This window comes from Ooceraea biroi, chromosome 1 (genome assembly GCF_003672135.1).
Source record: "Ooceraea biroi isolate clonal line C1 chromosome 1, Obir_v5.4, whole genome shotgun sequence".
NCBI lineage: Eukaryota > Metazoa > Arthropoda > Insecta > Hymenoptera > Formicidae > Ooceraea > Ooceraea biroi.
This window is the reverse complement of record NC_039506.1, coordinates 6,636,463-6,756,779: the sequence shown is the minus strand read 5'-3', so window position 1 is coordinate 6,756,779 and position 120,317 is coordinate 6,636,463. Positions and strand designations below refer to the sequence as shown.

At 37.2% G+C, this 120,317-nt stretch overlaps 7 protein-coding genes, 1 long non-coding RNA gene and 3 pseudogenes across 19 annotated transcripts; 6 read left to right on the top strand and 5 right to left on the bottom strand.

Annotated features, from left to right (window-relative positions):
• Positions 1-8,404: 8,404 nt before the first annotated feature.
• Positions 8,405-18,445, bottom strand: LOC105286760 (N-acetylgalactosamine kinase). 2 transcript variants are annotated; one of them, XM_011351932.3, is made up of 10 exons: positions 18,318-18,444; positions 14,992-15,176; positions 14,169-14,336; positions 12,981-13,188; positions 12,119-12,227; positions 11,741-11,898; positions 11,165-11,305; positions 10,555-10,669; positions 9,490-9,694; positions 8,405-9,135 (listed from the first exon to the last, which is right to left on the bottom strand). In XM_011351932.3, exons 2-10 carry the CDS (start codon positions 15,159-15,161, stop codon positions 8,958-8,960), a joined length of 1,452 nt encoding a protein of 483 aa, XP_011350234.1. In that variant the 5' UTR covers positions 15,162-15,176; positions 18,318-18,444; the 3' UTR covers positions 8,405-8,957. The 2 variants fall into 2 exon arrangements, with proteins under 2 accessions (XP_011350234.1, XP_011350236.1); XM_011351934.3 differs by lacking the exons at positions 11,741-11,898; positions 12,119-12,227 and having other exon boundaries at positions 18,318-18,445.
• Positions 18,423-18,785, top strand: LOC109611477. Its single transcript, XR_002193880.2, has 2 exons — positions 18,423-18,513; positions 18,658-18,785. It is a non-coding gene; the product is annotated as an uncharacterized LOC109611477 (long non-coding RNA).
• An 841-nt stretch (positions 18,786-19,626) lies between these two features.
• On the top strand, positions 19,627-23,296 carry LOC113562359 (protein ABHD18-like). The gene is given in 10 exon segments (XM_026971704.1): positions 19,627-19,693; positions 19,696-19,717; positions 20,263-20,347; positions 20,448-20,630; positions 20,773-20,885; positions 20,980-21,118; positions 21,195-21,392; positions 21,485-21,806; positions 22,038-22,323; positions 22,511-23,296. Coding segments are annotated over 10 exon segments (1,476 nt in total). The 3' UTR covers positions 22,572-23,296.
• A 485-nt stretch (positions 23,297-23,781) lies between these two features.
• Positions 23,782-46,509, top strand: LOC105286762 (la-related protein 1B). Of its 3 annotated transcripts, XM_026971697.1 has the most exons (17): positions 30,398-30,804; positions 32,174-32,375; positions 34,747-34,820; positions 35,303-35,356; positions 35,786-35,966; positions 36,124-36,255; positions 36,404-36,570; positions 36,785-36,894; positions 37,004-37,202; positions 37,490-38,169; positions 39,927-40,149; positions 40,469-40,639; positions 40,732-40,979; positions 41,220-41,371; positions 41,568-41,822; positions 43,381-43,514; positions 43,628-46,509. In XM_026971697.1, the coding sequence occupies exons 2-17, from the start codon at positions 32,339-32,341 to the stop codon at positions 44,093-44,095; spliced, it is 3,285 nt and encodes a 1,094-aa protein (XP_026827498.1). In that variant the 5' UTR covers positions 30,398-30,804; positions 32,174-32,338; the 3' UTR covers positions 44,096-46,509. The 3 variants fall into 3 exon arrangements, with proteins under 3 accessions (XP_026827494.1, XP_026827486.1, XP_026827498.1); XM_026971693.1 differs by lacking the exons at positions 30,398-30,804; positions 32,174-32,375 and adding an exon at positions 23,782-25,879 and having other exon boundaries at positions 36,157-36,255; XM_026971685.1 differs by lacking the exons at positions 30,398-30,804; positions 32,174-32,375 and adding an exon at positions 23,782-25,879.
• Positions 46,510-53,866: 7,357 nt separating this feature from the next.
• LOC105286765 (microprocessor complex subunit DGCR8) lies at positions 53,867-59,482 on the top strand. Its single transcript, XM_026975220.1, is given in 8 exon segments — positions 53,867-54,028; positions 55,441-55,660; positions 55,663-55,921; positions 56,323-56,421; positions 56,536-56,920; positions 57,000-57,271; positions 57,619-58,055; positions 58,177-59,482. Coding segments are annotated over 8 exon segments (2,034 nt in total). The 5' UTR covers positions 53,867-53,999; the 3' UTR covers positions 58,510-59,482.
• A 694-nt stretch (positions 59,483-60,176) lies between these two features.
• Positions 60,177-65,121, bottom strand: LOC113563560 (RILP-like protein homolog). Of its 2 annotated transcripts, XM_026975218.1 has the most exons (7): positions 64,965-65,120; positions 64,262-64,675; positions 64,021-64,165; positions 63,789-63,916; positions 62,746-63,116; positions 62,462-62,560; positions 60,177-62,387 (listed from the first exon to the last, which is right to left on the bottom strand). In XM_026975218.1, exons 2-7 carry the CDS (start codon positions 64,571-64,573, stop codon positions 62,264-62,266), a joined length of 1,179 nt encoding a protein of 392 aa, XP_026831019.1. In that variant the 5' UTR covers positions 64,574-64,675; positions 64,965-65,120; the 3' UTR covers positions 60,177-62,263. The 2 variants fall into 2 exon arrangements, with proteins under 2 accessions (XP_026831019.1, XP_026831020.1); XM_026975219.1 differs by having other exon boundaries at positions 64,045-64,165; positions 64,262-65,121.
• Positions 65,122-65,251: 130 nt separating this feature from the next.
• Positions 65,252-67,391, top strand: LOC113563561 (annotated as a pseudogene).
• A 140-nt stretch (positions 67,392-67,531) lies between these two features.
• LOC113563562 lies at positions 67,532-87,648 on the bottom strand (annotated as a pseudogene).
• A 2,087-nt stretch (positions 87,649-89,735) lies between these two features.
• On the bottom strand, positions 89,736-95,558 carry LOC113561414 (annotated as a pseudogene).
• A 2,896-nt stretch (positions 95,559-98,454) lies between these two features.
• Positions 98,455-116,898, top strand: LOC105286771 (dmX-like protein 2). 8 transcript variants are annotated; one of them, XM_011351958.3, is made up of 32 exons: positions 98,455-98,880; positions 99,381-99,578; positions 99,701-99,854; positions 100,135-100,218; positions 100,775-100,981; positions 101,070-101,205; positions 101,453-101,650; positions 101,779-101,960; positions 102,083-102,310; positions 102,398-102,554; positions 102,676-107,309; positions 107,391-107,705; positions 107,790-107,891; positions 107,957-108,157; positions 108,249-108,482; positions 108,606-108,743; positions 108,830-109,062; positions 109,137-109,318; positions 109,402-109,768; positions 109,847-110,080; positions 110,164-110,416; positions 110,808-111,012; positions 111,086-111,353; positions 111,528-111,701; positions 111,775-111,873; positions 113,293-113,379; positions 114,490-114,550; positions 114,738-114,946; positions 115,023-115,167; positions 115,433-115,650; positions 115,742-115,825; positions 115,898-116,898. In XM_011351958.3, exons 1-32 carry the CDS (start codon positions 98,794-98,796, stop codon positions 116,012-116,014), a joined length of 10,191 nt encoding a protein of 3,396 aa, XP_011350260.1. In that variant the 5' UTR covers positions 98,455-98,793; the 3' UTR covers positions 116,015-116,898. The 8 variants fall into 8 exon arrangements, with proteins under 8 accessions (XP_011350260.1, XP_011350261.1, XP_011350259.1 ...); XM_011351959.3 differs by having other exon boundaries at positions 100,120-100,218; positions 102,101-102,310; XM_011351957.3 differs by having other exon boundaries at positions 100,120-100,218.
• Positions 116,899-117,034: 136 nt separating this feature from the next.
• On the bottom strand, positions 117,035-120,035 carry LOC113562662 (asparagine--tRNA ligase, cytoplasmic-like). Its single transcript, XM_026972664.1, is given in 11 exon segments — positions 117,035-117,388; positions 117,459-117,649; positions 117,652-117,721; positions 117,798-118,047; positions 118,139-118,267; positions 118,345-118,493; positions 118,561-118,704; positions 118,794-118,951; positions 119,020-119,427; positions 119,562-119,628; positions 119,864-120,035. Coding segments are annotated over 10 exon segments (1,659 nt in total). The 5' UTR covers positions 119,590-119,628; positions 119,864-120,035; the 3' UTR covers positions 117,035-117,256.
• Between the last annotated feature and the right edge of the window lie 282 nt (positions 120,036-120,317).

Here is a 120,317-nt window from a genome sequence, read left to right as displayed (position 1 = left end):
CCTGTTTGTCTCGTTTTTCGGTTATTTGCTCCGCGTGTTATTATTCTAGCTGCTATTAATAGCCTGTTTTCGTGTATCGATTGGGATATCGAGCGACTATCTCGCGACATATTAAAATCGTGTAACATAATCTAAAATCAGATGTGTATAATATATTACAATAAAATTAAATTAAAAAATGATAAAAGTCGCTACAGCATCTATTTATATGATTTATTTATGCATATGTTACGTAAATACGCAGAGATTTCGAGTTTAACGCAATCTAAACGTATGTGCCAACACACGCGTTTGTTATTTTACTTCAAATGTGTTATCTTTGATTCTAAGTATCTAGAGCATAATTGCTCTAGATGTGATTCTCACGATTAACAAGTGTTATAGTAACAAAACGACATTTCGAACTTTCTTTATTATTACAAAGTTTATAACGATTGTCAACACATGAAGTTCCAACTTGGTCGAACAATATAACTTCGTTGAAATAATGATTCGTTAGTGTTACGAGAGGTCGAGACAGGAGCATCGATCCTTATGGTACAGCTTGTTTGCGCGGTTACTACTTTATGGCCGATGTTTCATAGTTTAGTACTGTAAAATTCCACCGATCCGCCGTTTTTCTTGATCGGAGATACAAGATTTCGTTATTTTTTCGTGTTATGCACCAATTTCTTTTTTCTTTTTTTTTAAAGAGAATTATCACCCATAAATAATGGTTTTTCACGAGGGAAAATCTACGTTCCATCAAATAGATAGCGTTTAATGAATACGCGCAAAAAAGCTATTGATCCCATTGTTCGCATTTCGAACTTTCATTGAAACTCTTGCACGTTTCAATTACATCAGCTTTAAAAACTCAATTAAGGCTTGGAAAAGATGTTTATTGTCTAGATTATTTTATTGGACATTTATTGAACGTAATAATTGAATTCCGAGCACAAATTTATTAATAAATAAATTCTTGTCGTGTTTTGTTGCTCGAGAATCCAGTTTTCATATGTATGTGTATATGCGCGCGCGCGTGTGTGTGATCCCTTTAATATATTTTATACATCTATACATTTCCTAGATTTTTATCCGGTTTTGTCCCTTCATGTGAATGGTTTTGTACCTTCATGCACGAGGCGAACTTGTCTTGACAGATGCGAACGTCAGTGAATGAAATAATTAAAATTTTACTCTCGTGCTTCCCAATTATCGCCTTTCAACTGCCCCGGGTACATAATTTATTGGGATTCTACCACAGCTGTTGTTGTCACGGCGTACTGAACATCACATAGATGATTAAATATCACACATGATCACACATGATTGAATATTTACACATTTAGTTACTATATGCATATCTTTTTTAGACTGCTGAGACGTTCATCATTATTTCAGTACAATTGCTATTATCATTATCAACTCGCGCATGGAAACAGCCACGCACATGGACACTGCTGTCTATGTAATTGTTTAATTAAAATGACCTCGAGCTATAAGCGACCGCAAAAATGAAAATTGCAGAATTTACATAAAACGAGATTGGCGCAAAGCCCGATTCATTTTAGACGATGCATGAATTAATTGACAATGCATAATATAATTTATTAGTTTGTTTAATGTGTACCCAAGGAACTTATATGAGCGAAAGTATAATTTAATGTCGGATTTCTACGGAAACACGATTCTCGAAATTCCAAAAGCGGACGAGCGTTGAAAGGAAGGAAACAAAATTTATTCATCAAGACCTAGGCAAATTAGACTTAGCGTTCTCGAGGTCGCGGATGGAATTATTAAGCTCTATGTATGCGTATACTATGTGAGAACGAAATTCAATATTTGTGTGACGGGTAGTCTAATAGATAAACAAGATGCAGATGCATCGATGCATAAGCTTTCTCTTCCTCCAGGCAATGCGTACTTCCTCCGACATCCAGGTTGTGCAATAAGGAGTCGAGGGCAACTTTACGATGGTAACTTCCACACACATACCCTTGCATTGTGCGAAAAGTACCAAAAAGGGTAGACGTGCTCGGAACGCATTAAAACTTGTGTAATGAAGTTAGAGCAGTAAACTATTTCGTCTTCGGTGCAGGCAAGCTGCACCTTTCGACACTCGATGTTCGACACTCGAAGTGCCGGGGAACCGATGCGTTGTTTCATTTGCGAAGCGAATGCATTTGCCGAGTGCATCCTTCCGAAGGATTCGCGCGGAGACAGAACGAAATGGGAATGGAAGAAGTGCGAAGCGGCGCGGTTTCATTTCGTGAGATTAAAAACGTCGCGAAATCGTATCGATTATCCGCGATTATTTCTCACCCGAATGTTTCCGAGTGAATCTTTATGAGCGCCTTATCGATCTGCGACCGCATATAGCTCTCTTGATTCTGAATTATGCCAGCGCGCAAGTATATCCGCTACGTAAAACTGGAGCTGACGTTTTTGCACATCAAAGGCAACACCCGCGCTTTGTCGCAGTAATTTAGAAGTGCTTTGGCACAAAGTCGGAAAATTACGGGTAACGGACAATTAGTTAATTACAATCTATATTGGTCTTGGCGCGTACATGTGTTTGAATTAACATAAATAAGATAAATTATACATATAATAATATAATATGATCAATAATATAATCACAATGTACCGAGTCCGTTATTATTTATTGAAATTAATCTTTAATCATATATTATGAAAATATGAATACAAATTTTCTACAGTTCTGCTTTTCTTAGGGCAATATAATAGAAGAGTTTCGTACAAATGTTTATTAACACATCATTGGAGGAATAATGCAAAAATTCGATTTAAATTAGAAATACAACATACAGACATACAAAATAAACTATCTTATTCCGAGAATTGAAAATATGACAGCAGTCTTATATCTTTACCCTCCCTTTTAAATCATATGTTTGAGGGAACTATTTTGCAAGCACATGATAGGACACGTGCGTCTGTTATCCGAACTGCTAGCTCCTACGTGATCCTGTGAAACTGTATCCTTCACATATACATACACATGAACGTGTATATTAATGTATAAGGAAAGCTGTTTGAATTTATTTTGCCGACGAAGCCTCAAAGATTACGTTCGCTTGATGGAAAAATACGTTGTCAGCTAACACGTACTGCTACTCCCATTTTGTAGAAGTCTTTACAGATTCCGACCTAAGAAGACGAATATACAAGAGACAAATATACGTAGTACACGAATAAACGTAGTATGATAGTGTAATATAAAAGCGAGGTTTTTAAAATTATTGTATTTTGTCGTTTAGGTGTTAACTGCTTGAATTTGCACGAATGTGTATCATCTTCTTCATATTTATTCTTATCTTAGCATAAAGCGGACAGTAATGTAGGACAGTTATTTTCGTGTAGCAGATAAAAATGGCATAGACAGTAGTGATATTTTTTGTGGAAACGCACGTACGTACACGCACAGTTGTATTTTTATTTTTAGTTATTATAATTAAATTAATATTATTACATGAAAAAAAATTTGTAATATACGAGAATATTGTAAATATCTGTTCGCTGGAAAAGCTGGTTATAACAATACTTGCATCTTTTAACTTCTCTATTTAAGTTATTATTTAATTGATATAACTTGCAGAAACATTATAACAGTCCGAATTTCTTGTTTTCTGATATATTTCTTGTTTGAATATGATTGAAATTCTAGTGCTATAATTAAATATAGGCGATTTTTAATTATTACGTTACTGCAAATTGTTTTATTTCCGAACATGTCATTTACATTCTGTTACGTAGTGATTTACAGTTGTGATTTATAACATGCATAATTCAATGGAAGCTCTCTTTTCTGCATTACTCTTTCTTACGTTAACTTTTGCTCTTTTGTCTTCAACGCGATAAGACAAGGTATTGAACTTTATTCCAAGTAAATGAGCTACATCCCTCAGTGTCACATTCTATCAAACTTCCTTCATTACATCGTTTCCTTTCCATTTTTCTTGTTTATATTCGAATTATATTAAATTTACGAGTAAAGGCACATATAATGTCACGAAATAAAAATTACTGTTTTTAAACGCGACATTTAAAAATATTATACATATAATTTCAAAACAGATCATTTTGCTAATTATACGCTTATTACAATATATATTTGAGATATTTGCTTTCCAAAAATTCTTTAAAAAAATAAACAAATAAATCTTTTGATCTTGGTTTTTTGCTCTTCGAGATTATTCTAACGGTTCAATTCGGATGATAGAATCCACTTTTGTAAAGAAGTTGACTCATGCCCTTTCAGCAATAACCGATTTAGTTACGAGGGTAAAAACGCATCTACCGTTACGCACCGGATCGTTACTGTTTATTGCAACTGATATTATCTTTCGAACAATTTTAATCTTACGAGCACTTTTTTAAGACTAGAAGCTCATAAAAATTATAATTTACCAGATGATAGTATTTTCTTTTCTTATCTTTCCTTTTTAAATATTTTATCGAGAATTTAAACGAAGTTGAGAAATTTGTTAAGGTTTGAAGAATTTTTTAATACTTTAACATGAATTATGAGATTGTGCGATAAAATTTTCAAGCGTTTTACGGGAGGACTTTTACGAAGTAGATAAATGGTTCGTGAACTACTTTCAGAATACACTTCTATTCTAAAACTTAAGAGTTTGTATCCCCAGAGAAACCTGTTCACTTGTGAAAATAGAGTGGCGATTGAATAGGGTATTAAAGATCTTACTAGCCTTGTACTTTGCTGAACAAAAGCTCGCTTTCCATTCTCATTTCTTTCACGTTAGGGCCATTTCATTAAGTTAAGATCTTTATTATCGCGATCATTGTCAAGCCATTTATTCAGAAATAAATAGCGTTTCTTTAATTCATTTGCTAGGATTTTCAATAAATCTAGAATTTCAAAGAATGATGAAAAATAATATTATCCATGCAAAGAAGGTCTTTGAAAAATATGAAACATAAAATTTTCTTCGTTACTAGTAACGTACATCAGCAATAATAAAAATATACGTCGTTAGCTGTAACAATATGTAAAAATATTCGCATATGGGGGATCCATAGTATAATGCATAAAGAGAAAAAGTCTTTTTTTATCTTCTTGGAAGGCATCTGCTGGTCGGTGTATTTGCAAAAGAGACGTATTCGGCTTCTTTCTTACCTAGAAAAACGTAATATCGTGCAAGTATCTACGCGCGGTGAGAGAACACAGACCCTTACATATTTCAATGGGACGAACCTTTTGAATAAATTGAACGACGGTTCTTTTTTCAAGCAGACATGACGGTATATCGATCCAAAGTATAGCACCAATGATCGTGACGGAACTTTTTGATGAATCGCATCGTGTGCAAATCCGCTGAAACTTTTCTTCGTTTCAATCTCACACGAAAACGCACGTGGAACGTTCGTGATCGAGTCAATGCCCGAAATCTTTTTGGATCCGAGAGATTAAGGTAAATCGGTCATCTTGACGCGACTCCCCGATTGCGAGAGTGTGATTCACAAAGAGCTAAGTCCGACAAACGAGGGAGTGATGTAATAAAGCCGAAAGTGACGCAAGATACCACTGTATCATCTCTGAAATGACTTTGAGGGGAAGCGTTTGATGCGAACAAGAGAGATAAGGTGTATGCGGAAATAAGTTCGATTCGTTTCTGTCCTCATCTTCTTCCCTCGTAAAACATGGTTTGGAAATAACTCGTCGTTCGTCTCCAGCTTTAGTGAATCCAAAAGGATGCACGTTTGTGGAAAATAGATATACATATGTATATAGTACGTATGTATATCTACGCGTAAGCGCGCATTTTTCGTATCGATCCCTCGATTTTGATGGAACAGCTTGGTACGAATTTATATCCCACGTTCTATCGAGCGCATTAAAATTTTCAAATACAGAAGACATGCGCATGGCTGTGCAGTTTTACGGTAAAAGATAGTTTCACTCGTTTCCGTTTATTCTAAAAAAAAAATAGTAAAATTTCAACGGACGCGAGTGAAAAGTCGTGGATCGTGGATTCGCTCATGTATTCCGGAAAATCTGTTTCATCGACATAAAAGATGAAAAAGAATGAAAACCCGAAGCGTGAACAATCGACAAAACCTGTAAATGTGCTTAAAGGTGCTATATTCGAGCTACGTTCAAGTCCTTTCGCGCATTCATGCTGACGACAGCTCAGGTTTCTTATTTATGTTATTTGTACATAACAAATAATCTAAAACGTTGCTACACCACACCTTACCGGGTACCCGCAGTAACGTAGGATAATTTTATAATCATGCAACTTTATAATTGTAGCGCAGCTAAAATTGGATATAAAAATTTACTGGATTCCCTCTTCGTCAGAAAATAAAAAAAGAAATAATAGACTATTTTTTAAAATATTAAATATTTCTATAGCAGAACTATCAGATTTTCGAATGATATTAACGATATGGAGTAAGCTTATAATCCGTATTACATCTGCCCTATACGCACGATTCTTTTACATATGAAGCGGTTTATATAAATTATATATTGACTCCACTCTGAAACATTTAAATTGTGACAGATCAATAGTCGAGTAAGTCCCAAGAGAAATAAGTAAGCTTCGTTCACGGGATGCCATAAAGACTTTGAAACGTTTTCGACGAGTTTTCGGAAGATTTCGTATGAAGCTTTCGACTTTAACTTTTCGGTAGCGAAATATGTACTAGTCGAATATATATGTGCCTGGCTTTGCTTTATCGCTCCTGCAGACATCGACTAAATCCAGATTTAATTTAACTCAGCATACAAAATTGGATGAAGATAAAACGCGAGCAATTCTGGCACCGTTTACGCGAATGTGTTATCCACTGTTCTCGTAAAGTATCGATTCAAGTTAATTGCGATCCTCCTGTCTTGTACTAGCGACAGAATTAAAAGGGAACAGACAGTATCGATTGCATTCAATTGACATTTTTACGACTAGCCGCGCATAAAAGAAGCACGTAGTAAAGAATAAAAAGTTCGACAACCGTCGAAACGGGGACCGGCACCTTTTAAAAGCTCTACACACACATACATACATACGCGCGCGCGCGTGTGTACATTTCGACTTTAAATTCAGTCCTGATTTCGGTTTATTTGCACGGATGTTTGCACTGGCAAATCCGTAGAAGTTGCTTCAAGAATCAAAAAAGGAAAATCGTGTGTACCTCTTTTCCGCCGGTTGTAATCTTATAAAGCCGTTTCTTCATCCCTTTGAACGTGCAGCGACACACAGGGACGTAATATCGTGTGATTTGCAAGTATACAGTACATGCCTTGCCATCGTATCATCCTTACGGAGTACATGTATGCTCCCGTTGCATGGGGTCGCACTGCAACAGTCATTACAACCACGTATTAATACCGCGCGACCTGAAATCACGAACGTAATGAGCACGTAGGACGTAGGACTAACGTGGAACTTCTAGGAATACTCGAGCTAGATGCTAACCATATAAGCTAGTTAATATCCATGTAAGTTAGTTAATATTCAGATAGATAACTGCGTCAAATTATAATCGCGCAAAATTTCGACGACGTCTTTTACCATTTGGCGTAAAAGTATTGGTACCAAACGATATCGAAATAGTGCACACACACACATATGGTACTTATTTTATTAAATATAATACTTTACCTTTGACTTTAACTGTGTAATCATCGTGAAAGCGTTGTCTTTTCTGTTCGCTCCATTTCGGCGATCATAAACGGATAATCTTCCGATTGCAAGTATTTGAGTACAGCCATACCTGTTTAAGATCTGGATTTCAATCCAATCGAATGTCTTTTGCACCTAGAATGTCGGAGCGGTAATACTCACGCGATTGAAATTGAAAATGACTTCTCTGAGGAGCAGTACCGGTGATTACTTGTTGAAATTTATCAGACGGACGGTAGAAAATCAATATCTGCGTGTTGGAGCTTTAGGTACAGATAGTACGGTAGATAGCATTCTATCTCTCGTGAATAAAAATTTCTCGCGCATTCTCCTCAGACGATGCATCATACGTAATCCAATAACGTATGCATCTGATTCAGCGCACTTTGAGGATAAGTTTACTGGTAAAGTCATTTAGCAATCTATCTTCTTATCTTTTTTATATGTAACGCATATTTTAGTTGCATAGAACATGTGATGAAATAGCGGATAAGTTATCCCGTATTTTCCTATGAGCATGTTGCATCTTATGATTTAGCGCACAACAGTGACGGTAATTTAATGCGGGAGTAAACTAGTGAAATTTTGTTTGAGTAAATTCCATTGTTCGCTGTTGTGCTAAACTTCCGCCATAACTCATTAAAGGTCTTATCATAGTTCATCGGTAAAAAGATACGAGCACAGAAAAGACAAGATCCGTGCTCGTGTCTTACTGTGTTTGGATTGATGTTATAAATTTGCTAAGAAATACATTTTACCATGACTTTTTTATTAATATTTATTTAATGCAAAAAATGTACAGATATATTTAAGCCACAATTCTTGCATTCTTCATTCAGAATAATGAGTCTACAAATTTTTTAACGAAGCTTTTCGTGCGTGATAATTATGTGTAACTATATGCAGAAAAACAAAAGCTAACATTTTAGTTTCTAACATAATTAAACTATGTTGGGGATCAGATTTTGGTTAGACACTCGACACTCGACATTTTTTTGTAGGTTTGATCCCATGACTCGAACAGGATTCATCGTGTATGTACAGCAATTACATGGCAAGAAGCAACGTTCCGAAAGATATCCGTTTAAGTGGTGGGTTCGGTTTCGAGCCTCAATACTAAAGGCACGCTACAGATAGCATACTTTTGTCAATTAAAATTTTTGGTAGAAGACGAAGCAAGCAGAATAAAAAGAGAAATGTAGAATAAAGCGAGGTGGAGAAAATAATGGAATGTCAATAAAGGGACGCCATGACGTCGCGGGCCAAAGGGTGCCACTATATTTATCACAACGCAGGCTTTACGATTCAGAGCAGTGTTGACACAGTGTAAATGACAGCACCCTGGTTCGGTGCCGTCGGAAATACCATATCCTTGAGCTCCGCTTCGTCCTTTGTACTATTCTGACAGAGATATATTCGGAGAGCGTTCACAAATCGCTCAACTTCATTTTTACTGATGATGGCCACGATGCAACCACCCCAACTGTAATACCAAAGAAACGTGATTTATTACCTTAGCTCCATTTGTTCCATTTTTATCTTGAAGCGCGGAAATTAAAATCAGATTAACATAAGAAATAATATCAGAAAATATTTTATATAACATTTTACATATGTTTTTTTATAACATAAAATATATTATTTATCATTTAAGTTACATGTAATAATGTTGTATTTGACAACGCTTCCTCATGCTGTAGAGAGATTTGTACCTCTGGCAAGATGGAATCCGATTTAAATGTAGTTCAAAATACAGTTTCTTGTACAGCCGCATGCACAGCATCATACCTTAACTGGGCACAATATAATACACATATTTAATGATATTGATATTTACCCAGCTCCCGTGAGTCTAGCACCGAATGCACCGCAATGTATAGCTTTCTCGACGAGTGCATCCACATTTGGATGGCTGCACTCGTACAGTTTATGGAGACTAGCGTGGCTCTCCGACATCAGGCTGCCGAGCTGTTGAAGCTTCTCGTGTTCCTTTATGCCATCTTCATCGTTTATGCGGCAGAACTCAAGCACTCTATTGGCTTCTACGGAGTAAAAGCAACGGTGTAATGTACGATTAATCAACGCGAATTTACTAGATACTGTGATAACAAACATTGTGCTTTTTACATGACGACGACGTGATGTAACAGCGAAAAAGAACTCGCAGAGCCCTTAACGAAATTAACGAACTAATCGATCCAATGTTAATTATCGTGCCTAATTATAGATCATTAGTGTTTTTTCTCTACTGAAAGAGGGATAGTTGTAAAATGTGGAAAAAACTTTAGGTATATCCCAAATGGAAGGAAATGTTCCGTAGCTGTGTAACAGTTTTTTCTTGCGCGGTTAAATTTCTGCCGCAATTTAATTTTGCAATGCGAGCTCGAGTTAACTTTTTAGCCGTTTAGTGGTCGCATTCGATGCAAATGTTCGTCGAGATAATTTATAGCTTTATAGAATAATGTATGTGCATATGATTGATCGTCGTGGTGCACTTTTGCACGCAAAAACCCCGGGTTGCGCGATAACTTCTTCGTAGGAACATTGATCGTGAAACGGAAGGTGGATCTGCAACGCTTTGCACTTCTTTTACGCCGCCGGTGGTAATATTAGTAGAAATAGGATGGAAATCAATTAAACGCCTTTATAATTGCTGTAGAGTATAATTGCTGCACTAAATGAGACGAAACGAAGTTTGCGTTCTACTTTTTTAATGGCTTGTACTTTTGAACGTTTCTTTTTAGCGAGCACGAAGTTCGCAAGGAAATTTGCCGCAGGGAATTTTGCGTAGAAAAAGTTAAGGATACATTGACTGGAAAGAAGAGAGCGTAAGCTCTCTTGATTTATCGAATCCGGAATCGCGTTTTACGATTTACCAGCGCATGAAAATTGATGCTCTTACCTTGAAAAACGTGCAGAGCTCGTTGATACAGCTTAAACGTTTGCGAAGCATTAACGGGACCGATGAGAGATGTCTCCTTGAGTTGTTCGTAGTTCGTATTGAGAGCTTCGCAGATCTGTGAAGGAGGAAATTTATGTTCCGTCGATGATAGGCGCTTTTGCTTCACCATTTTGATGAGAGACTCGCTCGACGAAACGTTATTTAATACCGCTCACGTTACATAAACCGACGTGGCTTTACGTGTACGCGAAATACAGCTTTATCATCTGTTTATGTCACGCTTTGCGAAATTTCCTCTTTAGCTTTAATCATGTCTCTAGGGAGATTCCTTCCGTCGTTAAGGTATCGTACAAAGGAAAGATTCCGGTCTTGCGTTATTGATCCAGCAATAATGCAACAGTTTTGCTATCCTGATAAACATTGGGCACGGTCAACACTCGAATGGATAATCATTTGTTATCGGCATCGCATTCAATTTTCTTAATAGAGGAGGAATAGAGAAATTTTCAGAAAAATAGTCGATCCGGAATATGTGTATTGATATCGTGTGCCGAAAAAAGAACGGATATCCATAGAAAAGAAAGAAAAAAAGAAATACATAACGATATACCTCGTCAAGCGTGTACGGTTCTTCGTGCAGGTTCATCTTTACCACGTCAACCATCTCGTCTAGGTCATAGATGAGGCATTCTTGGATGTCAAATAATCTTCGTACGAGTTCCCAATCCATATTTCTTTTCTTAGCTATCATCTACGCACCGAGAGGCAAATTTTATGGCTCAGTTGGGAAATGATAGTGTGAATAAAAGATTACTTCATGAAATATTCAGTTCTTCATTACTCATTGTTGGTGTCTTGAACGAAAGCGTTTTTCGGTGCAAAGAGGAAAGCGGAGAGGATGGAATTGGATCAGCTGTGAGGGTTGGAAAATGTCCTGAATAAACGCAGGATGCATCGGTCAACGTCCATCGGAAAGCGAGTAGCGTGAAGTGTAATCGAAAACGGGTCTTATTAGTTCCGGGATGGTCTCTCTTCGTGTATTTATAGAACTTTAGTGTTCAACGTCACTCTCGAGCCAGAAAGATAAATCGAATCGGGGCTCGCAATCGCTTTACTCAAAATGGATGTTCGCGGATAATGACAATTATTAAAAAGACATAGCTTTTAAATATTAAAATTGAATTACCTGTGCAGCTAGCCTGCATTCCATAACTCTAAGATTGAAGTCGGCCGACGAAGCTTTATTGTGATAAGCTTGACTATGTGCTATTACAAATACTGCATTCTCGGGTAATGTTACATCGGTGGCACGTAATGGATCAAATTCTATCAGCTTGGCCGCGCCTTTAGGAATAAACGAAAAGTATATTGCAAAAAATGAGTCGAATTTTTTGCGATACGACAATTGTATTTTATATTTAATGTCACAATCAGATAACTATGACGAATTATTTTAAATAGTCAAGTTTTTTACTTAATTGCTCAAGCGATCTCAAATTTTTCTTGAATTTCGTGACAAATAATTTAATTTGCAAGCCAATACGTTAATAAAAATTACAATTACCTGCTTTTCCAAGAAAAGCGATAGCCTGATCCATCCCGCCTCCTTGAGTGCCGATATGTCTCTCAGCTCGAGCACTGATTGTCGCCAATTCACGTTTTGACAATTGATACTGCAACGTATACAGATATTGTCGAGAATGTCGAAAGATAATAATGACAATCGATGTCAGAACAATTGTGATTCACATTGATGACTCGTCAACGAAAGCTAACAATATTCGAAATTTGAATGAATAAGAAAGAACTTGCGAGACGAGTTTTGAAACGGAAACTCTTGAACCGAGTAATGTACAGAGACGTAAGATTGACGGGAAACTGAAAGGGACAAGATAATAATGTAGAGAAGAACAATACAAAGCATCAAAGAAGTGCCTTTAAGATTCGCAACGGCTATGTTGCCTTCGGATATCCATTTGAGCAAACACGAAACCGTCAAAAGAAATAGGATCTACGTCCGAGAAAGAAAGAAATGAAAGAACGCTATACGAGGCGAACGATAGTTTGATCTGTTTGGCAAACACAATACCGGCCAGTATAAATAATCTATTCACAAAAAATATTACGTCTCATTATGCGATATCATTCCTGCATTTCTTCATTCACGGAGACGTCTAGGAAAATTGAACTTAGCTAAAAGGCTATCAGAAGGACAACTTCCCGCAGTGAGAAAAATGTCTCGAACCAATTTAAGTCCAAAGAAGTAATTTACGAACTTTAATTTTAATATTCTGCAGCTGCTCGCTTATTAATTACTTTCCCAAAGGGTAGATATCTTTAATGCCATTTTGCATAATAAAAAGCAAAGTAATATAATGATATTTAATATCCTTCGTAAAGAGTCAATTACTCTGAGCCACTCTCACCTGACTGGCATGCACGATCGAAAGGAGAGCGGCTGAGACAAGCGCGCTAGAACTGGAAACGCCGGAATTAGGAGGTATGTTGCCCCATACCGCAGCGAGGATTCCCGAAGGAACGGACTCTGTTGGGATTACCTCGAGTGCTCCTTTTACACCGCACAGAAAATATTTGTACCAGGCCGGTCCGCTGTCGCTATCACTAATACGGGATCTGAAATGTGCGACTGTGCTACACACTTACGTCTGAAAGAATTTTACTATTTAATCATCAAGATGAGATCTCGAAAGAAAGAAGTATGTCCGCATTATCAAAATACAGCAGCATTTACTCGAAATTTTTGTTTTTTCTCTTTCTCTTGTTGCACGTAATTATTATTGTCTTTTATCGTGTATTATTATCGTATGGGACATGTGACATAATAAGGAATATAAAAGTCGAAAGAATCGATAACGATACGTTCGACCAGTCCGCCAGCTGAGTTACATGTTATCTGACGTGATCGTGCGACATTGAATAATGAATGAGATTAAGAAAAAGTTCGCATATTATCTTCCCAGGTATTATACCGGGAGCAAAGGAAGCACGGAGATAATTTAATCCAGGGCGAGGTTGCGCAAGAGAGAGCACGAGATATTATCTGCTTTTCTTATATTACGTGTGGCGTAGGTCCGTCGGTCATCTATCATTTCCTCCCAGGTTTCTCACGTCGCGAAATAATAGTTTTAACTATAATAACATTTAATCCGCAGTCATATAAAATTAAAAACCAAAAGGATCACAACCATTGTGCGCGCACGTACGTAGCTGCGCGGATAAATTGCACATAATTCTAGTTTTAGCCATAATCCTTAGTCATAATCCAAGATGGTCGCAATGAGGGATCAGGAGCTTTAAATTGTTAAGGGGCTATAAGTGCTTATAAGTGCGCGAGGCCACACAACTGCAGGCATGACAGTATGGGGACGGTATTACATTATACGTGCCACATGCGTATACCGTGTTATATGGTAGACGCGATATATATTAGTACATGGAATCTTAGTGACCGCAGAAAAAAAAGGAGGAAAAAGAAGACGCGCCGCGCAGTTTCCGCAAGCTGTTAAAAAAATTAATCGACTCTCGAACTTGCCTGAACTGCCGACCTAACGTCTTTATGTTAACAGATTGAAACTCTTTAGTTGCATACTCACCCCACGTCCTCGAAACTGCATCGAAAGTCCTTGTATACGGGATCTACGTTGGTGAGATGAATGTCGTTATCATTCGACACTGCCACTGCCACAAGTATGTCTTGCTCGATGGCCATTGGACAAACGGCATATCCGCAGTAATCAATGTGCTCGCCTATCAAATTCACTCTGCAACATGTGCGCGTGACAGAGTCATTCATAAATGTACCTGTCATTATCGAAATAATTCAAGGAACCTGCAGAATCTCTCCATCAAGCGTGTAAATGTATTATTCGCGTTAATGTTGACTAATCACGTGGGCTACAAATTCGATTTACGATCAATTATTGTTGCTATGTGATAGTCTATGTAATCGCATATATCGAAAATTTGATGCTGGAATTTACGTATATGCGCCTTTGTTCACGGACACACCTTTGAGCACTTTATTTTTCAACTATAAATAGTTTTATTGCGTAATCAGGCTCATACGTGGCGTTCCACGCGTTACGCGTGCTTTACAGACTTATTAAGCTCGAATGATATACGACCGAACTGAGATCCATCGTCAGAAAACGTATTGATCCTTCATTGCTGCGAAGGAGCTTAAACTCGCGCATGAAGGGTGAACGTCTGCGATGATTAACGACCCATTAGATCGCTCATTAGCATCGCATGATCTTTGAGGTAGTAATATACATAATATACTTTATGCCTAACATCGCGTGACGCGATTCAAATCTTGATGCTTCTTAAACTCTGCATGAACGGCCGCGTGATGGCACTCGGTAGGATCCGTGAAACACGTGTTAGAATCACGAATAATTTATATACTGCTCTCACCTTCCTGGCACTCGGGCGAAAAAGGAAGGCTCCACGTTGTATTTGCAGACGAAGTGAGCGGCCAAGGTCTTTAATCTCGGTGAAATATCGACGGTGGGTGTCAGGATGGGCACGAAGTCATTCGCTTCATGGAGGTCATCCGCGTCATCTCCGTTAGCGTGATCGGACATTCCTAGTAGCTTAAACTGGACACAGAAACATAGGAAGACGTCTTAGAATTACAGGTTGCTTCAAATTCATTCGTGATAATTTGTATTTTTCAGATGGTTTCTCTGTCGTCATTATCGCTGCATGATTAGCGTAATGAAACGCGTACCGACGCATGATGTGGTTGCATAATCTGTTGCGATTGAATGCTTTCCCTTAGCATCAGCAATAACTTCGTTGGTAATTACAGTAGTCTCTCTTTGAGACTCATAGCTATGGCAAATACGCTAGCAAAGTAAGAGTACGCGCAGCAATCCCACCGTGCAATCACAATTCGAGCCTCTTATTCCCTAGCTGAATGATCATAATGAGGCTTTATTAAAAGGAGTCAACTTGTCGCGGCTTTCGTGAAACGATCCTTTTTGCACAACAAAGTGGAAACAAGCACATACATAATAAATTTGGCCTCACGGTTAAATTTCATTATTTTGTGAAGCTGCTATCTCCCTCGAGGCTCACCACGCGCAACGCTTTTATTCAAACGCTCAGTGAGGTCGCGGGACACAGGCTCGCCTACTAATTCTGATATTCTATGATATTTGATGGAAATGACGTTTAATATATATAGCGAAGCGGCTTGCTACGTGAACCGCATAATAAATCTGCTTTATCGCGAAATTATTGATGGGTTAATGCGGCATCACGAGCCGAATAAGATCCGCGAAGCTGCTAATGCGTATAATCGTATTTATGTTGTGACTGCATCGGAAATCGAATTATCAATATAGTGCACTATTATCATTGGCGAACACCACAGTTTTATCTTTATGAGCCATTCTCAGAGATGCCGTTTCCTGAGATACAATTGCGAGACATAATGAAAACTTCCATATTGTACTTCAAACAGATGTTGTTTGTCATTTGTATTATCTATCTTTCAAATTTTAATCTTTATTGTATGATAAGATATATAAACTATATACTATATAATATATAATTTATATAATACATAGACACATAACATTATTATCGATCCGATAGAACGTTGATACATTTAGATAAATAGATTTATGTCAATTTTAAAAATATCGTGAAATTATTATCTTATCATTTATCTTATTATTTAAAATACATTTATATTAATGTGCCTTCGATTTATCGCGTCAGCACCGACACAATGCTGAACTACGTTCGCCGGCTCAGATGCGGACGATGACAAAGGTAGACCGAATGGCTCAAAATAAGAAATGCGTTTTCTTGGTTCTACTGAACCGTTGACGACTATATTTGACGAATGAAAGAAATTAACAGAGTAACGATCTTGCTCGTCTGGCTGGTCAGATTCGACTCCCTCTTCGATCTCTCACACAAAGCTTCGGTATCTTCCTGACAATAAGGTCGAGCGAATACTTTTAAAACACCCGATATTATTGTTTATCTCTGGATATCTTCCCGTTTTCCCGTTGTTATCGGGGGTTTCAGAAACTTCTCAATCTAACAAATATAATACTAACTAAAACTAAATTCTACTTCATTCTATTAAATATTGCAACACTACTACTACACAGTACTTACAACAGTTACTAAACTACACTGTCAGTTTTATCCTTAACAATTTACATGTATTTTAAATCTGCACATTACACGCGATATAGGAAATAGACCGTAATACATAATTTAATGAAGATAAGCCTGAACTCGTAAATGTAATGTGGCATATAATAATTAGCATTACTGCGTGTTCCAAAAGTTTGGAGTTTGAGATTTTTAATTCAAGAGAATATTAACAATAAAACAGAATTCAAGGGAAAATACGCAAGAATCGATTAACGTCCTATCTGTAGTTTCTATTTTAATTATTAAATTAAATTATTAAATTATTATTAAATTTAATTATTTAATTAGGTTTAAGTTTTTGGAAGTTCTACGAAAAAGGTTTGGAGGTTCTACGAAATAATCATGTTTATTATCGAGAGAGAAGTAATATACCGATGCTCGTAGTTACACTGTGTTCAACTTTCTTTCATGCATACAAAGCAGTACGATAGATCCACGATTGCATAATTAACGACAGATGTGCTGTTGAGTTACAAGTTTCGTAATAAATACAGGCAATATAACACCGAATTCCTCAATCTGGCATCGATGTGTATTTGCAAATATCGATATATACACGCGTATGTGTGTGTGTGCATTGACATTTCATATCTGATCATTATTTCTCCGCGTCTGACGTTTTAATCTAGGACAATTGCTTGATTTTCAATCGTTGATAACTCATTGAATGCTATTGGCTTTCTCGCATTCTTATCGAGGAAAAAGAAAATTAAAGTCCGGATTAAAGATCGCAGATAGAATGCGAGATCTTAGATAAAACGCGGAAAACAGATGCAATGTTCTGTGTACTGTAGTTTACGATTCCTTACATCTCTCTGAAAACTATAAATTAAATTACGGATGTATAATGTAAGTAGAAATGAATGTAAGGACAAATAGTTTGCAATATTCATATCATAATTATTAAATAAAATTTGTCTGCGTATCATGTTTGTCTACGTATTACAGAACATTCTCGCTGAATAAATAAGACAATAAGTTGCCTTTGAAATTTTTATAAGACTTTGTATTTTACTGATCTTTAAAATCAATTATATAAATTTATTGATACCCAAATTACATTAATCTATATTTTCATATTTTGTAAAGGAACATTTTTCAAATCTGGCTATACTGGGATTTCAAAAATAAAATTCTAGTTTTACGAAATAACAACCTTATTTCGAAAGTTTCGTTTCGATTTAAATTCTAACCCAGACGATTTTAGCGGAAAAAATAAAAATTAAATTACTAAAATCGCTTTGTAAACGAATTATTATACAACCATCGTTTAACATAAGTTTCGCGGAAAGGCACTGACAGCATTCCGGCCGCCGGATATTGCAATCTTCATTTGATACATTGCACTCGTATTATCTGGCGGATTTACATCGTCGGTGAACGTGTGGCGCGTGCGCGTGCGCGAAATTGTCACTCGTGGTTATAGCCGGCCGATGCCGCGTCAGCTGTTCGTTTGTGAAACACGGAATACAACGCAAAAGCGGAATATGATTGGCGGCGGATTCAATGAAGCGTCTCAGGAAAATCGCCGGGCCGGCTTTGACCGAACGACTGGGACATACCTCGCTCTGCGACTGCTTGCGACGGACTGCTGAATAACGCGGCGCGTTATCGCCGTTGATTAACCTTATCAACACGTGATGCGTTTGTCCGGCGTGCGGTCCACGTCGTACCACTTATCGATCTATCGCATTTTACGTGGTACAGAACGCTGTCGGACGAGTCGCTGCTGCAGGTACACGATGCTGCTTGCGGCGGGTAATTCGAATATTTTCAAGATAACGTGGGGCATCCACGGAAATTCCTTAAGGAAATTTGGAGTCGTTGATGTTCAAACTGACTTATCTTCCATTTCCCAAATTATGGAAAATAATAACGCTGAACAAGATGAATTTATTTTAGAAACTGTTTTCTAAATACCAGAAGCCATTCCATAAGCCGCAAGACAAGGATTATGAATAAATAATACAAAGTTTTGCATCCGAATTTTGGATATAGCAGTAAACTTTAGTGCAGAGAAGCGTGCACAACTTAAAAAAAATCAGAAGAACAATTATCAAATTTCTATGTTAGATATTGAGAATAAGCATTATATAAAGGGATATAATTCATAAAAATATTTTAATATAGCTGTAAAGTTTTAACATACATATTTTTTGTAAATTTACATATTAATATTATTACATAATGATTATTATAAAAAATATGTTATCTATACATTCTTTAAAATAAAGAAATCTGAGAGTAAGTTAACGGGAGCAATTCATTAGTTACATATCGCAAATTATTATTTAACGTTTTGTAATACAAAATTTGTATTATGTTCCATTAAATGTTTAAAGTTTGATATTTGAATAATTAATTATTTCTTGTAACAATTATACATTTATATCAATTTGAAGATAGGCAGTTGTAAATATACTAACAGAAAACACAAGTACAATTATAAATTTTATCAATGTTATCTTACATATGTTATCAGTTATCTTATATTTTCATATGTTGTTATTTACGTGTGCGCACGGAAATTCGTCTCCTACTGCGCGAAGTTACTCGATCTCCCGAGCATACACGGACACGATACGTAATTGTGTACGTCACGAAATCATTCCCTCCACATGTTACCACCGTTACCGTGCACCGTTTCTAGCATCAGACAGTGCAGACAGATTCTACATCTTTCTCGCGATAAGCGAGTCGAGGTGCAGTTTGGGAGGCGTGAGATAAAGTATGTGAATTCGAGCAAGTCACCCGGTTCGCGGTGCGAAATCGTACGGTTCCGCGTGTAATGCGCAACAGTGTCGTATCACGACACGAAGTGGGTGCAGCGAAACTGAGCGACACATTCGCATCGACCAGACGTCAACCGCGATGCCTCCGAGTCGCTTGGATGCCGTCTACAGGAGCATACTTCTCACGAAGTTCTTTACGAAAGGCTGGGCAGTCCCCAAAATTTAAAGCGGTAAACAGCCACCTGTAGCCTAACCTAAACTACTTCAGCACTCATTGAGTAGTTCACACCAACTTTCGATCATCAATGAATGGACAATCATCTGCGTAGAAGTATTCTCCGTTTTTAATAATAGTGAATAAATGTAGCATTTCCAATATGATTCATTATTATAATTACAAAGAATTATTTGTCAACAAACTTTTTATGCTCCAAAGTGACGTCGATATACGTATACACATATATATATATAATATATATATATATGTATGTATGTATGTATGTATGTATGTTACTAAAAATGCGTTGCACATTTGCATGCCAATGTTATTAATTATATCTTCGTATTGATAGTCTTAAGTATTTTCTGCCTTTTTATGTCATAAGCTCTGAATATAATAGAAATAATCCTTGACAGATATAAATTCTTTCTTTTTCTTTTTATAATTTTGTAGCATATCTAATTAAAAAAATGTATTAAAATACTTGTTTCATTTTATAGCAACATATAGATGATTTTCTTAGAATGTGCAACATTTAAATATATTTTGTTTCAGAATATTTGAATTCAGGAAGGTTATCGCAAACCGAGAAGCCTGCTACAATATGATACCACTTGACTATCCAATAGAAATAACGAAGGTTTGTTGATTTGTATTAGTGGAAAAAGTTATTTTCACTAACACAAATTTCCCATTAATTTCAGAAATAATAATGCATATATGATTTTTCTGTGTAACAGGATGAAACTTGGTCAGATTGCCATGTAATCGAAGGTCAATTTGAATCACCCTTTGAGAAGTATCTTCCGGGAATAATGCCGGATAAAACCAAGATCGCTTATTTTCAGATGGTTTTGCCACCTAAGTGGAGTTCTCATAAAATAAAGCCGATTTGTTTGCATCTCGCAGGGACGGGAGATCACGTATGTACGAGATTATTCGTTTCTAACTTGTTTCTAATCTTTATTATATCTATCTGATTGTCTTCTCTCAAATGTGTACAGTATCATTCTAGTGTTAGTAAGAAATTTATACACATCTTACTTATTAATTTTTATTAATTAGTTTTTTTGGCGACGTAGAAATCTTATTGCTAAGCCTTTGCTGAAAGAGTCGGGAATAGCCTCGATCCTGCTGGAGAATCCGTTCTATGGACTGAGAAAGCCGGATGATCAAAAGTAAGAACTATATCGGAAGGTTTGTACGGGTTAAAATTCTTAGTCAAGCCAAGAAATCCAGTTCTTTCTTTCATTACATAATTGTTCCTTTTAGACGATCGAGTCTGCACAATGTATGCGACATTTTCATCATGGGAGGCTGTTTAATCATGGAATCAATCATTTTATTAAATTGGTGCGAACAACAAGGATTCGGTCCATTGGGTATTACTGGATTATCAATGGGTGGACACGTTAGTTTTATTTAGAAATTATCCTTTTTATGCAATTATCCTTTTCACGCACGTAAACGTGTTATCTATTCTGCAGATGGCTTCTTTAGCAGCTACCAACTGGCCAAAACCAATTTCACTGGTGCCCTGTCTGTCATGGTCAACAGCTTCACCTGTGTTTACGGAGGGTGTAATGAGCGCATCGATAAATTGGGCACTTTTAGAAACGCAATACTTTTCGGACAAAATCTACAAGAACGATCTCGCAAAAATGGTGAAGATTATTGATCAGGATGTAAATATCCGATATTTTTGTATTATGCATCTGTTCATAGCATAATATCTTTTCTACAAAATTTGTATTTTTCATTAACTAAAAATTTGTAGGATGCCTTCTTAGCTGGTCAGCATTTCGCTAAGCATTATCCCGCAAGTATGAAGAGAGTAAATAAATTGAGAAAGGAATATAACAATGAAAAAACGAACAAAGACAATAATACTGTAGCTGAGAATGGTACAAATTCAATCGACAATATCGACAATAATAAAATCGATAATAACGACAATAAAATTTCCGCCCAAAGCGAGGATAAAAGCGAAAATAATAAATTACAACATCAGATTGCAGAAGAAAAGGCAGCGGCCAAGATATTCCCCTTAAATCTAATTTCCAATCGATTCAAATCAAAAGATCCCAATACTCTCAAAGGTAAGTTAGTTAATCTCATATAATTAATTCGCCTTGCATGTGACCCTAATTTGTCCTAATAAATCCCTAAATTGTAAAGAAATATGTCAGCATTGATATATTTCCGTTTACATCTTCTAGTGACGGTATTTAAGTGAATGTGAACGTTTCCTCAGACTGTCTTATCCGTTGTATTTGTCAGGCAGCATGTAAGCATGTATTTTTATGCTATTGTTGCTTTTCCTATGACAGGAGTTTGCTTACTGCCAGTGCCGAAGCATCCACTGTTTTCAGACAACAAATGGCGCGAACACGAGGCCCTGCAATTTATGCGCGGCATAATGGACGAATGTACGCACTTGAAAAATTTCGAGACGCCAGTTGACACTGAATTAATCATCGCTGTTTGCGCCAGGAATGATGCTTATGTACCGCGAGATCATTGCATGAGCCTGGAAACAATATGGCCAGGGGCTGAAATTCGTTACATCGATGCTGGCCACGTTAGTGCGTACCTCCTTCATCAGAAAGTCTTCAGGTATCTTCAGTCGAATTTCTTGTAAAACCCGTATCAGACTATGTACTGGAGATTGGAATTTGACCAATCAGAACAAAGCAGACCAAGATTGCTCTCCAATACGTAGTCTGATATGGACTTAATGTCTTCTTGTTCGTTAATATCGCCTGTGAAAAGTTCTATCATATTTACGTATACTTTTTTTCAGATCCACTATAGCGGAATCTATCCAGCGATCTTTGAAGAAATATCCTGTCAATGCCAGTTGACGAGCTTGTGATCTTCTCGCAGCGAATACACGCTACTTCAGAGCCATAATTACAAATTTAATTAGATGATGGAATATTCAACTATGTGATTGACCTCGCGTATCTATTATTAAGGATCTTTACGTGCACATAATCTATTAGGTTGTTACGCAGGTGGTAATCTGCTACGAAAAAGTACAACTGTTCGAGTCAATTTATAATAATTGTTTATAATAATCAATGTTGTGTTAGCACAGCAAATGTCGTGTGGTATCAGCCAATGATGTTCCTACGTCAAGTAACAACTCGTTTGCGGCATAGCGGATGCAATCTTTTTATACACGCTAACTTTATATAGATTTACACGCGATTTCTTGATAACGTACACTTCTTTATAGACATTTTAGAAAATTATGAACGTGCACGGTTTTATCACGTTATTGTACATACTTGTTGAAATTAGTAATTAAATGTCACATGTGATGTGTCTACTAAGTGATATTTGTGTGCTAATACTTTGTATAATATTATTTAACGTGAAACGTTTATGCAATAATGATCTGTATATAAGTCAGTCTGCTTAACAATGTCAAGAACAAGTTTCATTCGACTACGTCGATACGAGACATCACTCTATTCCTGTTCAACATGAGCAACAAATAGAATAACACTTGCGGCTGTTAAATTAAACTTGTCCCATGTAATATCAGCCAAGAATTAGTAATGAAAGGAAAGTTGAAATGGAACGTGAGTTATATATCTCTATCTATTTGATGACCAAATTAATTAATTAATTAATTCGGTGTTTCTTTGAAGAAATTGAGCCTTCAATTTCTTTCGAGAAGAGAGTCAGCTGCCTAATAAATGGAGAAATTATATAAATAAATAAGAAAATGATGAAATATCTTGAAGATTGACATGTTTATTTCCTTTTTTAATAAAGGCTCAATTTCTTTAAAAAAAAAAGCATTAATTAATTTGTACACCTGGTACATATATCTGTCTTTTTCTCCTTCTCGAACTTTTGCTTTGAACAATTTACAAAGCAACGTGACAACCAATGAAACTCGTTTTTGTCGGAAAAACGCGCGGCCAGTTGGCCGTCTCGTCCCGAAAATCATCCAAAGGAACTTGTCCGCGTTGAAAATCGCGCGGCGATGATGTCGCTCGCGTGCGGTAGTTCTGCGGAAACGTTGCGCGCCATCTCGCGCGTCGTATGCACGATCGATCAAACCGGAAGCCGGTAGGCTGTGCTCGTGCGTGCCTCGCCAGCGTTAAACCACATGTGTCTTGCGTACCGTTTCGCCCGTGGAAAAAGCTCCGCCGAAAATGCGCCGTGTTTACGTAATCCGCGGTAACGCGACGCCATGCCGGTGCTGGTAGACGCGTGAGTTGAGCGCGAGGTGCAGTCAACGAAATATCGCGTAATTCGCCGTGATTCGCGAAGTCACGCGGGGCCGCGCGACCAGTGCGTATCGGAGGACCGAAGATACGAACGACTGCGTGTGCGTGCCGTGACCGACCACCGCTGTTTGCCAGCATCCTCGCGGCGAGTCGTGCACGTATGGTGCGCATCCGGAATATTCACCGACGACCGTTCGCCGGTTAGAGGAGGGCGGTCTCGCGAATCCTCGTGCGTCGTACGGATCACCGCGTGTAACCTACGCCGGGAGTTTCGTGTCGCGGCAAAAGTCGCCGAGTCAGCGCGCTCTCGCTTGAAAAATCCGCCGGAAAGCACGAGGCCACGAGGTGCTCGTGCCACCGCGTCATCGTATTACCGCATCGCGGTCTTCACGCGATCGAATCGGCCGGAAGGAGGTAGGAGTCGCAGCAGCACGTGCACCGTGGACGTACGTGCGCGTATCAAGTAGGCCCGCATCTGCTTTGTTCGGGCGACCGCGTGTTCCGACGCCGTGCGCGCGTGCGTCTCGCGCGAGAGGAGCGAATTCTCAAAGGTGCGTTCTAATCACCGAGGTGGGTGAGTCGAGCTAATAGAAAATATCGCCGTGGCGCTCCCCCCTCGTCGACGAGAGCGGCCGCGCACGCGACTAAGTCCCTCGTCAGCATGGAGAGGGGCATGTGAAGTGCGAGCACGCATGCGAGGTTAGATCGCGTATCGCGTGAATCGCCGTGTTTCGTCGCACCTCGGCAAACGTGAGGATCATCCCGGCTGTCGCGAGAAGAAACTCCTCGACAGCAGTGAGGGGGACACCGACGACGACGACGACGAGACCCGTTAACCGGGTTCGACGCGCGGCCTCGTGCACGGTGCCCAAAACCTCGTGTTTTTGTCCCCGTAGTTACGTCAGTTCGCCGTGAGATGGCAGCTAAGGTGGCCGGCCAAGGGGGCGCTCAGAGCGCCAATGAGAGGCAGGAGGCGGGGCCTTGCCAATCCTACGCCAGTGTGCTGAATCCAAAGGGCTCGCAGAACCGCTCGACGAGTTCTTCCCTGAAGGGCTGTAACAAAGAGAACATCGATGGACAGGTATCGGTTTCACAGCAGCCTCAGCAGCAGCAAGCGAAGATGGTTGTGAAGGAGAACATAGTGCCAAGCGTGAGTAAGAACAGATCCAGTCAACACGTCGGTCGATGTCAGTCGACGCAGGTAGTTCAGTCGAAGCAGCACGTGGAGATTTCCGTATCGGGCTTGCCAAACGACACGCGCATCAATATCGAGATCACCGATAGTCGCAAGGGAGCCACGTCGAGCTTGCCACTCGCAGGGCACGATAAACGTGATCATAGCGAGCAACGAGAAGAATCACCGCAATTTGAGGAACTTGTAAATAAGGTTGTCAGTGACGGCGTCGGGAGCGACGGTGATTTCCAGACGGTCGCGCCGAAGAGCGCTCGTCGTAAGGAGAAGATGCACCGCGAGCAGCAGCAGCAGCCGCATCGCGAAGCGCACAACCGGCGTCGCGAAAACAACCGCCATCAACCACGTGGTCACAGTGGCGTGGGAGGTGCGAGTATCGCTGGTAGACGCGGCAGTGATGAGAGACCGCACAGAGAGCGCAGCGACCGTAATGGCGTCGTCGAGCACGGCCCGAAAGAGGCCCATTATTGCAAGGATGATGAAAATGTCGAGCTGGAAGTGCAAACGGCATCTTCGTCCCCCGTTAAATACGTAGAGGCGCCGCTGCCTAGAGTGAATCCGTGGATGAAGAACAATACGCCGCTCACATCTGCGACGACACAGACGTCCACCTCGCAAGCTTCAACGTCCACGCAAACGCCTCCGACGGTACCCAAATGCTCCGACAGACAAAGCGACAAAGAAAGGCGAGTGCTGCAACCACAACAACCACAGCAAAAGCAACCTGCAATCGGTGAGTTAGACAATTTATGAAAAATTTGCTTGATTGAATTTACTATTGATTAGTTGGCAAACATTAAAGTGAAACTTGTATTCCTCGCTCTCAAAGTTCTTGAGCTGAATGAGAAATTTTTCTTGCACAACAGATTTGCGTAACATAATGTTGTAAATAATGAGTGAATAATTGATTTTGATTCTCTTTGAATACATTGTAATAGAATTATAATAGAATCAGTCTAACATTTGAAAAACATTTTAAAATTCTCTAAAGTAAAAAATTCTCAAAAGTCTGAACTTAAGTAATAATGGTAATTTGGGTTTTCCCTAAACTCAGGTAGGCAATGGTATACTGGACATTGTATGGTGAAAGAAAGATTTATACCTGAGTTCTCGGTAAATGTAATTATTAGAATTTGTAAAGCTTGCTTGCTCTGCAAGTTTTACGCTCTTAATAATATAACATAAATTATATAAATAAATTAAATTATAATAAATATATAATAAATAATTATATAATAAATTAAATTATATATATAAATTTCTCTTAATATAGAAATTCTTCGTGCCATTACTTTCGCTTAAACTGTACAACTTGTAGTTAACAAATATTTGCAGAATCGCTATCTTTTCCGATGTAAAAAATTGATGTAATAATTTTTACTATGTGTACTGGCATAGAAATTATAAGCATACAAAATTCTAAATTTCCAGAAATGCATTTCCATAGATAAATAGCTAGTATTAGGTTGTAACAAAAATCTGTAGCGTTGTTAAATTTTTTTTTAAAGGAAAAAAAAATATATTCTAGAAAGATGGAATCATGAAGCTACCACAAAGATGGCAAATGTTAATAGAAGACAGCGCATATGTAGTTGAATATTTAATTTTGTCTTGGAATTTCACTAAAATAATGCTACAGAGTTTTGTTACAACAGAATATAATTTAGAGAATACTCGATTCTCAGAAAATTTGGTGACACTTGGTAAATGATGCCTTCCCATTTTCATGGACTTTTCTTTGAACCAATATTTTCTTTAAACTTTTCGAGAACTAAGCTTTTGTTTCCTCACAGTAGACTATAGATGGAACTTGACATAGACTTATTATATTATAGAAGCTTACATTCTCCAATTATATTTGCTCTTCAAATTTTATCTCATGTTTCATTGCAGTTTTACATTTTGCATTTTTTTTGCATGTTTTGAGCAACCGTTAAAGATATAAATTTTTCTTTCACCATACAATGTCCGGTATACCATTGCCTACCTGAGTTTAGGGAAAACCCAAATTACCGTTATTACTTAAGTTCAGACTTTTCACAGAGTTTCTAACTTTTGAGAATTTTTTTACATTGCAGAATTTTTAAATGTTTTTCAAATGTTTCTCCAAATGTCAGTTTAATAAGAATGTGAAAGAGAAAAAAAAAGAAGTTCAAAAGAATATATTAGAAAGATCTTTTATGTACAGTAGGTAGATTGGGAAAGCAGGTATTCGTTTAGCCTGCGTTCCGTTGAAACGTTAAACTCGAACTTTTTATAGTATTTTACAAAATTTTTGTTATTTTTTAATATTATATTTTTATATACACAACTATTGAATTGTAATATATATTCGTTAAAAACATACAAGTAAATTGGGAAATATGTAGACGAATGTGTGTGGTAGGGAATTGATTGTAAACCAAAGTTTTTTTCTGGCAAAAGTCTAGGTGTAAAGTTTTATTATTTTAATGTAAATTTGAGTTCTTTAACACAAAACTTACGTTAATACAATCTTTTAATATTAATATTAAATTAAATTTTAATTTTAATGTTAATATTCAACATATTCACTGATATTTATTACAATATCTTTATCGATAAAATTCTATTCTGCTTTTCTGTAAAAACATTAATTACATCTAACTTTGTAGATAAAGCTTTATGAATGTATGATTCGTACTTTGCCCCGCCGCTTCCTCTGCCTCTCCTCCGATTTCGTAATAGACCTTATCATCTTTCTCTAAATCTTTTCCGATAGCTCATACCGCGCAAAAATATTTCAGACATAACGATTACATAATTATTAATTTGTTGCCAATTTTATTTTATTTGCACTAGCTCGCACTTGAATTTCGTTGAAATTCGAGAAGTAATGTTGAAAGAGCCGATTTTACGGAATATTACTTATAAATAGATTGTATTATACGTGATATAGAATGATTCGTTCAAGGAAAGGAAATATGTGTTTACCTACCTGCTTTATTATCTCAATCATGTAATACGTGATTGATATCTTTCAACGTCCAATTACTTAAATGTAAAAAGTTAATTTAAGTTAAGTTAAAAGGAGATAATATATTTCGTACGCTCTGTACATTTGTTATCATGTCTCTAGATTAGAATATCGAAAACATTCTTAAAAATACGGCACAAAATCACGCAGATCAAATCTTAGCGACGACTGTGCGGGAGGTCTTAGCGAGGTATATATTACGAAACAAAATGAAAATAGAAACGCACGAGTGTGTGAGCGCTGAAAAATCGAGAAAAGAAAAACGTCGTACATAATGGAAACTCAACTGAGGACAGATTAATGAACAGAAGTACATGTTGTTCACTCTTCGTTTCCTCGTCTTATTATTTCCATCAACTGCGCTAATATTTTTCTGGTCGGAAAAAATATCCGTTTCAGATTCGAAAATCTGGAACGTACACGCATGTACGAGTCTCGTTCGATTGCGAAAGAATTCTTATCGCGTCTTGAAATTAATTTAACAAAGATAATATTCTTTGCCATAATATGTAGTTCTCACGTTCGTGATTTAGTTGTCTAATAATTGTGCGCGATAGACATAACCGTAAACCGAAAAGAAAGCAATAAAATCCGAGAAAACTGAAGCTCGTGGCATGCGTCGATACTTACTCTTCGCATGTTTGATAATCGTGATAGCAAAAACGGCAGGCTGCGAACGCCTGAGCGACAACCTTATCTTCGCGCTGCCAACATGTCTCAGTATACGTGGCACCAAAATGTCCATGTGGCGGAGATGTTGCCTTCGGCAATTTGTTTGCATATTGACAGATTCGATATGCCTTTCATATGCGTCAGAACATGGAAAATTATTCGCTTATCCTGCGTTCCGTTGAAACGTTCAACTTGAACTTTTTATACTATTTTACAAAATTTTTATTATTTATTAATATTACACGTGCGCGCGCGCGCGCACACATACACACACAAAACTATTGAATTGTAATATATATTCGTTAAAAACATATAAAAAACAGGACGAATATACATACATGTAACATTACAGTCCAATATTATATTTGTATTATCGTATAATTAGATAAAGAATTTTAGTTTTTTTCTATATTAGCGAAAATGCTAACGTGCATTCCCCGCTTTTTTTCGCAGGCCACGCGGAAACGCGAAACGCATTCCGGGAAGTAGCCCATCCTCGCAATATCATTATCATATCGAAAAATATAACAGCATGGTATTTTCGATTTGACAAGTCAGTGTGCGCGCAGCATGTTTCTCGCGCAATTTTTGGCCGCGCGAAATATCGCCGAATCTGCGGGACACGCAATTGATCCATTTGATCCGATTATCTACCGAGACGAGTGCGGGAGAATACTATTGCGAGGGCAACGACATTGACATTCCTTTTTTGCGTCGTAGGAGACACCTTGCATAGTTACGTTACGAGAGCGTCCGTGTGACGCTTTGTCTTACTTAACGGTCTGTTTGAATGTTCACTTTCGTCCGAAGCCGTGACTCGGTTGGAAACTTTTCTATAGTTTTGTCCTGCTTACTCGTTTCACCTAATATAGGGTGTTTTCCAGCAACGACACAGTGCGACGCAGTGTATCATTCTATCTTCTTTCAATACCAGCGAACAACAAAGATAGAATGATACACTGTGTCGCACTGTCTCGTTGCTGGAAAACACCCATAATGTTCGCAGGTATTTTCAGTCTTGCTGACAACCACCGGTAATCCCGTTAGCAATTTTCTTTTGTGCAAAGAAATAACTTTGGAATTTATAAGGTTTTCTTAAGTTTCTTTCACTATTATAGAATTCGAAGAATCTAACTAATAAAAATCCTCGGTGTTATTCTGCCTATACCTATTTGACTTAAATCAAGTACTTTATTTGTCCAGTGTTGAAAGAAAGTTTACTGTTTCTAAGTAAGTGGCACGCTATTTCCGTTGGCGATACGATTGAGTTCTACAAAGGAGCTACGCGCACACGAAATTGTCTCCATTCAAATCGTATGTCTGCAGAATTTACAAGATTAGGTCTCTCGATTGAATCTTGCGCAACGAGACACGTTCGTCGCCCATCCCTTCGCGATGCGTCGTGTGACGTTGTTCCTCGACCTTGCGTGCAACACGAAAAATGCGCGTACAACATTAATGAGACGAACGAGACGGCGCGGCAAGATTTCAACGTGATCAACCTTAAACGCGGAGCGAGAACGCGAGGTAGGCCTTGGTCTTACTCCAATTGACCAATCGCCTCGGCGCGATTCGATCGATCCACGATTAAAATACGTCGCAGAAAGTGAGAGTCGCGGAACGGAAACCTGTTTCGGGACGACCGCGATTCGAGTTAGAACGTTCGGCTGGCGAATATCTTGCGAACATGTTTCCAGCTGCTAGAGCAGTGTTTCCCAATTTAATCCGGTTACCGAAGCCTTCGTACGCTGATATACGCCTGGCATTACGTTGTACGTGCAATATCAAGAAAGTTTCATTCAAACTCGCTGGAATTACGAGAGCGATGGGACGCCCTTTTATCAAAAGTTCATTTTACAGAACGCCAATCTACCGCGGAAAACCATTTGGGAAACACTGCGAGGAGCGTTACGCAGCGACTCGCTCATCTTTAGTACGTTATACGAATAAATAACGAGTGAGATGAATTGTACAGAAGAATATAGAGAGGGGTATGTCGAAAGAAGGTTGCACGGTTTTTTTATACCCCATTCCTCGTTTCTTTCATTTTCATATACGTAACATAAATGTATATCCACGTGTTCGTATATTTTTTAAAAAGAAAGGCATTTACAACTGTTGTGTTCTCAATTTTTTTCCGTCTCTTTTCCTTCGTTTATTAATAAGCGGTTTGTAATATTCATTTGTAATATTCATTGATTCTTAAGATTAAATTTATAATACATAAGAATTTATAATACAACATACTGAAAATAATTATAAATTCGCAATATTAATAATGATATTTTAATATTTATATGGTTGTGCAACGTGAAGAAAAAAAGAATTATTATACGATATTTAGTGAGAGTGCGCAAACGGATAAACTTTGTTCGATAGTATAATATCTTGATATCGCACGACATATTCTTAACATAAATTTACATCTGTGAATCGATCGAATCGAAATAATCGTGTCGTTGATGACATCACGTTGCTCGGTTACTAATTGACCAAACTGCAACTGCAGGAACACTTTTCACGATATCGAATGATTTGGAAAAAATAGTTCAAAGGTTTTAATCAACAATTTATTTAATATTTTTACGTTGTAATATTTTTACGATTTCTCTTTCAGATGCAAAAGTTCGAAAAAAATTCCTGCTATAAACTATTAGGTACATAATATTTCTTTTCTATATTTTATATGTTCATTTTTGTATGTTTATTTTCTACCTTTCCTATTTTTAGATTTGTCGAGAAACTTGCAAGCCTTCACACAAATACCCAAGCGAAATATACAAGCCCTAAATTCGGCTAACTTCGGATAGATGTTTGGAAAGATAGAAACTATTTATTCCATATGGATAGCACTGGTTATAAAAGTATTTCACGTTCTTGGCCGTTAGGAACAGTTTTGTCGTTCTTGTCGGTGTCGGTGTCGGTGTCGGCGTCGGCGTTGGCGTCGGCGTCGGCTCGTTTCGTTTCATTTCATTTCATTTCTTGAGCCAGTCGGCCCTCAGTGGCTCGTCGACGTTCGAATCGTGACTTCGGCATCGACCGCGATCAGCCGTGCTCCGTGATCGCGCTAATATATTGCACAGGTTACACGGAACTTGATCCAGAAGATTCGAGCTTTTCCGTTGTATAAAATCACGAGTAGCGCGATATGTCTTCATTACGTCCGACTTTCTTGGGCGACGAGACAAACTAGTCGTTTAATTATTTATCCATTTAATCAATCCGTTTATGAAGTTCAGAATTTGACGTCGAATTATTCGATAATTCGCGGTGAATGGGCACGCGTGACTGCGTGTGAGTGTGTGTGGCATGTAAATTCGATCATCGTGATGCAGTCAGAATATTATATATATGTAATAGAGATCGTGAAGTTCTTGTTGATGTGAGATAACACCGATTCTCAGCATCGTGGTCAAGACTGCAATTTAATTAAGCTGCGATTCGCGCGCGTAACACGAGGCGGAAACGAATTGGATTGTTGGTTCTACCGTGACAATCGTGAGAGAAGGTCGCGTAGGCGATACGATGAAGATAGATGAAAGCGAGAATGAGTCTGTGAAACGTGAGTCAACATTAACATACCGCTATCTCCAGCATTATGCACATTGCGTAATATGTAACGTAACATAAATCTGTCAGCGCAATATAATGTTCACGTTCACGAGAATCTAATTAGTCTCTATCTAATTAGTGCAAATAAATGATAGCCGGAGCTTGTGAGTGCAGCTGTTGATCTTACAGATTCGCTATTTTGTAACACATAATAATAATAATGACAGTATGCATGTATGTTGTGTATCGCACAATTTATATATTTATATACTTTTTATTATGTATTTATAAGCCCAGTCATAAATAACTTCCCACGCAGGTAATAAATATAGACGTGTAGACAGCTGCTTCTCAAAACAAAATTCTCTACTTGCGACTACTATTACGGCAGCGTTATACAATAGAGATTTACAAGTCTGAATATCATTTGTTTTATTTTACAAAGTTCCAAAAACATTCGAATCACGTAAGATTGTACAAGTGTCTTAAGTAAGTTTACTACACCTCGTGACACATGCATCTTAAATTCTGACATATTTATAAGTAGAATTCCTGAAAGAAATATTGCAATTCATTTATGTATCTCTTTGATATATAATAGGAAAATTTTTAGTCTTCAGAAAAACAAAAGCAGACGACGTTTTACTTTATTCTTTTTTTCTTTTTATTTCATAAGAAAATACTTATTTATCGATTTATCAATTATATATAATGACGTAATTATAATAGAAATAGTAGTAGAACGAAGAAATATATAAATTTATAAAAATGATTATAAAGAGAAGGAGGAAAAGAAAGAAACTTATGATACAGTATTATTAATGATAATAATTTGCAGTTTTTAAACGTGTAACTTATTCGTTAAAATAAAGTTTTGTCTTACACCGGAATTGTACCGGAAGAAAATGTTACAATGTTAAAAACGCTATCATATTTGAATCGTTGTTTATTATTTGGAACGCCTACTGTTGTCAGTGATTGTACGAGGCAATTTGCCAAAATCGTATCTCTGCCTCCGCATTGCCCATGATTCTTTGGCATTGAGATTTGCAAACAATTTGCGCTATTGACAAACAATTTCGCTCGGATTGTAATCGCAAAATCGGTTTATGTGTTTTTTTTTCTTTCTTTTTCTACACTTGACCTTTCCGATCATGCACAATTAATTTTCTAGTGGAGAACTAGAAAAATAAACTTGAAGTTAGTATAAAATACTTAAAAAAAGAATTTAAGATAAGTCTCAACGATAATTGTACGAAAGAGCTCTCATGGACCAGATACAATATTTAAATCGAAAATAGAAAATGTGCGTAAATAAAATGTATACACGAGTTTTTGAAGCTAATAACACTGCAATGGACACGTGTGCTAACTCATTTAGCAATAGAAAATCACGAGCAGATAGGAAATGCAAGGCGAAAGGGATAAAGTGACTCGTGATCGTAATTCCTGGAGGACACGTTTAAATAGCCAGAACGTGCTATGTAATATTAATGCGTGATACACGCCCGTTTTGCCGATCGCTTTATAGATGACTATAATTTATCGGTCCGGTTCATGGCTTTCAGATTGCTCGTATATCGCTTTAATTTTTACTTTGGTGGCCTTGCTACTTTCGTTCCGACGAAGCGTGCTACACGGTGGCTCGTGTCAGATTGATTATCACTTAATCAATCATTATTACAACCGTTTTTTCGCTCGTAACGGCACGACTATTACGAGAACGATAAAAGCGTCGTCAGAAAAGATAGTATCGCTTTTCATGATCAGCGAAACTATATTCTTCGGGAAAAAGTTTTGCCTTAAATTCTGTTTTCTTCGGCGTCGTTGTGTTTACTCTGTTTCTCATTTCTGATCTGACGTCGGATGTGCTGATAAAAATATTCAAGAAACTCACACACGCGCGTACGCGCACATGTGTACAATGTACATGTACATGTGTAAAGATAATCGAGGTCATGCGGTTTGGAACTGGTTATAAGAGGGCCGATAAAGATATAATTACTTGGAGACAGCTTTCGAAAAATTTCTGCATTTCTAAATTATTAAATGTGACGTCAAACATGTAACGAGCTCTATGTTCTACGAGTTTTCTAATCGCAAATCTTCCTTCTTGTTTCTTGATCTTTCTTGATCATAATGACCAATTTGTTTATTAATTGTTTTCCGCATTTTATCTCTTATATATTGTTTTACATTAACAATTCTTTGCATTTGGTTGAACTTTGAGAGCATATGCCTTCTATTTGGAATTTATTATCCACATTTGAAAGAAAATACGTTACTTTTTATTACATATTGCACTTTTCTTGTTAACTCATAAGGAAATTTGTCATAATACTTTATGAGTTATATAAATATGTTTTTCTTTATATTTTCAGAAAATGGTATCGAAAGCAGTGCTCAGCCTACAATTGTCAGAGCCCCCAGAGATAGGAGGAGGATCAATCAAAACGTAATATATTTTTATTTTACCTCTTTCAGCTACATGTGTTTAGGATACATGCATGTATTTATAAAAAAAATAGACAAATTTACAGCTTGCATATAACTGCATGATAAGTTTAAAAGAGAAGATAAATTTTTATTTCAAGAACACGTTGTTCTAAGTTAGATAAGTTATTTATGCTAAAAATGACTATATTGCAGTTGTTTGCAAAGAGATAAGATGACAGTAAATAGTAATCTAGGTCAATAGTTTAATAGATATAATATCATGCATGAAAAATCAAATTTCTGAATTTGATAAGAAATAAAATATATTTGATAAAAAATAAAAATATATATTTGAACAAACATTAAGAGATAGATGTTTGTTTCTTTATAGCTTATCACATTTTAGTGTATTATAATATTTAAGAAACATAATTATCGCTGTTTTATTGTAATTTTTATATTGTTAATAACACAACTAATATTTTATGTGTTATACAACAGGCAAGTGATTTTTCGAACATTGGCGATTGGCCGACTTTAGGAAAGCAGACAGAGGTACGTATCGTTATTGAATTTTTATAATATTTATTATTTTTTACTATATATAATTCACTTACTATATATAGTATTTGTTATTTTTATTTAAGTTAAAAGATTGCATGTAATAATAATTAGAATAATATAATTCCTGAGAAAATATATTTAAATTCTTATTCTTTGTCTGTTAAAAACGAAATATGTTATATATTGATTATTACATGATAAATCACACGCAAAAACTAGAGCTTACAGATTTGTTCATGAATTTGTAAGTGTAAAATTTTGCTAGAGAAATATCAAATGTAATGTTGACGTCTTAGATAAAAGCTATTACGTCTGACATAATATGTTTAGCATTTGTACACGAACGCTTTTCATTTTAATTTATGATGACTATATCGCTTTTTTTTAAAGATTTATACAATAAATGATATTTTATTTTAGAGGAAAGCCATATCTTCGAAACAAAATGTTACTAACGGTGTTACTAACGGCGAGTCAAGCAACTCGAAAACGAATAGCACCAGCACAAACCTCGAAAATAGAGGCAAGGAGAATAAAGAACAAAACCACTGCCAGGATGATAACGATGAACAAACGGAAAACAATGAAAAGAAAAGGAAAGGTAAGTTTGTTCGTGCATTGGGAACTTCAGAGATAATAACGATATAATGAATCTCTTGTAAAGAGAGAGAGAGAGAGAGAGAGAGTAATCATATAGTCTTTTTGTTTTCAAATTATTTTCAATGAAGCTAAACAGAAACATTATCTTTAATATACAGTTGACGAGTCTGAGTCTGATACCATTTTTACAGTGAATAAACAAAAATGGGTTCCGTTAGACATCGACTTGTCGCAGAATCGTGGAAATTCGCGATCGCAGAGATATAACCACAGGGAGAGGAATGGCGAAGGTACAATTATTTATATATATATATACATATAGTAATGGTGTCGCATCGATAACTGTAAATTAGACTTTAACATCAAAATAAGCGTATGATGATAACGAACATATTACGAATAACAGTTGCGACATTGAATACAATGATTTTGTTGTAGCAAACGATGGTGAACACTGGCGTGAAAGAGATTATAACAGATCGTCAGGATACAATCAGCGAGGGCGCAATGGAAGAAATTATAGAAGTAGAGGACGGGGCGGACGCGACCGTGGTAATTTCAGACAGCGACACGAATACACGTACTACCCCACGGATTACACACAGGTAATAATTTCTTGCTAATATTCGAAGTTTAAATTGTTGTCACCACAATTGCAATCTCCTTCTTCGACAATGATGTTAACATAAGTGGGAATCTATCTGATAATACCCATGATAGATAATAGCGATAGTAGATCTGAGAACTTTCAGAGTGAGGTACACTCGCAGACTTTTCTTCACGACAGGTATGGTGTAACGTGTTTCCTTTATCTTGCAGATGAAGTATGAGAACACAGACGCTGGGTACATGATACCTTATATGGGCACTTGCTACTTCAATGATCCGAATTATGTCGTCGCATTGAAGGACTCGATAAGACAACAAATGTACGTTTCATACATTTCACATAATTCTTATATTTATTTCATCAACCTGATATTTCATGTAATGTATATACGACTTGTGGGGTAACTGTTTTCTTCCTTTTTTTTGCAGAGAGTATTACTTTTCTGAAGAAAATCTCGTGAAAGATTTCTACCTCCGTCGTAGAATGGACGCTCAAGGATTTTTACCTGTTGTCTTGGTTGCCTCTTTCTCACGTGTACAAAGCTTAACGATGGATTTGCACTTGGTGTTAGAGTCTGTTCTAGAATCTGAAAAACTCGAAGTGATAGAGTTCGAGGATGGATACAAGGTATCGTAAACGCTTTTCATGTGTTTCGACGAAAAAATCGGCCGTACGTAAGCAGCATGGATCTCAAAGAGTAATCTAATACGTCATACAGATGTGTATTAGATCCAAGATTTGTGCTAAAGCAAATAGAAGAGGATTCGCTAACACCATTAGAACTTGTCTCAAGTTCGATGAATGGAGTTTGATAGTAGCCTCATTACACATATTTAATTATTCGAGAATATTTTCCTCACATTTATCTAACACACAGCGAATATCTCTAATACTTGAATGTTTTTACTTTGCAGATTAGAACAAGATTTGATCCGTTAAAATGGCCCGTCTCGGAAGCGAGCTATTACGCTGCCAAATCAGAAGAATGTACTCCATCCTCGAACGAAGTAACGTTTCCTACTTGTGAAGATGCGTTTTACCCCTCCGCAAAGATTTTAACCACAGTACCCAATCCCCCAGTTCCCCTCGTTTATATGGCGGGGCAGCGCAGTAAATCGCAGAGTACATCCTCGTCGATAAGCGAGACTTTAAATCCTGATGTACCGGAATTCGTGCCGATGGAATTAATGGGAAGGATCAATGATTTTCTTGCGGTGGATATGTGCGACGAGATGAATAATGAGAATCGATTTGTGAAGGAGAACACTGCCGAGGAGTCACCAAGTAGTGTAATAATTGTCTTTGATAATAATCTTCTTGTGAAAATAGACAATGAACCAATCGCAGCGGGTTCCTCCTCCACTTCAAATAATGTGTTCGAGGGAGAAGTGAACGAAGAAAAATCAGAATCGTCGAGTGATAATGCTTGGCAGGAGGTGAGACGAAGAGTCAAGCAATCGCACAAAGAGAGATCTGAAGAAAAAGAGAAGATTGATACCACCAAGAACGTCGCACGGGAGGAACTGGATTTTCAATTTGACGAAGATTATGACATATCACCTCCGACTGGTCGTCATAACGCCTTTTCGGAATGGTTAGTTTATTATGACGAAATTAATGATACTTGGTATTACTATTCGAATTGAATCTAACTAGAAATCATATCTCGACTGTTAATTGCTTAGGATTGACTTTGATTATAAAGAAATTGGACTGTCCGAGGTACAACGAGTTTAGGGTTTGTAAATAATTTAATTAGACCTCTCTCTCCTTTCGTTTTATTATCTATTTCAAGGAAGAGATAGATAAAGTAGCTGGAGATGCTGATTTAAATATTTTAATACTTAGATTTTTTTGCTAATATTTTATATTACGATTATCCTGTGATATCAATTTAAAACGTGCATGGTACTTGAGTAATCAGATTGTATTATCTGAATATTCGTTATTCGTTATTCGGATAATAGCTACATTAACAAAAATAAACTTGACAATGTCAGCATCATTAATAAATTTTGAAACAATCTTTTCAACGGTGGAAAATTTCGTTACGGAAAAACGAAGTTTCCCCTCACATTATACACATTATACACATTTATTGCTTTTATGTTTATTTTTGTTTTGACATAGATGTAAAAATGTTTTATAATAATAAGTGTTCTACATATAATTGTTTAGAAAATAAGAAGCATACATCTCACGCAAAATTTACATAAGACGCATCATGTATATTTACGCGACCAATCAACTTTCTATACACATTTTACACATACCATACACGTAGTAATACAATGTTTTAGGAAATTCTCAATTAATTAACTCGCGTTAATTGTCAATGTTAAATCATAATCTGCTGCAAGTGCGAAATTTAAAGATCTTGAAACTTTATTACTACAGATTATTGGAGTTCTGGAAATTGTGTAAAAAAAGAGTAAGAGAAAAAAATTAAAAATTTTTATGTAAATGTATCATGTCAAAAGCTTTTCTATACAAATTGTAATACCAAACAATTGTATGAACTAGATATAAGATAGATAAGATTCAATTATGATGTAGTTTTAGAAGGCAGATTTTAAAAATACATTAGTAAAATTTTAATGTATAACTTGGTATCTATTACATCAAATAACTTGTTAATTACCATACTAATCATTAAATTTTTCTGAATATTGTTTCGTATGTATTATTATAAACAGCTAACGTAGAAAACATTTGACACATACACACACAAAATATAACAACATACCGTTCTTTTTGTATAATTTTTGGACATCTAATAGCGTCAAGTTTTATATTAAACTTTCTCTATTACAATTTTTTAATAGTCATGTTAAATGCGTATCTATTGACTTATACCTGACCATATTATATGCGCATTATGTAGTATAATAACAAAAATTACATCATGATTTTAATTATATTTATCTCTATTGATAAATATAATTTATGTAACGACAAACGAATATTATGGCATTTGAAAAATTGTTTAAAAAAATGAATATTATGGCATCTGAAAAACTGTTAAAAAAAGGAAATTATAATCGATTACGTTTTTCAATAGCTCTTCTTGAATATCAAAATCATCATTTGGAAAAAGTTTATAATTTCCATATGTCTAAATTGATTTTTCTTATTATTTTACAAAAATAGTAAAATAAAGTACTAGAAGAGTGCATACTTGGTTTCTTCTTTTATTTTTTATTTTATATGCAAGAGACGAAATATCTTAAGTGTACATAGAAAAGACTTAAAGTGTCGTATAATCTAGGTAATATGGCCCGAATATTCGAGCGTTCGAATGTTACACACTTTGGGGTAGTATCCGTTTGGTTACTCACATAATTCTTACAGGTCTGAGGATGATGAAGATTATCTGTCGGACAGAGATATTAATAAGCTGCTTATCTTCACGCAGACCAGTTTTCCATCATCTAGAGCCCCAAAGCACGAGGGTTACGATAGAACAGGAGATTGGACTACTAGAGTGAAAATAACTCAAGAATTAGAACAATTCATTAATGCTGAATTGTCTGATTATGCGCAAGAGCAAGTAAGGAAGCAAGACAGTCAAAGTGTAAGATCATATTTCATTTGTTAGGTACTTGCAAAATTATTGTAAGATCACAAATGTAACAGCGACTTAATAATCTTTTTTCCTTAAATTACTTTTTAATTTTTAAGTGGTCATGCTTGAATCAGAATTAATAGTCAACAATGCATTTCGAATAAAACATCACATTTAAAGGAAAAAGTAGCTTGAAGGAAAAAAAGTTGCAAAATCACTGCTATACCCATTTGTAAATTTATGACGTTTTGCAAGCACTTAATACTTTGAGAAACTTATGAGTCTATTAATAAATAAACTAATATAATATTGATGTGCATTCTTACAGTATGGCTCGTCCTCGTCTAGTGGAAGTTACAAAACAGTCAATATTGTTAGCCAGAAAGATTTTGAGAAAATGGCACCGAAAGCCCCAAGAAAGGCGAATCCAGAAGTTCCACCACCACCTCCTTTCGCTATAGAAGATTTAGAAAGTCCGCAATCGGCCTCACCACCTCAGGTATATTTCAAGGCTTGAAACACTAATTTTGTGAAATAAAAACCAGATCATTTGTAAAAGACATACTATAAAATTACGATATTTCTTCACAGCTTCCAAGTACAAGTCAAGACTTTTCAAAGAAAGATCACAAGCCGGAAAAGAATCGCTGGAGCGAAAGGCCACGTGCAAAAGAGGGACTAAGAGTCGCACCTCGTTTCTTCGCCGTTGTGAAAGATAAGTCCGTTGATCCGAGAACACCACGAAAGAGAAAGACCCGTCATAGCAATAACCCTCCGGTGGAGCATCATGTTGGCTGGATCATGGACGTTCGAGAACATCGTCCGAGGACATACTCAGGGTACGTAACGCCATAATTAAAGCTTTTAGCTTTAACCAATCTTTGATTGGTTCGTGTCAACTTCTATGACTAATCTGTTTTCGTGAGCGAAAAACATGATGATATATTTATATATTTGTCTTCTTTTCCCGGCTGAAGAAGCTACCGTGTAGAAAGATTTCAATCTGAATAGAAATAATCGACAGAAATATGAAAATCGAAATTTCGACGCATACTAAAATTTCTTTCTTGATATTTCAGAAGTAGCGCGGGCACGAGTCCTAATGAGGGCTACCTAGCGAACAGTTACGGTAGCATGCCCAGTATCTGCGAACATCCCAGTCATGCATTGTTGAAGGAAAGTGGATTTACGCAGCAAGCATATCACAAGTATCGTTCACGCTGCCTGAAAGGTAAAAATCTCATCGTAAACATTTATATTTTTTTTAATATAACGTAACTTGAGTGATTGCGAAACGATGAGTCTTATTCTTTCCCCGGCTAAGAAAAATCGGTGCGGAAATATTTTAATCTGACTGTCATTCAAGTAAATCATAGATAGAATACTGAATTAAAATGTTCACTTACGCCATGTTTCATATCTTTCAGAGCGCAAACGATTAGGTATTGGACAATCGCAAGAAATGAATACTCTTTTCCGATTCTGGTCGTTTTTCTTGCGAGAGAATTTCAATCGTAGTATGTACGAGGAGTTCAGAACCATAGCCAAAGAGGATGCCTGCGAAGGATATCGATACGGATTGGAGTGTCTCTTCAGATTCTTCAGTTATGGCTTAGAAAAGAACTTCAGGCATGGATTGTACAAACATTTTCAGATGGAAACGATAGACGATTACAAAAATGGTAAGTTCAGATTTTCTTTCTATGCTATTTCGCTTCGGCACAAGTAGGTTGTTTAACTATGATTATTTAATAGTTAAACGGGTTGATTTGTGCAAAAGCAAAATGTGTTCTTTCGCTAACACCATGAGGACATCTTTGTCCTGTGAATGGGGTTGATAGTAGTAACACAACAAATAATAATGAAAGTATCTATCAAAATGCACATTTGAATATATCATATTTTAATGTTGAGAGTTTATTTATGACCCAGCTGGCAATATAAATTAATTTAATATACACGCCAACGTTTCGGCCGTAGTTTTCGGCCCTTCTCAAGCGCTAATCTCTAACAATAAGTCACATTCTAAAAACAAATCAACGCAACTCAGTTACAGTATGTTAGAATTGTTACACTTTATCACATCGCGATAAGTTATCAATTAATACTCACTTGCTGAACATGACTTATAATCAAATTAAAAATTGAAAATGAGAATCAGAGACACATGTGGTACAAGAACCCGCACATCTTCGAGCACAATAGCTTCTGACTGCGTTATCGAACTCCGCCACAACAACAAGTTTACGTGTGTATCAAAATATTATCGTATGTAGCCGGTAAATTTTCAGTGTCCTTTTGCGAATTGATAGCCTTATTGTTTCGTTTTATAAAGTACATTTCGGCAATCTCACGTTTTTTGAAGTGGTTTTCCTGGTGTAACACTGCTGCATCACACCATTCGAATTCGTGACCGTTTTCTATTTTAATAAGGCTATCAATTCGCAAAAGGACACTGAAAATTTACCGGCTACATACGATAATATTTTGATACACACGTAAACTTGTTGTGGCGAAGTTCGATAACGCAGTCAGAAGCTATTGTGCCTCGAAGATGTGCGGGTTCTTGTACCACATGCGTCTCTGATTCTCATTTTCAATTTTTAATTTGATTATAAGTCATGTTCAGCAAGTGAGTATTAATTGATAACTTATCGCGATATGATAAATTGTAACAATTCTAACATTTGTAACTGGTTGCGTTGATTTGTTTTTAGAATGTGACTTATTGTTAGAGATTAGCGCTTGAGAAGGGCCGAAAACTACGGCCGAAACGTTGCGTGTATATTAAATTAATTTATATTGCCAGCTGGGTCATAAATAAACTCTCAACATTGAATTACTGACTGGCTAATTATACACTTTTCGAATTATATCATATTTTATTGCATGCTTCTTGTTGAACCTCTCAAAACGATACTGAATACTTGTCTTTGCAATATTAAAATTTTATTACTGTAAAATTGCTTTTCGAGATATTCTGTTTATATCGAATTTTTGTAAAACTCAAATCGTGTAATTTCGTCGGATAAACGACTAAGTAACTAATATTCAAGGTTGATTTTATTCTCAGAAAGACAGAATTTCGTATGGTCGATTTTATTATAAACTCTTTATCTTTCTGTATGAGCAGTCGTTCCTCCATCATTTTTTTTTAATTGCAATGTGCTCAATTATTTATCATATTTAATATTTTATATTATAATAAGATATTAATTAAATTTTCATTTGGATTAATAGGACAACTGTATGGATTAGAAAAATTTTGGGCATTTTTGAAGTATTACAAGGACTCTGATCAACTTCCCGTGGACTCTAGATTGCAAGAGTATCTATCAAAGTTCAAAAGTATCGAAGATTTTAGAGTTGTGGAAGTAAGTGTTATTATTAAATATTAAAATGCTGTTTTATTAAACACTTCGTTCCAATAGAGCTCATAGTTGTATAAGATCCGTAATATATGTAACTTTCATGTCGTTCTTTGCAGCCTCAGATACACGAGATGTTCCAAGCTGCGGGGAAACGTAACAGGAGCGTTTCCGAGAGCGCGAGCGCCGAAGCTTCACGGACAAGCAGAGAACGCAGACTGTCAGGTAGCAGAAGTAGTACTACACTGCCAATACAAATCCCAGGCGAAGCAAGTTTCGAAGGCAGAGCAGAGAGAGTACGCTTCGACTCGGTACCTCTATCGTATTCCCGAACCAGAGCCGATTCCTTCGGTTCTTCCAGGCCATATTATCCACGACGGCGAAACGACTCTGCACCGAGTTCGTGCGGCCATCGAGATCTCAGTAAGCAGCAACCTCACGCTAGACAGAATTCTGGTTCCTTTACGAAGCCTCACGAGGCAGGCGGCAAATCGCAAGTCACTGCCAGAACACAAGCCAGCTCCAAGTCCGATGCGAGTAAATCTGTCGCGTGCAAAACGGACCCATCGACCAGTTCCCAAAAATGAAGGAGTGCGATTGTTGTACTGCGATTATACAAGTACTCGGCCGAATTTTATCTAAATGATATTGCGAGGCAAAGGGATGTCATGGTGTTCCTGTGATGAAAGTGCTGATAATATCTGCGGTGACGCGCGTAAGTGGCAGCGACTGTAAGCAGTTTCAATGAAGCACATGGATAAATTGAAGGACGCTGGCGATCTTCTTTACGCGCAACACGAGTATCTACGAAAGGTAAACCCGCGACGTAGTGATTTGGACTTGCAATTTTGTATGTAAGATGTACCTACTGATATTTAAAACCCCTTGGCGTGGCGATACGCGCAGCAGCTATCGTTGCGGAAAATACTTTCGCTTTCTTCTCACATTACTTACTTTGATTGCATTGTGAGATAAATGGCCGAGAATGGAGGAAAACGGAATGATGAGAGGACGAATGCCTGTAAAGAGTTGTGAGTGTGTACATATATATATATATTTTTGCTCACGCTTTTATTTCATATATTTTTATTGCGTAAAAACGACAAAGATTCGCGCGGGTGGAGTAGTTACTATATATAGACGTACTATACGACGATGTTGTTTACCCGTGCGAGTGTTTGATGAAAAGGATGAACGTGCTATCTTTATCCAAAAGACAAATAAATATTGAACGTATGCGAATAATGACCGCCTAAACATTGAAATCGCGCGAATGCTGTAACATATGAATTTAAAAACCAATGATAAAAGTTGTATAAATTGATAAACGCGAAGTTGCTTAGATATGGATCTATGAGAACCGTTATTAAATGTGTACTTCTTGTAATCATTGAAATATTTCTTTACATTCTTTTGACATTTTTATTCGGAAGCCTTTTCGACCAGTTTTTTTTCCTTTTTATAGGGAATACTTTTCTGCGAAAAAGCATTATTGTCCCAATTAAACGAAATTTTTTTAGCCTTTTGAAAACTCGCATAATCAACATACTTCTTGTCTTCTTACTTATTTTACACATTTGTTTGCCAAGCATAAAATAGTATAGAGAATACCACAAATGTAATAAATATCATACAAACTGGATAAAAAAAATAATATTGTCTTTACACTTTAATGTTTGTAAACTTTTTTGCTGTAAAGTCATTTGTAAATTCTTTAAAGTCATTTTTTGGAATCAAGTTTTTAAAAATTGCGTTGCTCAAGGTTATCACGTGTATGTATATTTTATACGCTTTATGCAATAGTTATTTTTATATCTTATATTTCACAAGTTGAACGAAATGAATTTATTATGGACATTGACTTGTATCGGATTCGTTTTGTATGATGACGAAGTAATATTCGTCGAACGTTGTTCGTCAAATAATATGCACTGGCTATTAATCAATCAAAAGTTCAATAGATTTGGTATCAACGATTTGTTTTTTTCTTCTTGAACAAGTCGGAGAGGTTTCCCAAACTGTTAGATTATGCAGAGATGTATATTCGAAGAGCGATGATATGTTTTCATGCCAATAGGAAATTATTAGATTCATATCCTGACATCTTGGTATACTAGTCACGCATTAAGCAAATTATACCACACATAATTTACACAATTTATATAAAAAAAGGGAGAATAAAAGGTGATATACAATTATCACGGGTAATTATACAGCAATAATCCTTAGAGGAAGCGAACGGTAGTAGCGTTGATTAGAGAAAGATATGTTAGACAGGAGAAGATATTGTCAAACGTGAAACGCGACTATAATATTCACTTCATTGCTTGATTTTCCATTAGCGAATACTTAATTCGCAGCTGTGTACTTGAGTGACAGTTACGAATAACATGTATAATGACATTGATACGCAGCGGTATTCATGTACATCGGCATACTTATTTAGATATTTATGTCAATAGTAAGCAACGTTAATGTCGTTCCCGAAATTAAAACAATAAGTGAACGAACGGACTCGCACTAACATTATTTGCAATAGACGGTCAGTAAGATACGACTTACTCCGAATTCAGTATCAAATACTCGCGTGTACCGTACATACATTTATCGCAAAGTCTCTTATCTCCTTCCTTTCTTTGTCTTCCCAAGACTCATTGCTTCGACAAGACCTTCTCTCGTGTCGTGATACAAGAAAATGAACGGAATCCGAAACTTTGTCAGATTAAAACTGATTCTCACAATACTGTCGATTCGAAACATGGCGTTATCGAAATTTTGCAAATAACATTCAAACTTGCTAATAATTCGATGAGTAGTTTCATTAAAAAGCGTGAAATTGTAATATTTAATGTGCATTAATTTGCAATAAATGGTCAGGAGATTCATGTGCGATTAGGTAGCGAAAAGTGCATCCCATAATAAAAATCATATACTTATTTAAAAAAATAATAATAATAATTACAGAACGTGCCTGTCAATACTTTGCTTCCGACAGTGATAAAGAAAAATTAAAAGAATGAGTGAAACGAAAAAATAATAAAATAATCTCTAGATCTGTGTGTGCGTGCGTGCTGGAGAGCCGATTCGTCCGCGAAGCATTCTATAAGCAGAAATTGATTGATTTACTACAAATTAATAAAATTGATGCATTATCTCTTTTCGTTTGTCAAATTAGTCAAATTATATTTTGAGCATACAACGAAACTGCGTACGTTAATATTTTTCATGTTACCACAAACGGTCGTGACTAGGCATCTTTGCGTTCAAACGAAGCGAACATGAGAGAACATGAATCGAGAAAGGGGAGATGAAAAATGATCGCCTAACAGATGGAGAAAACAGAATTTTAGCACAAATAATTCCCGATCGATTTATCAGTCGCAATATAGTTAATATAGCTGTACATGGTGCCAGACGAGAAGAGGATGACTAATAGTGAGCTAATCGAAAAGCTCCATGCTCATTGATTACTGTATATATACTTTCATAGCTCGTTTCTCGTCGACCTAAATTATCCAGTTTTAAGCGAATGACATATGCTTTCTACAGCCGACTATAACGGCGATAACAATAACGAATAGAATTTAGCTATCGTAAATTAATAGGTTTACAAAAATTAAGAATACAATAGATTATATATATACATAATATATGGACTTGTTCAATTCGTGGCGCACATTTTGAAAATCGTTAAACATTGAAAGAAGAGAAATGCGGGAATATATAATATGCTCTGAGAGAAGACATTAACATTGAGAGGATTCACAACAAAACCTTCAATCTATCTCATTGAAATTGCATCGTTTCATATCTCGCGTATGTTAATTATCCTGCAACGTTGTTTTCTTTGCAAAATAGTTAAGCATGTAACATATAATGATAATGTACATAGTTTTTTATCCAAAGTTGAAGAGGCCCGCGCCATGAGATCAATGTCCAAACTGAGTGTAAAAAGATTATACATACATATAAATATTATAAATTCTTACATTGTTACTTATATATATTGCTAATAAAACCTAATTTTACTTAAGGCTTTACGCTAAATGAGGTTGAGGTTATTGATTGCTGATTTTAAATTTAAGAAAATGAAAATAAAAAAATATTTCATATAAAAAGAGTATACATACATTACTAGTATGATGGGTGTTTTGCGTATCTATGTGAAAGGATTATGTGCTTAAGGAGAGGCATTACTAAAATATGCCACAGTTGTTAATTTTGTTGAATTATTTCTTTCATTGCCATTTATTATATCTACAAGATATATTTTTCCTTTTTTTTACATTATTGCAAAGAAATGTCTATTAACGATTCGGCCAAGAAACACATTAATATTATCTTGTTCAACGAAATAATCATCAAAATTCATTTTAAATGAATTATTCGCGACACAAACACTTAGTAATGACTCTGATAAAAAGAAAATATGGATTATTAGCTATCTGCAAAAGGCGGCATTTATTAGTAGAATCTATCCTTAATCACATAACGAGAACATACGATGTATTGAAAGGCGTCCTCAGCGATGATGAAATGTGCAAAATGAAGAAAAGAATCCGTATATTTCGCGCTAAACTATTAACCAGTCGTCAGTCGCAAAATTCGTTTACCAAAAAAACCATTACTTATAACATTTTCTGCGTGTGTGTATAATATTTTATTAACAATGTTATATGTATGTATATGTGTGTATGTATATATGTATATACATATACACATGTATATGATAATAAAATATATATATCATTATTTTATTGTTCAGTTATTTAATGTAGCTACTACAAATTATTGCAAACAGTGAAATTGGCACACATGTTCTTTATTGATTTAACTTTTGTTTTATTAATGGAAATACGGAAGTTTGTTCCGTAAATGTAAAATAACGCGAAACGATTGACGACTGAATTGATGACCGGTGTTCATTGTCGAATCGATCGATCGATCAATGAGCACATTTATCAAATCGTGAGCTTCGGAGATCTCATCCGACCGCGCCTTGTTTAAAGCGCTTCACAACACAAGTTTCTAATCGAGATGCATCGAGCGTCCGGACTAATAGCTGATTGTCGAGAGTGCGTATCCTTTTTCGAAGCGAATTCCCGGTTCGCATACAATAGTGCCTTCGAGATCTTACTTCCGGATCGTAATTTTAAAAAAATGTAGCATCAGTCACGCAAAAGAAAGAAAAGAAAACGTGCCGAGGGGAAAGGAGCACCGTGAATTCAACACAAGTAGAATTACACTTAGAAATCGCTAGAGAGAAAAACCGCGGTAGCACAGCCGCTAAATAGTAGGAGCAGGGCCGGTCGAGAGTAGAGACGAGATCGATGAAGGATAATGAGCCATTTGGGAGGATGATATCTGCCACACAAGCCTTTCGTTGAAAATGATATTGCATATTTTTTCAACTTCTAACTCGGATGGCGTCGCTTGGCGTCGGAAGACAGCCCGTTCCTAACAAATTCTCGTATCTCGCGCGCGATTGATCGGAAACGGTTGTCTTTCGGTGCAAGCGGCATCCAAGAATGCAACATGCATCGACCCTGTAAATATGAAATCGACTTATATATAGAGAGAGATATGCGTATAGCTCGTACACACATACACACATGTACACGTATACATATATATATACATATATATATATACACACACATACATAGCGAGTTGCGAGCGAGTGTGGCTTTAGAGGATCTGGGGAAGAATATAATTCATAATATGTACCTCTCTATAGGGGCTGGTAATGTGCCCACCACGGTGAGTGATAAGATGCGTTGTATGTGATGCGTTTAACATGTGTCGTGTGGATTGCGAGTCTTGTACACGTAATCGACAGTTGTAACGTGACGTTTGCGAAATACATAAAATAAAAAAAAGACCAAAAACACTGATCTACCGAGTACTGTTTTGTACATCCTCCTTTTCCTTGCGATTGAAAGCAATCAAGCAATAAAACTTATTTTATAATAAATAATTATAAGCCATTGAGGAATTTCAAATAAATAATCGAAGAAGAGTATATAAATATTACGTATTCAAAACGTATGCAAAAAGAAAATGCTCTCTTTTTTAACTCTGAAAAATAATTGATTACTCTTAGAGAGTTCGTTGTATAGAAACTTTTTAAAAATTGAACAATGCATAGATCTTTCTGAGTTGGTTATAATAAATATTTAACATTTTTCATTTTAGCATAATTATCTGTTGGATTTCAATTAGAGAATGATATATTGTTATCATCACTGATCTACCTTTGCTTGATTCTATATCTACATCTATGCGGTTAGAAGATTAGATTTTCATGCCTCTGGTCCTCTTGAGAAGCTGCGTGAAAAGTTAAACGAATTAACGAGATCGGCGTCGAAAGAACCAATTGATATATTTGGCGACAAGAAACTGAAAGAATTGATGTCAAAGTCTTCCTGCTGTAAGAGTTGCCACTTTGCGACCTGTTGTTATATATTTTACATATTTTAAAAATTTAAAATTTTACTTGGCGCATTGGGGACAAATACTTGCGAGAGAAAAAAATTGTACAATGATACGGAAGTAAAACGACAAATCTGAAAACATAATCAAAGTCAAATAATGGAAATGAAGTTTCTCCATTATTTAGCTGTTATATTATCGAGAGAAAACAGATTTGATCGTCGCAAATTAAGTCTGTTTTTTACGCCTATTCTAAAGGCACACGCATTGTGATTGATCTCATTTAAATTTGCAAGGGAAGTTGTGCAAAAATTAGCTAAATGATTGGGCATAGTGTGAAATTGTATGACAATTTAATTACAATTTCTAAGGACTTTGTTTCTATTAAGAACAGTCTTTCGCAATGTGTGCGACAGAGAAGCCTATACTAGAGAACCTCAAGTAAAAGTATGGACATCGTGGATTCGCACCTGATTGGTCTAGTTTCTAGTGGGATCGAAAATGGCGGAATTGAGGTTTATCAATTAAGGGACTCTATCTAAAATACATCTTTGTAGTGTACGCTACGCCACTGCCGCCGACGTGACGTCACACCCCCACCACGACCACCGAGTGGGGGTATATAAGCCGCGCCGCGCCGAGCATCCAGTCTTTCCTAGTCGGGTATTCTCCGACTTTGGTTTGCCCGGCTCGCCGTACGGTCGATGTAAGCGCTTACGGGTAATTGCGAAGGAGAGCTCCTTCCTCTCCGATTTCCTTCAAACTTGGTAGAAATGTATATTTTGGTCCTAAAACACGATTTGATCATCGACGTCAGGCAGAAGGCTCATTATGACGGTTCCAAAATTACGTTCGACAAGTGTATCAACATTCCATAATCGGAAATTAAACCGGGGTAAATACAACATCTCGCATAATGTTTTTTCGCTTATAACTTTCTAATTTTATAAAATATCCTTTCTTTCAATTCATCGACGCGCTTGGAACGTTCATCATGGTGTGTTTGCTTTCAGAAAGCTGGGCTACAAGTTCGCGGACTGCTTTCACAAGGACAAGCAGTCATTCGATTTATTTAAGCATCGGTCGGCGCAGCACGTGGACGTAATAATTCTGGTGGACTGGAACACTATGCAGGAAACTTTGACGACCAGCACTTATCTGAACATACTGAAGGACATTTTCGAGAAATGTGATCCCGGCACAAAGCATAAGAAGATCAAGATTCTCAACGGAGGCTACCAAAAGTGGCTGATGACGTATCCGACGTTTACAACGAATTCCAATGTGGCTGTGCCCGAGTTCAACAATGTCGCGAACGCGCAACAATTTGAGAACCCGGACGCGCCATGCGGACCCACCCGCCACCCTAACGTAGAAAATTGTTTTTATTTATATGCGAAATTAATTTAGTTTACTATATTGCAAATTATTTTTATTTTTTGCTTATTGGCTTTTATTATATTTGTGTGCATTGTATCTGTGCTTACTGGCTTTACACTTGCGTACACTTTTATCTTATTTCTGTTATTACTTGTTAATAATAATATGTATTGTAATTTTGTTCCGCCGGGGCTCTCGGACCCGCAGGCCTCCTTCCCTTCCTCCTGCGGGACTCTCGGATCCGCGGGCCTCCTACCCTTTCCTTTCCTTCCTCCCGCCGGGGCTCTCGGACCCGCAGGCCTCCTTCCCTTCCTCCTGCGGGGCTCTCGGACCCGCGGGCCTCCTTCCCTTCCTCCCGCCGGGGCTCTCGGACCCGCGGGTCTCCTACCCTTCCCTTCCCTTCCTCCCGCCGGGCCTCTCGGACCCGCGCGGACCTCCTTCCCTTCCTCCCGCGGGGCTCTCGGACCCGCGGGCCTCCTTCCCTTCCTCCCGCGGGGCTCTCAGACCCGCAGGTCTCCTTCCCTTCCTTCTGCGGGGCTCTCGGACCCGCGGGCCTCCTTCCCATCCTCCTGCGGGGCTCCCGGACCCGCGGGCTTTCTTCCCTTCCTCCCGCCGGGGCTCTTGGACCCGCGGGTCTCCTACCCTTCCCTTTCCTTCCTCCCGCCGGGCCTCTCAGACCCGCGCGGACCTCCTTCCCTTCCTCCCGCGGGGCTCTCGGACCCGCGCGGACCTCCTTCCCTTCCTCCCGCGGGGCTCTCGGACCCGCAGGCCTCCTTCCCTTTCTCCTGCGGGGCTCTCGGACCCGCGGGCCTCCTTCCCTTCCTCCCGCGGGGCTCTCGGACCCGCGGGCCTCCTTCCCTTCCTCCCGCGGAGCTCTCGGACCCGCAGGTCTCCTACCCTTCCATCCTCGGGCGCGGTTTTAGTGTCACCGACTCAGCAGTATGACCCACCCGTGGGGCATTCTGCCCGGTCTCGACAGGGATGCACGGCATTTTGGACGAGCGCAGTCCGGGGAGGGGTGTGACCGAACCTCCTGGGGGCAGAGGACGTAGCCCACAGGGGGACGTAGGTCGTACAAAATCACCCTTTTTAGCCGGGAGCGTGGAACCGGCGGAGAGTCCTGACGTAATGCGCCTTTTAGTTCCAGGACTCTTTGTGAGCGGTTTGGTTGGTGGGATAAAAAAAACTTACTTTTCTTACACTAATATTTTTAACCCTAAAGTAAGGAAGGTTATATTGTATACTCCTCATAGATAGTGACCATAATTGTGACAAACGAACGCCATTTTCAATCCACGATGTCCATACTCTTAAGGCCGTGGCACACGAAAAACTTAAGCAGTAAGACTTAAAACTTAAGAGATGCGACCAATCACTTCGAGAATGTAAGCAGCCATTTTGAAACTTAAAACTTGTGATTGGTCGCATCTCTTAAGTTTTAAGTCTTACTGCTTAAGTTTTTTCGTGTGCCACGGCCATTACTTGAGGTTCTCTAGCCTATACCAGCGCTGGAGTAGTCCACAACCTTGCTTTAAGCTTTAAGCCGTAAGAAAATTAACCAATCACAGAAGAATATGTAGAGAATAATCGACTGTGTTGGGTTATTTTCTTACGGTTTAAAGCTTAAAGCAAGCTTAAAGCAAGGTTGTGGACCAGGGGTAAGGGCCTTCGCAGACAAAATTCAGTAAGACGTAACGTAAGGATTCGACCAATCGCGTTGCTCGAATCCTTACGTTACGGTTACGGACGGCCAAATCGAGCAACGCGATTGGTCGAATCCTTACGTTACGTCTTACGGAATTTTGTGTGTGAAGGCTCTTAAGGCAGGAGCACAGACTTTTGCATAAGCGCATAAACAGATGCATAAGGAATTTGATTGGTCCATTTCCTTATGCACATGCTTATAGACCAATCAAATTCCTTATGCATCTTTTTATGCGCTTATGCAAAAGTCTGTGCTCCTGCCTTTACGTACGGTCTTGTGGTGTTGCACCGGTGCAAGTTAACCTTAAAAGTGAAGCGAATATTTACAGAATTCAGTGAAGAATAACCTAAAATCTATCCATTTGCACTTTAAGGGGATGCTGGAGCTGCTAGCTGGAACTTCTTCGCGATGGTGCTGCCATCGCACAATATTTGCACAATAAAATGCTTTTTACAAAAATTTGGCAATTTGTACGCACAAAATTGCAACCATGCCCTCTCGGAATAAAATAAAGAAATATAATGAAGCTTTTAAAAGTGCCTTTAGAAGCGTAATAAAAAAGAAATTTATAATCTTCTTTACAGAATCAAGAAAATTATAAATTTCTTTTTTATTACGCTTCTAAAGGCACTTTTAAAAGCTTCATTATATTTCTTTATTTTATTCCGAGAGGGCATGGGTGCAATTTTGTGCGTACAACTTGCCAAATTTTTGTAAAAAGCATTTTATTGTGCAAATATTGTGCGATGGCAGCACCATCGCAAAGAAGCGCGCCTCTCTATTTTAGGGACTTTAGGACAAACCCACTGCTTGTAACTTTGCGCGTCCACCGCATGAGGTCGCCAAGATCAATTTAAAAAGATCAGCAAAAATATCAATCGTTCGTCATTCTACTCTTGTTGAGTGACTCGTTCGGACTTAATTCTCGAGACAATTGAGAGGAAATTGCAGAAACATAGTTTATTTTTCAACTAATGCGATCACGAATTGGAAGAGCTTGTCTGTAAGTAATACTGCTCACAATGACGAATTAAATAAGTTTTGTTCCCGTATAATACGACTTCCAATATCGCGAATTTCTTGTAGTATACGTAGTACCTATTACTTAAATTTATTTGCACATAAAATATTAATACAAGTTCAAAGGAGTTGTAACCATTTACTGTGCATGTGCAAAAATAGTAAGAGTGGTCATATCGTTCACAATCTTCACATACTACGAAACACGAATTGGAAGGAACAATCTTTACAATCATTTTGTGACCGATCATACATTTGCGTTCTTTAATCGTTTTGCGATATCTAAATACGGATATAATTTAAACGCTGGCTTTAAGAATAAATCGCATATATGCTTTATTGATCGTGATACGCAGTATTGAAGCGCATATGATACTTGATGTGGGTAAGAGTAGCGTAAACTTCAATATTTGATTATCATTGCGAGTTTCATGATGAAGTGCGATTCAAAAGTCTTTTCTTTTCACTCGTATGCATAAATATATACACACGATCGCGTTTATCGTTCATATTCACACAAAGCAATTGCGCTAATTTTACATGCTATTAATATATATCAATAGTTATGTTGCATTAACAGTAACAATACATGAATGAGAGGTCTTTTTTACATAAAGCTGTTGCGTTGATTTATATAGCAGCGTACATGGTATACACAAGTCTGTGTATCGTAAAAGTGTTGAAACCTGTTTGTCACCCATTATCGATACGATATAAGATTTGTGTATGTATATTTGGTAATCTTCGCGTATGTTTGTCCAACGAGCTGAAGATCAAGTATACAGTTTTGACTAGTATCATCGCTGAATTCCAACTAGTAACAGGTTCAATCTCTCAATGTTGTTCCTGTCTAGATCTGGAGTTCAATGCGATGTGTTCTCGCAACCGTCTACAAAAACGAAATAAAGTAACTGCTCGCTTGTACAATGTACTCTCATGGATACATAATAGGCCCCAGACTGCTAACACTAATGCAAATGTCCAATTTTCATTGCCATTTTGTGTGGTTATAAATCGATTGGACTTTGGCCTCATTGGTGGAAGTGGTGTGGCCATACAACGCGCTTAATATGTATTAATCCATGGATTGTTTTGTATGGACTTGAGTTTACTGGATACCGCTTGTTATTTTTAGCTATATTCATCGTTAATTTGCGTGCAATATATGATTATGGTCTGTACACGTATGTATGCATAATCGTGAAAAATCAATACGACTTTAAGCCCAGACGTTCAGATTCTATAAGTCAAATGTTTTGTCTAGCAGAGAGAAATATAGGAATTTTAAAGGATTATGGGACCTGGGTATTCCGCTATTCCACTCACGTTTATGTAACACTACTCTTGTCATTTAAGTAACTGGGCTCTGAATTTATATTTATAGTATTTTAACAGATATTTCGAGATTTCCACATATGCAATGGATGTTAGGAATATAAATGAGATAGCTATGAAAGATGCAACTTTGGAAGATAGCGCACATAATCAAAAGGTTACTATGGATCATCAAGCAAGATCTAGTCCACAAAACGAGAATCAAAACTGGGACATACCATGTTCCGCAAAATTAATGAAATTAGATTATGGCACTGCATTGGTTATCAGTCCAGCACGTCCGATGATAGCCATTGTCATGAAATGGAAGACACTTGCATTGACAATAGAGATATCTTGCACAATGGTTTGCACAGTCAAGAGACTCTAGAGGATAACGGAAATATCACTCCTGATGACTTACGGCAGTTTGATGTGCTAGACGATCTAGATCGTCATCCAGAACAAAATGATGATGATGATTCTGATGGTGATTCAGTTTACGACGAAAGTATGGACTCCGAGGTGCCAGATGAAGAAATCGAGGCTATGCTAGAAGAAGGTATATCTAGATATTTGATATAGATCTAGATATATAAAGTTTTCACGTGAAATATGATGAATGTAAGCAGCAAGTTAGAATAATTCAAAGAATCTTCACTTATTCTGTAACAAATCTGCTATAAATTAATTTTTATATTATTTTTATATTCAATACATTTTTGTATTTAATATTTTATATATTGGATTGACTTGATTGGAGAAATTTGGAATTTTGCTAAAAAATCCACAGAGACTTTTCGGGCAATGCATATATAATATGTTAAGATATGCTTATGTATATTGCATACCATATATTATACACCAGATATTATTACACAAAAATAAAATAAAACAAAATAAAATTTATCAATATTTTTAATAAGATTAGTAAGCAAATTCTGATTTTATTTAAATATTCAGGTCTACCAGAAGAATTCAGAGGAAAAAGAAAAGACAAAAAGGATAATTTGCCTTATGAGGAAAAGGAAAAACTTGTTTGAATGGTATGAAAAAAAAACAGTATTATATTGCATTTATTTTGCTAGTCTTTATATTTGCTTAAAACAAGGTATTTTGATATAACGTCGTAATTATGTAATGCTGAGGCATCTTGTATTTTGATATTATGTGCAGAAATTGGACATAATCATTTTGACGTTTTGCCCGAGGGTTGGGTACAAGTGACACATAATAGTGGCATGCCATTATATCTACAAAAACAAAGCAGAGTTTGTACTGTAGCGAAGCCATATTTTCTTGGTCCGGGAAGCGTTAGGAAGCATGAAGTTCCTGTAAGTGCCATACCTTGCCTTCAGTACAAAAGAGCCTTAAAAGAAGAGGAAGAGGAACGAAGGAAAGAAATGGAACGAGCACCCAATACTGAGAATTGCAATCTCCCTAGTGCAAAGATAGAAACAATACAAGAGAATCGTGCTGCGCACTCACTAGATAGCGAAAGCTTAAGAAAATATTGTCAATCTTTGTTCCGTTTTAAATCTATCAAAGTAATGAGATTTCAGTGAGTATCGACACATTGAGATAATTATGATATAGAAAAGATTTCGTTTCTTTTACGTTCAACAATTTCTCTGTCGTAGATCTTGGTCAGCACGTCGTAAGTTCACGAAGAACAAAAAGCATCGTAAACAACTCGAGCGCCCAACTTTACCGGATGGTACGAAATTAATAACTTTCCCTGTAAGTAGTACTGGTTCGGGTGCCAGTGGAGCCGCCGCCGGCGACGATAATGGTCAGAGACCCGCGAAACACTGGATAATGAATCCGTCGGGCAAGAGTTACGTTTGTATCCTTCACGAATACGTGCAGCATGCGCTAAAGAAGCAACCAACGTATAAATTTAAGGAACTAGGTAAAATGCAAATATTTGATAATGCATAAAATGTGGTATACATGTGTTGTATATTGTATGTGTGTGTAGTATATCCAATATCTGTTGTGATATCATTGGGTAACAAAAGTTGGTAGCGTTATTTTAGAGAAATTCAAAAACAAAATTGTTATGTATATTTATTTATATTATATTTATTTATTTATTCAGCTACATATATGCCGTCTTGTTCTACTAACATTTGCTAGCTTCATGATTCCATCTTTCCAGAACTCATCATCTTTTTTCATTAAAAAAACACTTAAACGCTATGGACTTTTATTACAACTCAATACATTGATTAACAAAATTAACGTATTTTATTGCAGAAAACGCGGCGACACCATATTCCGCGGTAGTCTGTATCAACGATATGGAATACGGAAGTGGATTCGGCAGCAGTAAAAAGCAAGCAAAGGCTAATGCGGCCCGAAAAACTCTGGAAATTTTAATTCCTCAGATGAAGGATAAGATTTCCGGCGACAACGGTGGTGATAATGGATCAAACAACGCCAGTCGTACGATAAAAGCGTCCAGAGGGAATTCCGATGCAGATCTTTCATTTTTCGACGAGATTACCATCACTGATCCGCGCGTCGCGGAATTTTGTGCAAAAACCACGGAGCCTTCGCCGCACGCTATCTTGATAACTTGCCTTCAAAGGAATTACGGTTTGGGAGATATGCACATTAAATATTCGGTAAATACATTGAAGCATCAACGAAATGAATTTACCATGAAGGTTGGAAAGCATGAAGCTACTGTTGTAAGTATACTGCTGTCTAGTTCCCTTAAAAAAATCCGTTTAACGAATTATTGATATGTATTAAAAAATGTTGGTTCGCTGTACGCTAGGTATTTAAATAAGTAAGCATTAATAATTGCAGGTTTGCCGTAATAAAAAAGATGGAAAACAACGAGCGGCGCAAGCGATATTGCAACTTATGCATCCGCACATACAGTCTTGGGGTTCTTTGTTGCGCCTTTACGGGTCGCGAAGTGTAAAATCCTTCAAGGAAAAGAAACAGTTAGAGCAGGAGATCACTCTCTTGCAGGGCAAAGCTGCTGTTAATCAACCAAATCATGCTATTCTAAGTAAACTTAGACAAGAGATGCGTAAATTAGCCGAACAGCACGAAGCGATACAACCTATTGGTAAGTTTGTGTCACCGGATTTGCCAACAGGATCCGCAGCTAACTTGAACAATGTAGATTTATGAAAGAGCTAGTCAATAGATTTTATGGAATCTAATTGTAGGAGGAAATGTCTTTTGTAGATTGTAAGTTATCGTAAGATGTAACATCTTTTAAAAATTACATCTTCGTCTAATGAAGGGCAAATTATGATGTGCATAATTATGAAATATACGTTACGATTTTTTAATAAGTATTTTTGTATTTTATATCTAGATTGTAATAGCATTATTAAGCATTTCTTAAATGCTTTTCTATCCTTAGGTTGATTAGATCGAAATGTACACTGTCTTTACGTATTTTTTAACGAGATTATATTTAATCTAATTTTTAATAAGATCTTTATTATCGACCATAACTGGCAAATAGATTACAAAGGTCGCACAACGTGTGTGACACACGGTATTCGTCTCGGTTACAGGCAACTTCTTGATACAAGTTGTGCGTTGCGATCATGAGTACTGTTTGTCTTATTTATTATGGATATTTGTCATTTTTTACCAAAAATGACTTTATTCTTGCACTTGATAAGAACTTGAAATACAAGTCGAAACGTTGTGCGATCTTTGTAATCTATTTGCCAGTTATGGTCGATAATAAAGAAGATCTTATTAAATATTAAATTTACTGGCGATTCGAGGAGTTATTTTTAATCTAATTTTGCTTAATTCGAGAGATGCTTAATCCAAGCATTTGAAACAGTGCAATTATGATAATCGTATCATGATACATATGTATGACAGTATCTACTTCGTTTTATTTTTTCATTGAAACTTATTTTCTGCAATGTAGGAATTAAAATATAAAATTACCAAATTTTCTTCAGCGCAATTTAATATAAGATAGTATTTTAAACAAATTACGGTAATTTGTTCTTGTGTGTGAATCTAAAATATAAATATTTTAATGCATATCAATTGCAAAAGTCGATTTTGTAATCGATAACTTAAAATGTGTGATGTATGAATGCAAGCTCTTAATAAAATTATGTTACAAATTTTTGCTTTGTATTATTGATTGAAAACACTTAACACATTTAAAACGAATCCTGTAACTAGAATATAATTCTATACAAATTAATTGTTATACTGAATTGCGTGCATGCATACGTGTATGTGTGTGCGTGCGTTCTTCTGTGTAATGCATTCCACAGAGAAAGATAGTTTATTCTTTTACAGTCTTTCTCGCTCTCTCTCTCTTTCCGCTAAATATAATAAATGTTTAATTATAATTACAGCACACCTCACAAACAACATTATAACTTATACTTTATACCTCATATTTCATATCAATAAAAACATTTATGTAGCCAGAAAGTTGAATTCATTTATTTAAGTATCTTAATTTCATTAAACTGAAAATTGAGACTTTCTCTTCAAAAACTTTAATTTATTGTTTTCTTGATTATTTTGCTAATATAAAATCTAAAACATGTAATACACTTGTGGTTTTGATATGTATAGAATTCAAGAACAAAGTTGATATAACAATAAAAATGTAAAAAACAAATTAACCAATATAAAAAACTTTGATTCATAGTTGAAAGATATAAATGTCTCTGAAATGTACAATATAAAATACGAGATACTGAGACATGCAGGTATATGATATTCTATTGTATTACATTACAAAATATTTGCAATATATTAATACAGTTAATTTTTCTGACGATATGGACTATCACCTCAGTTTTGTTACAAAATGGATCAAAGATTTATTTGCTACAGCTCTGAATCACATTCATTACATATTCTTCATTATATTCGGTTGATCGGAAAGTCCATGCCAACCCAAAAAATTAGTACAAAATTTTGCGTTACCGCAAGATTTGCACGGATTGTTTTGGCAGAGTTTAGATGTAAAATTTTGTATTAATTCTTAACGCAGAGCTGTGCGTTTGAATTTTGCTAATGGGATTGGCATGGACTTTCTGATCAATATTGTATTATAATCTATTTTATCTTAAACTCACCTTCCGTTTTATTGTTCAGTTTTTGGAAAACGTCAAATTGTTCAAAAATTAATAAATAGTGCTGAAGTAGGTATTGCAATAACACAACTACTTTATATTTATAAACAATCAATTTTAATACAACATGGATTGCAACGAATCTTTTGTAATGGAAATTTTTAGTATTCTCGCATTCGCACAGTATTTACTTTCCTATATATCATTGCAGAAGATTTTATATATGATACGGTAATAGAGGTATCAACGCTCGTGAGATGATAGAACGGGTTGAATTGAAAAAAACTTTCTGTATCATTTTCCAGACAACCACGTAACATTTTGAGATATCAAGTAAAGAGGATTGTCAAATGATAGCACCTTGAGGCGGTAGGCGTAGTACTTTAAATAGGTAACTATTAAAAAATATGAGAAAAGGATGCCAATAGTGCATTATCCTTCTCCTTTTGCTGCGTATTTATCCTCGTCAATACAATTATGGTGTGCTGAGAGCACTCCACAACTTAGATGCATATCACCTTTGTGCGCAAAGCGTGCTCTCATTTGGGAATCCATTTTACTTAATATCTCAGAATTTTACATGCTTATAAAATGCAGGACTTGCTTCACTTAACTCGACCTGCTTCGCGAGCGTTGATATCTCCTTTATGGGCACTCTGTATATATTTTTTCCTCCAGGAAGATATATTATTTCTCTCTAGAATATATCATGTACCTATTGACGTAAATATATCAGCTATGTCGACTTATTTTACGAGAATATTTACAATTATAATATAAAGGAAAGCACATTCATTCTTACATTAAAAAATGGCACAGGTTTTGAAATATATCCGATTCGATATAGCACATATTTTCTCAAGGAATTGTAAATTATTGTAGAAAAATTGAGTAATATAAGTCTACATCGTGAATTTAAAGTGTCATTACTTATCAACTATGTATAAAATGCAACGACAAAAAAATGCGATACGTGTTCAAACATTGTATGTTTTAATTACATTATAAATGTTCTTTGACATTCAAGATACGAAACATATTAAAAAGTTAACAAATAAAGATACAGCTAAAAAATGGTTTATACGAGTTGTCAGTATTGAATATACTCTAATAATTACGTTCAATTACAAAGTTACAACAAGTTGTTAATCCATTGGTAACATTGTATAGAAATAAAATAAATTATCGATCAAGGATAAGATATAAAACTTTGAAAACTTAGCTATATAGATAATAATTGGGTACTTTGGTGTCTGTGTAGAACGAGACCTGTTTCATATTAGATACAATTAGAACCTCGTCAATGCGCACTTGAAACTACACGCACTTAGTAAGTTTGGAAGAAATTGAGAATGTTGTTTCGTCTACTCTTTCCTACATTGTCCTGAGTACGGTATATACACTAATTTCATCTGAATTTGATATATTTGAGGGTATCAAAATGGAAAATACTGAGCAAGCTTGAACGTTGTACTAAGGTCGTGCAGTTAAATACACACTGTCCTATTTTTACAACTATACAAGTATATACATGCATATCTCTTCCTTCGCTAGAGATTTATACAGGTAAGTCTAATATTTCAAGTTCACTCATTGCATGCACACGTTTATCTACCATGAACCAGGTCTTAATAACATGAATTATTCTTCTTACAGGAGTCCACGTCTACATTAAAATTGCATATGCATGTATTACCGAGCAGTCAGAAAACGTGATTATGTGAATAAAAAGTGTATTTATAAGAACTATATTATTCCTGGTTATTCGATCAAAATTACTTAAAACTATCCAACGCATTTTTAAGAAAGCATTATATAGTGGTATCACAGGTACTGCTACCGGATAGGGCCATCTTTGAAAGACTAGAGAGACTCCGTCTGGGACTGCTACCTCCAAGGAAGCTACTGCTAGACTCGGAGAATATTTTACGGAAGCTGTAAAGTCATAATAAATTATTTACATTATAAGCAGATATGAGAGAATACGTATTGACATATCAAGCACGTACAATTTACGAATACCGGATTCGGATGACTTTTTCCAAGGTGCATCATCTGGTTCGTAAGGAAGCGGCCCCTGTACGGGTGCATCTTTGTCATCCTCTGGACTATTATATAATATACAAAGAGTATAAATTTTATATAGCGAAGGATTCTCTAGCATCTAGTTTATCCTCAGGAATGTCATTACATTACATATTACGTTATAAAAAAAAATACAGGACTATCTATGGACACAAGAAAATATTTATAAATCATGCTTGCGCAGAATGTCTATTGTTCATTGACTCACATTTCAGGCTTTGGTCGGTAGAGTTCTAGCTCGTCTTCTAAATCCGAAACTCTTGCTTTCAATTCGTTCCGTTCATGCAAAATCTCTTTCAATTCAGCAGTTGTAAATCTGGGTCGATCGGGATCGTCCAAGTCATAAACTGCCTTATTTGTTAGATCGGGGTAGCCTTGTAATTTACTTAAATCTTCGTTTTCCTTCTTAGCCATGCCAAGTCGACCTCGGAGGTTAATCAGTTCTCGATTCTGATCTTGCAACTGAGCTAAAAAGTCAGCTCTTTCCTCCACCAAACCTCGAGCCTGCATTTGCGCTTGTCGTTGTTTACGTTTCAATTCTCGCCCAAGTACGGTAAGTTTCTCCACTTGTGCAGTCAACTGTGCAACACAATAAGATAGACTTTTGTTATTTATAGCATATATAATAAAATTTAACATCGTGTCAATATTTATATATAACATTTGTGTTTGAAATATAATCATAGATATTGGGTCAGTCAAAAAGTTTGCTCCGATCTTTGCGTCTTTTTACTTTATAAGCATTCAGTAAAAACATTTTTATTCAATAACCAAGTAATCACCATCTCTGTCTATGATCATAGATTACTGGTGATTACCTGATTGATGAATAATTTGTTTCTATCGAATGAAATGAAGTAAAGTTTGACAGAAAAACCGAACCAAAGTTTTTGACTGATCCAATATTTAGAACCCATTATGAGTAAAAACTTAATAAGCATTATAGTAATTGTGCATACTTATTACGTAATTTATATTAATCCTCAAGTATAAGCATGCAATTTCTGAGATTATATCCTACATTCCAACTTGTCTTATTAGCTTATTTTTGGTTTTTGTTCTATTTTTCTTTCTATATTTATTGATTTTAGCATAGAAATTTCATCAATTTTAAAGATGCATTGCACCGTTACTTAAAATCCACTTTTATACTTGAGGATTAAAAGGCTTTTTTAATCCTGAGATTAAAATTCAGTTGATCAACAAACAATTGAGATGTGTGCGTATTGACGTAGGTACTAAAACTTTTACATTTTCAATTTCTGCAGTCTTTTGTGACAGTTCTCGATCTCTAGCGCGAATCTGATCTCTCTGTTTATCTATCATGGACCTTAAATGCTGCAAAACAGCCACATCGACTTCCTGACTAGCTGTAATGGCTAAAAATTAATCCAAACAGGTAGTTAGTTTATCCAGTTCGTGGTTCGTTAAAAATATCTTAGCATTCATTGGATTAGTAAAGTATTAGTTGCGGTGTTAGTACTTGTTTGTTTACTGCCGTACTGACTATCACTACGAGATTCTTGCAACGCTTCGGCCAATCGTCTATTCTCCTCCTGCAATCTAGTGACCATGGCTACTAAATCACGAGATTCCTGTCTCCAATGTTCTTCGATCTGCTCTAGTTCCTGAAAAATCAAACAGAGACAATGCGTAACTGTAAATCAAGATCATATCAAAACATGCAGCATGACGTGATGTAATTGCATAAAAATCACAACTACCTTTTCAAATCGTTGTCTATCTTCGGCCTTGCCAATCTTGTCGCTTTCAAGCTGAGAGATTTTGGTGCTTAGCTCCTGCACCATGGTGTTCTCACGCTCGTTCTTGGTGGCGAGATTCTCCAGCAGCTCCAAGGCGTTTATCACCTTCGGCATGAGATTGGTCACCGACTCCACTCCGAACAGGTCGATGAGCTTCTCGCATTCCTTCCCTATCTCGGACGCGATGTCGTACACGTCCACCACCGACACGTCAGACGCGACTGAGTATTCTTCCATTTTGCAAGTCGCGCTATTCCTCAGGCAAAAAGGCATGAATACAAGTTTTACCGCTTGTCACGCCGTTTACGCACAGACCTGCTCAACACACCACGGAAGGGAGCTCGTACGGAGATGTACGTCCACCGGAACGTTCACCTACGAATCCGAATGTTAGAATTCAAACGCATCTACGACTGTAATCTCGATAGGGGGATCGTGGAGCCTGCAATCGGCGAGATTACAGTGTCACAGCCAACTTTGCAGTACTCCTCGTGCACGTGCGCTAGATGTACGAGCAAGCGGACCTATCTTGGAGCGTTTACAATGAAATAAACTGCGTGACTTAGGTGTGGCGTTAATTATCAAAATAACAGTTCGCTCCGTTAGTGTCGTTCGCGGTGGACGCTCGCGTCATGCACACTGATCGTTTTTCTAGATCGAATACCAGCTCGGAAGGCGTAGCACGCTCCGGTGATATCATAGCAGTTCCATCAAAATGTCATATTTAAATTCCCATCGCATACACATCGAAACGGCGGAGCAGATGATCGAGATTACTCACGGCATGCGCGTGTGTGTGTGCGCGCCGATGACAAATTCATCGAGCTCGCAGCCGAGAGCAACGCCTTCTCTCGGTGCGTTGCGAAACGTTGGAAATGGAGCGATTGTCCGTCGACCATCGATACCTCCTTTTTCATCACTCTTCGTAAGTTCAATCAGTATACTAACGACGTCGTTTCTAAATAAATCTCAACGGGAACAAAAATTTAACTGCTAGATTTTATTAATTCTGTTTACAAGCACCTTACACGTACAGACAATTTTTCTAGCACAGAATTCAAGAGATAGATATGGACAGAACGACCGATATCTTTTTCTCTGATAAGAGAATTCGCAACTAATCTTCATTAAACAGCGAAGTGATTAAACCGATTAATTGTAAGAATTGAAGATTTTGAAAGATGTCTCGTGTCAGTTTCAAAATCGATCCATGTCACATATGTTGCATTCGATATATCGAGAATCTCGATATGACTCGATGAGATTTTGTATCGCGACTTTACGCAATTACAAGATTACGAGAATCGTGTTACTTGCCATGACAATGGCTCCTGATAACCATAGGAATATAAATTGTTGGATCGTTAAATATATTTAATGTGTCCGTATATATTCGCGAACACATAAATCCTACTTGGAACAATATAAGATTGTCTCGTCATCGTAATATAGTATTAAAACATGAGTGAAGCGAAAGAAAATAATTCAATTTTGATCATTCGAATGGAGAAACTCTTGGGAGGCATTGCAAACAAGATACAATCGGTAATTAACAAACTTTACTTGATTTCAATAACGCGCTAAGTCTAAAAACAATTGTACAGCTCGCGATTGTCAATAGAATAAAATTTAAATACCCACTCGAGTCATTGCATTATTATTATTATCATTTAATAGATTGAAAAACATGGTGCTCAAAATTCGCCGTTGCTTTCAAGAGATCATTGATCTCATTGAACTTTTTAAAAACTGTGTTATATCTCAAATGAAAAGAACTCCGGAAGAAGAACGCGTGCACGCTATCAATTTGCTTGATTACCAAACAAAAATAACAGAAACGTCATCGGAAATAGAAGGTAAGTTTGATTATATATTTTTACAAACTTATTATTATTCTCAATTATTTCGTGCGTGAATTAAAGTATTGAACGGTAGTTTTACAGAGAACATATGAAGAACAAGATTTAAATACTGAGATTTGTGTGAGTGATATTGTTACATGCATAAATAATGAAGAACAAATAATGAGAAATATCAGAGAAACATCAGAAGTGGAGATACCAAAGGAAATGTATTACAGAGATATAATGCTATTTTTATTATTAATTAAATAAAAAGATTGACGTCTTTAATAATATTTAGGTGTACAAATTAATTTGATGCTTTTTTCTAAAGAAATTGAGCGTTTCTTCAAAATATTTGCCTTCATTTTTTAATATTTTTTCTCATCAATAACTAACAACTCTCTCTCTCTCTCTCTCTCTCTTAAAAAAAGTAAATAAAAACTCAATTTCTTAGAAAAAGAAAACATCGAATACCTTATATTATAAAATTTTACAATAATTTTTATATCATTTTACATACAACGAATTTTGTGACTGTTAGAGAGGAGTCAATGCAAACGATGTTAATTATAAAACAACGAGAAGAAGAACGAAAAAAACAATTGCAATCTGAAATAGACGCAACAGAGCATAGATTGCAGGAAATCATGAAACGTAATGCGCTAAATGAAAGAAAGCTTCACGATATGTGGTGAATGTAACACAATTTCCATATCATTTCATAATATGTCCATACTCCAAAATAAATTCATATCAAAAGCATTTGATCAGAAAAAAATTTAATTAAAAAACAATTTAATGAGAAACATAGATAATTATTTACTAATTGATTTTATGTTGTAGCGCTGAACTCGAACGGAAGTACACAGATTTTCTCGCTAAATACGATTGCGATATCGGCGCATCCTATACATTAAGAGAGAAATTGTTGAAAGATTACGAAGCTATTAAAGCAGAAACGAAGAAGATGGAGGTTCGTAATTTTTGATCTCAAAAATAATACATAACATTTTAGAATATTATCAATTTCATACCAGGATCAGTTAGTCATACAACGAGAATTATACATACGATACAACAAAGAGCGGGAGATTGCGCTGAGGAAAGCCTTTACCGAAAAACTAGAGTTCTTTAGACGAACTCGAGCTGCTAAGATCATCCAAAGAACATGGAAGACGTATCTTGAGCGTACTTCTCTAAAGAAACGGAGAAAAACGAAAAAGAAATAGTTATCTGCTACCGCATTTTTTCTATCACCTTTTAATCAACTTGAGTTTTGAAAATAGCCAGAAGTTACACGGAACCAAATCAGACAAATACGGGAGGTGTGATGTATTAAGCTACGTAATTTGCCTTTTAGAATGATGAAATTGAAAAACAATGTACGTGATATTACATTGATATTCTTTATTCACTGAGTTGACAAAGCATAGCTGCTCCTCTTATGATCCAATGATTGGGTGATTTTATCGTTGGCAGCAATATGGCTATAACAAAATTCGTGGAGTGACCGGTAGTAGAGAGTACTCCACGACGTTCAGCTGTTTTATAGAGCGGACAAACGTACGATAGCCTTTCTTTGATGTCCTGTTTCTTCATCGGTATTAACCATATCTAACAATAATGTATAATATAAAAAACTTTATTAGTAACAATAAAGAAGTAAACTTAGATTTTTATTTTGAATATAAAATTAAATTATATATAATAATAAAAATATTAAATCTGTATTTTACACTTATTCAATTATCTTAATTACATCTATTATTACATTTTTAACTTAATGTTATTATTACTTATTGGAAAAGTAATGCTTTGTGTTATTAATTTATAAATGTTTTTGAAATGTGAGAGTACTTACATGTGGCACATTGTCATAAAGTATTTTGGGAAAACTCTCTTCTACAGTCATCTCCTTCATATCGAATCTTACACCATCCAAAAATAATCCATAAATATAAACACCATCTTCGGTGCGGACTCGAAGGCGGTCTCTTTTAAAATTACGAAATCGAATGTGAGAAGATCTATGGGAATCCGATACTTTCGTGCATAATTTTGCTGTGTTCCCGTTAAAAATGCTTGTGTAAAATAAAACCTGGCAACCAGAATGTAACAGGCGGCCCTTCGTCGTACCATTTCTGTTTAACGATAAATTCGCATGAATATATTATTTGTTTTGCAAATATACGTGACAGTAGAATATTAAAAATAATAGAAATTACTTGTATAAATATTAAACGTTGCAAAAGTCGTGAATATAACTGCCCAAAGGTTTCAGAGATGGATAAGAATTTTGTTTCCATAGAAGAGGTATCTTACTCGTCAAATCGCTTCATAAATGTCTTCAAGCTCGAAGGACATCATGATTACACCTGAGTACAGAATCATAGTATAATTCTTAAAATATTAATTTCTTTTTACAATATTCCTGAAGAAATAATGCATTAATCGTCGAATTGTTAAGCAGAATATATATATAACAATATGAAACATTTCAGATATACACATATCTTTTTTATTGGATTAGATAGATACCTTTGATAGCTTTTCCGTATGTTGACGAGACTGTTTCTGATACATTGTAATAATTTGTTAAATCTTATCCATCTCTTGCACCAGTATAGTGTTCATGCTTTGGCTATATAACATGGGGTACTTAGCAATTGCGGCAACTAGATCGTAATCATCTGGAAGTTTGTCCAAAATTTCTGTTGCAACGCTATAAACTATTTCGTCATCAGACGCTTGTCTCAAGCCTTTAACAGTTTCCTAAGAAGAAATGGAATTTTCTATTATTATATTTTTTATTAAGAATAATCTAATCCAGTTTAACATGACATTAAATCAGGATAGGCATAGAAAACGACCAAGCAGGATACAAAGAGGATTCACTCTAGATCTAGATAAATCTAAGTCGACAATCTATATTACTAAGGCTTAAATAATACACTATCTTATATTACTAATATACTATTTTAATATCATAATAAGTTACTATATTAAAAGAATGTGATGCGTAACATACCTTAATTTGCCAAAGATCCTAAGTTATGCATAAAGAGAATGTAATACATAATTTTATAATTACATAAAACCCAATAATGAAATAATTAATTAAAAATGAATTATGTTTGACAATACATATTCATAATTACTTACCAATCGATCCTGAATAATATTCGATGGAGTTAAAAAAAGAAGAGATGTGAATAAACAGAAAGAATATAGTTATTGTTTGGCAAAACATTTAGATAAAAGTTACCTGCGTAAGCAACAAAGAAGAAAACAGTAGATCCGTTTCTCGTTGGTCTTTAAGAATATCAGCATTTTCATTCATTGCCAAATACGCTCGGCTCGGTAATTATAGGAAAACTTCTTGTATAAACAAGATATCCTTCATGTTCTCTGATAATTGGACAGTAATAAATAGTAGAGGATTCATCGAAATAGTACACCTTATCAGTCAGCAGTTCCCTAAGTAATGCGATAAGTAAATAACAACTTGCAATCGGCAGATTAAAATTTAAAAGGAATATTATCGATACTCACGGACAATAGAACTGTACCAAAATAGTATTTAGGGTTCTACGATCCCATTCGTCTGTAACTCTGCCTCATAATTGCACTCTCCTGTAAGATACTGAGAGCGTCGAATTGCACGTCTTCGTAGTCATCCAGGAACATCTTCAATTGCAGAGCACTGATCCTGAGATCAGTCTCATTGAACTCATAAGGGATATTCCAGCCGATTGGGCCGAACTTACGTCTTTCCTGCACAACTGCATGAAAGAAACATAACGAGTACAGAAGCTTCTTGAAAACATCGCTCTGAATGCACCCTTCAAAGAACTCCAGATTATTGATCGGATCGGTTGCGTAGGATCTCAGAATATTGGCTCTGAGTCCCTTGGGCGGCTCATTCGTCATCTTGATGCCGTTTTGCAGGACTGATATGGGAAAATGTTCCGCTGGGTAACTAGTCAGCCACAGCCGGAAGTCCTGATGGATTGTTTCAGGTATTAAACCCTCACAAATCTTCTCCAGCGTCGGCATCCAACTCTTGGCCAGGTGACAATTTTGCAACACAACCCAATTACCATGCAACACTCCGTTCTTTATCATCCCTTCTGCTATTGGTCCTTGACCTAGAGTACGATGAGACACGGTTGATTTACGCGGGACGTTATCACGTTATGAACATTTTACCTTGACCAAGGGACAAGCAAAAGAGACGCTTGGCACCGTAGCCCTGCTCATCAGCGAATGTTAGGAGAGTCTGTGCCGGATCGGCGCCGGGAGTCAAGATGAATATCAGTGGGATGCAACAGTTGGAATCCGCGAACGCAGATGCCAAGTCAAAAGGCGGTGGTTCTATATATTGTGTGCCCATTTGTTCTAAAATCAAAACGATGGTTAATATCCATCCCATCCCTTAGCTTAATGCTTGCTTCGAATAACGCGTATTTACTTTCCACAAATTCTTGTACTGCGGGAATGATCTTATCGGGTCGGATACATCGCAAAATTAACAATCGTTCGAGTAAGTCCAAGTCTTCGTATGGGGGTGGGAAGAGCTCTTTCTGCGGTTCCTTCGAATCGAATATCCTTTTCCATCTCTCAATCGTTTTGGAGAACGCCTCTCGAATGCCCTACAGAGAATAGGAAACTCTTTTACTATTATTAATTATCTAAACGCACGATTACGCACAAGATTTACCTCGAATCCTTTGACTTGATCTAATCTACACAGCTCATCCCATTGCTTGACGGGTAACCATTCGGCCGGATTAACGTATGGATTCTCCAGACCTATCCCACCAGTCAGTAAGAACATCCATTTGGCCATGGCTTCTGGCATCTCACTTATCTTGCGCAGATTGATAACGAGGAGTAACACAAACAACAGTTTATCTTTTTCAAACAACGATCTACAGATATTGACGTAAAGGGAATATGTGAAATGTTTGGTCAGGTCCTTCAGGCGTTGTTCAACATTATCAGCTGGTTCTGTGTTGGTAATAGCCATGTTAAAGAGATTTACGAACCACACTAATGAATATTGGTACATCGGATCTATAGTGGCCAATGATGCTGCAAAGAAAAATAATTCCTTTATATAAAATTGCTTTTTTTTTATAAAACTGAAATATTGATGAAACATCGGAAACAAAATTACTCGAAACGTGACTCTAACACAAAAGACAAAAAAATGAAAAAGATAATTTGGATAAAGAAATATATCGATAATATTTCTTTATTAATTTGCTATTAATTATTATGATATGTACCTATTGTAAAAAAGAGTATAGTTGAATAGGCCGCGATAGGTTGATATTGCAGTCTCGCAGCATCGATTGATTTCTCTGTAGCTTCTGTGGCAGCTTGTTTCACTTGGATGTCATCGCTCAAATTTTTAGACGACGTTAGAATGTCGATAGCTTCTTCATCCTCCAAGATATTACCCTCCGCCGCGGAAAGTACCTCCAAAATTTTATCTTCTGTCTCCTTCAGCATCCTGTAGCATCAGGTTGAGAGTAAAAGATAAACAGACTTTTAAAAACTAGAAGCTGATTGAGTCAACAAGTATACTTTTTGTTCTCGGCACTTTGCACAATCAAGATGTTCTTTTCTGACTCTAAATCGGGCCTTTCTCTCGCAACTACAATACCGAGCAACTGATCTTCCAAACCGCTTGGTGTTATCATGAAATTTAGTAGAGTTACTCTTACAGCTATTTCTGGCAGATAATGAGGATTCCTTAATTTTGTCGTGATGTAAAGTCTGTTAGAAAAATTATTATTATTACTTGATGTAATATGTAAAGATATTTATATTTATATAAAGATATTTTTTGGAATATATCGTGCGGATAATTAAAAAGTACCTAAAATTAGTGTTGTATTCTACTACAGCGTCGCCCAATTTTATACACCATGCACCCCCGTGCTTAAATGTTTGCCTTAAAAGTATCGGTTCAAGTACAGCATCTAATTCCTCTTCCACATTTTCCAACAGCACTGGCTGTCCAAATTGTATCGCATTTTCTAAAACTCTCACGTAATCGAGCTGAGTCAGTCGAATAATACTTATATTATTTTGCTTCTCCATGTTTCTTATCCACTTGTTGGCTTGGCTTTGCGGATCTATCATCAGCGGCCACCTTCTGGCATTCCTAAAAACGCAAAATTACGCAACAATTCTCATTCTCGTTCGTTACTGAAACTATTATTGACTTACACAACGATAATCCCTTACGTAACGACTTACATAACGATAATTCCGTTATCAACAGAAAATGCATCGGCAGGTAAACCAGCGATGTTCCAGGATCTAATCAAAACTGGATCGCCAAGTATTTCACGTAATTGGAAATCTTGGCTGCAAATTACTTGCAAATCCGTGCACAGTTTCACCCATTCGTTTATCTGCTGCACACGAAATGGCATAGTAAACGGACCCAAGTAAGCTACTACACCAGAAGCGATTATCACGTCGCCCGTTAACCGATAATATCTAGAAAATAGAAAACAGATGTAGTTAATATATTATATAACAATTTTGCGACACTAAAGAATGATGAATAGATTTTTAAATAGATTTGAAACCTTACTTGGTGCTCAGTTGTTCGGCAGTTTGAAACCAACGTGCGTATTCTCCGCCTAAGCCTCCAATAAGATCCTCGGCACGTTTCAATTTCGTCTCGCAGTCCGCCACTTGATCGGACATCGTCTGGAAGTTTGCCTTTCTTTCATTGAGGGTCTCTTCAAGATCCAATAACTTTTCCTGGTCGTAAATTTCAATAATTTTAATGTAAAATTCATCAATATATCTTTATTAAATTTTATTTATATATCTTTATAAAATTCAAAACTATTATACTCTGATAATACCTCATAATAGAACTTTATAATATGTACCTGCACTTGACGCAATTGTTCTCGCTTGAAATTTAATAGTTCCATAGCCTTGTCATAGGCAGCTTCAGCTTCTGCCAGAGCTTTTCTTTTAGGAGCGACGATTTTAGCGATTTCATCGTACTCGGACATTGCAATGACCCAACGGCACAAACCTTCGCAAGCTGTTGAGACCTTCTTGATTTTTTCTGGGTCAAAGTCTGGATTAGCCAAATACTCTTTTCGTATCGTTTCTATTACTTTGTCCGGTATATTGTCCTTGTCAAAGTTGAGTAGCGAGTCCAAGAACTTGGCATCGCTGAGCATTCGCAAAGCAGCCTTCCAATAATCATCGATGTACGTACCTTCCTTCGTATGCACTCTCTCTGGTTTTATTTGCTGTAATTAGCTTAAGTTAATCCAAGAGATTAAAGACTGAGTAATAAACGAGGCTAAAGATTAAATAATTCTTGTACGAATGATATTTTATACTATCTTCCGCTATATAATACGTACCCTGAGAACACAAACGCTTTCCACGATAAGTCTCACGCCATATGGCGGGTGTTTCATTGCTTTAACTATTGCGATATCCGTCGGTGTTAATGTATCTAATGCTTCTTTAGCTCGATTTAAAATGGGCATGGCTTCTGCCAGATTAGCATCACATTCAGCCCTTATGACAGCTGCTTCCTTCGCTACCAGCTAAATATTATAAAAGTTTTATTAAACTCGAGTTTCTCAGATTCAATAACACTAATGATATTGATATTTCGTGTATTATCGTAAAATCTTACTTCTGCCGCTACTTCATCGACCTTGACCACTTTCTCAAATTCCGCCACCTCATGACTCTCCCTCTCAACGTCGGCTAACATTCTTTGAACATCCTGCGTGGCTGCGACTAATTTTGGTTGCAACTGCTTTAATGTATCTTGCATTTCCGTTACTTGATGTTGCGTGCTATCTAATTGTCCTAATCCGCCTTGATATCGAGCTTTAGCACGTAGCACTTCTCTGTGCCATTATGCAAAATTGAATAAAAGGATTAAGATTTAAAACTGAATTATACGTACCCACGTTTCTTATCAAGCAAATTTTTAAAGGTGTTAATCATTTCGAGATAAGAAGTTGGTGTCACATAATTGTGTCTGTTTAAGCGAATTAGGAATTCGTCGCTTAATTTTTGAGTCGACACGTGAAAAAATTGACACATGTCAATACCAGCCTTTCTCTCGTGATCAGTAAGCTCGACCGTAGCCAAGAATTTTGTCGCGACTGCTAATAAAGCATCTTCAGGCCATGACTAAAATAATGAAATAAATTGTATATACATGTGTATTTTCTATATTCATTTAAAACATATTATATATATCTTAAATAAGTATTAATATGAACAATGAGAGTTTAATACTGAAGCCAATCTATGGTACAGCAATTAACCAAAGCCGGAAATTTCTAATTCGATTTCTGAAAGCATCGCCGAATAGGTGACATAGTAACAACGATATGCAACTGATCGCGAATAATTTGTACAATAGATTAAAGAGAGCCGCGGGGCTACCGTCTGTTTGTAACGATCGTTCTCGTTGTCGATCAATCTGTCTCATTTTCTCACATATTTCAGCCTTTTCCTCAGTCGTGAATATATTAGGCACCTGAGCAAGAATCGAAATTGTCATTTTTACATGTAATACAAAAACTAAATTATTAAAAATAATAAGAAAAAAAAAACTAAATACATGAAATCTTTCTGCAAACTTGAAGAAAAAAAGACAAAATAATAAAGAAGTTAATGTTATGTCAATTCATTCACTTCTCCCGAGTTAAGCATGTTGCTGATGTCTTCTAAGAAGTTCTCTTCCTTAATTTGCGTGTCCTGAAAAGAAAGTCGAATGCCAATTCCTAGCGGTTGCTTTTTCATGATAGCTTTGATGTCCTCGTGCCATTCGTGAAGACCATATTTGTTTGCGTAATCTCGACTTGGAATACGTCGTAGTCACAGATATGCGATGCCAGTCTAGTTAAAGATTGCCTTCCAGATCCGCCGACGCCGACAAGGAGAGCGTGACTTCGAGGCTGCTTGATAATACGAGCAATCCTCGACAGATGTTCAATTGCGAACCTGTAACATGCATTCAACTTAATGACAAGGCAAGGTAATTTTGTTATATTTTATCAAGCATTCAGGTACCGAAACAACACCAGATTCATAGGCTTCTTGGTCATTGAATTGTATTCGGAGAGATACGTCTCTATGATCTCTCGTAGTTGTTCTAGATCACTAACTTCCTGGTACAAGCGAATGGCTCCCTTGGCATCGGTGAAGTCGCAATATACTAAATTCGCAGTTCATTTATGGAAATCTGTAGCAAAATGTGCAGAAATATGTGACACGAATGCATAATTTTTTATCTTTCTCTTCAACGAATAAACAACAAGATCTTACACAACTTTCGCCATCCGGCTTCTTAGGAAGTAAATCTTCGAAGAGATCCTCCATTGAAACTTCCATGCGTTTCTTTAGCGTTACTTCTGTTTGTTGTATCAGCCAAGTTAGATCGACGTCGTCGACTAAACGATCGCTGAACACACGAAGTATCTCGTGGACCCATAAACGCTTCATATTTGAAAGCGCAGGCATGGTCTCCGGAACCGATAAAAGTACTCCTGCATCATAATTAATTAATTTAGCTAAAACAAATTAAAAGGGAATAATATAGATAAAAAACATTTTGGATATTACCTGAATCACTCGTGAGAAATCTCGAAGATTAAACATGTAATGGCATTTTGCAGGTGTCGGCAACAGATTACATAAGCTCCTTTATAAATGTCTAATGTCGCAAGGACGATCTGGTCGATGCCATGGATCAAATTCTTTACTAAAACCTCTACAATATGCAAATATGAGAAAAGGTGCTGAATTTTTATTAAATAATACTTTTAAAAAAGCGAATTTTAAAGATATTCTAAATGTTTTCTGAAATTTATACAAACCTTGTATCGAGATGCCATAAAACAATTCTACTAAATATCATAATCATAACGTTATCTTCAAATTCAGATATCGTTAGAACAAAGAAGTGACGTTTAAATCTTGGCGTAACGTCTTTACCAGCGATTGGCGGTTGCATAGCGCACATCAATTGAATCTCAATTAATTTTATGAATGTCCCCTCCTTTCTGTCATACCTGCAAATTAAAAATATACGAATATCATCTCTATATCGGAATTAATATACATATAATATCCATAAATATTTACTGTTATATGTATAATTTTAATAAAAATTATTATATGTAAGAAAAATTATGTTTTTGATATTAATATCAGTTAAACATTTTATAAAATATTTTACCACTGCCAATGGTCCAACCATTGCCGTAACAATTCTATCGGCGGTTGCGCTCCATATGTTTCTTTCAGCGGCATTGAAATGTCATCAACGAAGACGATCCAGCGTTTGCCTATGGGTGGCCCGTATACACCCTTCCGTCTGCGATCCAACTTACTCATGATAATATCTTGCGTCTGATTAGCAGTGGTTTGCGCAGAAAAATTGATCAACAACGGCTTATTCACTGCGGCATTATTTTTCTTCAGTAGAAAATCGATTATGTAGACTGATTTTCCTGTCCCCGTCGGACCCACAAAGAGTACCGGTTTCTGATGCTGAACCAACATCTGAAAGAGCGCGGTGTATCGTGCCGTCTCCACGGTAGGCACTATTATCTGATTGACAGGAATGTCACGGGGAATTGCCGGCACATTTATTAATTCGTCCGACCATAATTTCCATTTTCCTTTGCCCTAATAAAGAAAAGTTCCCACATTAAGCTGGATGTAATAGTTTTAAAAAATAAAAATGCTTAAGAAATGACAGATTTACTTAAACACGACGTTCGAGATATTCTTGTAATTTAAAGTTACAATCAAATTAATTTGAACGTAGATATATCTTTATACTTACCTCTTTAATAAATCTGTAATCAAACACCAGATGATCTTTCGGCATAACAAAGATATACGGTTTCAAAGGCGGCGGTACCGGTTCTTGTAACTGAAATTCATTCATTAAATCAATTGGAAATTCTTTTTCCAAAAGTCCACGAAATAGAATACTGAATTGTTCTCTGTATTTAGCTTCCAAAGTACCTCCCATAGCCCAGATGCACGAAAAAAAGAATGAGCCCTACACAAAAGAGTTTCAGTTAATCGAATTATTGTATTAAGCATTATAAAATTTTGTTAATTATTAGCCGTAGAATTTCAACCTCTATTTGTGCTCGAAGATCGAGTTCATTAATATTTTTTATTATTTCCTCATTATAATAATCGTCCATAAAACAATCCATGAGATAAGTGACAGATCGTGCAAGATTTGAATCGGGCATTGGACACATTTCCTGCAAATCGGTCAAATATAAACGAAATTAATTAATCGTTTATTTTCGTTTAACAAAAAGATATTTTTTCACCTTAACGTTGCATCGACGTAATAGGTGAAAAAGAGGTTTACAAAATCTGAGGAAAAGCGATTCGTGCAGGAAGAGACGTAGCCACTCATCTATTATTTTCGGCAGTTTCGCTATCCAGGAATTTAACAAGGGGTCCCATCCCAACGCGGTAGGCTCCATGTAAATCATTCCTGCAACGAATAATCGATCAGAGAGTTCACCAATTTCAGTTTTTATCTTATAATTCGTTATTGCTGTATTACTTTATTTAATCTTTATTGCGAATTCTATTTACCACAACGAGATACCGTGGCCGGTGAAGCAGTTTCCAGATCTAGTGGTTCGAATATCAAATTGGTCGTCGGTGCAGCTTAATAATCTCTCCGCTCATTAGACACAATTTCTTGTTGTCGTCGAGGACGGTGTTCATACTCTCTATCCATATCGCGTCTATTGGTCCATCGAAAACCAGCCACTTTCGATTTTCGTTGGTCGAAGTCGCGAAAGCTCGATAGCTAATAGCCAGAATACCATCATTCCATTCGCGGGACGCTGGATCAAACTGCCCATACAGCTGACCCAGTGTTATCGACTTCGGATTGATCACTGTTATCTCTACTTTATTCTCGTTTATCCAGTTCTATTCAAAGTCAATAGGATTTAATTAACTTAATTGTTACAGCCGTTTCTTGATATAATAAATTTAATCTTTCTAATACGATGCTCACGTTCTCTTCACAGATTTTGAGTGCATCGGCAAGCACGTTGTAGGCCGTAGTCTTGCCGGCGAAAGGATATCCGACGATCATGAATCCGTGTCTGATTAACATCATCTCGTACATCTGTTGGATTTTCTGCAGGAATACGGGAATACATTGAATATTCGCATCGGCACACGCCTGATTTATGGCCGCGTTTAAGTGCACGTAATCTGGCTCCGGAAGTTCAATGTTTGGAAAGAGGTCTGAGGTGATACCCTGAAACGATATATTTTTCAGGAATTTTGTTTTATTCGTGCATAAATATGTACGTACATGAAACAAAGGTATGTCCTCGCTGAGGAATTTAGGTAGATTTACGTCGGTGATACTTCGCAAGATCAAGATGTCCTCGTTTTCCTCCGGGTATTTCAGTTTCAAGTTTCCTGCCGCTATTAAGACGGACTTCACCGCACGCATACCGTAATCGTAATGATTCTGACTGGATAGTTGTTCCGAACATAATTTATAGGCCATAACAATCTTTACAGACAAAGGTCTTGCATTGTAGAATCCATATGAATACAGTGTGTTCTCTGCTATTAAAACGTAATCTGGTACCTGGTCAAATATTTCGATAAAATAGAATAAGCGAAGTGCATCTTATATCACTATTTTTTAAAATAATTTTGCATAAATAAGAAAGATGTTATTATAAAATGCTTTATTCAATACACTAGAGTACAAATAAGAATGTACTCTAATAGAAACTTGTAGCAATGTTCTCTTTCATTTAAAATTATACCGAAAAAGTCTTACCATCATAGCTACTGATCGGAATAAAGCTTTCAAATTGTCTGGCAATTCTGTTCTCCCAGCATATCCTGGATTCATTGTAATGAATACCGCACAAGTACGATCCAGCTTTAATTCCGTCTCCTCGAATAATAAAGTCGTTTTTTCCGCGTGTATAGCTCGTTGAATAGTCAGAATCTGCTGTGCCACAACCGATAGGACTTCCAAGTCGATGCGGTTAAATTCATCGAAGCAAGACCATGCGCCTGTGCTGGCTAATCCCTGAAATAAAATATTTATGCTATATTTATATCAAATAAACAAGGAAAAATAGTCTTATTTGTATTACATATAAATTACTCTTATTCTTTTACAATTCTCTCAGTTTAATTGTACAATATTAATTGTAAGTTAATCTTGCTATACCTTGAAAAATTTGCCCAGTGCGATATAGTCCAACCCCTCCGAGCAATTGAATACAACACATTGCTTGGCGACTGCCTTTGCCAAGTCTTTTGTAGTCTCCGTTTTTCCGGTTCCAGCAGGTCCTTCTGGAGCACCGCCAAGATGTAAGCTCAGTGCTCCAAATAGGGTACGATAACATCGATCGGTGAGTGGCGTTATCACCAATCGCGACGTATTACCTAGATATTCATATGCATAGCCCAGTGTGGAATTTATCATCATCGTGTACATGTCCTCATCCTGCAAACGAGTGACGGCAATTTTATCACCGACAATATGACAGAAAGACGGTCTCTACTTGGATTGATCTGAATCCACTCACTATCCAGTAATATCTCATCTGACAAAGCCACTTGAAGTCTGTGATCTGGGTCACAGCTTGCTCGCACAGTTGCACCAATACGTCGCGACTGTGGACATCCAACGTCACCAGAGCTTCTGCAAGTCAAAAAAGAAAATAACTTCCCGATCGACGCAATAAAATCTTATGTCTCTCATCATTTTCATTCATTCAATTCTAACGAAGTGTTTCAACCTAGTGTTGTCCGGTTCTGTGTTGACAGTTTTCCGCGAACGAGCTTGACGATCTCGTTGAGCTCATATGTGCATGTTTCCACGTATTCCATTAAAATCTCGGTACCCTTTGGAAGCTTGTCGGTTATATCCGCCGTCCAGTACATTTTACTGATGCAGAGAATGGTTTGACCCGGCCATTCTAAAGCCCATTGACTCCTAGGCTTAGTTGGAAAAGCATCTTTGGCGCGTATTACCTAAAGAAGAAGTAGATAATTATATGCAATGGTTCATATTGATACGAAGACTCATCTCCTGTAAGCTTGAGTGACCTGAGCCTTTACGCTTTTCTTCATGTCACTCTCGAGTTCGAGAAGCCACTTTTCCACTTGTCCTCGTGCGGCGACCGTATCGATTATGTCCTCAAGAATGATCTCCTCCCCTTCAGCTGACATCATAGCTGTAGCTTCCATCGCGTCGGTGAAGCTCAATTTCGCGATGCCTTCGAAACATTTTTTCAGATGTGGCTGCACGCTACGATGTTAATTGAAGAATAGAAATTGTATTATATAATCATCATAAATATATAATGTTAATTAGTGCATAAGATATACCGTGTGGGATCTTTCGTCTCAGACAATATTTCTAAGAGTTCGTCATTAGAGAGGAAGAAGAATCGCGGGAAGAAAAGCCTCTTTTTCTCAAGATAAGCGGCGAGTCCTTTTTGCACCAGATCGAGCAAATGCGTGCATTTCCTTAAACGATCCAACATCTTGTCAATTTCGACGACGAACATGACCATCGGGTCAGCAGCGACGATTGTCATTAGTTCCCTCCAAATCTGCGTTTCATACAAGTATTTTAGATTTTAGATTTATAAAAATTTTATATATCGCGTAAATATGCGTATTTTATGAAAAAACATATCTCAAATACTATTATTTATTTTATATAAATTTAATTCATATGAATAATTGAACAGACTTTGTCTACTGCGCTGAAACGTCGACTCTCTTCCGGCATTTGTTGCTGTATATCAGGTGACGAAAAAATCGGTTCAAGATACATCCATGTCCCTTGAACTCTCAACCAGTAATCCATAATATCTTGTAGCAAGAGTAATTTGGCTTCCCATTCCCTGACAGCATAAAATAAAATGACTTTATGAATTTTGCTACGGCAGTTACAGAGCCAGCAAGTTTTAAAGTGTTTTAAAAGATATTACGTATAAAATCATGATTTATATGTATAAAAAAATTAAAACTTTTTATATGTAAAAACTTACAGAGTTTCCTTTTCGAACGGCTTTATGTAAAGGGAATTCTTCATTGTCTGAGCCTTGGTCAGATGATCGTCGAGCAGTAATTGTATTTCATCTACACTGGCGATGACATATGTGCCGGTATCGCGATAAGGATTTACGGTAAATGCGATATCTGCCCAGTCAGAATACATCTTGAACAAAGCTTTCTCTAAATTGCCTTCCTTGGTAGCCGCCTCAGATATTGTCTCGAATTTCAATACATAGTCGCCTAAACCATAGTCGAGAATCTGTGGATATAAATGCAATTCTATAATATATACGTAATATCCATCACCGATAATGAACCACATGATTACAAATTTACTTGAATTTACCTTGGCCAATGTCATATACGGATCGATTTTTATAGGAAATCCAACGATCTCCGAAACCTGCTCCCAGTGACGACTCTTCAGAGAAGGATTCCCGAGAGTCAATATTACAGGCATGTTCTCTTTAAAGTCCTCGATTTTTGTTCTTACGATCTCAGCCAGCTTCTTCACCGCTGGTTCTTGAAAAGCCTTCTCCAATTTGTATATCATGCGATACGCAATACCGGTTTCATTTTCAATTACTTCAGGACCGTGCGAACCCACAACACTCCCCGTCCAGGTTTCATAATTTGTTAAGAAGTCGCAGGCAATGTCATAAAATCTTTTGTAGGGTGCCAATTTATCAGCTGTCTGTAATCAGAGCCAGGTGTGATAACAATATTATTAATAAATTAAAAAAGAAAATGGAGATATCTCAGGGCCACTTCGACCAAACTCCGGTTAATTTAATCGTCGATTAACTTACAGGGCGATCAACATAAAACTTATATTATTTATACGAGAATTATATTATTAGAGATTTTTATGTTATTTGCCCTGCAAGTTACTAGACGAATTAAATTAATCGGAGTTTGGTCGAAGTGGCCCTCAGAACTACTCGGAAAAAGAAAAAATTTCTAAGGGCTAGAACTTTTTCATTTCTGAGTTGACGGTATTTTCAATTGCAGAGAACTCTAGGCAATATAAAAAATAATGATATCATCAACTCAGAACTCCTCTGAGAAGAAAAAAATTTTAAACTCGAGAACTTTTTCATTTCTGAGTTTACGGTATTTTCAATAGCAGAGAACTCTAGGCAATATAAAAAATAATGATATCAACTCACAACTTCTCGGAAAAGAAAAAATTTCTAAGAGCTAGAACTTTTTCATTTATGTGGTTAAAGGATTTTCAATAGTCGAGGACTCTAGGCAATATACCACCTAACAATATAAATATTACAGAATTCCTCGGAAAAGAAAAATCTTTTAAGCTCGATAACTTTTTCATTTCTAAATCTAAAGGATTTGCAATAGTCGAGAAATCTTGGCAATATGCCAATTAACAGTATAAAAGTCTCAGAACTACTCGGAGTAAGAAAAAAGTTCTAACGGCTAGAACTTTTTCATTTCTGCGTTTACGGTATTTTCCCTAGCAGATAAATCTAGACAATATGCCAATTAACAATATAAACATTCCTGATGGAACGTTTCTACTGAAATCTTAATGAAGTACATCAAAATGTTATTGATTTTCATTTTGAAATCTATATCAATTGACCCACTTTCGGTATCGTTTCATTAAAATTTCAGTAACAATTCAATACAAGATACTAATTGTAAGATTAAAAATTATTCAGTAAAGTTCAAAATGAAAATCAATATACGTAATGAATTTTATGAAAAGTTATTCAGTAGAATATATTGAAATTCAGTATATATTATACTATATATGAGAGGATCAGGATGAACATGATCCAAGTCATAGTTTTAAAATTATTTAAAGAAATAATTGATTTAATGCACTTTAAGAACTTGTAAAAATCATATATATTTTAAACTTAAACATTTATAAATAAATGTATTAACATTAAATGCAAATATTTAAGTTAGTTAAGTTGAATATTTAAGTTAAGTAAAAATCTGTATAAACATTGTACATTTTCTTTGCGTTTCAAATATTTTTACTACTTTTCTTTAGGATTCATAATCTTTCAGCATTTGCAGTATTAAACTTTCATTAATAAATCTGTAAAAGTATTATATATGTATTGTATTTTTTCATTTTTTTTCAACATTTTCAATAATTATCCTTACAATTCATAATATTTCAGTATTAAATGTATGATGCATACTGAAGTGTAACTAAAATATATTCAGCAATGTTTTAGTCTTTTTCATTTTTCGTTTCAACGATTTCATAGCTATTTTCGACGATTTCAATAATTTATTTCCATTAGGGGATATGAATCAAAATAGAAGTTTCAAACACTGATACTACTTTGATATCCTTTTTAGAGAAATATTGTTCCGGGAAATTAAGTTGATGTTTTGTGTGATGATTTATTCAATATATATTTGTATCACTAGGATACAAATGTAAAATTTAAAATATGCATATAAAGTTCACAGAAACTATACTATTACCATCTTTCTTAAAGGATACTGCGACATTTCCCAGCCGAATAATTTCTCCTCTTCATTGAATTCCGTGATCGTGTCCATCGCGGCGATCAACTTATTATCAAGACTCGTAGCTTTCTTTTTATATCGTTGTATTTCCTCGATATTGCCCCAGTATTGCAATTCGTCGCAGTATTTCGCGTAAAGTTGGAGACTCTGTTCAAACTTCTCGATCCTAGTTTTAAGTGTTGCCTGATACTCGCCTGTTTTACTCGCAACTATCTCTCGATGCTTCTCAAAAACTTCAGGCATTTCATAGTACCTAATATGTGAAAGTTTTGACACAATTATTTGAATTGTTATCATTTTTCTATGTAATTGTATTAACTAATGTAACTTATAATTTTTTTATTTATATAAATCAGAGAATATAAATTGCAAGTTGCAATTGTATTGTATCGATATTCACTTACCGATGAAAAGCAAAATTATTGCTTTTCAACTCGACCGGCGTTAAGTGATGATAATCTGATAAAAATATTATATATTTCATTACTTCCCGCAACTGATTTTCTAACACAAAGACAGTTTCTGTTTCAGATTTATGTATAAAAGCCTGCAGTTTCATAAGTTTGGATGTATTAGGCGGTATACTTAAGGCTTGGTTTGAAATATCTTGATAAACATCTCCTATACTAAACGTGAAATTATCATTACAGTTAGATTATATTTAAATGCAAAAATCATATTTGTAAGTGTCGACAAGAGACTTACGCTCGGACTTTTTGTTGGTAATCGGCGACCATTTTCGAAACTATTTCATTTCTCAGGTTCGTAGCTGTAGAAACAATATGGTCTATAGTATGATGCCTGCGAACTTCGAAAAGGTCGGTAAAAGATGTTCGATAAAACTCTAGTGGGATATTCTTGCTCAGTTGATCATAATACTGAACGAGTTCGCAATATTTCTCATATGGTTTAGGCGGTTGGGTCTTTAGAAAATCCTCAACGTAATTGACATCCTCGTCGTTTATCAGGCTTATATATTTATCAAACTCGTGCAGTTGCAATTCCGGATTAATCCTGTATCGTTGTATTAAATTCGATATAGTATTCATATGCTGCTCAAGAACGTCCGAAGAAATTATTGGCTGCAAAAACAATATAACAATATAATATATATGTTGCAATGCAACAATAATTATCATATCACAATGTGATTTTATTTCTGATTTTGTTATAATTATCATGATTCTATTTAACTGAATAATTAGAGATGACAGTAATAATTTTAATAATCGTTTAATCGTTTATTAAATAATGTAATAACATATACAATTTAATAATTAAAACAATATTACATAAGACATACATACCTTGAGCAGTCCAGTATTAGATTGCACCCATCCCAGTTTTATCTCCGCACGAGGTAACGTGGTTACAAACTCGTACAGAGAATTTAATAACGTTGAAAGTGGTCCACAAACATTTTGAATGTAGGATCAAAGGAGATAGACGTGTTCCTTATCACAAGATGTATGTTAAAGCCACAGTTGATGCCCTGTTTGAAATGGCAATATTTAATGTATTTAATCGCATTATAATAAAAAGAAAAAGAGAGTTAATAGACAGAAATTTTAGTCTAATACCTATATTTGCAAGGAATCTTACTTACACCCACGTCCATGAGATAGTTGATGTAGTCTTTCCATTGAACGCAAGCACAAATCTCGCAACTGATCTTCCATGACGTAGGCAAGACAATTAAAAAATCTGTTATATTCCGGATCATTCGCCGATGGCAAAGTTTTCTTCTTCAAAGCCTGAATATGGATACTTTGATCAGACGTAAGAAACTTTATGTTAATACAAAAGGATTAACGCAAATTTAATTATAGATTGTTTCCAGCGATTTCTTACTGCGAGCAAAATATTGCATATTTTTTGGTAGCCATCGTTTGAGCAGATCATCGTTTGTGCTTCTGAGTATTCTCGAAAATTGAAAATCAAAACTTGAAAGATCGTACGATTTTCCATACGATGCAAGCTCTTGTTTATCTACTTGCTTGACTTTCCTACAATTATTACGGAAATCGTTATTATTCTGAATTAAAGTTTGCAACGATTGCTCTGACATCAATCCACTAACCCATATTCACGATGCCAGTAATCCAAAGTTTTGCGTATGCACGGATGATACAGGACAATCGACCTCTTTTCCAGTTTTGCTCGTATTTTTGTATATTTAACGCCGCGCTCTGGCGAATACGGATCGATGATCCCTCGGGAAAGGAGCGGCTGAAACATGCACAGCGTATAATCGCAGGGGCAATCGAGTGTGAGAAGCGATTGTAGAATTACAAGGGTATTTGTGTGCCGGACCACTGACCCAACAAGATGCATCCGAAAAATAGAAAGAAAGTGTCCGTTGTAAAATAATATTTTCTATTTTAGGAGCAATATAATTGGAATCAGGATAAATGTCATCGCACATTCACGTAATACTAACCGGAGCAAAGAACTCGTACACCTCTTCAAAGGGCTCCTGCAGCACAAAGTCGACAATGGATTTTTTCATACTCGTAACGTAATCGCGCTTTATTTCATGTATCAATCGGCCGAGGTACTCGTTGTGTCTCTCCTGCCATTCAGCGGACACCATGCTCGTTATCTTCTTTAACGTGTCAGAATCTAAGGTACCCGCGCGGGCGTCATCGACCTCATGAAGAATGTAGTAGTAATACCTCAAGAGATTCTTGTCTTCCTCTGTGATCCAACCATCCGTGTCATCGTCGATGCTTCTCGACGATGCCGAAACCGATGAAGCTCGCTCCCGAACACCGTCATCGTTATTCAAAAGCGTCCTCTCTTTTGCATAACTGCTGCATATTTCCATCATGTCCTCTTGCTGGCTTTCATCACTCTTTCCCGACCCTTTAATCTTTCTGATCAAGTGCATCCGAAATTCGGCTCTCCGCTGGCGTAGCAATGTATAATAATCGTCCTTTTCGGATATGACCTTTTCTTGATCTTCTCTCTTTGCTTTGGTACTCCTTTAAATTTATTTACTTATTTATCATTTATGAAATTAATACAAAACAAATGCATTAAACTATTGACAATCAAAGATTAAATCATATATGTGTAGCACTCTTTCCGAAAAAATATTTTATTGCATTTTGCGGATCAATAATTACCTTGAAGACGTTTTGCATTCTTGTGACAAGTCAGAAATACCCGATTCATCCGAAATACAATTTTTTAAACGATTAAAAACTTCTTCATATGCACGATTATGTTTAGCAAACTTGGTATTTAGACAATAATCATCAGAACTAAATTTTATCCAACTGCAATGTTTTTTACGAGCTTTCTTGACAGGTTGTTCACCGAATTCATTGCTTCGTTTTATTGATTGCGTGCACAGTTCCAATTGATGAATATTAATTTTTTTATCATTTTTATCTTGTTTCGTAGCTTCTTCCTGTTTTTTATGTATCTTTCTTTCCTTTGTGCAATGTAGTTCCATTGCCTAAAGATATAAATTTTTACCATTGAAATTGTTATGCTGATATAAATTTAGGAGTATTAAATGTGCGTATAATTTGGTATAATGGAATATAAGACAAGAAATTTATATAAATTTTATACTAATTATTAATATATAAAGATACTCAAACTTTTATTATGTTGTAAGGACTCACTTACCGTTTTTAGATGTTCTTGCATTTAATACAACAGAAACATATATAACAATGAATAGTTGATATCTTATAAAACACTTTGAATTATTTATTCTTATATTGTTAAACTTCAAACTCCTTTACACTCTTTATTAAATCACTCGTCCATATGGAAACGCATGTAACAGAAACCTAATGACGTACGGAGGTTTATTAAGCCTCTACGTTTACGTTACCATAGCAATCATCCTAACATTGAAACATGTGTTGTATTAATTGGAGATAAGAATATTAGGTAACTACTCAGTTTAGGAGAGCCAGCTCTATTAACTTTGATACAAGTTGAGATCATCTTATTGAATAATTTTCAAAGGATTTTGGCAATCGCTCGTTGTTTATTAAAAAGTTAACAAAATAAGTTTAATGAATGAAACGTAATTATCTAATTATGAGCTGAGAGTAGATTAAGGACTAAATACACAAGCAATACAGAAAAGATAGATCATCACATGTGTCTCAACGGAAATATTTATTGCATATTTATATGTATGACATCGCTTTTTCGGAATAGTACTTTCACAAGTGCGATAAGTCTGATATTTCGATCTCCAATATTCAATTTCCAATATTTAGATAATTCAATATTTATACCGATGGACTGCATTAATTTACAAATTGCGTTAATTTACAATTTCGCGATACCAAAGATACGAAGATAACAATACGATGTAAATATATTTCCTTTTTGTATATATGTATACGTATATATCAAGTGCTCCAGTAACGCAAAATATAAAGTCGCGATATTAAATTCTCTATATATCTGTATTTATAACGCATATGTATGTATATATATATATATATATATATATATATATATATATATATATATACCAAGACAATATTCTACGTCCACATACATTTGATTTGATTGTCTCTCGTCTCTGATATACGTAATACACCATTGATCCCTCTATACATCTAAATAGGCAACATGAAAAGTACTTTTTTGCTCTTTTTTCCTGTCATCTGTGTAAAGTTAGCCCCGCATTATATTTGAACTTTATATTTTTCTCAATTATCGTTGTGCCTATGTTTGTGTCAATTTATGCCGCAAATCGCAGTTCAATCACTTGAAACATTTTTCACAAAAAATGGAAAAATCAACTTTTTGTTAGTTCCATACTTTTCAAATTTTTAATCTTTTATAACTTTGCTAATAATAGAATTTCTTGTTGCAAGTAGTACTTTTTTACTATTTTAAATATAAAATAAAAGTAAGTAAAATCCCTTCTAATAATCATAGACTTGATAAAATTTCATGGAAAAGGGGTGGGAAAGAATTAAAAATTTGACATTTCTGAAATTTTTTGGTAATGCCAGATTATGCTAAAGTAGCATACTTCAACACAACTTGAATTACCGAGTTATTTGACTTATCGATTTTTTCTTTGTGCACAATCAGCAAAACGTAGCATAATATAATATTGTTATCAAAAATTCAAAATTTGAAATGTGCGGGGCTAGCAAAAATTTGGTATTTTAATTTTTTTATGAAAACACTTTAAGTTATTGAGCTACAACACAAATTGGCACAAATGTAGCATAACGCAGTACAATTCAGAAAAATACAAAAGTCAAAAAGGGTAGGGCTAACTTCACACAGGTCTTCCTGTCCTAGAAAAATACGCAAACGAGAACGCTCAGTGAATTATCAGAAATAATTCGCCGTCGTTGAACGGATGCGTGCGTGCGTGTATGTGTGGCGTGTATATGTACATGTCTATATGTGTGCGTGAAAAAAATACGTTGGACCTCGCAACCTCCTAGCATGCCCCTTGCATACTATGATCGGAATTAAAATATTAACTTACATACATACATACATACAAGCGATTGAGAAAAAAAGGCAAAAGCACGCATATACATGAACAGTGGTAATGGCGAGTGCTCGCACATCCCTTCTAAATTCGCCAGCGAAAATGTGTATGTAGGAGTGTTCTGCAACACGGCAATTCATGGTCAAAACGGGCACTGCCGGGATATATTGATTTTCTTCCCCGCACCAACGGCGTTGGTTCCGCTGAACGTTTCCACGTTAAGCCATATAGTCATCACCAGTCACACAATAAGTAGCATTTGTAGCACGTTATGCGGGAGTAGACCGCACGAATTGCGGTAATTTGCATCGGTTCGCCTTTACGCGAGGAGGTTTGCATCTGCAGTACATCCCGAAAAGGCCGAATGCGAGTAACTCCGATACTTCGTCATCGAATCGATAATTTGTACAATCAGAGAATTCACGTCACATAAAGGAGTCAGTTTAAGTGCCTCGCACATTAAGATAAATTCTTTATTCCAAATTAAGTTAACTTTGATTTTAATTTAGAATAGAACTACTATTATCGCATTCTCTCCAGGATGTCCTGTGATAGTTGCACAATTAAATCTAACGGCTTGTACAATGTTGATTAACACAGGTACATTCAATGTGAGTACAGATACATACGGCGACCTGATTGATTGGTGAAACTTATTATCGTTATTAACTGACTTAGATTCTATATTATATACAATGCGATTTATATCTGGATAAATTCGTCGACGATTTTAGCTTGATTTCAGATTTCAGCAGGGATAAAATGAATGCAATGGTACTGATAACGATTATCCATATTACTGATAACAACATATGTCGATTCTCTATAGCAACATTATTGATCCGGTTCTTTTATGCCTGACAAGCAGTATCAGCGTTGCTATTATTAAACGAAATCTCTTTTAGTAAATTTCAAGCTACAACTGACATTAATAACTAATATTATAAAATACAGTACATCCTTGATGCTGTCTGACACTCTACGACACATAAACACGTAAAGTACACAGTGTTTACAAATTTTTCAGTTATATTTAAAATGCGTTATTGCTATATGCTTGGTAATGTTTTTAAATTTAAATAGATTTATTATATACATAAATTTAATTAAAAACTTTTAAACACATTAACTAATTATAAATTAATAGTTGAAATAACTAGAATAATGTATTATTTTACCTTAAGGAATGACGAAAATTACTAAAATAATAAATAATAAATAAAACTAATAAATCAATAAATTAATAATAAATATCTGCACCTCGTAAAACTCTCACGACAGTGTCGTGCATTCTTCATCACATCTCTTTTTTAAAGTATATATTGTGTCATTTACAAATTCTAATATTAAATCTCTCTTGTATTACATAAATCTTTACGTAATATAAAACTAGCTTATACACACATTATCTTGCAAACTAGTGCAGAGAAAATTTAAACGATCGCGCAACGTCACACGTCTTGTCTGCTTGTAAATGCGAATGTCTCTCTTACATTAAAGTAAATTTAATATTGCGAAAATATACATACAAGAGGAATCATCTGTCATATGACACATTGCTGCTAAGATACTTATGGAAGGCGTATTAAATGGACATACTTTATAATCGAACCGAATAAGAAACTATCGCCGTACATGATCAAGCTACTCTATAAGACGATTGCAGATTACTCCATAATGAGTAAAGTACATGCGCCGTATCAATTATTATACCTACAATTATGTTTTTCATGTTGAACACTAATGTAGCTTTCCTCACGCTTGGCTGCACAGCAGCCACAGCAGACTGATACTTGTCTCCGCGAGGTATCAGGAAGATTAAATTCGAGCGTATGTCAACAACGACAAGTTGCATGTTCTACAGACATTTTTATGTTCACGCACGGATCATAATTAACGGCCAACCATTGTAATTAGAAAATTGCGTTTTACATTATTTGATGTTCTCAGTTGGCCCACACATACATGCGTATGCATAAGAGCCACGACGCGGAATCGAATTGACAATCGGAAGAAACTTAATCCTATTTTTGCTTTGTTTGCGTCAATCGCATGCTCGCACGACGGAACGGAAAATCCGGAAGTCATCGAACGGTTAAGGTCTTGTGAAGCGATACCGGTACGGAGTCCAGGCGAACAGTTCTAAGGGAAAAGAACAACATATCCATTGTGTATCCAGTCACACTTGCCAGCATCTTCTAGTATTTTTATAGCATGCAAACAGTACCAGCGCAGGCCGTTTACTATTTCCCCGTCTCACGCCATTCGGGATGCAAAATTAGTACGCACTCTGAAAACGCCCAGCTCGCTTGCGTAAAAAGCATTCCTCCTTGCCATACCATACTCTTCACTAGCGTTTCTACGCGCGAACGTAAATTAATAAGTTTCAGCCGATACACAAGCTGCGACTTCATCCTTCCATTTTGCTCGCAAACTTCTGTTGCCATCTCTTTTTATGAGGGGAAAGTGAAGAGACCAAGAGTAATGAATCCGTAAAATGACATTTCCGTTTCGGGTTTATTCTCATAACGTTGCTCGAATTTAATTATTAATAATAATAAATAATAATATAAATTGTATTTAATTATAGTTATTATATATAATAGATTCTATCCGTTTATTTCTATTAGAATTTCAAAAAGAAACAACGCGTTAGATAAACAATGGAAGAGATCTCGGTCTTTTTGGTTTCACTTTCGCTCTTCAATTGAAAAAGGAAAACCGAAAACGAGCCAAGTGTCAAAAGTAATATCCTGAGCCGATGACACTCAAAACGATTGTTGACACTTAACTGGTAATTAGCTTTTTTTGACTCCCCAATTGACCTCAGGCAGTCTATTCCGATGCAAGCTGCCGTTTCCAGTTGCGCTTATTGCTCAATGGTGAAACATGCCCGATTGCTACGGATCTGCCGATTAATTTGTGAAAAAATTCAAGTGAACAAGTCTAAATGTAATCTGATGAATTTGTAAGAATGATAATCGAGCAGTCTTGCGAGGAAGATGCATATCACGCGTGACACTCCATCGTGGTGTAATTATAGGTATCACTGGCAAGCTCTCGATCGTGAATCTGTGCCGTAATATTTACATTGAGGGATAGAATTAAATGATTGAATGATTTTGTCTCGATTTCGACAGCAATCGGCTTCCATACAGGATGCGAAATGATATTTCCGACCAGCCGTCGGGCAATGTAAAACATTGTTCCGCCAAATCTGCCAGAACTAAAAGCTAAAGACAGTCAGTCGCAAATACCGGCTCGACACTCAAATTGATCGGACAATTGGTTGGTGTGGTCAACTCGTTCTCGATCTGCCTGTAGGTGGTATGGGAAGGTGTCTGCAATCTGGTCTGGTCGGTGGTAAAGCAAATGAGACGATGAGCACTATGAGCGGACTACTGTTTTTCTTTTTTGGTTTTTTGCAAAGGAGACTGGCAGTAGTGTGGCGGCAGTCACTACGTGAATCGCTCTACGATTTACCGTGGTTGGTGAAGCACGGGCAAAGCGCATTCAGAATACGATTGCAGAATCCACGCGCCCGGTTGTTCCAGCCAGCCGATGGTATCACCACCCTTCAATCTACTGCCTGCACACACACACACACGTACACATATATAACTAGCACTTATATAAATGTCAATTTTTCAAAGAGATCATTATAATTGTCGTCCTACTTTGTAAAGTAGCTCTACAGGGCGTTTTGCCTAACTTGATTATTTGAAATAGCCTCGTTGTTTGTCGAAAACGTCGGGAAATACATAAGGAAAATTGTTTTTCTCGAAAAAGTATGTATCACGATCAATATAATCTTGTTTTGTCAAGGACATTAGAATTCAACTTCCACATTTAATTATGTTTTCATTTTTATACATCTCTGGTTTAGCGATCTTTCTTATATAGCGACGATCTTAATCTTTTGATCTTTACCTTAAAAATATTTTTCGTCGACAAGAACGAAGGCATTACAAATATAAGCATATTTCTACTCGTGAATACAAATATGCATCTATTTCCATCCAATTATATTTAATTATACTCGATTATTATTACCTACTTGTTCATCAAAATCTATATATTTTTTTCAATTATATCTTTGCGTCGATCTAGCGATCTAGTTGTCTAAATACTTATCGGACTATCTTCTTTCAGTTATTCTTTTCACACCTCTCATAAAGTTTATAACTTTACTTATATCTGTCTTCTGTCTCCTCAGTATAGCCGACGCGAGTCAATCAGGAATATTTTTAGAATTTTTAGAATCGGGAATATCGTATTAGAATATTTAAGCCACGTAAAAATAAAACTCTGAAGTAAAGTTTTACTTACCTTCACCTGTAGCAGCTCCCTGAAACACAGGTTACGGTTTTAAAATACATGTCTCATTAATAAAAAAAAAAACGCGTTGTCTTTCTAGCTTATATATGAGAAACTCTTGCCGTGAAACTTTCTCGTTTGAGTAAAGTTCCTCAAGTTTGTTACCTCCGACTGAACTTTTCTCTTCGAAGCTTCCGTGGTGGCGGTCTCTATCACCTCGCTGATAAATTTCGTAGTTTCCCGCATGAGCTCCTCATCTTCCTTGAAGGCCTCCTTCCTTTGCTCCAACGTTCCTGACATCAAATTCTTCTCGTGCTCATCCATCTTGGTAGTAGAATGGAATGATATAGACATCTGATCGGTCATAGTATCATCAACGACGACGGTTTTCGTATCCCAGCCCTACAAGTAAAATTATCTTTGATCAAACTTTGATAATCTTGCGCGAATTATTTAGGGATGGTTTTTATACGTAACACCGCAGATTCTTCGTTACCTTGTCGAAAAGTCACACATAACGCAATATAGCTCAAGGATACTAAATAATTCAATAATAGTCCGACGTGCAACTTAGTGCGACGCGATGACGAGGACGCATCAAGTAATTTTAGACTGAATTATCGCTTTCTCTCTCTTTCCCTCTGTGATCACCGGCTTGATATTAATTCACTAAGATCCCGCGATCGACCCTTTACGCTCGGCGAGCCCTGCGCGCACGTATTATCGGTCAATGATCGATGCAAAAGCGGGGATGAAGCCACCACTGTAATTTCGGCGTTTCCTGATTTCGATGCTATAAATACACGAAAATGAACGTTCCTGCTGCTGATCGTGTTTCTTTAAGACGACGTAAATGCTTGTGCAATTCTTCTCTTTTACTTTACGTTCGACATACGTTCTACGTTAATTGAAAGCACGTATCAAGATCCCTTCATCATTCAATGTCGTTCAAACGACATGCAAACGGTTTTGCACATTTATCTAACTGAATGCAAACTGGTTTTGCACGAGAGCGCGCGTCAATGGGAAACCCACCCAAGATCAGCAGCGGTCTCAGTCCCGCGACATCAGTTCAATCGGCGTTCGATGTGTCGCGACCGAGCTAGTTACGGAACCAGCGATGTGGCACATATGACAGACGAGACACCACAACCAAGTGATGACGGGTATGCCACAGGTGGTGCGTATTGCTTCGCCGCACACTGACACATAGACACTGAACACACACGTACACTGCATACGTGTATGTGCGTGTGAGGTACTCCCAGGGATGCGGATGACGTGGACGTGTCTGATGCCAAGGACGGCGTTACGGCGAATCGAGACCGAACTACGTTGATCGCTGATAAAGGCCCGGACCAAGAGAAAGAGAGAGAGAGAGAGAGAAAGAGAGAAAGAAAGAGCAAGAGACAGAGAGACGCAATCAGCTATCGCGAACCGAGCCGGTCGCTCTGACGAGTCCTGACGGATCCGGACTCGTCGGCACTTCATGGACATGGACCTGGAACGGAGAGCAGAGAGAGTATCCGGTTGATGATCACGGCGCCGAAGAACGGGGCGGAGAGAAAACGGGGCGAGACGAGGTACCCCGCATTGTCTTTTGCAGCGCGTCTTCAGCGTGACGGACCGCGCTCCACCAGGTAATGATCGATGCCGAGCGCCGCTACCAGGCGAAGCTGACTCTCTTACCCGACTGGATATCACCCCAGCCAGACCCCGGAACGGAGCATGCGTCGGGACATGCAGCTACTAGGTTTCCATGCTTCGTCTCCATACACCTCTCTTATCTGCGCGAACGTGTACATACGCAAATGAATATGTATGCATGTATATGCACGCGTATACGTATACGTACGGATATTTGTCGCCGTTGCTTTGCGGTTTCAGGCATTCGCTGTCTCTGTCGATCGACTGGAGCGAGGAATTTGATTGTACAGTACGGCTCGCCACAGGTGTTGATTATCATACGGCCGGATCCTGCCGTAGATAAATGCAGAGCGATTATAATGGAAATATATGTTTCGCGACGTTGCGTGAATTCGCTGAGGAATTCGCGGAAAGATGGAATTTCGAGATTTCCGCAGATTTGTTTTTTACAGTGTGGAAACATCGAATAAAACTATGTACTGCATGAATACGCTACATAGGTGAAGCACTTGAAGAGATTCATTTGGTTCCATTATCGTCTCGCGTAACACGCTACTCGTATCATACAGCATTTCTCTGTCATTGTAATTAAAAGGTCTTGATAAATTGTTTGATGTATTTGTAACCACTTGCCGGTATTCGGATTTGTATGTATTACATCCCAGCAAACACAAAGTAACAGGTAATATACATGTTAGTTATAATTTCCCACTCATTAATATAAATACAACATAACATACGTGTTATGTAACAATTACATTGTTGAGTGGGAAATTATAACTAACATGTATATTACCTGTTACTTTGTGTTTGCTGGGATAGATGTGTAAACGTACATGAAATATTTGTTGATCTCGAAATACCTGTTGATAAAATAATGATACCCCAGGCAGCACATGTTAGCCTAATATATGTTTCTTAGACGTATCTAATGTCTAAGAAACATAAAGTACCATTTAAGAAACGGTTTAAATAGAAACCGTTTTTAGACCGAAATTTTAAAAACGTATTTTTCACCTTTCCACAGAAACGAAAATGTGTTTTATTCAATTGATTTGAAATTATATAATTAATATAGAAAAAATAGTAATTTCTACTTACTTTGCGAGTGTTAATTATTTTACATCATACGTTTCAATGTACTCGATTATGGAACAAGAGACAAAAATCAACACAAGTGTGTGTGATTCCCACCTCTGATTCACCAAGCGACCGATAGATGGCCAGGCCAGACGTGACGTTCTCGCAAGTAACATTTGTGTTATCACCTTATAAATAACCATCCAGCAAACCGATCCAATACTCTTTTCTTCTTCTTTTCTTTTGAAACTTTTGAGATCACTATTACTTGAAGCGATATTTCAAAAGAGTGAGATTCCACTACACGAAATTTAGAGAGTAATTCATAAAATATAAAAATCTAGTTTTTTACAAAAATGTGACTTAACTCTGTCTATCTTTGAGGCACCGATATATAGAATTGATAAATATTTTTCTGATGGTTTCTGAAACGTTTTTTTGCCGAAAAAGAAACGTTTCTCCTAACGTTTTTTCGTTGGACATTTTTCTCCTAAATAAACGTTTCAATAAAATGGTTATGAAACGTTACGGCAAAACGTTTATGAAACGGTTTTGAAACCAATGTGTGCTGCCTGGGACACGTGTCACTCCGTAATATATTTAATAATTTATATCTATACGACCATCTTTGTGTCAGAAACAATGTGTAACGTGAAATCTGTAACATGTATAATTGTAACATGAATTTGTAACGTGAAATTCCAACAGTTGCGAAAATACTTCTCACGCATTCTGCTCTCGCAGTTACATCATTAGAGAAGCAATGCCGGATATGTATCCCATAATTGATGTCAACTGGTCGCAATTAATAACACGCACGAAGTGCGCCGAGTGCCGCAGTTCCTCGGGAAATAAGAAATCGCGTACGTGGTGGATCGTTTTTCACGCTACTCGATTTCAGTATACGATGACAAATTTTCTCCACTTACAAACTACAAAATAATCGATTGCATCTGATCGATCATATTATATCATCAACGACGACAGTTTTTCGCGTCTCAGCCCTTTACAATTATCTTTACAATTTACAATTATCTTATTATAATAATTATTATCTTATTATATATATTATAATTATATTATTATAATTATATATATATTATATTATTTACAATTATCTTTGATCAAACGAAATAATCCTGCGCGAATTATTTGTCGATTTCCCTTATTTATGTAACATCGCAAATCCTTTGTTACCTTGTTGAAAAGTTCAATTTCTTCAAAGTCACGCCGGATCCGGTGAAGAAGAACACGTGTCGCGATGCACTTCAAATGGACTTTCGGCTTTATAGTAAGAAGCGGTTCGGAAAGACTGCTAAATATAACGCGGACGTGTTTAATAGCAGAAGATCGATATGATCGTACGCTGAATAATTTTCCTCTGAAGAAGCGCATCGCTCGATTACAGCTAATGTGCATCTTTCTTCTTTTACGTGACGACGTTACGATATAATACGTACATGTTGCGCACGTGCGTTATCCATTCGCCCTGTTTAAAGCGCAAGACCTGTATAATGTCTGTAGAGGTCTATCTTTATTTTCTATCCAATATAAAAATAACTATTAAATAAATATTATATAAATATTGAATGTTGGCATTGCTGATTATTTTTGCTGTAAAACCATCATGATTTTATATTAGATTTAATAAACCTGACGAAAACAGAGTAACATATTTTATATGCAAATTGTGCAATAACATTTAAAATGAGACAAATTGCATACATGTACAGTTTTGAGTGAAATGCAGGTTTCATTCAAGATTTTCCAGTTTTAATAGCGAAAGGATGTTGTTATACAAACAAAATAAATGATGTAAATTGTAAAATCCCTTGTATCGTAAATTTAAATTTAAATGTTGAGAAACTCATTTTAAAACGAGAAAGCCGAACAAGTTAAATCCAAGGTCACGTATGTGACAAGACAAACCGAATCTCTTGAAAATTGTTCAATTTTCTCTTTATCGTCGCACGATCTTCATTGGTCCTTCATCGTAACTCGATCGCGCGACGACGTAAACGTCGTCACCTTCGGCCGTGGCACTCCCGAGATATCGATACAAGAATTCGCGCGACGAGAATGCGCGCGCGGCTGTCGACGTCGCGGGGGCGCGATTCGGCGCTGCGGAAACCGCCTTTAGGCCAGCCAGTCAATGACGTATCGTCCCCGCAGCCAGTAGCCGGTCGCGCTTTGATCAGCCAGTTAGCCAGCCACTGCGCGGTGAGAAATGTGGCAACGCCGCTCTTGAGGGGCCCGATTTAAAGATGGCCGCGCCGCGGTCGTCCGCTCGTCGTGTCGCGTCAACCTCGAGACGTTCTTCCGGGATTGTCGAGCTCGCTGAGTCAAATTGAACGACGGATCAGTCGACATCGGTGGTGCCTGCACGAGGATTCGACTGTGTACTCTGTCGCGAGCGGCGGATCACGCCGTACGATGATCTAACGTCATCGTAAGCGTACGTACGTCACCGGGCGAACATGAATTGTCATCAGATACTGAGCGGCGCCTGCAATGCGGGCGATCGCTGCTACGCCGTCGGCTCCGTCGAGGGAATCTCCTTCACGGTGAGTCTTCGTCCACGCCGTGACAATCGTCACGGTCGACGCGGCGCGGCGCGGCGCGATCAGCGACCAGCAACCGCCGCCGGATGATGTTTCGTAGAATTTCACGCACGACCAACTAGTCGGTATCCTCGCATTATGGAAGTCAGCTGATCGGATGACACTTGGATTAAGGCGTTGACTCGCGCTAACGGCGCGGGCCTCCGCTTACCCTTGAGGCCGCGACTTCCTTCACGAAACGCTATATATATAATATATATATATATATATACACATTTATTCTTTTAATATTTCGTATGTTGTACTCGCGATGTATGTTGCATATTAATGTGCCAATCTTTTGTTGATACGTAACCATTAGGCTATTAAGAAACTTGGATTTTTAAGATACAAGCTATTAATGAGATTGATGAAAAAACAAAATTAACATCTAATCCAATTAATTTGGGAGCACAGATTGAGAACCAATTGTTTGTGACAAATGTTATACATATTTCATGTAGGCGTATGCTGCTGGCTGTAATATTGTGATTTTGGCCAACAATTTTGAACGAGTTCAGATAATCCCTGGAGCTGTACACAACTATATTAGAATCAGTTGTCTGGACTGCAGTACCGACACAGGAAAGATAGCTGCTGCTTATGAAAATCAAGTTTGCATATTTGAACCAACGCCGCTTATACACAGCACTTGCTCACATGTTTGTATTAATTTTTGCCTATATATTGTTAGACCTATATTTTGTTTAAAAAAATGTTTTTATTACTTTTTCCAACTTTTGGTGGTTCTTTAATGTTAAAGAATAATTTCTTAATTTTATAGCAATTGGAATACAGATGGGTTCAAACAGGAAGTCTGCAAACAGAATCAAACATCACCTCTCTGTCATGGAATTTAGAAGGCACAAGACTGTTAACAGGTGGCGAGTTGTTACAATTGTGGCATCAAAATATCATGCCGTTTCAAGAAGAGCACGGTAGGTTTATTTCTTCATGGTTTTTATATTTCATTAAGACGTGTAAATACACATGTCAACTAAATCTTGCGTAATTATGGGAAATTATTTTCAATTTGTACTAAAATGATAGTTTATGATAAAAGTGAAGTTCCATTAATGTGACATACAAGATTTCTCTTCATCTTTTATACATCTCAACCTTATATGTTTTAATGTGCGTACATTTAACCTCTCGTGTCAGTTCGAAATATTAGAATTATCATTTTCTCGTTACTTGATGCAGCAATATTACCTACAGCTACAAAACCAAAAACATTACAAACAGAAGAAGCAAGCACTACTGGAAGCAATCATAATGTTACGGCAAACACTTCTCAGGATCGTGAGTTCATTCCTTTTGAGAATGAACGTATAGTGGTTGATGTTATTTGCATGCTAAAAGCTTTGCACTGCATTGTAATTTATTCTGAAAGGCAATCATCTGCATACTTTGCTCAATAGAGTGTCTTTTAAAACAAATGTGTTGCTTTAAGAAACATGATAAAATTCTTCAAAATATTCATAAATCATCCGTAATAATGTTGTGCTTGTATTTGATATTGCTACAATTTTTGCTTAATTTTTGCTTTATTTTACATATAATAGCTGCAAGTAATAATATCAATATATTGATACCAACGCTTAGTTATTTTTATGCTTGCTACATTTGACATTTCAAGTCACGCAATTTGCTATTGCATAATATGAGGACATGTTATTTTATTCTAAAACACGGAGATTTTCTACAAATAGAGAATGAGCATAGAACATTTCTCGCATCTCTAATTTACTTGGGCATTAAGTACAAGCTTCTTTCATTCCATGTTCCAGATATATGCATTTTGTTGTATCTAAAAAAACTGTGATGCATGTTAATACATAAATTTGCTTCTTCACAGCTGGTACGGTAACGTTTTCGATTGGAGGAGAAGCTGAGAGCCCCGGACCTGGAGACACATCCAATGATCCAGGCGGATGGAACTGTGTATGGAAATGTCGTACGGCCACACCAGTCCATCTTATGAGTTTCAGTCCTGATGGTACTCTATTCGCAACAACAGGAATGAATGATAGATTGGTTAAAATATGGTTCGAGAATAAACAATGTACGTGTCGGTCAATTCAGATAGATAAACTAATCGCTTTTCTATATTCGTGGCTAGTCATTATCAAAGCTTATTTTTTTGCTTCTAGTATTTCCAGCAAGAAGTATAGATCATACAAATTTCTGTCAGTCCGTGAGTAACGACAATTATAGTTTCGTTTATGTTGCACACCCACGTGCAGTAACTCATCTCTCCTGGCGCAAGACAAGTAAATACATGCCGAAGTAAGTAACACATTAATATAATTTCTTCTTGATGACAGAATCAGAATAAAAAAAAAGTATTATGCGCTATATAATGAAACTTTCTTTTAATTTTAAAAGTACTATTTTTTTCTATATTATAACAAAACAATTATGCAATAATCGTTATATACATATATACTACATGTATGTGTATGTGTATATATATATGGAAGAAAGAAATGATATTTATTTTATGAATAAATCATTTTCCTTTGTCATAAATTAGAGGCTCCGTATCCAATATGCTGGTCACCTCGTGTCGTGACAATATCTGCCGAGTGTGGGCAGAGACGATACCTCCCGAGATCGAAGGTTTAGCTAATATGAGCCAGTTTGAAGGTTCCGATAGGCATGGTCATCATGGAAAACATCGTCATCATAACATGCACAAGCACCGATTTATGCAACGTCTCAAGCACATGAAGTATGAAAAAAAAAAATATATATATATATATATATGTCTTATCTGCACTTAATTTATCTTCTACTTTTCTGATACTTGTCAAAGAGTCTCGTGAAATATAGAATGATACATAAAGTCTCTGTTTGTAGAACGTGTTTTCATATTCGACGACATGCCAAGCAGCAACATCAAGCTGGACATACGCTGGCACCGACTCTACCAACTCTCCCATCTACGTATTCTGTACATGATTTTCATAATAATTATCAAACCTCTGGTCATTATCCGGGAATGCATTTTCACTTAGCAGCTAGCATCAATGCAGAAACTGGTACAGTATTTAATGCATTCTATGACGCATGAAGTAGCGTATAAAAGTTTTTGTTTTTATTTACATTAGCATCGCATTTTTCTTTTAATATTACTGAAATATTGGTAATCGTCAGTGGATAGTATACGTTCATGTTATAGATATACCGCTAGTACCAAGCCTAATTACCGGAGATCCTGAAAGAGAACCGAATTTTATCTTACACTGGCTAAATAATAAAGAAATGCACTTCACCATGCAAGCCGAGAACATATTGCAGGAGTTAACGCGTAAGGTAGTGGAGAAGGAGGAAGGTTTACAGCACCAGGATGCTGAACACGTGGAACATGATTCCGAGGATGAGTGTACGAGTGAGTGTTGAATTTACACGAATCATTGCGTGTTTTACTCTAAGAATTAAAGAAAAGAATTAATAATAATAATAATGTGCTCTTCAGAAAAGGGAGTTCGGCTGCAAACGCAAGCCCAAAAGCAAGTCGTCGGTGGACGATCAATGAGCCAAGAAGATCACAGTAGTGATGAACATCACACCGCACATACTACCTCATCTCATCACAGTCTGGTACACAGCGTGCATTCTCATCCAAGTCTTAGGTAAATCTGCAAGCTATTCCTTCTGCACGCCAACTATCATATCGATACGTGATTAATTATTGAAAAGATTTTTTTATTAAAAAAAATGAAGATTTTCACATTATAATTCCCTGTGTTGCAGCAATACAACTTCCATCAATTCCATAGCAACAGATGCAACGTCCACCATGAACCATGCACCAGACTCACTGGATACGAAAATAGAAACGCTGTTACGCGATTGGCATCATAATCCGGACTTGCTATTCTCGATACATCCGATAGACGGCAGTTTTTTGATCTGGCACATTGAATGGCTGGACGAATATCATCCCGGATCCTTCCGACAAGCGCAAATCTCATTTTCCACTCGTATTCCGAACGCGTTCCCGCTCGGCGATGCGTCAACAATGAGTCACAATGTGTCGATGTACTCTCACAACACCGGTGGGCCCTTGCTGAATATCCGCGAAGTCGCGAAATCGTCGTCGAAGCCGGCCGATCCCAGCGAAGTCGCAACGCCTTTACCTAGTCTTATAGAACAAGATGAGGAGCAATCCACTCTGACTTCGAAGACGGGTCAGGAATTATTGAAAAATCTGGAGAACGCGAACGATCAGAATCAAACGAAAACTGAAGGCAGCGCATTAGAGAGCAATAAAAATGGGCAGGATGCAGATCTGTTGGCTCATCCTAGTCCGATTGTTTCGATGGTGTCGAAGCACTCCAATGGCACTCTGAATTTATGGCAGTTGACGTTCGCGGATAAAACGAAATTCTCACAAGTTCTGAGCATAGGCCACGCGTGCAGGGCTTCCGGGCACCGTTTCCGCGTGAACGATATCACTTGTCATCCCGTTCTGCCTCTGCTCGTAACGACCTCCCATCATAACATACCGGAATTTTCCGGTACACAGTCCTCAGAGTCTATCGAGACCGTGAGCGGCAGCAAACACGATACCTGTAAGGGTAAAGACATCATGTCGCCTACTGGCTTTTGCAGCGAATTGATATTGTGGCGAGTAGACGCCGTGGGACCTCTGTCAAAGAGCGGCGGAGTTTCCGAATTGGCGCGTATCAACTCGCCCGAAATATCGGCATTCAGTAATGTAGCTTGGATCCCGACATTATTGCCGAGCACGACACTGGGAAACTTGTCTAACTCGCCCAGTGCCTGCTTCGTAGCCAGCGACGGGGAGTGCCTAAGGGTCTACCAGGCTGTCATCGATGCCAGAACGTTACTGGCGGAAGTATCGATCAGCGAAAGAAGAAGTAGAATGATGGATTCGATGGCCAGTCTTTCGACGGACATGTCGTCGGACGACGGCATCAGGCACTCCATCCACGACAGAATAAAAATAGTGTCACAACAGTCGACCGCAAGACCGGGATGCGTTATACAGCTGGACGCTATTGCCGACGCCACGCACGATTGGCAGAACACGCAGTTTCTTCATGTCTTTCAAGAACAACTGATCACCGGTGAGAGAAACGATGAGAAGCTACCTGGCGTCGACACGTCGTCCAACGATTTGGGGCTGATGGAATCGACATTAGATGCCATGGTGGATTTACAACAGTCGGCGATCTTCGAGGAGCCGTTCTACATAGTGGTTCTCGAACGTACGCAACAGGGCACTACCGTGCATATGTGGCGACTGGTGATAGCGTCGCAACCGGAAAGTACTGGCTTATCGGGTTCGATGATGTACGTACCGGATTCCCATTTGGTCCAGGACGAGGACGACGAAGGTACACCTGGTAGACTGGGCCACGAAGGCAGACGATCACGTAGAACTAGTCAGACTGGCGGTCGGAGTCGACGTGAAAGCCAGGCCGATTTCGATTCGACATTTCTCCCCCGTCGCCATCAGAGTCATGTTCTTATCACCACTACGAAAGTTTGCACGCAGGAATTGCCGTTACCTGACGGAGTTGAGGTAATTCATGCCGCACCTGCTGCGGGACATTTGAGTAGCTCGTCGATTTATCCCGCCTGTTTTGCGCCATACATTATTGTAACAGCGTGCAGCGACAGCACCGTGCGCTTTTGGAAGTGTAAAGTAACAAAGAAGCCGGACGACAAGCTAGATTACGAGTGGTGCGAATGGGAGATGACGAGGAAAGATCAGGAATCCACTATCGACATCACCGGCCAGCCGTTGAACATAAGCGCGGCCTACAGTGGGCGCATCGCCTGCGCTTACAAGTATGGAAAGTCGTTTACGCGTCCTACGAAAAACGATCCGGATTCGCGCTACGTGAACCTCTGTGTCGCCATATACGAGTGCGAGAGCACGGGCGGCAGCGAGTGGATCCTCGAGGACACGATCCACCTGAAAAATATCCATCTACCGAGAATACCAGTCGATCAGCATCTGGATCTCAGTTATTTGTACGACAGTAGATTTTTGCAAAAGAAACAGCGGCTCACTCAGGTGTTGCAGACTCTCAGCCACGAGGATATACGGTCCTCGAGAAACGGGGAAAACGGCGATTCAACGAAAGCGAACGCTGGCTTATTAGCAGTTCCGTCGTTCAGTACTCTGCAATCTTTACGCAAGTCGATCATAGAGAATGGTAACACATGTCCGCTCACGCAGAAGCATCTGGTACAGCTTGATTGGGTCTCGAAAGAAGATGGTTCGCATATTTTGACCGTGGGCGTCGGGTCCAAGATCATGCTATTCACTCCTGTATGTTCGGATTTGGCGCAAGCTAATATGAAGGCAATGAAGGAATCTCAGAGTAACAATAGACCGATATTGAGAAAGACCTCATCACTGGCTCAACCACAATTCGTTGATGAGATTCGGTGGATGAAGTTGCGCAAGATCGAACTGATGACGGCGGACGGCCTACCACCCCTGCCTATGCAGATATCCTGGGTACGCGATGGCATCCTGGTTGTAGGCATGGATTCCGAGATGCACGTGTACTCGCAGTGGAAGCCGAATCCGAAGAACGATTGCTTCCACTCGAATCTGCAGCATCAAGAGTCCGATGAGTTTCAGGCGAGTCGCAACTTACGCGACGAGGATCTGCGCACATTAGCACACGAGACGTCTCAACGGCGATTGGCGAATGTGTCTTCCATGCCGCATCTGTCGCGCGTTAGCAGCATCAATCTGACGATGTTGGACGCTAAGAAGAAACGCGGTATACAAACTGAAAACTTGAGTTTCGACTACATGCCGGATTACGGATTGTTCGAGGCATCACGGATAGCTTGCCCGGTTTTGCCACAGTATCATCCCAAGCAGTTGATGGAGCTGCTAAACTCAGGGAAGATCAGATGGGTGAAGGCTATATTGGCGCATTTGGTGCGATGTATAGGCAGCTCCTGTTCCCTACGGGCGGATGATGAAAACCTAGTGAAACAGCGCAGTGGATGGTCACGATCGAGGACAATGTCGGTAAGTTACGTGGGCACAACGTCGCCGCTCGAACCAAGGGGCTCAACTACGCAAATCCCGGAGGAATTGACGCTGGATTACGCAGAGATCACGTCCATCTCCCCGCTTCCATTGTGGACCCTACTGATGGCCGATAAAGAAACCAATCTGCCCCATCAGCAGAACGAGGACAAGCACGATTACAACGAATTATTCGACAGTAATGTGGACGAGGGAGAATCGTTGGACGATATGTTAGACGAGGATTATGAGCGTTCGCGGCAAAAGGATAGACGATCTTCGGTGCCAGAAAGGCAAGGAATATCCCACTTCGGTCCTAGGCAGGGCAGACTGTTGTCGCGTCTCTTGACTCACACTCATCTCCCAGGATTGTCTAGTCTCGATCAGATGCATCTGCTCGCCCTGGCGGACACCGTGTCGACGTGCAACGTCGATTTCGCAGAAAGATTCGCAATTGACGCGGCAAAAAACGCGATCGCCAAAGAGAATCTAACGGGTATTCCGGACGGCGAAACTGTCTCTACCGATTCGTTGGATGACTGCGGCCTCAGATTCCTGTTGGCAATGAAGCACTATAATTATCTGATACGCTGTCTGCCGCTGGCGCAAAGAGCGCAATTTCAGAAACAGGGTATAGCATCGAACAATCTCGTGTGGGCGTTCCATTCCGAATCTGAGGAAGAGTTGCTGGGATTAATACCTTCTTATGCCAAAGGTCAACCAAAGTGGTCCGTGCTGAAGGAACTCGGCGTGGGCTGGTGGATCAAGAGTAATACGGTGCTTAAAAAATGCGTAGAAAAAATAGCGAAAGCTGCTTTCCAGCATAAGCAGGATCCTTTAGACGCGGCAATCTATTACTTAGCGATGAAAAAGAAGAATTTAGTATGGGGTCTGTTTAGAAATAAACGGGACGACAGGATGACGACCTTTTTCTCAAATAATTTCGCCGAAAACCGGTGGAGGAAGGCGGCTCTGAAGAATGCTTTCGCTCTGCTTGGAAAGCAACGATTTGAACATGCGGCGGCGTTCTTTTTGCTAGCTGGTGCGCTAAAGGACGCTATCGATGTGTGCTTGAGTAAACTTAACGACATTCAGCTCGCGATGGTAATAGCCCGGCTTTACGAAAACGATACGTCGTCGCCTAACATGAGAAGATTGTTGTACGAGGAGATCCTAGGCTGCGACAAAGATGGACAAAATCAAGATATGAGCAAGGTACATCCTGATCCTTTCTTGCGTAGTATGGCCCTATGGATTTTAAAGGATCATTCCGGTTCGCTTAACACTTTACTTCTGACCAATGTCGGTCACATGCATCCACAATATAACGATGAGTCTGACAAACCGGAGGGAACGACGGGTAAGTAGTCGATCCGTTGCACATTTTTGCGTGCATGGAATGCTCTGATAAAAGTTTTATTTTTCATCTTTTTATTTTCAGCGAATCCAAATGTTTTCAATTTCTACGTTTATCTTCGTACACATCCATTACTAATCAGACAATACATTGCGGTCACCGCGCAAGATAAGAAGAAGGGACATTCAGTAGTGATATCGGGCTTCAGTTACGGCACGGAGACGAAGAGTCAACCAGACAAACAATTAATGTTAGAAGACACCATTACTCCGTTGGAAAGGCAGCTGTACTTTACAACAGCACACGCACACTTTAAGGCTGGCTGTCCAGCTCTCGCTCTTGAGGTTTTGTCCAAACTACCAAATAAAGTAATGGATACAAATGGCGAGGATTCTCCTAGTGAGTGAATGTGAATGTATATGTTGATAGGTTTACATGCTTGACATGAATAAGTTGTAAATTCGGAACTTTCTATTTCACCAGGCTTACTAAGCAGTCCAAATAAGTCCAAAGCTCAGGATACTCAAATAGATACCGGTATTATTAACTGGGGAAATACATCAAATGGAATAAACGACAATAAAGGTATATATAGAAGCGTTTTAAACGAAGTATGTTAAGAGTTTATTAAAATTACAAAATATTTGCAGAAACAGCCACCGCTGTAGATTGGGGTACGCCGTCATTTGACTGGTCTCAGAGTACTAAGCGCATGGAAGAGGATAAACTAGAATTAAACTGGGACGATGATGAAGTGGGCGAAAGCGAGGACATCGATAGTCCTCCCATGAGCATGAAACTCGACAAGAAAAAAGAGGATAAAATAGAGCATAAAACAGAGGATGATAACAGTAAGAACCTGTTTCTTACTGCAAATTTTATTCGATTTAATTTGTTTTTGTAATTTAATTGTGCAGTTAATGGAAATGATCAAAATTTTAGAAGACGCGGCAAAGTCAGCTGGTCAATTGGACATTATGGCACAGCAATTGAAATTCGTTGCTTGCTTGAAGATCTTAATGGAGGAACTGTCTACGTTAGCAACAGGTTTTGAGGTGGACGGTGGTCAATTGCGATATCAATTGTATGTGTGGTTGGAGCGAGAGGTTGATGCACTGAGACAGCTTTGCAGCTATAGCACTAACGCAGATGGAGATGTGAACAACGCATCAGAGTGTAATCTTTTTTTTTATTTTTCATACATAACTATTGTGTAATGTATAGTAAAGATTTTGAAAATTAGAATATATAAATTCTTAATATTAAGAATTTATCATAATAGAAAAATAACTGTTTTAGATGAAGGTGGTATGGTTGATGATGTTCCTCCATACAAACCTGGTGAGCAACCAACATTACATCAGATACTAGTGGCAGAAAAATTGGACTTTGAAGCTAAAGTACAGAGAGCTGCTAAAAGAAAGAAATGGCTGAAAGGTGAATTATATTAAATTTATATTATTAATTTTTTATGTAAACAACTGTGTGTACAACAAAATTAATAAATATTTTATAACTTTCAGCTAACGAAACGTTATTGAGGACACTGTTATCATACTGTTCGTTGCATGGTGCATCGGGTGGAGGCCTAGCATCAGTAAGAATGGAATTGGTGCTTTTGCTACAGGAATTGCAACAGGAGAAGACTCAACAACAATTGCTCAGTCCCCTTCCTTTCCCCACTACGTTACCTCTGTTAAGCGCCAGTGTTGCTTGCAATAAGACCGTCGTGGCTGATCCGGTTCGACACTTGCAGGTTTGTCAGAAAACTTCCACCTTTTTTTTATTAGTTTCGATATTTATTACATTATGTTCCTTTATTCCTTGCAGTCTCACGCACATGATATGCTGCAAACATTGGTAGAACTGCGCAATCCGCCGATGCCTAATAGAAACACGCACTACTGTGAAGTATTTATTATGAGGGACTTAGCGGTGGCGCTTAGCGCTTGTATTTATCAGTCGCTCTGTGACTCGGATACGTTCGTTATGAAACATCATCAGCCGGAAAGGTAAGTCACAATGTTTGTTTCGTGGTCAAGTCAATTTATTAATTATTGTATGCACTGCAATTTACATGTTAATTGTTTCTTAGTTTCCCGGCTGTTGCCGAAGTGGAAACGTTCTCGGGTGGCCATTTAGTTGCCTCGAACAGATATCACCGACGATATTCGACAGACGATGGTGTATGCATAACTACGTCGCCTTCTAAGTGGCCAGGAGTCACAAATTTGCGCGCATTGCTAGCTAGGGAGAAAGACGAAGACACCCCGAAGCTGAACATTTTGCTCTGCGAGGCTTTCGTGGCGACGTACATGAGCCTTTTTATCTACGCTTTGTCCAGTTGCGATAGCCATATCTTGTACAGACTAGTAGGACAACACTTTGACAATAATACATGGTCCTGCCTCTTTGGCGGTGGAGTCAAGAAATTGTTGCGCGTAGCAAGTACTAGTAGCCAGGTACGAGCATTTTTTAACGTGAGTTTCGCATTCGAAATGTCTGAATTTTCTTATTCTTATTTTTGTGCCTCTTTGTAGGGCGGTAGTACGACTAACATCGAACGGGGCGATAGCGTAGCGAGCGAGATCCAAAGCACCGCCAGCGGCGTATGGAACACCATGACGTCATTGACTAAACAGCGCGTCAAGCTTAACATGAAGCTGTTGGGGCCATTTACGGGACAACAACCGAATATGAAGGAAGATAAACCTACGTACAGAGAACAATTTGTTTCGCCCCAAATGAGCATGATTTCTTATTTTCTCATGAAGGTTGGATATCTACGGGCTTCTCATGAAGGAAAGACTACATCTCTAGTTTACGGCCAATAAAACTCTGTATATCATTCTTCCAGCCACGCATAGAGACCGAATACGCGGACGAAATTGATTATGATTCCTCTGATTCTGCGGTCTCGGACTTGGATTCTACAGACGACGAGGAGGACGTATTCGATACGAATACAAAGCCAAAGAGCAAACCAAAGGATAATACAGAACATAGCAATTCTAATTCGTACAGTTGGAGCGTTATGAGATTAGCAATAGTTAAAATACTACAACAACAATTGCAAGATTTTCTGACTGTCGCCGGCATAGAAATGCAAGGTATGAATTGTCTCTTAACACGTTAACTGCCATATCGAGATACATGAACCAGTACAAGAACTGTGTAACACGTCGCGCCGGATTATTTGGACCAACTTTCGTATTAAAAATCGAGAAAATATATTTAATATAATTTATAGAATTTCTAAAGTTTGACAAAGCAAAAGAAGCAAATTTAAAGTAAAACTTCATAGGAAAATGTAATTTTCGTTTGCGAGATGATATATTTTGAGAATAAAGAAATGTATAAAAATTAAAATTTATAAATATTTCTATATTTATAAAATTTATGCGGTTCGTATTACGTGATTTTATAGAACCTATCCTCCGCATTGTACTTTCTCAATTTTTATTTTATGCTATTAATAAATACGTATAAATTTTATTGTAGAATTACCTGTAAGTAGTCCACTAATCCACGGTACACTGGGCATTGTTGCACAGTGGCAAGATTCCTTACGCGAAGAATTGGAACTTAAGGGTCCACCAGCAGCGACTTACATACCTGGCTGTGCACCAGATCCTTCTCCTACACCTGGAAAGCCAGCGATTCATAAGTATCGATCCTTATTGGAAAAAGGAAACACACCCTTTAAGTAAGTATGCAAAGCCATTTTCCGTTAAAATGAGATAAGGATCAGAAGAGAGGAACGTTTTTGATGATTTCAGCACACGATTGGCGTCTGCAGCACCTGCCAATCGCTTATGGTGTTACCTAGTTAGACAGGAATTGGTACAAGATATTTTCATTCGCGCAGTGTTTGGCAAACGAAGATCCCTGTCAACAATACTTGAAAGTGCCCAATCGATCGTTGACGGTGTACATCGAGGAACTGGAGAGGATAAGGGTAGTGACAGTGGTACTACAAGCTTGCCAGAACCAGTTAGAATTATTCACAAAGAACAAGATAGCATCAGTGCCTTCTGTCTTAATCAGGTTTTTGCTCTTACTCTTTTTTTTTTAGCTATAATAATTATGTGTAATCACCAATGAAATTTGTAAAACAGATCATTAAATTTATTAAATCGTGGTAAATATAAAATATTTTGTCTAAATAATATTTGTTTGGTAAGCTAATATTATGATTGATAACTTTGTATGTGCGTCTAGGTAAATCCAGGTTTAATGGCCCTTGCTACACCACGGGAAGTGCAAGAAATGAACATTTCCTTGCTCCTAGAACTTCCATCGTGGCTGGAAGATGAATGTGAATTCGATATTATTAACTTGAATAAGCAACCTGATCCAGAACCTGTACAGCCAACCAGTTTCTTAGTCATACAAGTATAACATCTAACAATATTTCATACTAGCATAATGATAATACATTTTATCTTATACGCACTACTATTTACAGACAGCAGCAGATCGTCCGTTGCTGGCACAGAGTCCTCAGACGAACAGTCCTCAGCCTCACTCAGGTATAGCCAGTCAAAGTGGACGTGGCGCGAGCGTGGTGAGTTTCCGTTATATTATAATTTATATAGTAATAATATCAAAAATCGCGCGTCTTATTTTCAAGATTTTCCTTATTTGTTTTCAATGGGAGGTACATAAGTATATAGATTTTATATTTACAATAAATAAAATCCATGAACAAACATATGACAAATTTAATCTTGTATATTAATTAATTTTGTAAATATAACTAAAATTATACATTTGTGTAAAAAACTAATATTTACTTCACTTTTTATTTTTTTCTATATATTTTTATCTATATATTTGCGCGTTACATTCGTAATTCGATACAATACCCATTGAATGCTAAGTTCGTCTTAAGCTAAGTAAAACAAAACGCATTTCACTTTTCCTGTGTGTTATACTGATTTTATTTATATATATATATATTTTCTTTTTATTTTTTGTCATTATATGCCACGAGCAGAAACATGATTTGCTTTTTTTAGTGTGTATATCACTATGTATCGTTTTAATATGTGTGCGTGCGTGAGTGTAAAAAATGTACAATTAATCACTATCATACTAGAAGTATTTAACGAAAATAATTAATTCACACGCAGGAAGCTTAATCCTAACTGACAAAATATTTGTAATACTTACAAGATTAGCGACAAAAGCTTTGAGCATCTAATAACGAGAGTTTCCCACCAACGTAGGAAATTATGAGAAGCTTTTAACAAGTTTTTAATAATGAGGGTATAGTGATTTAAGCGCAAGACGTGTACTGTCAGTATATATTCTAAAAATCCTATGTGTATCAAATCCCTGTAATGCATATACATTGTACATTTGTATGACATTCACCTAGGTAACGAGTTTTTGTTTGTAAGAACATTTTATTTCATCTTTGTGACTCGAAAATGATATATATTGTGGATTATTAGACGGTACTCGGGTAATTACAATCAAAATGATACGAGTACAAGAGCAGCATCTCGCATCAGACAGGAAAAAGCTATGTCTATAAATGAATCATTCACATTGCATGATATATATCGAGACTAAAGTGTGCACTGTGTCTCACGTATCAGGCTGCGGTTAAATTCAAGGCTTGTTCGCGTCTTGTGCGGCAAATGTTGAAAGTATATTTATATTTTTAAATATCTAAAATTAAGAAAGAACAAGAAACACTTATCGACAACCTGCAACACAGGTGATTACCTTTCTTTCAATCAGACAAATTTGTATCTAGCGTTTGCTAATTGGAATAAATAGCGATTACATATGTTACATACATTTTAATAATCATAAAGAGAAAACGCATTGGCGAGACAAGTCTTGTAAACCGCAAATGTGGTGTACTGGGTTAGGGTAGCACAAGTGGTGACGGAGACAATGTTGCTTGTTCAATGCTTGCCTAACATCTAACTCGGTCTGCGTCACTGAACTGGCGGCTCATTCGCTCGCTCAGATGAAGGGGATGCCTGCTTTTCCTGGCTCCCACGACCTGCGTTTCTGTCAATTTGTTGCTGATAGGAGCAAACACTTGTTAAAGCCGGTGAGATTTACATGTAACAGACCCTAGTTCTAGTGCAAATTTCATGTTTAACTTTTTTCGGCAACATCAGATATCTGATTTATAATATGCAAATGGTTGATATGAAAATTTCATATGCGGTGATACGTCATGTATCGTTACTTGTATCATCGGAATTATTTCAAAAGTACAAATTGCATTAAAAAATCACTTTGCATTTTTACGATTCTTTACGTATATTGCGAATCAGATATCATAAATTTCAAGAAGATCTTATACAGTTCAATCGTAAGGCCTGTTTTTAGAAATACATAGTCGTTATCGTTATCATTTCTAAGAGTTCGTAGCGATTATGCACAATGTATTGATTTGTATTTTTCTTTGCTTATATTATCGATATTATCGATGCAATAGTGCGATACGACGGTTTTACAAGAGTATCGACGTATCTTCGATGACATTAGCAAATATGGTGTTTTATTTGCTCCCCTGATTCTTTATAGATGTTATTTCTAATTTGCTATGTGGAAACTCACTGTCCTTATCATGAACATTACATCAATATCAAGTGAACATGTTTGTAATGTGGGTATCCAGTGCATGTATTAATGTTTAAACTTTTCAATCTTATTTGACTAACTGTAGATATAACTCTCGCAGGTAATATGTTCAATTTTCGATAATATCATACTTCTCATATTTTTCTTACGAAAATCATAATATTTTAATATGCAAAGATTTATTAATGTTTCATTGTCTAAACCTCGCATTCACATTTATGTTTATGTTCACACATTAATTAAACATCCACAAAACGCTTACTATAAAGATAAACATTACAACAGCTAGTTCTGTGAGCTGATGTGAAAAGCAGTTTCAGCCGAATATTAATTGCACATTATTTTAATCGGAAACCTGTTGCGATGTTCAACGCATGTTAAATGTTCATTATACAGCTCTATTAAACCTATCTTGCATCGAAATGATACCCAACATTATTTCCTAATATTGCTAAATGTTTTTATAAAACTGTATTTAATTCTGCTAAAATATATAAATGTACATATCTCGATCTGAAATCTTTTCGCTCACAGATTCAATCAATTTAATCGACTGAATTTATTCCGACAGATTCTGAAGCACAAAATCGATGGAATTAGAAGAATTTCTTCACATCCGCTTTTACCGCTTTGTGAGTATTTTTCTATCAAATGTTTTAATGCAAGACTTTTATGATCATGTATTTTAATGTAGCCAAAGGAAAGATCTTTTTTTGAGTTGACATATCTCAATCTCGAATATTTCTTCGTTTGATTATCGCGTACTAAGATTCAGTAAGTAATAACGTTTCTATTCTTTTTCCATATCGTCGACATCAGATTTAACCGGATCACAAGATGGCTCTGTGTCGTTATGGGAATGGGGACACCAGACAGCTGTCGCTACTCCAAGAGCGCCTGGAACCTTCGCTAAAGTGACCCGCGTGCGATTTTCTCAACACGGCAACAAATTCGGCGTGGCCGATTCCGATGGTCATCTGAGTCTATTTCAAGTTGCCTGCCGCGAAGGAACGGCTCGACCATTCTTCGTAAGAATCTTGTTCAATATTGAACGTATCACTCGATACATTCGCTCACGATGACGTTATCGAATCTCTATTTTAGACGTATCAATGCCACAGTAAAGTGACCTCGGACTTTGTCTTCCTCGGCGCGTGCAGTCTCGTAGCCACCGCAGGTCACGGCTCGGAAGGCCGGAATGTAGCATTGTGGGACACACTGCTTCCACAAAACAAGTCTCTTGTACAAGGTATGAGGGCCACTTCAACCAAACTCCGGTTAATTTAATCGTCGATTAACTTACAGGGCGATCAACATAAAACTTATATTATTTATACGAGAATTATATTATTAGAGATTTTTATGTTGATCGCCCTGTAAGTTAATCGACGATTAAATTAACCGGCGTTTGGTTGAAGTGGCCCTGAATATCAAAAAATGATTTTGATTACTAACGGATGATATCGGCCTTCTTCTGGTAATCGTGATCGAATTAGTGGTATTTCATGTTTCAGGCTTCATGTGTCATGAACAAGGAGCGAGTGCGTTAATACTGGCGCCGCAGCATCAATTGCTGATCAGCGGCGGCAAGAAGGGTGACATTAACATATTCGATGTGCGACAGCGGCAACAAAGGCACAGGTTCCAAGCGCACGAATCGGCTATAAAGTGTTTAGCGCTTGATCCACACGAGGAATTTTTCGTCAGTGGAGCAGGTGATGGTGACATTAAGGTACGACGATTTGTTTTTATAAGCGTTTGAAAAAAGTTTACAACATGCATCATTCGCCGATAACAAACGATATCGAATATTTTATTCGTAGATATGGGGGTTGACCGTCCATTCCCTCTTGTACTCATTTCCTGGTGAGCATCCACGGTCCAGCTTCTTCAAGAACATAGGACAGGTATGATGATCCGCGATTCGTTGAAGTAAACGAAGTAGCTACATGATGATTACATGATGATTTTCTCGCCAGGGTGTTACCCAGTTACACGTGGACTCCGCGGGTCGACTGTTCTCATGCGGAGCGGATGGTTCGATGAAAGTCCGTCAACTGCCAGAACGCGATTGTGTAGTACAAGCGCTTTATTAGGGTTAAAAAAAATGGAGGGAGATGATAAGAGAAATTAATAAACCGTGTAATTATGTTATTTAAGAGAGCCGATATTTATTGATTATATACACACACACACACACACACACACACAACACGAATTGTTAAAAAGAAATCTACGCAATTCTCATCGCTGTTGTACGATATACTACTCTTACATACAGACCGTGCAAACGATGCGGTATCCTTTTGCATGGCTAGTGTGTTGTGACAAGCTAATTGAATGTTATTTATAAAAATTATATATATATATCGTTTTGTCAAGTACTACTTTACGACACGGTAAGGTAAAAAGTTCCGCACGAATATTGTTGTTGTTTAAAACTGAAGCTCTTACATAGTCCAAACATAGCAAAGTTGTAATCTTAGAACGATAAACGACTCAAAATGTTTCCCGGTCTAAAGGAAAAAAAAAGAAAGAAAGAAACCAAAGCAGCGAAAAATACAAATATACGAACCGTAGTAAACCGAAAACGAATGCGATATTTAGAACGGCTGTATTTTCCCTAAAGTGTATTTCGTATATGAGGCAGCATATGTATTGCTAATGATCATTCCTTTCTCATGAAAGTAATATTAAACAATTCGAGATAAATGATATGTAATCTACGTACCTTCATATTTTAATATGTAATATATATATATATATTTATAAATCAGTTAATGATTCTACTGTTTATAGCGGCAGATAATTTAAAGACGATTTAGCTGATCTTTATAGTAGCTATTGACTAATAAAACGAGATATTTCTTTATGCTACAGAGATATTGCGATTTCTGTGTATTATTTGTTGAACTAGAGACAATGTGTGCAATGTAAGTTATTGTTCTACAATACAGTTCGATGAATTGGTTCAAACAAATCCTTATACGTGTATTTGAAATACCTCCTTTCTCATTGTCGCCATTCTATAACGTGATGCAATATTATCCCGTAAGGCACGCGAAAGGATATTGCCGATGGGCAATTTCTGAATAATAAAAAAACATAATACGAAATTAGGGTTGCTTTCTAACAGATTTTCTCTTTTATTATCTATTTCCCAAAGATACAAATAATCAATATTTAATTACATACAATATCTTTATTTAAACAACCATTTTCAGTGATATATTAAGTAGTGTCTTATTTAAATGCTGCATATTTTATTATTGTAGTGTAAAGCGAAATGTCTCTATGCTAATGTACCATCGACATACACGCATATCGATAGAATGCTCTTATGGGCGACAACGCTCCAGGAAACGCGGGTATAAACACACCTCGCGTATGTGGTATCTATTCAACAGCCAGCACAAAAATCGTTCCAGTCCCAACCCGTAACCACCGTGAGGGCAGGATCCGTATCTCCGCTGTCGAGCAATAATAATTATTCATACAATCCTGTCATCACGCCAATCCATAAGTCTTATACATTCTTACCTGGTCTGTGTACCAGTAGTATGGGGTTGGATCGATGTTCTCACGGCTGTAGCCCTCCATCATCTCGTTGTAATCCCAGATACGCATCGAACCGCCAACGATTTCACCCACGTTCGGCAGGAGCACGTCGACCGATTCAGTCAGACGTCTGTCTTCCGGGCAACGTTGCATGTAAAATGACTTTATCTCGGCGGGAAACGGCAGAGCATTATCGGTTCGTTAATAGCGTCGGTCATCTTTCTCTCTGGCATTTCTGGAATATCCTGTAATATAAAGGATTATTGCGATCACTTATTGCGATCCGTTGAAAGGATTAGAGCTTACAACATTTATTCATACCTCTCCGAACTCATAGAAGCTACCGTCCTCCTTCGTGATGTTATTTTCTCTCAGGTACTCGATCGCATCGCTGTAGTTCATCCGCTTAAACGGCTTCTTGGGCACTTGGAAGTTGGGATTCAATTCTTTCACGAGGTGACCGAGCGGTGATTGCAAAACTCGTTCAACTACGTCGCAAATCAAGTCTTCTAACCGGTCTAATAAATCGTCGAAAGTGATGAACGGACATTCCGCCTCGATGTGCGTGAATCTAAAAAGTAATTTGGTAGTAGTTTAAAAAGTAGCTGGAGAAAAAGAACAAGCCAACTAGTTTAACACGGAAAGAAAATTTGTATACAAACTCGGCAAGATGACGACGCGTTCTCGACTGTTCTGCTCGATACGACTGGGCGATGCAATACACATCTCCCATCGCTGGAATGCACGTTTCGAGATACAATTGGGAGCTCTGAGTGAGAAAAGCAGTTTCCCTTTAAAAAGAAAAAATATTCATTAATTTATCCGTGATTACAGAATGAAAAACTCATCTTGCTTATCTGATGCGTACCCGAAATAATCTAACTTGAAGAGAGTCGAGCCACCTTCCACTTGAGTCTGTACCAAAGTTGGCGGGGTCACTTCGCAATAACCGCGGTCTTTATAATGATCCCTGAATGCTTGTGTCAATATAGACCTCATGATCAAGATTCTCGATGTCTAGAACGGAAGACAAGGATTCAATAATAACTCATACTGTTTTAAGAGCATTAGAACTTTCATGTACATTTTCGCCTCGGATCATTATGTGTCTGTTGTCCAACTGTACATCAGGCAGAGCTTCCTCGTTCAAGATGGAATCCGCACCACCTGGAGGTGACGGCCCAATCAGTTTCCAATAATCGACAGATAATTCGTGTCCACCAGGTGCCTAAAATTATGTTAACGCATAAATTAATCAACATTATTCAAATATGTTTATCACCAATAGTCGCCGAGTTCATTGTATATTGGACATACACTTTTCCCTTCAGGGACAGCTTTTAAAGTTCCAAACAGCTGAACGGCAGCCTCTGTGGCAAGGATCAGGGCGTCGTAAGTTTGACAAAGCTTGTCAGTCAATACACATTGTAGGAAGCCTGTTCCGTCTCGCAGCGTAATAAACATGAGTGCCTTGCCTATAGTAATATATAAAAAGCTCAATAAGGCACCATAAACACAGATAATTTTAATCATGTGACTATACCTTGCCGCCTTAGTCGATGCACCCATCCAAACAACTTGATTCTTTGATCTCTGTGAGTGACAGCTTGTCCAATTTTAATCTGCTTCGCTGCCGGCAAGGATTTGTCCTCCTCTATAACAATCGCTCTGGCTTCTTCAAGATTCTTCACTCTTTTTTCTTCATCCTCCAGTAATTTCTTCTCCTTCTCCTCATTTTTATGCTGTTCTCTAACCCAGATCTTTTGTACCTTTTTCAACTGAGACTTGGATGCTGGTTCATATTTTTTGCCATCTTCATGAGAATCGCAATAGATGACTGGAAAGGGTTCCTTGCCAGCGTGACGCATTGCTCTTAAGATGGTTTTGAAGGGGCTAACTTCCGAACCATCCCCTGTCTCGTCATTACCATGCTTTTCTGATGTATAAATACCTTAAACAGGATATTTATTTAATTACATTGCAGTGTTATAACACACTCATTAAATAAATCTATTATGTACTCAAAAAATTGTGCATTATAATTTTTATCATATAATACTGTCGCGATTATGTGATGCAACTTACCCAATGATGTCGTCTCTTTCTCAGACATCTTGAATGATAAATCTGCTTCCAAGTATATTTGGATATGCTAGAAAATAAAACTGACTAATTACAACTGCCATATAACTTTATAATGACAGCAAATTGCATATTATATTTGTACAAAGTTCAGATTTTAAATGAAGGAGAAAATAAAGATTTTAAATAAAGAAGAGATATATCATAAAACAGTGCATTAAACGTTTAACATATTGTCATATCAGGTATTCTATATTATATTTAAAAAAAAATAGAATACCTTACAAAGAGAAAAAGGTTCTAACCTGTCAATAAACCTGCCTCTGAGGTGCGCCGGATGATTTGAAAGAGGTTAATTCTTTGCTACCAATTCACCGGTACAGATCTGACTGGTTCTACGAAACGTCTGACGAAACTCAACGTGTCATTACTGTCATCAGCAACGTGCAGCAACGTTCTCCACAGTGCTCTACGGTTGAACAGTCTCGCAAACGTTGTATCCGGCAGTGGTGGTGGGAGGAAGGATGACGCAACTTGACATGTCGCTATCAATTGCACGTATGTATGTACATACAATACATATGAATTTCGTACTTTTCCTTTTTGCCTCCGAGAAGAAATATTTTTTTATCCTTTTTTTATATGGATTCCTTGTATACGTAAATTGTCATAAACAGCCCGATTTTGCAATCTGGACCTCAAAAATTTATAAAAAATGGAAGTATGGGATTTTATACAACTGCGCTTGCACTTTAGGTG

Coding starts and splice junctions, on each gene's coding strand:
- LOC105286760 (XM_011351932.3), bottom strand. CDS start 15,161: ATGTCCGATCACGCTAACGGAGATGACGCGGATGACCTCCATGAAGCG. Junction 12,228..12,980: donor CGATCGTGCATGCCAGTCAG/GTGAGAGTGGCT, acceptor TATACGTTGCAG/TATCAATTGTCAAAACGTGA. Junction 9,136..9,489: donor GCTAGACTCACGGGAGCTGG/GTAAATATCAAT, acceptor TTGGTATTACAG/TTGGGGTGGTTGCATCGTGG.
- LOC105286762 (XM_026971685.1), top strand. CDS start 24,871: ATGGCAGCTAAGGTGGCCGGCCAAGGGGGCGCTCAGAGCGCCAATGAG. Junction 36,256..36,403: donor CAGGGAGAGGAATGGCGAAG/GTACAATTATTT, acceptor ATTTTGTTGTAG/CAAACGATGGTGAACACTGG. Junction 41,823..43,380: donor GATAGACGATTACAAAAATG/GTAAGTTCAGAT, acceptor TTGGATTAATAG/GACAACTGTATGGATTAGAA.
- LOC105286771 (XM_011351957.3), top strand. CDS start 98,794: ATGAATTGTCATCAGATACTGAGCGGCGCCTGCAATGCGGGCGATCGC. Junction 101,206..101,452: donor ACAAGTAAATACATGCCGAA/GTAAGTAACACA, acceptor GTCATAAATTAG/AGGCTCCGTATCCAATATGC. Junction 115,826..115,897: donor TCTTCAAGAACATAGGACAG/GTATGATGATCC, acceptor TTTTCTCGCCAG/GGTGTTACCCAGTTACACGT.
- LOC113563560 (XM_026975218.1), bottom strand. CDS start 64,573: ATGCCTTTTTGCCTGAGGAATAGCGCGACTTGCAAAATGGAAGAATAC. Junction 64,166..64,261: donor ATAGACAACGATTTGAAAAG/GTAGTTGTGATT, acceptor TTGATTTTTCAG/GAACTAGAGCAGATCGAAGA. Junction 62,561..62,745: donor TACCGACCAAAGCCTGAAAT/GTGAGTCAATGA, acceptor ATTATATAATAG/TCCAGAGGATGACAAAGATG.